This window comes from Macrotis lagotis, chromosome 2 (assembly GCF_037893015.1).
Source record: "Macrotis lagotis isolate mMagLag1 chromosome 2, bilby.v1.9.chrom.fasta, whole genome shotgun sequence".
NCBI classification, from domain to species: domain Eukaryota; kingdom Metazoa; phylum Chordata; class Mammalia; order Peramelemorphia; family Peramelidae; genus Macrotis; species Macrotis lagotis.
This window is the reverse complement of record NC_133659.1, coordinates 219,254,329-219,398,507: the sequence shown is the minus strand read 5'-3', so window position 1 is coordinate 219,398,507 and position 144,179 is coordinate 219,254,329. Positions and strand designations below refer to the sequence as shown.

The 144,179-nt window shown below is 37.5% G+C and overlaps 3 protein-coding genes across 8 annotated transcripts; 1 reads left to right on the top strand and 2 right to left on the bottom strand.

Annotated features, from left to right (window-relative positions):
- Positions 1–11,345: 11,345 nt before the first annotated feature.
- Positions 11,346–64,830, bottom strand: LOC141514204 (uncharacterized). 2 transcript variants are annotated; one of them, XM_074224792.1, is made up of 5 exons: positions 61,065–64,830; positions 20,520–20,686; positions 16,034–16,348; positions 12,682–12,957; positions 11,346–11,476 (listed from the first exon to the last, which is right to left on the bottom strand). In XM_074224792.1, the coding sequence occupies exons 2-5, from the start codon at positions 20,593–20,595 to the stop codon at positions 11,388–11,390; spliced, it is 756 nt and encodes a 251-aa protein (XP_074080893.1). In that variant the 5' UTR covers positions 20,596–20,686; positions 61,065–64,830; the 3' UTR covers positions 11,346–11,387. The 2 variants fall into 2 exon arrangements, with proteins under 2 accessions (XP_074080893.1, XP_074080894.1); XM_074224793.1 differs by lacking the exon at positions 61,065–64,830 and adding an exon at positions 59,957–60,373.
- LOC141512091 (putative protein SPATA31F2P) lies at positions 55,023–55,932 on the top strand. Its single transcript, XM_074220974.1, is given in 2 exon segments — positions 55,023–55,348; positions 55,350–55,932. Coding segments are annotated over 2 exon segments (909 nt in total).
- Positions 64,831–68,371: 3,541 nt separating the features above from the next.
- Positions 68,372–143,374, bottom strand: LOC141514203 (uncharacterized). Of its 5 annotated transcripts, XM_074224790.1 has the most exons (7): positions 143,181–143,374; positions 106,084–106,234; positions 105,617–105,735; positions 105,001–105,087; positions 101,706–102,020; positions 96,891–97,169; positions 84,220–95,293 (listed from the first exon to the last, which is right to left on the bottom strand). In XM_074224790.1, exons 4-7 carry the CDS (start codon positions 105,026–105,028, stop codon positions 95,151–95,153), a joined length of 765 nt encoding a protein of 254 aa, XP_074080891.1. In that variant the 5' UTR covers positions 105,029–105,087; positions 105,617–105,735; positions 106,084–106,234; positions 143,181–143,374; the 3' UTR covers positions 84,220–95,150. The 5 variants fall into 5 exon arrangements, with proteins under 5 accessions (XP_074080890.1, XP_074080891.1, XP_074080892.1 ...); XM_074224789.1 differs by lacking the exons at positions 105,001–105,087; positions 105,617–105,735 and adding an exon at positions 68,372–70,067 and having other exon boundaries at positions 95,197–95,293; positions 143,181–143,372; XM_074224791.1 differs by lacking the exon at positions 105,617–105,735.
- Positions 143,375–144,179: the final 805 nt, after the last annotated feature.

Below are 144,179 nucleotides of genomic sequence, written 5' to 3'. Positions count from 1 at the left end.
TAAATGTTTAGATTGCACCTAAAAACCATATCCCCGAGACTAAGCATATTTAAGAGAGCAGATGGATATAATTCTGTCTCCAAGAAGAGCAGAGTGGTGGGGTCTCAACATCTTTTTTCCTTTCCTTGCAAGAATTGAAATCTCCCTTGCAGAAGGGTGGAAGGAGAACTACCTACAGCACTGGATAGTATGAGATGTACCATATGTTTGTGGTCTCTAAAAAGCCTTCAGGGAATCATAAAACCACTTTAGATTGTTATTGTCAGAATAAAACTGAATTTCATCTGCCTTCTTATTGAGCTCAGCCTTGCATCTCTCTAAGCTTCACTTGTATTTTACTTTGATGGAATAAAATATTGCCTTCAGCAGATGGGTAAACTCTCCCACTGATAAACCCTGAGGAGTTTTAATTTTTCATATATCAGTTTCTTTTTTTTTAGGTTTTTTTTTGCAAGGCAAATGGGGTTAAGTGGCTTGCCCAAGACCACACAACTAGGTAATTATTAAGTGTCTGAGACTGGATTTGAACCTAGGTACTCCTGACTCCAGGGTCAGTGCTTTATCCATTATGCTACCTAGCTGCCCCCATATATCAGTTTCTGAATTTCACCATCGTTTTCATCAAGTCAGTCTGCATGTTTGCAATGTTCTGACCAAGCTGAGTAAATGCAGTGCTGTACCCTGAAGCTTTGAAATCTGCTCACTCTTTTTCTGCTCCTCTGTTGCCAACCATGTTTTAGCTCAACTTTCCCTTCAAGTTAGCAACAAACTGTTAATGCTCAGAAAAATGGTCAAATCTTTTGACATTGTCTTCTTGACATTTTGTCTGGGGTCACCATTTTTGTTGAATGTGAATATTAGCTTGGGGAAGATAAGTGTTTGATCAGTCCAGAACTCTGCACTAAACATTGCCTTTGTCATTCTCACATCCTCAATGTCTCTTTTTCTTACAATCACATAGTCTATTAAATACCAATGTTTGCTGCCATGATGCATTTTATTGAGTTTAGGTAATTGGAAAACGGTGTTGGTGATGAGAAGGTCTTGAAAAGTATGTCTTTTTTCTTTAATTATTTATTTATTTAAGGCAATGGGGTTAAGTGACTTGTCCAAGGTCACCCAGCTAGACAATTATTAAGTGTCTCAAGTTAGATTTGAACTCAAGTCTTCCTGACTCCAGGGTTACTGCTCTATCCACTGTGCACCACCTAGCTTCCCATGAGACTTCAATAAAAAGAGCATTGCTGTTTCCTATTCTATTCCTCCCAAGGACTCCCTGCTATCAATCAGTGTTAGGGAGTGTTATGTGTGGGAGCACTGTAAACTATCATCACCTGGTGTCCTTGAGCACCAGAGCCTTATTTTACTAAGTGCCATGGGAGTGGGAGTGGATTAAGGACTAGGAAAGATATTTAAGTACTGGTATTTGGTTCAATAAATGGAGACCTTAGAGACCTTAGTGTACAAAGGGAGAATTTGTCTTCCTTGTCTCCTGTCCCTTCAACACTCACCTAGGAAAGGATAAGGGAGTCCAGAAAGAGACTCAACATATGATATCCAAACAGGGACTTAACATATGGCACCAGTACAGAGACAGGAAGGCGGAGTTATCTGAGTGATGTCCAAGATAAGGACCAGCAGATACAAGCAAGGAAAAATTCCAGGTGACATCCAAAAGACTTTGGAGAAGGTAGCAAGTTTACCATGGGGCTGATGTTAAAGAAGTTGGTACAAGGAGGTGCGGAGGAAAGTGAAGGTAAAGAGAAAGTGTATTCACATTCATGGCCTAAGGTAAGAGAAAAATAAAGAAATATTATCAAGAAAAGCCTAGGATCAGCCCTACAGAACCTAGGAAAGAGACTTCAGCAGTATAAAAGGTCATCGATAAAGCAAAAGATCAGGAATATAGTTTGATGGATCTGGGAACTGAGTTTCAGTCATCTCCTGTTATTGAGGAGCCAGATCCTTTAAATCTAGGAAACATCAGGCAAAGACATGAGCCAGTAAATATAAAAAAGCAGTCAGAAATTTAAAGAAGGCAGTGGGGGAATACAGGCCAAGATCACCTTTTGTCCAGTTACAATTGGATAATCTTGCATACTCCATATTGACACCTAATGATTGGAAGCAGATAGGGCATGTTTGTCACCCAATCTGTCTTTTGAATGACAGAATTTGCAGAACAGTGTAGACAGATGGCTTTGAGGCATGCACAAGGTCTCAATGTCACCACATATTATGAACAATTAAGTGGTATAGGTCAATTTCATAACAATGCAGACCAAAAAAATTATGGGTTAGAGACATATGAAAGAATTGCTACCTGTGTAAAGAATGCAGCCAAGATGATGGTGTAGGGATCAGCCAAGATGACGGTGTGAAGGGAGCATTTCCTGAGAACTTCTTTCCCTCAAAATTCCAAAAGCCAACGAATTATGACTCTAAGTCAAAATTTAGAGGGGCAGAACCCACAGAAAGATTGAGTGATACATTTTCCCAGTCTAAGATAGCTTAGAAGTTCTGCAGGAAAGGTGTCTTTCACCAAGACCAGGAGTTGGAAAAAGCCCCGGTTGCAGCACAGCCCTGGAACAGCCTGAAGGGGTGGGGAGAGAATTCAGCTAGACCAGAATGAGTGTGGAGTGAGGAACACTGGCTGCAGAACCTGCAGTGAAAATCTGGAGAAAGCAGCCTACACCTCCAGAGCATAGCCCACAGACAGTAAGGGGGTCAGGAAAGACTGCAGAAATTTCTTGCTCTCCCTTGGGGAAGGACTCTGCTGCTTGCCCACACTTAGATCCAGGTTGCAGCTTGGACTTCCATGCTAAGATAGCCAAGCAGGACTCTTCTTACAGCTCCAGGGCAGAGGGAAGTGAGGTGGTCATCTACATATCAAAGCACAGGCAAGAGAGCATAAGACCTTGGATGAATAAAGGTCCCAGTGGGGTGTCCTCCCCCCAAAGATTTGGAAGTGCTGTAAAGTAGTCTTGGGCTAAGGAAATGAGTAAACAATAGAAAAAAGAAGAATCTGACCATAGAGAATTACTTTAGTCCCATGGAAGATCAAAATACATACTCAGATGATGACAAAATCGAAACTTCCATATCCAAAATCTCCAAGAGAAATAGAAAACGGGCTCAGACCATGGATGAGGTCAAAAAAGACTTTGAAAAGCAATTAAGGGAGATGGAAGAAAAATTGGGAGGAAAAATGAGAGCCATGCAGAAAAATCATGAAAATCAAATCAACAGTTTGGTGAAAGAAACACAAAAAAATACTGAAGAAAATATGTTTAAGAACCAGTTTAGGCATAAGGGGAAAAATCAAATCAAAAGCAAATGAGGAGAAGAATGCCTTACAAAGCACAATTGACCAGCTGGAAAAGGAGATAAAAAAACTCTCTGAAGAAAATAACTCCTTCAAATGCAGAATGGAACTAAAGGAATCTGAGGACTTTGCAAGAAATCAGGAAGAAATAAAACTCTTCCCAAAAAGCCAAAAATTAGAAGAAAATGTGAAATATCTCATTGGAAAAACAACCTACCTCAAAAACAGATCCAGAAGAAATAATTTAAAAGTTATTGGGCTATCTGAAAGCCACGATCAGGAAAAGAGCCTAGATTTCATTTTTTCAAGAAATAATACAACAAATTGCCCTGATATCCTAGAAGCAGATGGTAAAATAGAAATTGAGGGAATCCACCAGTCACCTCCTGAAAGAGCTCCCAAAAGAAAAACTTCCAGGAATATTATAGCCAAATTCCCAAACTCCCAAATCAAAGAGAAAATTTTAAAAGCTTCCAGAAACAAACAATTCAACAACTGAGGCTCCATAGTCAGGATTACATAAGGTCTGGCAGCATCTACATTAAGGGCTCATAGGGATTGGGATATGATATTCCGGGAGGCAAAAGATCTTGGTTTACAACCGAGAATCAAGTACCCAGTAAAATGGAACATCCTCTTTCAGAGGAAAAGATGAACTTTCAATGAAACAGGGAACTTTCAAACTTTCCTATTGAAACAAACAGAGTTGAACAGAAAGTTTGATCTCCAAGGACTCTGTAGAGGGGGTGGATAAGAAGGACTAACTATGAAGAACTTAATGATATTGAGCTGTTTCTATTCCTACATGGGAAGAAGATATTGATAACTCATATGAACTTTCTCATTTATAAGAGCTATTAGAAGGAGCATATATAGATAGGACACAGGAAGGAGTGGAACATAATGGTATAAGATAGTAAAAAGATGGAGTCAATGGGTGATAAAGGAAAGTACTGGGAGGAAGGAAAAGAAGATGAGGAAAAAGCTAAGAAATTTCACATAAGAGTCAAGAAAAAGGGGCAGCTAGGTGGTACAGTGGATAAAGCACCGGACCTGGAGTCAGGAGTACCTGGGTTCAAATCTGGTCTCAGACCCTTAATAATTACCTAGCTGTGTGGCCTTGGGCAAGCCACTTAACCCCATTTGCCTTGCAAAAAGAAAAAAAAGGTAAAAAAAAGAGTCAAAAAAAAGCTTTTCCAATGGAGTAGAAAGAGGGAAGATAAGGAGGAATGAGTGAACCTTCATTCTTATCAGAAATGGCTCAGAGAGGAAATAACATGCACACTTAATAGGGTGAGGAAATCTGTCTCACTCCAGAGAAAAATGAGAAGAAAGGGATGGCATAAGGGGGAATGGGGGGAGAGAAGGAAGGAAATAGGTGACAGAAGAGAGGGAAGGTCCAGGGAGAAGGTACTCAGATACAACACACTTTTGGACAGGGCCACCATGAAAGGAGAGAGAGAGAGAGAGAGAGAGAGAGAGAGAGAGAGAGAGAGAGAGAGAGAGAGAGAGAGAGAGAATAGAATAAATGAGAGTGGGGAGAAATAGAGTGGAGGCACTGCTAGTAATAACAACAGTGGGAAAAATAGTGAAGCAACTTCTCTGGTGGATTTATGATAAAGAAAGCAATTCACCCCAGAGCCATTGGAATCTGAACCCAGACTGAAATACATTTGTTTTCATCTCTCTCTCTCTCTCTCTCTCTCTCTCTCTCTCTCTCTCTCTCTCACACACACACACACACACACACACACACACACACACACACACACTATTCTTGAGGTTTCTCATCTTGGAGGGAGAGGGGGGTTATGTTTACTCTTATAACAAAATTATTGTAATAACAGTAATAATAAATTAAAGTTCATTTACACAAAAAAGAAAGAAACCAGGAGGGATGGGAATTCAGAGAAGCCTGGAAAAACTTGCACAAACTGATGCTGAGCAAGATGAGCAGAACCAGAAGAACATTATACACCATAACAGCAACATAGGGTTGATGATCAACCTTAATGGACCTGCTCATTTCATCATTGCAACAATCAGGGACAATTTCAGGGTCTCTGCAATGGAGAATACCTCTGTATCCAAAGAAAGAACTGTGGAGTTTAAACAAAGACTAAGACGATTAGCTTCAATTTTTTTTAAAAAAGTTATCACATATGTATTTTTGCTATATCTTATATTTTATTTTTTCCTTAAGGATATGATTTCTCTCTCAACACATTCAATTTTGGTCAATGTATAACAGAAACAATGTAGAGACTATCAGACTGCTTTCTGGGGGGGGGGAAGGAAGCAAGATTGGGGGGGGATTATAAAATTCAATAAAAAAAAGAATGCTTGGGGACGTATTCCAATACAAAATGAAAAGAAAAATCATTTGCACTGATGAAATGAAATGATGAGACTTTTGTAGATTTTTCTGCCCAATTGCAGGAGGCAGTGGGAAGAACTTTGGGAGATGAAGTAGGAACAGATGTATTAATCAAACAATTAGCATGGGCTAATGCAAATGCTGATTGTCAGAAAGCAATGATTGACTTAAGAAAAGATGCCACCATTGAGGCAATGATTCAAAGATGTGAGAGAGTAGGGTCTCAGGTGTATTGTACAGAATTAATGGCAGAGGTATTTGCCAATATGCACATGGGAAATAAAGAGAAATGGACTTGTTTGTGGAAAGCCTGGACATTTGAAGAAAAATTGTTGGAGTGCTCAAGGAATTAAACCCAGAAAGTTCAAGGTGCATCATCCTAAAACTCCATGCCTAAAGTATAACAAGGTAGGACACTGGGCATCAGAATGTAGACAAGGAAATTTAAACGGGGAAAGGGACCTTCTCCCAGGGGCCCCTCATAAACAATCCTGAAGTATGACAGTTTAGGACCCACAGGGGATGGAATGGAAAAACCAGTATGCAGATTTGGCAGCAAGCTGACCCATACAAAACTATTGACATTTAAAAGTGCTGGGAAATTTAGGATACCTCCACATGCTTCTACTGAACTGCCTGTTCACCCTTTACAATTAACAAATAAGGAGTTTGCAATCATTTTGACTCCACCAAATCCAAAAAATACTCACATTATACCTTTAGTAAGGCACATGAGTGGGGAAATTTTCTCTATTGCAATAGCGAATGCTAATGATGATGATAGTTACATAAATGAGAATCAATGTATAGCTCAGATACATGTTTTCTTAGGATCTTGCATAAATTGGAAGGAAAAAGAGCTCATCAAGGGGTCAAAACTGAGAAACAATAATGAAACTATGTTTACTACTATGATTTCTTCAGAAAAACCTCTTTTGTGTTATCCAAGTAGAAGGAATTGCTTTCCTAGGCTTGATTGACATTGGGGTAGATCATACTGTGTTCCCCATACAGAATTGGCCACAAGCTTGTCCTAAACAAGCTGCCTATACTAACCTAGTAGGCATTGAAGGCCGACAGGAAGCAGAAATTTCTTGTCAACCCTTGAAATGGAGAAAAGAAGATAAAGCGGGGACTATCACTCTTTTCATAGTTGAAGGACTCCCTACAATATTATGGGGAAGAGATATATTGTGTCAATTAGGGGTGAAAATTAGCATGGATTCTTTGATTGGGGCTGGTATTGAGTTGGGAAGGATTAATGTACCAATTGTTCTGCAACCTATATGGATGGAGCAGTGACCCCTTATTGAAGAAAAGATATACCTTTCAAAAACTAATATTGTTATGGACAAATCATCCCCAAAAGATATTCATTCATATGCAACATTGGGAGAAAGAAGGAATTATGATGTTGAGAAACCTTCTAAGGATAATGAATGTAGGGAATCCTTCAAGAGTATGTCGAAGCTTTTTAAAGATCATAAGATATATAATATAAACCATAGGCATGGGTATCATGAGTTTGGAAAACACTTCGTCCAGGGTAAACATCATCCTGATCATCAAAAATCCATCCTATAGAGAAACCTTTTGCATATAAGGAATGTGGTAAAACTTTTGGCTTCAGTTCATCCCTTCAGTACCATTACAAAACTCATACTGGAGAGAAGTCTCATGAATGTAATGAATGTGGAAAAGTTTTCATTCTTTGAAAACAGCTCAACTCCTACCAGAGAATTCATACAGGGGAGAAACCTTATAAATGTAATATTTGTGGAAAAACTTTTAACTGAAACTCATCCTTTACTTACCAGCAGAACTGGTGAGAAACCTTAAAAATGTTATGAATGAGGGATGGTCTTCAGGACAAACACACAGTTGAATTCCCATCAAAGAATTCATACTGGAGAGAAACTTTATGAATGTGGTGAATGTGGGAGCATTCAAATGGAGCACACAGCTTACTTTCCACAAGAGAATTCATATGAGAGAAAACCCTTATCAATGTAATGTATGTGGGAAATCTTTTAGCTACAATTCATCCTTTCTTTACCATCAGAAATTTCATACATTTTGTGAAGTTGTTTAAGAATGCATTCAATTTTTTTGATTGGCTATTTTAAGATTATCATGAATATATATGAGGTTCTACAAGAAATCCTGATTGATTCCAAAAATTATTTTTGATCAGTCTTAATTGGTGCATTTGAAAATATATAATATAAATATATTTGTGTATATATGTATATTTAAACATCAATAGCACATTTTACATCTCTCCACTAGCCCGGAGAGATGGAAAAATGTTTCTATATTTTGTTATTTTGGTGCAGGCCAGGGTGTCCAACAATCTCACTTAGATAAATTTGAAATACAAAAGAATTGTTTCTGTGTTTCTGTTTGTATCTAAAGTCCTGTGTATGTGTTTGAGTGTCTGTGTTGTGTGTGTGTGTGTGTGTGTTTTGAATTTAATTGCTTAAAAAGGTCTAATTTAAGTAATTAATGTAGTTGGGATCTGAACCTCTCCTCTTATACCATTTGACAGTTTGTAAGTTGCGAAGTTTATGGTATGATCTCAGCTTTGAGCTAAGCTTTTGCTAACCTAATATTGATTGACAGCTGTATTCAACTTATGTTAATTGAGACTTTAAGGTTTAGCAAATGTAGACTCCTTGCCCTGGAGGGGTTTTGAAAAGAGGTTGGGAAGGCCCTGAAAGGAAAAGGTCACCATCTTGTGTTTAAGCTAAAAAGAAACAATCTGAGCATAATTTAGTCACTTAAGGTTTGTAAAGTCTTCAGAATTTGTGTGTGTTATAAGAAAACTATAACTGGGATAAATTATATGTCAAGAAATTTGGGAATATTGAATCATATAATTTACTGATTTCATCTGGGTAAGAGAAATATTGTACTAAATTTTGTAATCTGATTCATTTTTTTTTTAGGATTTTTTGCAAGGCAAACAGGGTTAAGTGGCTTGCCCAAGGCCACACACAGCTAGGTAATTATTAAGTGCCTGAGACTGGATTTGAACCCAGGTACTCCTGACTCCAGGGCCAGTGATTTATCCACTATGCCACCTAGTTGCCCCAATCTGATTCATTTTGATGTTAAATCAGTATTGATAATTGTTAACAATCTCAATGTCTTTTGTTGGTAAAGGAAGAAAGTTTGTAATCATTGTCTCATCATTTATCATATGTTTATGGAAGGAAATATATATGTATATGTATTTGTCAGTGATATTCTTTTGTAACTTCAAAGAAATTCTGTTACAATATCTCTGATTTTTGCTTGCTATAAGTATACAAAATAGCTCAGAAAGTTTTACAGATTTATTTCTTGTCTACTAGAAGCCATTGAAAAGTCTATAGGTAATTGAATTTTAAGGAAAGCATAGGAATATTAAAACACCCCTTCTAAAACAAAAAAAGGGGGAATATATGATATGCCTGCCAATAGATTGAACTATGTAATTTCAAGAAAAAGTAATGTGAAAAGATATGGAAGGAAAGTGGATAGGACCCAACTAGGTAATAATCCAAAGGCCAGGATATGTTTATATTTCCACAGGAAATGAAAAATCTGGGTCCCTGAAAGAAATGTCTGCATTATCACTGAAAAAGAGAACCAACATGAGGAGGAAGATGTGCAGGCTATCGAAATGCAAGAGAAGAAGACATAGGAACAGATCCTTGGAAATAATCAAATTGATGCTTTCAGATAAAAAGGCGAACTTTCGCCATGTCAATGTCAGGGATATTGGGGTCTGTATGTAGAGACAATGAGAATTATTCAGAGCAGTATGCAAAAACCTTGTCAATATCCCATTACATGGGATGTTGGAAAAGAGCATGTTTTTCCACCCTTTTTAGATTGTTATCCTAATGTAAGAACCTGTTATAAGATCATTGATGATTTTTTGAATCATTATATGGTGGGATAGAAAGCTATTGCTGCAATGAATAATGTACATAACTTGTTGTGATTGCACAGTGTGGGGGAAATAGCAGATGACATTGTTACTAAGTGTTCCTCCTTTTGGTTTGGGTTTTAAATTTAATTGACTTTCTCTCTACTGTAAATTCTCATTTTTACATATCATTTTTTAGGTAATTTTCTTTTTTCCTCTCCTTTCCTCTTCTCCCAGTGCATCCATCTTTCTCAACCACATTTTTTTTTGAGATTATTCTACTCCAATTGACTCACACTTTTGCTCTCTGTCTGTGTAGACCTTTAACTGCCCTAATAATAATTAGATTTTTAGGATTTACATTTTTCACCTTCACATGTAGGAAAATAAATAGTTTAACCCTATTAAGTCCCTTGTGATATATTTTTCATGTTTTTTAAATAATTTTTCCAATTTATTATTTATTTTAACATTCTTCTTTTTATATTTTGAGTTTCAAATATTCTCCCTTCTACCCCTTCCCCTTACTCACTGAGGAGGCAAACTTTATAATATGAATTATACATGTAAAATCATGCAAAATATGTTTACATATTAGTCATAATTATTAAAGCAAGAAAAATAAAGAAAATGAGAAAATTATACTTCAATTTGCACTCTGAGTTCCTTGGCTCTCTCTCTGGAGATGGATATCTTTTTTTATCATGAGTTCTTTGAAATTGTCTTAGGTCATTATATTGATTAAAGAATAGCCAAGTCTTTCACAATTGATCATCACTAAAATATTGCTGTTCCTATGCACAGTGATCTTCCAGTTCTTCTTACTTCTCTTTACATCAATTCATACAGATTTTGTCATTTTTTTTTCTGAACCTCCCCACTCTCCATCATTCATTAGCTTTTCTTGATAGTATTTAATTTTTTCTAATTACATGTAAAGATACTTTTCAAGATTCATTTATTAAAATTTTGAGTTCCAAATTTTTTTCTTTCTCTCTCCCTTCTCTCCCCCTCCTCAAAGAGAGTAAGCAAAGACAGCTAGATGGCACAGTGGATAGAATACTGGCCCTGGATTCAGGAGTACCTAAGTTTAAATCCAGCCTCAGACACTAGGCAATTGCCTAGCTGTGTGACCTTGGGTAAGTCTCTTAACCCCATGGCCTTAAATAGATTAAAAAAATATTTAAGTAAGCAATTATACTAAATAATTTGCATAATAGTCATACTGTGAAAGAAAAATGAAAACAAAGGAGAAATACCATGAAAAAGAAAAAAACAAATTTTTAAAATGGAAATAGTATGGTTTGGTCTGCATTCATACTCCATAGTTCTTTCTCTGGATGTGGATGGAATTTTCTATTACAAGTTTTTTAGATCACTGCAGTGTTGAAAAGAACTAACTCTATCATAGTTGAGTATCCCACAATGTTACTGTGTACAATGTTCTCCTAGTTCTGCTCACTTCACTCAGCATCAATTCATGTAAAAATACTTCAGGTTTTTATGAAATTTACTTGCTAATCATTGCTTATATTCCATTACATTCATATATCACAGCTATTGTTCAGTCATTCCCCAACTGATGGATTCCTCAGTCAGTCAAAAGACATAAAGTACAGCTTATCAGTTTTCATATAGTTTGGGGATTCAAGATATAAAAGAAGAGGAAGCATAAAACTATGATTGATTACAAAGTCTGAGTATCATAGTTGAAGGAAAACAATATGATTAGGTGAAAATATTAATGTTGAAGCAATTTCTGACTTTATTTAACACTTGATAACTACAAATATAATCAAAACAAAAATTACAATGATTAAAGGAAAATATATTCCATAATGTTTATTCATTGAAGCACCTGCAATGAAAGAAAAGAAAAAATGACAAGTGAGTCCTAAACTGGGGATTCAGAGACCTATATTTACATCCCTGCTGGACCAGCTAGTTGCTATACTACTATGGGTAAATCATTTAATTTTTCTGGTTCTTAGCTTTCTCATTTTAAAAAGAAAGATAATGATAATAAAGTCCTTTTTGAACTTAAATGCCCTATGATTCCATGAGCCAAGAAGGATAAGGACTCGTTGGAAAATTTTGTTCATCTAAAATGTACTCTTCTCTTTCAATTCTTTACTAGTCCATTGACCTGCTATTCACAAAATCATGTATGGTAATTGTAGAACAAGTTTACTTCTTGGTATGGACATCTCCACTAAGCCCCAAAGTAACATTGGGCTGCTTTGATAAGACAGTATATTATATTTTTAAAAATTTGAAGAACAGAATTAGAAATAGTTTAGAGAAGTCATTTTAGATTCCCAAGAACTAACAGATATGAAGAAATCTCAATTTGAGTGCTTATTTTTTAGGCATTTGTACTTTGGCCTTTGGAAAGGGCACATTTAAGTAGAAATAAATGGTACTAGTTGGTGGTAGCTAGGATATTTTAGGATGAGCTCCACTATCCATTCTGTTGGGCACTGGTATGCTTTGTGATACCTGATAGGGGTGAAGGTGGTAACAATCAACATCAATTCCTCTTGAGATGCATCGGAACTTACTAGGGTTCAGCATGGTAGAACCAAATTCTTTAAAGTATCGTAATTGGACTCCATATCTCTGATATCACTGCCTTAGATTGATATTCCTAGATTAAGAATTGACTGGCCAAGCAAGGAAAACCTGAGAGTGTTCTCAAATTCTGACCCTTCAACTAATGAGCTGTATTCCCTTTCATAGTCTCAGTTTTGTTATACGTCAAATGACAGTGTGGATAATAATATTAAGACTGACTGAGGAAGTTGATATGAGAAAAGCAAATTATGAACCTTAAAGTACTTTTAAAAATGAAATATCTCAAAGAGCAGGTTCTTGAACCACATTTCTGAGTTCCTAACTCTAGGACCACTGCTGTATTCATTGTGCCAGCCGGCTGTCTCTATGTGTGCCTGATACATAATAAGCCACTGGGATTGAAATTGTTACCATAAACAGCAAGAAAACTTCAAAAAGTTGCCAGCTCCCTCTTACACATTCTACCCTGAGTAAAGACCCAGAATTCACCTGAAAATTTTCTCATGATAGAATTGGTATAGCAAATTTCACAAGATACTTGAGAGCCCTTCTCATCCACGACTTTACAGCAAGGTCCATTACTATCAAAACTATCATTCCAAGGTTGAGAGCTGCTGAGTTTGAATAAGCCTTTGGCATCCAGATGGGATGTGAACTCTGATTGCCCTGGGAGCAAGTCGTTGGACCAGGTGATTCTTCTCCCTGGCTTTACCACTGTTGCTTGACATATCAGGCTGCCATTTTCCTTGGAGATCATAGGTGGCTCTAGAAGAAGCAAAATCATATCAGGACAAATAAATGCCAGGAGGAAGAGTAACCCTCAGAGGAAACAGGAAGCATTGAATAAAGGATTGCCTCCCTAAATTCCACCAGAAACAAAAACTCTTTCAACCTCAAAGTCTTCATCAGTCACCTCTGAAGACTCTATGCCCAAAAGTATGCTGATGGACTTTTTAAACAATACTACTCCCCTCTAAAGAATCAATTAGATAGCATAAAAAATAGAGAGCTGGACTTGATGTCTGGAAATGCTGAATTCAAAATTTAGCTGCACTGAAGAATTCAATTCCCACTTTAGACCATGATAGCATTACTATCACCACTCATAATGATGATAGATAGTATTTATATAGGGTTTTAAGGTTTGCAAAATGCTTTAGATATATATTATGTTGTTTGATTCTCACAACAATCTGCCAATAAAGTGAATGTCATTGTTATTCCCATTTTATGGATGCAAAAACTAAGGCTTAGAGGTTAAAATGACTTGGTCAGGTCTGATGCTCTATCTAGTGGCTAGAGCTAGCTACCACCTAGCTACCTTCAAGAAATACTCAAAGTTGGGTCAGCTAAGTTGTACAGTGAATAGACACCAGCCCTTGAGTAAGATGGACCCAAGTTCAAATCCAGCCTCAGATACTTGATTCTTTCTAGCTGTGTGAGCCTGGGTGAGTCACTTAATCCCACTGCCTATCTAAAAGAAAAAAAAAAGAAGTATACCAAGTCCTGTACTAGGTCATGCTTATGAAAAAGAAACTTGGTCTAGTGGGAAAGATAATACTTGGGTCCCATTATAATCTGGAATACATTGAATGACTTTTGCATTCACTAACGTCTTTTTCCCTCACTGACATTTACAGAATGCTTATCATGTGCCAGGAATACCTTGGTGTCATAATGGGTAGAGCACAGCACTGGAGTAAGGAGAACCTGAGCTCAAATATTGCCTCAGATACTGACTAGCTATGTGATGCTGGACAAGTCACCTTTAGCCGCTGAGATAGGAAATGGCTAAGTACTCCAGTATCTTTGCTAAGCAAACTCAAGGACTGTTTTGGCATGATACATATAGTACTTGGAGTCATGCAGAGTCAGAAACAGTTGAACAATAGTAATACACTGTGTGAAGCTCTTGACAATGATTATTTCATTTGGTTACATAATAATTTATAATTAACTCATTGTGCAACTTTGGACAAGTGGCTGTCTCCCTGAGTCTCAGTTTCTTCATCTGGAAATTGAGAAGGTTGGATTAAATGACCTCCAACATTCTTTCCAGCTTTGAAGTTCTATGAATCTGTGAATGAGAAGATGTGATCATTACTTTTGGGGGAGCTTGAAATTTCATTGTGAAGACTAAAACACCTCCATAAAATATCATGGAAACATTTATAAAATACTTTACCCATGGAATGACCCTTCAAGGAGGAATGGCAATTAGTCAAGGAAGGTTTCCAGATTAACATGGCAGAGGGAAAAGAGTATTTGATTTGGAGTCAAAAGACCTGACCTTGCCACTTACTACCTATATGACTAGGCAGAAGTCACCTTGACCTTCTGGTAGCTCCAATCTGATGGGTTTCTGTAACTGAGATTGTTCCCAAGAGATTTTGTTTGATTAGTTTTCTTGAGAGGTTAGAGATTCCTGACTTTGGGGGGGGGGAAGGACCTGATGTAGGGGAAGCTATGTGGTACAGTGGGTAGAGTACTGGCCCTGGGGTCAGGAGGACCTGCATTCAAATCCAGTCTCAAACACTTGATACTTATGAGCTGTGTAATCATGGACAAGTTACTTAACCCTATTGCCTCCCTAAATTCCACCAGAAACAAAAACTCTTTCAACCTCAAAGTCTTCATCAGTCACCTCTGAAGACTCTATGCCCAAAAGTATGCTGATGGACTTTTTAAACAATACTACTCCCCTCTAAAGAATCAATTAGATAGCATAAAAAATAGAGAGCTGGACTTGATGTCTGGAAATGCTGAATTCAAAATTTAGCTTCAGTCATTTACAAGAAACACAATCCTGGGCAAGTCTGTCTCTGTCTCTGTCTCCCTCTCTCTCTTGCTCTATCATTTCAGGTTTCTCATCTATAAAATAGAGATTAATAATAGCACCTCTTTTCCAGAATTGTGAAGAAAAAATGAAATATTTATGAAGTCCTTTTACAGAGGATTAAATTATAAAAGGCTAACTTTTATAATAGGAAACCTAGTCATCAGGGAAAAGTGGGGGGACTGTCATAGCTAAATTACAAGGTGTACTTCATTGTTACATGAAGGGGCAAGGCTTGTGGGACACAAGGTGAACAGTGATATCAAAATAAAGGGGGGGGGTCAGATGAATGGCTATATTGTTACTTAAGGCACTCATGCCCAGGATTTATAGGAATATCAGTCTGTGCTAGAATGTAGCTATGCAATTAACTCATGTTCTAGGTCTGAATTATCTGATGTTTTCTAATTGATCCTACTCAGCAAGGTAAGGAGGGAGTTTTTCCCCTTGTAGTAAATTATCTGTCTGTTATTTTTAAACAGTTAGATATCTGATAAGAAACTCCCCCAATCAAGATAAACAGTTACATTTGTTCTATTTTTGAGAGGTGAAGTATTGTAGAAGATAGAAACCTGGCCTTGGAATCAAGAAGATTTGGATTCAAATCCTATGACAAAAACTAGTTGTGAGACCATTGGGCAAGTTATTTAATCTGTTGATATCCCCAGGCAACTTTAAGATCACAAGTTGCAGATGAGTTAGTTGCCCATCAGAGGAGGGAGCTTCCATACCAAAATAATCACAGGTCCAGATCCCTCAAAGGTATTGGTATTATAGTCCTCTGTATTGTGGTAAACCCTAGATATGGGGTCAGGTATCTGTCACTTCTAAACTTTGCTTTCCTACATGTTGTGTAGCTGCTTAATAAATGCTTGTTAAACAGTTGATATTCCAATGTAACAGAAGATTTTATAATGTTTCCTAACTTTACAAGTGTGTGTCTGTATGTGTGTGTGTGTGTGTGTGTGTGTGTATGTAAACTTCCCATTCCTGACTTTTCCTCACCTGAAACATTTAGTCTAGTGTATTTAATTGAGGATCCTTTGCTTAAAAGACGCCAACGGTAGAGTCCACGATGAGAAAATTGGGTGTTCTGAATCACCAACGTGACTTCTTGGTTCTTAAATTTGAGCTGTTTCCCTTCCTGAAAGTCAGACTCTCCTATTGTTGTCATGTTGAAGAGGAGTTGTCCCACGTCTGTCATGTTATTACAGAGATACAATTCTATTTGATGGAAGTCCAGGGTACTGTTGCAGATTATCTCAACCTTCTGATTTTTGCAAACAGATGCTTTTTCCTGGCATTTGAACTCTGCAAACTCTGCAATATATAAACAAATTCCAGAATCATGTTATCACTACCATCATCATCATCAACAACAATTATGAAAACTCTGCAATAAATAAATTCCAGAATTATGCTTTCATCACTACCACCATCATCGACATCATCATCGACACAGTGAGATACATCAAGAGTCAGGAGGCACTCACTGCTTTTGACCTTGAAGACTTATTGTCCAATAAGAACACATAAGCTCGGGATCAAATGAATGATTGACACAGATACTATGTACTCAAATTCAAAGGGCACAGAGATCACTGAAGTATGGGATTGGGACAGCTAGAAAGGCTTCATGTTGAAAGCTGACCTTGAATTAGTCTTGAAAGATTCTCAGTTACTGAAAAACAGGAATATCTTAGAGCTTTCTGAATGAAAATTTTTGTCAAATGATTCTGGTTCTATGCTTAAGGCTGTCCTTTTTCCTCCTAATTCCCCAAACACTTGTAGCATCTTTCCTATTTTTTCTTTTCTAATTCCTATATACTTCCCCTCATCATCAAAAAAAAAAAGAAAGGAAAGAAGGAAGGAGAGAAAAAGAAGGTAAGAAAGAAAGGAAGGAAGGAAGTAAAGAAGGAACAAAAGAAATAGGTTAAAGAAAAGCAGATCAAAAGCTAGTTTTAAGTAAAACAATAAACAATAAAAAATAGATTTTTATCATTTTCACAGAAAGCATATCGGAAACAATGAAAAGTTTATCTCTGTATTTCTTAGAAAATGCAAAGTTCTTGTGTCTATGAAGAATTATTTATCCATAAAAGTTATATCACACTAAGAAAAAAAGATGAGTGAAAGTAGGAAACAGGAGAGTTAGAGAAGAAAAGAATGAAGGGTCCTTCATTTCCTGGACTAAGAGTTCCAGTTTCCACTCAATCTCCTGCTACTATGACCCAACTGCTTTTCCTTCTCTGCTTCTGCCCTAAAGCAGCTACTTATTTTCAGAGTTCTCAATTATATTTTTGTCTTTGCCTAGATTCGTTCACAAAGACATATGTAAGATGCTTACTATGCTCTCTGCCATGTAATAAGTACTTAAAAATGATTATTCTTTCTCCTTCACCTCCTCCCTAAAAAAGGGATCTGAATAATGAAAAAAATATGGTGTCTAAATGATAAAAGAAATTTATCAGCTAACTTGAAGTTCATAAACATCCTTCTCTGTGTTCTGTTCTATCTTGGAGCACAATAGAACTCACAAACCCAAAGAGGAAACCCTCAACAATGGCAGCCTATATGGGGAGCAGGGAAAATGGGGAGCCCTTTGTTGGACTAATGAGATTATATTTGAAGAAGGCTTGCTATATACCATAGGATCATAGACCTAGAGTTACAAGGAAACTTAGAGATCACCAAATCCAAAGTCTTCTTTTTACAGAGGAGAACAATTAAGGTCAGATAGGTTACAGTTTTCTGTGACCCTGGGGGTCCCATAAAGACTTGACTTTCAAGTAGGATTTGAACTCAGGCCCTAAATTTCAATTTTAGCAACCTACTGCATCATGTTCAAGTTATAAGTAAATCAATGGGAAATTCCTAAGGATAGTGTATTATTGTCTCTCTTAAGCCATTCACCTTTTGCTGTTTCTCATAGCCATATAAAAGGCAGTGCTGTCTAGGGGAAAGTTTACTGGATTTGGAGTCAGGAAACTTGGGGACAAAGCTTGACTTCAACATGTACTTGCCATTTAATTCTTTTTTTTAGGTTTTTTGCAAGGCAAACAGGGTTAAGTGGCTTGCTCAAGGCCACACAGCTAGGTAATCTTTAAGTGTCTGAGACCGGATTTGAACCCAGGTACTCCTGACTCCAGGTCCGGTGCTTTATCCACTACACCACCTAGCTGCCCCTTGCCATTTAATTCTAATCAAGAGCTAGCATGATATAGTAAGCCAAGGAGCTCCCTTGAAATGGGGAAAAGCCTGGTTTCAAATTTTGTCTCTGAAAATATATGTATGGGGGTAGCTGGGTGGCTCAGTGAATAGAGCACCACCCTGTAGTCAGGAGGACCTGAGTTCAAATGTGACCCTAGGCACAATAATTACCTACTTGTGTAACTTTGGGCAAGTCACTTAACCCCATAACCTTGGGGGGTAAAAAAAAGAAAATATATGTGTGACCATGGCCAATTTTCTTACTCTTTCTAAGCCTCAGTTTTCTCATCTGTTAAATAGGGAACTTGAATTAGATGACTTCTTCAGTTCCTTCCTTTCAGTTGTCAATCTGATTCCCCCAAACAAACAAACAAACAAAAAGTCTCTATAAAGTTCAGATTCTTTGTCTGCAAAAAAAGAATGATAATACTTGCATTGCCTATCTCTCAAACTAGTTATGGAGAAAGAACTCTGTATACATAAAAAGCCTATCTAAATATGAACTAATATTTGATATGCATTTTCAAAATTACTTCCATAAAATAATTTAAACAATTTTACACAAAATTTGTATTATAATTGGATAAGATCTAATGATTATAAGCAATATGAGTTGAATTATAAACAACAAAAAAAATCACTTGAGATACAGAAACAAATAAGGAGGAAGGGAGGAAAAGGTTGTGTCATCAGCCTCATTCCCTATTCACCATGGAGTAGCAGTATATAGTATTCAGGGACACAGTGAATATAGTGATGAATTTGAAGTCAGGAAAACCTTAGTTCAAAATCAATCTTAGACATTTACTGGGCAAATCACTTAATCTGCTTGCCTCCATTTTCTCATGTATTAAATAATAACATTTGCCTCTCAGTCCTTCTGAGGATCAAATGAGATAATATTTGTAAAGTACTTTGGAAACTTTTACTCTTGGCTAAGTGTCAAGAAAAACTTCCTATCAATTAGAATTGTACAAAAATACAATAAACTTGTTTTGGCATTGGAACTGTTTGTGAAGGGATTGCATAATCTCTAGTCAAGTTCATCATGGTAGGACTATATTAGGTTAGACTAAGATGATTGTTGAGGTCTCTTCCAAATACAAAATTATGTTACTCAATTCAATTTAACAAATTTCACTCAGTACCTAATATGTGCTAGGGACAGTAGAAAAAAAAGGAAATATTATCTGCGCTCAGATAGCTTACATTCTACTGTTCAAAAGCTAATTTACCCATGGGTAGGTGAAGGAGATGGTTCAGGAATGTGATTTAATTCACTGACCTGTTTTAGCTCCATTAACCATGGACACTTAATTACCTAGCCAAAACTTTATCAGCAGACTTGCAAAGAACTTTGTCACTACAAACTCTTTGTGTGAGTCTTGGACTCCAGACCCCGCAAGCCATTGTGAAGACTGGAGAACATATTTCTGACCTACAAAAACCTATTGCATTTTCTCCTGACTCCCTCACATACTACTTGTTTTTTCATAATTAAGTGTATCCTTGGTTTCCATTTGTTCTGCCCAAGGTCCTAAGCTCTTTAGGCTGTCTTTATATGACAGAGCACTACCAAAGAAAGTAAGACCTAGTCTTGAAACTAGTTCATGAAAGAATATGTGTCACAGAGAGAGATGAATTCACAGAGAGAGAGATGAATAGAGAATAGCATAGGAGAGATGGGAACAAGAGAGAAAAAACTCATAGAATCAGACAACTATAGAATACCAAAACTGGAAAGTAATCTTAATAAATTATCTTCCTTTTACAGGTGGAGAAAATGAGGCCCAGAGAGTGGGGTAACTTATCCAAGGTCACACATTGACAGAAACAAATTCAATTTAATCTATTTCAACATACATTCAAATACAAGGGCTCAGAACCCAGGTCTTCTAACTAGCATTCTAGGAAGTTTTCAACACAGTATTTTCTCCTAGAAGAATAGCAACAAAGACTCCATCCAAAATTGATTAGGTTTTATCCCTATCTCTATATATTTTAGGTATAATGAAGAAGGCCTCATTCACATGATATAATAGAGCACTGAGCATAGAGTAGAAAGACCCCCAGCTTGAATCTTATTTCTTCTCCTTAAAACCTGTATGACCTTGGACAAAATTACTTTATCTTTCTAGTTCTTAGTTTCCTTAACTATAAAATGAAGGGGATGAGTTCCAAAATTCTTTAGGTCTTTTATTCTCATAGTAAATTCAGGTGAGTATCTTTGTTCTTTTTCATCTTTCCCTCAGAGAAGATGAAAAAGAACAAAGATACTCACCTGAATTTACTATGACCCTTAAAACAATAAAGAGCAAGAGGAACAGAATTGTTCTTGGTAAGAAATTAGAAGCCATCAGGTCACATTGGTTGCATCAGCAGGTGGAAATGTTGAGGAATCAGGCTTCAGGAGTCAGTCTTCTTTGTCATCTGTTCTCCAGACACCTCCTGAAGAACAAAAACGTCAATTAGACAAAAATTTTTACAAAGGACCTTTGCTTGTTCCCATTATTTCCTGTGAGAAGTGACCATTCCTGTCTTAGGAGGTAAACTACCCTTTCACCTTCCTATGATCATACAGAATCATAGGATTCAGAGTTGGAAAGAACCTTTGAGATTGTATAGTCAACATTTTTTTTTTAGATTTTTCAAGGCAATGGGGACTTGCCCAAGGCCACACAGCTAGGTAATTATTAAGTGTCTGAGGTTGAATTTGAACCCAGGTACTCCTGACTCCAAGGCCGGTGCTCTATTCACTGCGCCACCTAGCCACCCCCATAGTCAACATTTTTAGATGAGGAAAGTGAGATACACAATTAGGAATTGACCTCTGCCTCCTTCCCACTATTCATTGCCTTTGATTACCATACCTTTTTACAGATGGAGAAAATAATTCCTAGAATTTTAACTTGTCTTTTATCTCCTTCCTACTAATCATGTATGCACACTCTCTTCCCACATTCCAATAGTATTACTCTTTTTGCTATAGGATGTTAGAACTTTTTTTATTTGAAGCTAAGATCAAGACAGAGAAACATAGACAGAGATACAGAGAAAAACAGATAGAGAGGGCTGCAGAGAGACAGAGATATAGAGTGAGACAGAGACTTGGAGGCAAAGAGAAAGAAGCAGAGAGAGAAAACAAAGACCTTCAAGATTATTCATTCTAGCTTCCTCATTTCACAGAGCAAATTGAGACCCAGAGACTATGGGTTCACCTACTTTTCAAAGTCACATAGGGCTGTGATTTGGACCCAGGTTTTCTATCTCTGAGCCCACTGCTCTTTCCAAAGAGCCTTTGTTATTGTTGAGTCATTTCCAGTTCTCCATGATCCCATTCAGGGTTTTCTTGACAAAGATACTATTGCCTTCTCCAGCTCATTTTACAAATGAAGAAACTGAGGTAGACAGGGTTAAGTGACTTGCCTAGGATCACACAGCTAGTAAGTGTCTGAGGCCAGTTTTGAATTCAGGAAGATGGGTCTCCTACTACTAAGTCCAGTGTTCTAATCACTATGCCACCTAACTGCCCCTAAATAAAACAATTTTCCTGACAGATTAGCTCCTTTCTAACACCAGGACTGGCATTCTTTTGACAACAGCTTGGCAACTCAAATCTTGTGACAGATAAATTGATTTTTTTTTTATTATGACATTGAATTGCTTAAGGGAAGTGTTGCATACATTGTTGGCCCTTGAGTTAAAGTGAAATGCTGCTCTAGAAGAAGCCTGGAAAGAAAAAAACCTATCTCAACTAATTATCAGTGAAGAAACTCATGTTGCCACCCTAAAACCTGGGAAGGCCCTTAAACATTGCTTAAATACCCAAACTCCCTATAATGCTCTATCTATGGTTTGAGATTCAGTTCTCAAAGACCCACCAGAGGACTAAGGTGAGAACATTAGAACAAGAACTTTTGGTTCTTAAGAACCCTTGATGGCTCTAGTTAAAGTAGCTAATTTAATTCTGTGCCTAAGAAAATCAAACTGGGTTGGGGGAATAAGTGAAAAAGGAAAAAAAATCACCACTTTTTTTTAAGGTACATTAAGAAGGTGCAAGTGGAGGCAGCTAGAGGGTTGGGTCAGGAATCAGGAGGACTCATCTCCTTAAGTTCAAATCTGGCTTCAAATACTTCCCATCTGTGTGACCTTGAGCAAATCACTTAACCCTGTTTGCCTCAGTTTCCTCATCTGAGGAAATGAACTGGAGAAGATAAAGGGAAGAGGTTGGGTAAACATGAATAGTAGGAAGCAGCTACAAGACAAGTTAAAACTCTGGGAGTCAGCTCCTCACCTGTAAGATAAAGATATATTCCAGTATCTTTCTTAATAAAATGAATGCAAAAAAAAACCTAAACAACAAGAAAAATCAAAAGGAAAGGATTCACTTTCCTATGGTGCTCTGTGTCTGAGGTACAGGAGCTGATAGTAAAAGAATTTACAAATAAATGTATGGACCTGAAACTCAGATGCTCTTTGGAGAGGAGCAGAGTGTACTGAAAGGAACAAGGCAAGCCCCTGAACAGAGAAAAGCAACAAATGAGTTAAATTCCTGTGTTTCTGGAAAGGGGGAGAAGCTTTTTGAGTAGTGGCAACACATATACTATAAAGATGCATCATTTTTGAATTTCCAAGATTAAGCCTCTTCTATCTGTTTAGGACTTTAATCCTGAGAATTAATGTTACAAAAGTGAAACTCATTTTCTGGTTAAAAGACCAAGAAGGCTATGAACTCTTTTTTTCTTGTCTTTCTTTTCTTTTCTTGGTGAACACTTTTTTCTTTTTAAAAAAAAATTGGGAGCCAAGATAGCGACAAGAAGGGATCGAGTCTTAGGAGCTCTCTGATAAAATTCATCAGCTAAGGACTCTAACTAAACTTTCAAGAGACAGAACCCACAAAGGGTCCCAGTGATGCAGTTCTCCTTCCTACTCAAGGTAACCTGGAAAAGAGCAGAAAGGCTCTGCTCCCCGGGATCGGAGGGGCGGCCTGCCAGAGGGGTGGCCCGCCAGAGCTAAAGAACTTTAGCCTCCCAGAGGCAGCCCCAGGGTGCTGGGAGTCTCAGCTCACAGCAGTGGGGGAGTCTCCTGAGCTGCACACTGAGGAGCACCGGGCACAAAGTGAAGGAACAGTGGGGAAACCTCTGCCAGAGCCAGCACGTGGAGCCCAGCCCTCAGGGCACATAGCCAGCAGGATGGTCTTTCCCCAGCCCAGATCCAGGAAACAGAAGCAGGTGGAGCCAGTAAGCAGGAGCCCCCAGGGCATGAGCCCATTGAGCTCAGGGAGGGGAGTGAAGAGAGACTGCAGAGCTCTGTCCTCTGCCCCTGGAACAGGACTCTGGGGCTCTGACCACATTCAGATCCCGATCGCAGTCTAGGTCCCACATAGAACAGCAGCCCCCCCCCACCTCAGCCCCTTGGCAGAGGGGGGCGCTTATGGTCATTCACAGACCAGGAGGGAGGACAGAACCTCACACACTGAGACCCTTGTGGGAGTGTCCCAAAAGCTCAAGGAACAACCCAAACCAGGCCCAGGCTGGGAAAATGAGCAAGCAGAGAAACAAAAAGAAGACTATTGAGAAATATTTTGCAAATGAGCCCAAGAAGGACCAAAATACTCAGTCTGAAGATGAGGAAGCACAAACTCCTGCATCTAAAGACTCCAAGAAGAAAAACAGAAATTGGGCTCAGGCTATGACAGAGCTCAAAAAAGACTTTGAAAATCAAATGAGGGAGTTGGAAGAAAAACTGGGAAAAGAAAGGAGAGAGATACAGGAAAAAACATGAAAATGAAGTCAGCAGCTTAGTCAAAGAAATCCAAAAAAATGCTGAAGAAAATAGCATGCTAAAAACCAGCTTAGGTCAAATGGATAAAACAGTTCAAAAAGTTATTGAGGAGAAGAATGCTTTAAAAAGTAAAATTGGCCAGATGGAAAAAGAGATAAGAAAACTCTCTGAGGAGAACAAATCCTTCAGACAAAGAATAGAATTCAGGGAGATTGATGAATTTAACAGAAATCAGGAATCAATACTTCAAAACAAAAAAAAATGGAAAATTAGAAGAAAATGTGAAATATCTCATTGAAAAAACAACTGATATGGAAAACAGACTTAGGAATGATAATTTAAAAATTATTGGAATACCTGAAAGTCATGATCAGGAAAAGAGCCTTGACATCATTTTTCAAAGAATTACTACAGGAAAATTGCCCTGATATTCTAGAAGCAGAGGGCAAAATAGAAATGGAGAGAATCCACCGATCCCCCCGAGAAAGAGATCCCAAAAAACCAACCCCTAGGAATATTATAGCCAAGTTCCAGAACTCCCAAGTCAAAGAGAAAATATTACAAGCAGCCAGAAGGACACAGTTCAAATATCGTGGAGCTACAGTCAGGATCACACAGGACTTAGCAGCAGCTACATTGGAAGCTCATAGGGCTTGGAATACAATATACCGGAAGGCAAGAGAGCTTAGAATGCAGCCAAGAATGAACTACCCAGCAAGGCTGAATGTCCTCTTCCAGGGATAAAGATGGACTTTCAATGAACCAGGGGAATTTCAAATGTTCCTTTTGGAATGGCCAGAGCTGAACAGAAGGTTTGATCTTCAGATACAGGACTCAGGTGAAGCATGGAGATGGGAGGAAAGGGGGAAATATGAGGGACTTAATGAGGATGAACTGCATGTATTCCTGCATAGAAAAATGACACTGATAATACTCATATGAACTTTCACAGTTAATAGAACAGGTAGAGAGAGCTTTTATAGTTGAAGCACAGGAGAAAGCTGAATTCGAAGATAAAATATGGTGTAAAAATGGAGTCAATAGAAAAAAGGGGAAATGGAATGGGAGAAAGAAAAAGGAGAGGGGGAATAGTCCAAGATATTTCACATAATAAGATTTTTTTTTATTACAATGAGCTATTGCAATGATATGGAAGGAGGGAAGGCAAGGGGGAATGAGGGAAACTTTGCTCTCATCAGAGATGGCTAGGAGAGGAAACAGCAAATATACTCAATGGGGTATAGACATCTGGAGTAAGAAGGAGGGGGGAGCAGTGGGAAGGGGTGGGGGATGTGAATAAAGGAGGAGAGGATGGATTATGGGGGGAGAGTGGGCAGATACAACACATTTTCTTTTTTACTTCTTGTAAGGGGCTGGGAGTGGAAGGCCTGCCCAGGACCACAGGGCCAGGTGGATTCTGGGCCTAAGGGATGGTATGGGGACTCAGGGCTTCTTGGCCCCAGGACCAGGGATCTGTCTACTGCGCCACTCAGTGACCCTACAGCAGAATCATAGTGAAAGGAGAGAGAAAATAGAGTACATGGTAGTGGAGGAATAAGAAAGGAGGGAGTTGCAATCAGCAATGGCAACGGTGGAAAAATATGGAAATAACTTTTGTGATGGACTTATCATAAAGAATGAGATCCACCCATGACAAAGATGTTGGTGTTGGAACAAAGACTCAAGCACATTTTTTGTTATTATTATTTAGGGGAGGGTGCAGGGCAAGTGGGGCTGGATGGCCTGCCTGGGGCCACATAGCAGGGTGATCTTTGGGTGTCTGGGCCAGATTTGGACCCAGGTGCTCCTGGCTCAAGGGCCAATGCTCTGTCTGCCACCCAGCCACCCCTACTATTTTTACTATTTTATTTTATTTTGGGTCTTTTTTTCTTTTTTTTTTTTTTGGTTTTTGCAGGGCAGTGGGGATCGGGTGGCTTGCATGTCACATGGCTGGGTGATTATTGGGTTCACGAGGCTGGATGTGGACTCGGGTGCTCGTGGCTCCAGGGCTGGTGCTTCGTCCATTGTGCCACCTGGCCATACCTACAATTATTACTATTATTATTTTTTTATTTTAATTTTTTTTATCTCCCCTTTACTTTTTTCGCCCAAACAAGTCTATCTATATTCATGGGGGAGGAGGAGTATTTTGTTTACTTGTAAACAAGAATATTTTATTAATGTAAAAAAACATTTGTACAAAATGAGGATAAAAAATAAATTTAAAAGAAAAAAATTATTTATTTATTTTCAGTCATAAGCACTTGTATATTTTTAAGTTACAAAATTTCCTCCCACCCTCCCTTCTCACCCCCTCCCCTTAGTGGCAAACAATCAGGTTAGCATTGTACATACAAATTTTTGATAAACATTTACAGATTAGCTATTTTCGGTATGAGGAATTAGGATTAAGAAATAATTTTTATAAAGTGTTCATCAGATTCTGAAGGGTTTTCTTTTCTTGATGCAAGTATTGAAAAATACTTCTTTCAGATTAACTGATTTTAGGAGAACATGTATATACCCTAGGAAAGAAAATATGAGTTGAAGAAAACAAAATATAGAAGAAGAATCTTTATCAATGAGGATATACTAGAATTAGCAAATAATAGAACTGGAAAGTTCAAGAGGGGTCCAATTCCTATATTTTCTAAGAGGAAAAAAAATGAGTTGATGAGGAAGTGACTTGCCCAAGGTCACTCAAGCTTTGTTCTTCTTTGAGGAGAGAGGAGGTCAGTTTTAGAGTCATGATTCCATTGTTGTAGGGAGTTCCCTTTACTTGGGCAGAATGGCAACTTTTCTGAAACTTAAAATTTAGAGAATTCCCTAGGGAACTAAGAGTTTAGTATATGTATCAGCACATATCAGAGCAAAGAATCCTAGTAATTCTTAGTGACTCCAAGACTGGCTTTCTATCATCATGCCATGATAATTCCCTCACCAAGAAGGACTGACAAATCAATTTTATCAAATGTTCAAAAAATAATTTATACAGATTAATAAAACCTATTTTAAATAATTGAGAAGGAAGAAATTCTAAACAAATACATCTTATGAGATACAGTCCTGACAATCAAAACACAATGGAATAAAGCAGAGACTATATATATATATATGTATATATATGTATATATATGTATATATATGTATATTATATGCATCTATAGAAATATATGCATATACTCCACATATATACTGTATACCAATCTTGCTCATGAATATTGATGCAAAAAGTTAAGATAAAATTTTATAATTATTCACTAAAACCATATCTGGGGATAGGATGATAGAAAAATATCAAAGATAATAATATAAACAATAAAGTAGAGATCTCAGTATATCTATAAAAATCTTTCACAAAACAGAATACTTGATTGTGTTAATAATTCTAAAAATCAAACATCTTGAAGAGTCCTTCTTTAATATAATAAAAAGCTTTAATACCAAAAGCTAGTGGCAAAACACTGGAAACATGTCTGGTAAGCACAGGAGTAAAGCAATGACATCCCTTTTCTCAATTATTTGACAAAGTTCTAGAAATGTTAGCTTTAATAATGAATCAAGACAGGAAATTAAAGTATAAACATCTGTAAAAAAGGAAACAGAAAATTTTTCTATTTGCAGATAGTTTAGATATTTTTTAGAAAACAACAACAGTTGAATGAAGAAACTTATTTAGATAATGACATAAATGAAGTTTAATTAATTCACAGAAACTAGAAACATTTTATACAATAACTTAAAAACCCAGAAGAAAGTGATAGAAATAAAAATGCATTAAAAACTGTAAAATGCACAAAATGTACTCTATAGAAATAAAGAAAATTTTAAATAATTGTAGAGAGCAATGATATTTGTAATTAGGCCATAAAAACAATGCAAAAATGACTACATAAACTAATTAATTTACAGACTCAATTCTTTACCAATAAAATTGCCAAGGTATTCTTTTCTAGAACTAGACAAAATAATAATAAAATTCATCTGGAGGAATGAAAGCTCTAGTAAGTCAAAGGAAAAATTTTAAAGGAATGAAGGGAATCATAATAGCAACAGGTCTCAAGCTATTTTATAAAGCAGTAATTCTAAAACTATGTTACTTATTATAAAATAGTAAAATAGACCAGGATAAATGACTAGAAGAGCCAAAGCCAGAAGGAAGAAAGACTAGCAGTCCAATATTCAAGAAGCTGAAGATAATAAAATTCTGAGAAAAAAGAGTCTCCATTTTGCAAGAACTTCTGGGGGCAATGAAGGTAATTTGAGAGTAATTAATTTTAGATTAGCATCTTAAATGATAAATCATAATAATCTCCAGTTGAATATGTGACCTAAATATAATAGATCACCTTTAAAAAAAAAAACAACCTAAAGAATTGGGAGAATCCTTAATCCAAATAAGAGTCAGAGAAAATACTAAATAATAAGCATACAGCTTCAATTTCAAAATATCACAAAGATTTTAAATGAACAAAATCAATATACCTCAGATAAAAAGAAAAACTTTGAGGAAGAAAAGATTATTTGCATTTTTTCTATTTTAAAAGTCTGATATTCAAGATAGAAAAAAAATTGTCATAAACAAAATAAAGAGTGAGTCACTTTTCAAGAAGTAAGTGGCCAAAGGGTATGACCAATTTTCAGTGGAAAAGCAAAAAATTCATTAATCCCATGAAAAGAATTCCAAATCATTTATAGCAAAACAAATTAGATTTAAAAAACTATGAAATGCACAAAATAGAAATATTTATAGAAATACAAGATTTAAATAATGGTAGGGATTAATGATGTCCTGGTTAGGTCACACTAAAACAATAAAATGATCCTACTACCTAAATTTATTTATAAATGTAATTCTATATCAATAATATTTTAACATCACATCAACTAAATTACAAAATGATTAATGAAAAGGAAAGAAATCAATGGGACGTCTAGCTGGCACAATGGAATTTTTTGCTGGTAGTAAGGTGTTGGGAGATAAAAATGAACATAAATGAACATAAATAAAACATAAATATAAGAAAAATTTAATGGAAGAGTGTACTAACAACTGCTGAAATCAGGACTCATTTTTCTGAGGTCAAACATGGCCTTATACACTTACTAGGTGTGTGTAAGTCACTTAATCCAGTTTATCTCAATTTCCTCATTTGCAAAATGAGCTGTAGAAGGAATGGCAAATCACCCCCAAAAGGGATCACAAAGTCAGACACAGCTGAAAACAGCTAAACAACAAGAAGTCATATCAATTTACTGTTGCTGGAGCTATTAATTAACTCAACCAACTTTTAATTAGGCAAGAAAGTCAATAAAATGCTAGTTATACCGATAACTCAGTGATCCTATTAATGGAGCTATAACCCACAGAGAGCAATGACAGAAAGAAAAGTCCTACAAATCATGTCATATTTACAACATTACTTTTCCCAGTAGCAAAAAAAAATCTAGAGAGAAAATGAGTACTTGTCAACTGGAAAATAAATTGTGACTGAAATATGCAGCATTTGACTTAAAATTCCACACAGTCTATATATTAGAACTTCCACCAGGTAGATGACATTAGGGTTCAAAATAAATCTATGGAAGGAACGAGCCTCTCCAGAGGATATAGGGCCTCTCCTAAGGAGATCTTTAGACCTAACTCAACAACCATGAAGGCCTCTATCACCTAGAGCTCTAGGAAGATCAGAGGGAGTCATCCTCATTTTATACTTGTTGGACCCCAGTAAAAGCAGTTACTTAATTTGAATACCATGGTTCTGAATGTTCCATTTACACCACATCTGACATAATTCATCCTAAGACTGTGCAAATGAATATGATAGAATATTACTGAACCACAAGAAATTATAAATATGAGGAATTCAGAAAGACATAGAACAATAAGAGCTAAAGTAATTTATTTCATTTATTATATAAAAATTATACTTTAAAGGTGATTATATATTATCATTTTTATATACCATTTTAAGGTTGTATGAAATTTTATTTATTATGTTTATTTGCTATTAATTTTATTTAATATATTTAATGGTTAGTTTTAATTATTTAATTTAGTTTAATTTAATGATCACTAGATTTAATGAGCAAATATTAATTACTAATGTCAACTTGTTAGTTCATCACAACAACACTGGGAAGTAGGTACTGTTATCACCCCATTCTACAGATGAGGAGACTGAGGCAACTAGGATCACACAACTAGTTTATGTCTGAGGCAGGATTTGTGCTTAAGGTTTTCTGACTGCAAGTCTCATTCTCTATCCACATTATCATCTAGTTGCTCAGATTAAATACTATGTAAAGGGATCAAAGCAGAACTGAGAATAATATATGCCATGGTATGTAGTAATATAAAATATAGCAAAAATAAAAAATGTGAAATATAAAGCATCTCCAAAGTCTTGGTGCAGCTTTAAGTTATTAATGATTTGGGGACACTTGTGATGAATTATAATGAACAATATCAGTCCTGGAACACTAACGAGGAATATATTATCACCTACACAGAAGACAGGTTCTGGCTGAAGGCTCAAGCTGACCAGATGCATTCTGAGGTTAACTTGATCCCAAAGAGAAAAGATCAAGTTTTTTCTCACTTTCTCTTTTTAGGCCCCCACAGGGAAAATTCTTTTAAAAAGCTTATGTATAATTGATGTCTACTGATTTTGCCCTTGAAATCTTTTTGTTACTTCAGTATCTATGATTGAGCCAAGTTGGAAAAGAAGGAATTCTGATCAGTCACTAGCTGCTACTCACAGTCCTTATTGCCATGTCCAGAGAGTGCTATAAGGTCCATTTCCCACTCTCAAGGACTTTGCAAAATGTTGGAAATCATCAACAAATAAGATATAATTACTCTGAATAATGTCTCTGGTTATCAGTAAGCATGGTTTTATATTCATGAAATCCTGTCCCTTGCATGCAAAACTGATTATTATCACTCAAAGGAAGGGAAGCTCTTTAAAATTACTCATTACAAATAAAAATGGAAAAGGACTTTGAAAGAATATGGTTGGATTGTAGCTGTGTTGACATTGTGCTTGCCTGAAAGTGTGGACGTTAGGGCATTTGCAGCTAACCAGGCAGAAAGGAAAGTGAAACTTTGACAATGGGTCTTCCTATTAGGCTTTAAAAAATACTGAGATCTATGATGTCATTCTTCCAAGAGATTTGACTTGGGTTGGGAGTATCAGACAGTATCAGACAAATAAGATATTAATTAGTAGGAGGTGAAGTGGGGGAGGAGGAGGGAGGAAGAAGAGGAGGAGAAGAAAAGAAGAGGCCTTTTTTTCTGAAAGAGATTAATATACTATCCCAAGGTTTATTGACCTTTGCAAATTTGGTCATTCTGTTTAGGAAAAACCAACAAGTCTTGAAATTAGAAAACCTGAGGTTCATACATAGCTCTACCCCAAAGTCCTTGTGGGGCTGTTGACATATTATTTGATTTCTCTGGTCTATATGTTTCCTCCTTTATAAAATGGAGATGAGCATTCTTGTTCTAAAAGCCTCACAGAGTTGATGTAAAGAGAAAATGAAATTTTACCCATGAAAATGTTTCTTAACTGTATAAAACCGTATATGTGGGTTCAGTATAGGAATGAAACTCTAAAGCTACTCTAAGACTACACAGTTTTAGGTTTCTACAATTCAAGATTTTTAGAGCTGAAAGGTCCCTCAGAGATCCTTGAATGTACATAAAAGACAATCTTCTCTACAATTTATCCAATAAATGGTTCCCCAATCTTTGCTTGAAAATTTCCAAAAAGACTTTAAACTCAGCTCTCCTGAGATGACTCAGGTCCTAATCACCTCTTGTCTGAACAATAGTCTGCTAGCTAGAATTTTTTATTTCAGTGACTCCCCACTCTATCCTCTACTCAGTTATCACATTGATCTTCTTAAAGTATAGGGATGACCATGTAGTCAACCATTTCAATAAATTCTAGCAGCTCCCTATTATCTACAGGTTCAAATTCAAAATCCTGTTTGGCATTGAAAGTCTTTCACATGTGGTACCCTATTACCTTTTTATTTTTTGCAAGGCAATGGGGTTAAGTGACTTGCCCAGGGTCACACAGCTAGGCAATTATTAAGTATCTGAGGCCAGATTTTAACTCAAGTACTCCTGACTCCAGGGCTGGTGTTCTATCCACTGCACCACCTAGCTGCCCCAATCCATTCACTTTTAAAGTGAAAAGGAAAATGATAAAAGAGTAGACATGAGAAACTGGAACAACTATGCACTGTTGATAGTCCAAACAGCTAGTAAATATCTGAGGCAGAATTTGAACTCAGGTCTTCTTGACTCTAAGCCTAGAGTTGTCACTGCTAATTTTTCTCACCTGTGTTCTTCATCCCTACCTCCTCCTCACTCTCCTTCTCTGGAACCTGGATCTTCCAGCTATCTCCTCACTACAGCTTTACCATCAACTTCTCTACTGGTTGAACTTTCCCTTTTGCCTACAAGAAAATACAGATATCCCCTTGCTGAAAACTTTTGGTTTCTGTTGTAGTGCCCTTGTGCTACTATGCTTATCACATCTAGAAAGCTACCTTCAGAGAGGGAAGAATTAACAACTTGTCCATTAGCAATCAAGAAGTAGTCATTTGGAACCAAGAGACAACAGATATCAGAGTTAGCTCTAGGTTCCAAAAGAGAATTTGGTAGTGAATGGGATTAAGTCTGAGATTTCTTCAGTTGGATATTATAAATTGGAGAATAGTTAACATGTGTCCTTCCTCCCTTGACAAAGCAATTTCTAGGATATTGGTGAAGAGTCAACTGACCCCACCTTATCTGTTGAAGTGCAGATGACCATTCAGTTCCTGGGGTTGAAGAGATAATCTGGTTTCAGTTTAAATTTAATGCTCTTTTCCTTAGATTAGTCTAGATTGTAAAACCACATTCCTCATTAATGAGGGTAGGTCAGTGGGGGGTGGGGTGGGGATTGAGTTAGGATAAATGTGATTCTTGGACCTTTTGCTTTTGCCTCAATCTCTGTAATTGATTGGGGCAACTTCCTCAAGAAATGAATAAAACTTCTCTTCTTGAGAGATCTCTGAAATTTATTTAAGTGGCAATTGTCCCACAAAGTAGAGTAGAATGTATTATTTGTTGAATTGCACTGAACCCTCTGAACTAGCTGGGGAGTTAGTAAATCTAATGCCTGATTCCCTTATTGACTCTTTTTTTTTAAGGTTTTTGCTAGGCAATGGGGTTAAAGTAGTTTGCCCAAGGCCACACAGCTAGATTATTAAGCATCTGAGACCGGATTTGAACCCAGGTACTCCTGACTCCAGGGCCATGCTTTATCCACAGTGCCACCTAGCTGCCCCCCCCCTTATTGACTCTTTATTTAATATTTTGAATTCAAACCTTCTCTCTGCCCCTTCTGTGTCTCTATTCAAAGAGTTAGTAACCCTTCTGGTCAAGATGGGGCAGGAAACCTCTCCAGCTTGAGAATTTCTAGCTCATCTTTCCAAGGTAGTTTAAATTTCTAGGATAGGAATCATCCCTCTGGGTTTAGGTATTGTCTTCAAAGGGCTAATGTTTTCTTTGGAAACTTTCATTTCCTAGAAAAAAGTTCAAAAGTAAAAAAAGCTAATGCTGACACATTGAATCCATAGGAAATAAGAGCTTAGGTTCCCCCGACCCCTAAAACCTATAATCTTTCACTAGAGATCACTGAAAATAGACATTTCTGCACAAAATTATTTACAAAAAAATTAATGTTGATTACAGGCACTTGTCCTACAATAATAACCAAGGAATAATCATTAAAATGCAGGGGAGGGGAGGGGCAACATCAAACAGGACAAAAGATGGTAAACTCAGAAGAACCTCAAAATAAAACAGGGAAAGCCGTCACTAATCTCCCCTGCAGTTCCATGGTTAAAGTGACCTTCCATAAAGAACATTGGCCTTTGCTTGAGTCCCTGACCCTGTTCTAAGCTTAGAATTCCCTCTCTCTGATGGAAACTCAGGAGCCCACGTTGGTAGAAGGGAAGACTTACTCTAGAGAGAGAAAGGGAATGACCACTATATTATTAATGCCCACAAACTTAACTGCTTTTCCATTTTTTTTCTCTTCCCTCAGCACACATACTTTAACACTTTCCAGAGTAAATTCACAAATACTTTTATAAATATTTTTCTTTTCTTTTTATAGATATAAACATGATCATTAAACTTTTCATTTTTTTCTTCTTTTTCTACTGTGAATAACCACGAACATGGCAATCCATGGTTGCCATAGATTAAGTGAAAATGAAGTAATTAATAAAATCATGAGAACTTAGGAATGGTTGAGAATTGATGATTGCTTTAAGAAGCAGAAGTAGCTGGATAATGAGGAAGACTTTTGTGAGGAAGACTTGGGTTTAGATAAATGCTTTCTCTGGCCCTGGGTGATCTTTTTCTTTTCTTTTCTTTATTTTCTGATCAACAAAGTCTAGAGAAAGCCCTAGGAAATGCAAATCAGTCAAAGTCCTGATTTATATTTGCAGAAAGAAGTTTTTACCCATGACTTTGTTTAATTTGGGGGAGTTCTCTCCATCTATGAAATCATTCCACAAAATTCACAAAATATACTGTTGTCAGCAATCTGACTCAGAAGTGCTTCAGGTGTCATTGGAAGTCACCAGTGTAGAAATGGAGGAAAAGGAATAAAAACAGAAGAAGATAAGAGATGAGATCACAGATTGAAAAGATTAGTCCCAATCTTTCATTTTAAACATGAACAAACTGGGTAACTGATGCATTAAAGTGACTTGTGCAAAGTCACACAGGTGACAGAGCTGAAATTCAACCCCCCTGTCCTGATTATCTATTTTAAGAAAGAACAGAAGGAAAGAGGACGAAAAAGAATGAAAGAGGAAAAGAAGATGGAAAACAGACTGTATGTATGAAAAAGAGAGATTTGAACTCAGGTCTTCCTGACTCCAGGCCCAGTGTTTTATCTACTGAGCTACCTAGTTGTAGGGGGAAGTAGGGGTAGAGATAATGAGTCAGATTTGGACATATTGAGTTTAATGTTTTGGAGACATTCAATTTAAAATGTACAACTAGCAATTAGAAATGCAAAACTGAAGTCATCAGAGAGGCTACATTGTGGTGAAACACAAAAATGTAACTGTTTCCAAAGAATGAAAAAGTATTATCGACAGAAGATAATAGACATGTGCTGATCAGCACTTCACTTTATCTTAATTTCAAATGTAACAATTGGAAGAGAAGATTGGTTGGTCACATAGTTGAAAGGTACATAGACTCATTCTCAATCTTCTTGGTAGGATGGATGGACTCCACTGTGGAGAACTTTTAGGAGAATTTAGACAAGATTCACACAGGAAGAACCAGGCGTGAATAGATCCTGATCACAACCACTAGAAAGAACTCCCAAATCAGCAAGACCACAGATCTGTTTAAGTAATGCTTTCTGCCAGGGGACATGATGTTTGGATTGGCAAGGAAAGAACTAATGACTAATAGAGACTGAAACCCAAGATTGGGGGGTGGGGGTGGGGGGAGGGAATACTAGTCACCAGGCCAAGTTAAATTCGATCCTGGGATGCAGGCAGAATTGACAGCATTAAGTACTGAGCCAATATCATTGAATTGTCTTATATATTCATTTGTTCTAGAGCCTTAAAATATAACCTTTTCTAATTTCTCTACTAACTCTGTCAAGTACCACCATCTCCCCACTTATACAGGCTTGAAAACAAGATGTCATCCTTGACTCTTTACTTTCAGCTCTCACAATCAGTCAGTTGCCAAGGCCTCTCCATTTCTCCTCTGATGCGTGTCACTGCCCTACTGTAGGCCCTTATCACCTGAGACCTGAACTATTGCAATAGCCTGCTGATGGATTTCCCTGTCTCAAAAATCTCTCCCCACTCTAGTCTGCCCTCCACTCAGTTGTCAAATTGATCTTCCTAAGGCACAGGTCAGACCACCATACTCTGGTGGATCCTCATTATCTTCATGAACAAATATAAAAACCTCCATTTGGCATTCAAATCCTGCCCTCTCCTGACCACCTTTATAGTCTTCTTATATCCTTTAGCCCCCCAAGTATTCTGGGATTCAATGACCCTGGTCTTCCTTTTCCCTGAACAGTTCATCTCCTTACTTAAAATTTTACTGGCTATCTCCCATGCTTGAAATTCTGTTATTCATCTCTATCCCAAACTTCCCTGGTTTTCTCAAGTCTAAATATCACTTTCTATAAGAAGCCTTTCCCAATGTCCTTTAAAAAATAATACCTTCCTTTTGTTGATTATCTTCAGTTTATCTCATATGCATATTGTTTGCAGTTTCTTTCTCTCTCATTAGATTAGGAATTCTTTGAGGGGAGGTCTCAAAGTCATTTGCCTTTCTTTGTATCTCTATTACTCAACACATTGTGTGTGTGTGTGTGTGTGTGTGTGTGTGTGTGTGTGTGTGTGTGTGTATGTGTGTGTATTTGCTTGTTAGATGCTTGTTGATGGATTGGCTAATCTGTTGAAGAAGTAAGAAGAACTAAAAATGATAGCCATTCAAAAATGGAACAGATTTATTTTTGATGGAAAGCTCATCTCATTAGATTTGGAAGGGAATTTTTTAGATGTCATCTAGCACATTTTTCTTCTCATTTTTTATGTGAAGAACATGAGATTCAGAGAAACCAAGTATTTTACCCAAGGTCAAACAGGTAGTAGGTGACCAAACCAGGACTCAATCCCCAACTGTCTGACTCCAAGTCTATTTTTTTTTCCCTGCATAAAATGGCACCATGTTCTTCTAGGTAAAATTGAATGACTACTTATTGGGTATGTGGTAGGGGCAGATTCTTGGTGAGTTGGAACTGATGGCCTCTGAGATCCTTTCCAGCTCTGAAATTCTTAAAATTCATGATTCTTAACCCATCATGTCCCTGTACCACTCCTTCCAGTGGCAAATTGACTTTTACTTCAAAACTGATCTATATACCAGAGGTGTCAGCCCCACTGACCTAAATCCAGCCAAAATCAGATTAACGTGGAAGTCGGAAAATTTAATAAAATAAGTAAAAAATACAATAAAACATAGATAATATTGCATTTAAAAACTAAACCAATGTATGACCTTCAGGGATATTTGTATATAGATTATGAACCCCTATGCATTTCTACTTGACTTTGACTCCACAGCTGCCATCAATGTCAGTCAAATTTTTTTTAAATGTCAAAACAATGTTTTAACTTGTAATTGGGGGGAAAAAAGAGAAAGAAAAAGAAAAAAATTTAGTACAGTTCTTTCACCTAAATACCATCCTGCTTTTAACTAAGTGCCACTCACTAAAACAGTTGTCTGTATCTTATCTCTGATTTATTATCCCAACCCCATTCCTCTGTACTTGCATCATTGTTTTGTCCTGACAGATAGGTCAGGATTATACCCTGGCTTCCAAGAAGAATGGGAAGCAAAATGATTGAGGAGGGAATTCTGGGACAAAGATGATCAATGAGGCATGGAATTTAAGTCCTAGAATGAGCTTTTTAGGTTCCCTAGTCTAACTTGTCACAGATGGACATGGAGGACAGATGTTAAAGTCAAAGGGAAATAAATGGAGGGTGATTAGCATTATCTTCTGCTTCTTCTGTTCAACTCTCAGTTAAAATCTCACACCTGTATAAGAAGCTTTCCCCAGCTCCACCTAAAACTAGTTCCTTCTCTCTATGATCATTTCTGATTAATCATATATACACACACACATATATATCATAAATATCCACATTCCAATATATTAATCATATCTATTGATAGCTATATTTAGATTTAGGTCTATCTTGTTTGTACATTTGTACTTTATATGTAAACAGCTGTTTGCACGCTGTCTTCCCATTAAACTACAAGTTCCTTCAGAGCAGGAACTGTTTTTTTTTTTACTTTGCCTGAAATGGTGGGTAATTAAGAAATGTTTATTGACCAAGTGACTAATCACAATCCAAGTCTCGTGAGTAAAGTCATAAAAACCATCATAGTCCCCACCTACACAAGGGAATACTCTTTTTTCCCCCCAGATACTTTCTTTTTTTTAATTTAACATTTACTTATTCTCATTTTGTACAAATAATGTTTTTTATACATTAATAAAATATTCTTGTTTAAGAGTAAACAAAATACCTCCTGCCCCCCCCCCAAAAAAATATAGACTCGCTGGAGTGATAAAGTAAAAGGGAAAGAAAAAAAATTAAAATTAAAATTAAAAAAATAATAGTAATGATTGTAGGTATGGCCGGGTGGTGCAGTGGATGGAGCACCAACCCTGGAACCAGGAGCACCTGAGCCCAAATCTGGCCCCATAACCCAACAATCACCCAGATGTGTGACATGCAAGCCACCCCAACCCCACTGCCCTGCAAAAACCAAAAAAATAAGAAAAAGAAAGACCCAAAATAAAACAAAATAGTACTAATAGTAGGGGTGGCTGGGTGGTGGACAGAGCACTGGCCCTTGAGCCAGGAGCACCCGGGGCCAAATTCGGCCTCAGACACCCAACTATCACCCTGCTACGCAGCCCCAGGCAGGCCACCCAGCCCGATTTGCCCTGCACCCCCCCAAATAATAATAATAATAAAAAATGTGCTTGGGTCTGCATTCCAACACCACCAACTCTGTCACTGGTGGATCACATTCTTTATGACAAGTCCATCACAAAAGTTACTTCCATATTTTTCCACAATTGCCATTGCTGATTGCAACTCCCTCCTTTTGCATTTCTCCACTACCATGTACTATATTTTCTCTGTCTTTTCACTCGGATTCTGCTGTAGGGTAGCTGAGTGGCGCATCAGACAGATCTCCGGCCCTGGGGCCAAAAAGGCCCTGAGCCCCCATACCACCCCTATACCACCCCTTAGGCCCAGCATCCACCTGGCCCTATGGTCCCAGACAGGCCATCCAATCCCAACCCCTTGCAAGAAGCAAAAAAGAAAATGTGTTATATCTGACTACTCTTCCCCCATAGTCCATCCTTTCCTCCATCATTCACATCCCCACCCCTTCCCCCTGTCGCCCCCCTCCTTCTTACTCCAGATGTCTATACCTCATTGAGTATATATGTTGTTTCCTCTCCTAGCCACCTCTGATGAGTGCTAAGATTCCCTCATTCCCCCTTGCCTTCCCCCTTCTATATCATTGCAATAGTTCATTGTAATAAAGAAAAATCTTATTATATGAAATATCTTGGCCTATTCCCCATCTCCTTTTTCTTTCTCCCATTACTTTTCCCTTTTTTCTACTGACTCCATTTTTATAACACATTTTATCTTCAAATTCAGCTTTCTCCTGTGCTTCATCTATAAAAGCTCCTTCTACCTGCTCTGTTAACCGAGAAGGTTCATATGAGTATTATCAGTGTCATTTTTCTATGCAGGAATATATGCAGTTCATCATCATTAAGTCCCTCATATTTTCCCCTTCTCCTCCAATCTCTATGCTTCACCTGAGTCCTGTATTTGAAGATCAAACCTTTTGTTCAGCTCTGGCCACTCCAAAAGGAACATTTGAAATTGCCCTGGTTCATTGAAAGTCCATCTTTTTCCCTGGAAGAGGACATTCAGCTTTTCTGGGTAGTTGATTCTTGGCTGCATTCTAAGCTCTTTTGCCTTCCTGTATATTATATTCCAAGCCCTATGAGCTTCCAATGTAGTTGCTGCTAAGTCCTGTGTGATCCTGACTGCAGCTCCACAATATTTGAGTTGTGTCCTTCTGACTGCTTGTAACATTTTCTCTTTAACTTGAGAGTTCTGGAACTTGGCTTTAATATTCCTGGGGGTTGTTTTTTGGATCTCTTTCTCAGGGAGACCAGTGGATGCTCTCCATTTCTATTTTGCCCTCTGCTACTAGGATATCAGGGCAATTTTTCCTGTAGTAATTCTTTGAAAATGATGTCAAGGCTCTTTTCCTGATCATGACTTTCAGGTATTCCAATAATTTTTAAATTATCTTTCCTCAATCTGTTTTCCATATCAGTTGTTTTTTCAATGAGATGTTTCACATTTTCTTCTAATTTTTTATTCTTTTGGTTTTAAAGTATTGAGTCCTGATTTCTCATAAAATCAGCAATCTCGCTCAGTTCTATTCTTTGTCTGAAGGATTTGTCTTCCTCAGAGAGCTTTTTTATCTCTTTTTCCATCTGGCCAATTCTGCTTTTTAAAGCAGTCTTCTCCTCAATAACTTTTTGAAGTATTTTATCCATTTGACTTAAGCTCGTTTTTAGCATGCTATTTTCTTCAGCATTTTTTTGGATCTCCATGACTAAGATGCTGACTTCATTTTCATGTTTTTCCTGCATCTCTCTCATTTCTTTTCCCAATTTTATTCTATCTCCCTCATTTGATTTTCAAAGTCTTTTTTGAGCTCTGTCATAGCCTGAGCCCAATTTCTGTTTTTTCCGAGTCTTTAGATGCAGGAGCTTAGACTTCCTCATCTTCAGATTGATTGTTTTGATCCTTCTTGGGATCACAGGCAAAGGCAAAGTATTTCTCAATGATGTTCCTCTTTTTTCTCTGCTTACTCATTTTCCCAGCCTGAGCCTGGTTTTGGAATGCTTTCTGAGCTTTTGAGACTCTCCCACAAGGATCTCAATGTGTGAGGCTCTGTCCTCCCTCCTGGTCTGTGAATGACCATAAGCACCCCACTCTGGGGGCTGAGGTGGGGGGGGCCTGCTGTTCTATGGGGAGCCTATCTTATGATCAGGATCTGAATGTGGTCAGAACTCCAGAGTCCTGTTTCAGGGACAGAGGACAGGGCTCAGTATTCTCTCTCCACTCCCCTCCTTAGGCTCAGCACTCATGCCCTGGGGGCTCCTGTTTACTGGCTTCTGCTTCCTGTTCCTGAGTCTGGGCTGCTGTGGTCACACTGCTGGCTGTGTGTCCTGAGGGCTGGGCTTCACATGCTCACTCTGGCAGAGGTCCCCCCGCTGTTCCCTCAAGTTGTGCCTGGTGCTCCCCCAGGTGTAAATCAGGAGACTCCCCCGCTGCTGTGAGCATCTCCCAGAGCCCTGGGGCTGGCTCTGGGGGAGTCCGCTCTGGCGGGCCACCCCTCTGACGGGCCACCCCTCCAACCCTGGAGAGCAGAGCCTTTCTGCTCTTTTCCAGGTTACCTTGAGTTGAAGAACTGCCTCACTGGGTCCCTCTGTGTGTTCTGTCTCTTGAAAGTTTAGTTAGAGTCCTTACTTTATAAGTTTTATGAGAGAGCACTTAAGAGATATCCTCTCTTGTCACCATCTTGCAAGGGAATACTCTCGAATCAAGTTCACTTGGGAAAAGAAATTCAGTGTGGGAAAAAGTTTTGTCTTCCTTAGAGTTCAGTGACTGTTATACAAGTCATCAGAAGGGTGCAGATAAAAAGGGACATAGCCACTGGAATTGATGAAAAAAAAACACAAAGGAAGGTGGTCTAGTTCTACCAGATCTAAAATGATACTGTAAAGTAGCAGTCATCAAAACTGCCTGGTCCTGGTTAAGAAATAATGGAATGGATCAGTGGATTAGAATAGGTATAAGAAAAACAATAGCAAATGACTATAGTAAATCTACAGTTTCACCAACCCAGAGTTTGTTAATTTCTGGGGTAAGGAATTTCTATGCAACAAAAACTGCTGGGAAAACTGAAAAATAGTAAGGTAAAAACTAGGCATAGATCCACATCTCAAACCCAGTACCTAAATAAGGTCAAAGTGGGTACAGGATTTAGATGTAAAGGGCAATACCATATACCAATTAAGAAATCAAAGTACTCTATCTATTGGATCTATGAAAAGGGGAGAAATTTATGAAACAAGAAACAGAGTACATTATAAATTGCAAGATGGGTGATCTTGACTCTACTAAATTAAAAAAGTTTTTCATTATTAAAACCAATACAGGCAAGCTTAGAGGGAAAACAGAAAGCTAGGAAACAATTTTCACAACTATCGTTTCTGATAGACTCATTTTTAAAATATATGGAGAACTGAATCTAATTTATAATATTACAAGTCATTCCTCAATTGATAATTGGTTAGAGGATATGAATAGGCAGTTTTAAAATGTAGAAATTAAAGCTATATGCATATATGTGTGTGTGTAAAAATATACACATATGTGTATTATATATGTGTTCATATGAAAAATTCTCCAAATTATTATTGATTAGAGCAATGCAAATTAAAATAACTATTAAGTACCACCTCACACCTATCAGATTGACTAAGATGACAAAAAAGGAAAATGATTAATGTTGGAGAGGTTGTGGAAAGATTGGAACATTAAAGCACTGTTGGTGGAGTTGTGAACTGATCTAGCCATTCTGGAGAGTAATCTGGAACTGTTTCCAAAGAACAATAAAACTAATCATGCCCTTTGACCTAGCAATACCAATACTGCACCTATTTTCAAAAGAAATCATAAAAAAAAACCAGAAAAAGTCTCACATATTCAAAAATATTTATAACAGCTCTTTTTGTAGTAGTAAAGAATTGGAAATTGAGGGGATGTTCATCAACTGGGGAATGGCTGAGCAAGTTATGGTATATGGAGTACCATATATTATTTCTATAAGAAATAATGAATATTAAAAAAGAAATAATGAATAGTCGGACTTTAGAAAAGAATGGGAAGAATTACATGAACTGATGCTGAGTGAAGGGAGCAGAACAAAGAGATCATTGTTTACATTAACAGCAACATTGTAAGCTGATCAGCTATGATGAATGCAGCTTCCCTCGGCAGTTGCTCGATCAAGGACCACTCTGAGAGAACTGTGATGAACAATGCCATCCACATTAAGAGGAAGAAATGACAGAATTGGAATGCATACTATGTTCACTTTTTAAAAACTTCCTTATGTTTTTCCTTCCTATCTCATAGTTTTCTTTCTTTTCCCTTAGTTCTAATTCCTCATAAAATGACTAATATGTAAATATGTTCAATATAAATGTACATGTACAACTTTTATCAGACTGTTCATTGTTATGGGAAGGGGGAAGGAAGGCAGAGTGGTAGAGAAATGTGTAATTTATAAATTTGCAAATGGATAAATATTGGAAAAATTACCGTAGTATGTAATTGGAAAAATAAAATTCCAATTAAAAAAAAAGAAGTGAATGCCGATTAGGAATCAGCAATATGGAGTAAGATAACCCTACCTTCTCCAGGAACAGGGGTAAGGTTGAAAGCTTCTGTAGACTGTCATTGCCCCATGGTAGAAGCAGCAATGGCAGGAGAAGGAAAGAAACATTTAGATGTTGTCCACTATGTGGCAGATTCTGCTAAGTAATTTACAAGTATGACTATAATTGGAAGACCTGAAGTTAAGGACCAGTTCTGTAATTTAATGGCAAGATGATTTTAGGTCAATCATTAGCATCTCAGAGGTTCAGGCTCCTCTTATGAAAAGAGGGGATAGTAACCTATTTCATAGATTGCTGTGAGAAAAGAACTTTGTAAGCTGAATAACGCTATAGAGATGTGAACTTTCATGTCAAAATATTTTATAAAAAAAGTGAGCAAATGAACAGAAAAATGACTATTTTAAAAAAAAGTTATGTCCAAGGTATAAGATCCCAGTTCAGTCTTTTGTGCTCCACAACTGAATATGGGAAGAGATCATTTCTAGATCCACTAAAGCAGTATAGTAGATATAATTTTGTACTTGGAGCCAGAAAGACCTGAGCTCAAATCCTGTGTCAGACACTTGCTAGCTGTATGACCCTCAACAAGTCACCTAATCTCTTTCAGACTCATTTTCTTCTTCTATAAAACAGAGGAGATAATTTAAAGAGATCAAGGAAAGAGGATATATTTGTTCAAAAATATTTATAGTAGCTCTTTTGGGGTGGCAAATAAATGAAAACTGAGGGAATATCTATCAACTAGGGAATAGTTGAAAAAGTTATGCTACATAAATGTGATGGAACATTGAGTTATAAGAATTGATGAAGGGAATATTTTTAGAGAAATTCGCAAACATGTGTATATAGTGAAACAAAGTGAAGTGAGAAGAATCCAAAGAAAAATTTGCAGTGACAGCAATAGTGTAAAGATCATCAACTTTAAAAGACAGGAGCTCTGATCAACAAAATGATCAAACACAACTCCAAAGAACTCATGATGAAACCTGCTATCTACTTCCAGATAGAGATATGAATAGATTCAGAATATAAATTGAAGCATTTTTTTGGACTTTGTTTTTTACTTGGCTAAGATGGGAACTTTTTTGCATGATATGCATATTTTCTGTGGGTTTTGTTTTTCTTCCTTTCTCAATGAATGGGGGAGGGAGAATGAAAAGGAAGAAAATTTGTAACTGAAACTAAAATAAAATGAAAATTATGAAATGTTCAGAACCAGGAGAATTATTTATACAATAAAAACAATGTTTAGGGACAAACAACTTCCATAGACTCAAGAACTGAAATCTAATGACCAACCATAATTCCAGAAAACTTATGGTGTAGCATGCTACTCAGGTCCAGATAGAGAGGTGATGGACTCAATCATATATACAAATATGTATATATGTATGTATACATATATACATATGTGTTTATGTGTGTTTTGTATATGACCACTGTGGGAATTTGTTTTACTTGATGATATATGCTTATAACATGCATTTTTCTCTTGCTTTCTCAATAGGAAGAAGGGAGAAGAATTGGAGAGAGAAGTTGGAAGGGAGAAAATTCAGACATGGAAAATAAAATCAAATCAGGAAAAAATCGAGTAATAATACTGTCTACCTCACAGTATTGTGAGGAACAAGTGAAAGGTTTGCTTTATAGATCTGAAAACACTAAATGTTAGCTATTATGAAAAAGATTAAAAATAAAATTCTAGTTGTTGCCCTAAACAACATTATAGTACAATGGAGGATTTGATATTTTTTTAAAATAATGTCTGACTCTCAATGACTCCATTTGGGGCTCTTTGGGCAAAGATATAGGAGTGCTTTATTATTTGAAGAAGGAAATGGGGGGGGGCAGAGCCAAGATGGTGACAAGAAAGGATCGAGTCTTAGGCGCTCTCTGATAAAACTTATAAACTAAGGACTCTAACTAAACTTTTGAGAGACAGAACCCACAAAGGGACCCAGAGAGGCAGTTCTACTCAAGGTAACCTGGAAAAGAGCAGAAAGGCTCTGCTCCCCAGTGTCAGAGGGCTGGCCCGCCTGCCGCCAGAGTGAAAGAACTTCAGCCTCCTGGAGGCAGCCCCAGGGATCTGGGAGACGCAGCTCACAGCAGTGGGGAAGTCTCCTGAGCTGTACCCAAGGGAGCACCGGGTACAAAGTGGGGGAACAGCGGGGGACCTCTGCCAGAGCGTGAAGCCCAGCCCTCAGAGCACACAGCTAGAAGCTTGACCAGCACAACCCAGATCCAGGAACAGAAGCAGGCGGAGCCAATAAGCTGCAGCCCCCAGGGCATGAGCCCATTGAGCTGAGGGAAGGGAGTGAAGAGAGAAAGACTGCCAAGCTGTGTCCTCTGCCTCTGGAACAGGACAGTGGGGTTCTGACCACATTCAGATCCTGATCACAGTCTAGGCCCCCCATAGAACATCAGGGCCCCCCCCACCTCAGCCCCATGGCAGAGGGGGGGGCACATATGGTAATTCACAGACCAGGAGGGAGGACAGAGCCTCACACACTGAGATCCTTTTGGGAGTGTCCCAAAAACTCAGGAAGCACCCCCAAAACAGGTCCAGGCTGGGAAAATGAGCAAGCAGAGAAACAAGAGGAAGACCATTGAGAAATATTTTGCAAATGAGCCCAAGAAGGATCAAAATATTCAGTCTGAAGATGAGGAAGCACAAGCTCCTGCATCTAAAGACTCCAAGAAAAACAGAAATTGGGCTCAGGCTATGACAGAGACCAAGAAAGACTTTGAAAATCAAATGAGGGAGTTAGAAGAAAAACTGGGAAAAGAAAGGAGAGAGATACAGGAAAAAACATGAAAATGAAGTCAGCAGCTTACTCAAAGAAATCCAAAAAAATGCTGAAGAAAATAGCATGCTAAAAACCAGCTTAGGTCAAATGGATAAAATACTTCAAAAAGTTATTGAGGAGAAGAATGCTTTAAAAAGCAAAATTGGACAGATGGAAGAAGAGATAAGAAAACTCTCTGAGGAGAACAAATCCTTCAAAGAATAGAACTCAGGGAGATTGATGAATTTGTGAGAAACTAGGACTCAATACTTCAAAACCAAAAAATAAATGAAAAATTAGAAGAAAATGTGAAACATCTCATTGAAAAAAACAACTGATATGGAAAACAGACTTAGGAAAGATAATTTAAAAATTATTGGAATACCTGAAAGTCATGATCAGGAAAAGAGCCTTGACATCATTTTCAAAGAATTACTACAGGAAAAATTGCCCTGATATTCTAGAAGCAGAAGGCAGAATAGAAATGGAGAGAATCCACCAATCCCCCCGAGAAAGAGATCCCAAAAAACCAACCCCTAGGACTATTATAGACAAGTTCCAGAACTCCCAAGTCAAAGAGAAAATCTTACAAGCAGCCAGAACGACACAACTCAAATATTGTGGAGCTGCAGTCAGGATCACACAGGACTTAGCAGCAACTACATTGGAAGCTCATAGGACTTGGAATATAATATACCAGAAGGCAAAAGAGCTTAGAATGCAGCCAAGAATCAACTACCCAGCAAGGCTGAATGTCCTCTTCCAGGGAAAAAGATGGCCTTTCAATGAACCAGGGGAATTTCAAATGTTCCTGTTGGAATGGCCAGAGCTGAACAGAAGGTTTGATCTTCAGATACAGGACTCAGATGAAGCATGGAGATTGGAGGAGAAGGGGAAAATATGAGGGACTTAATGATGATGAACTGCATGTATTCCTGCATAGAAAAATGACACTGATAATACTCATATGAACCTTCTCGGTTAACAGAGCAGGTAGAAGGAGCTTTTATAGATGAAGCACAGGAGAAAGCTGAATTTGAAGATAAAATGTGTTATAAAAATGGAGTCAATAGAAAAAAGGGAAAAGTAATGGGAGAAAGAAAAAGGAGATGGGGAATAGGTCAAGATATTTCATATAATAAGATTTTTCTTTATTACAATGAACTATTGCAATGATATGGAAGGGGGGAAGGCAAGGGGGAATGAGGGAATCTTCTTTCTCATCATAGGTGGCTAGGAGAGGAAACAGCATATATACTCAATGGGGTATAGGCATCTGGAGTAAGAAGGAGGGGGGAGCAGGGGGAAGGGGTGGGGGTGTGAATAAAGGAGGAGAGGATAGACCATGGAGGGAGAGTGGTCAGATATAACACATTGTCTTTTTTACTTCTTGCAAGGGGCTGGGATTGGAAGGACTGTCCAGAACCATAGGGCCAGGTGGATGCTAGGCCTAAGGGGTGGTATGGGGGCTCAGGGCCTCTTGGCCCCAGGACCAGGGATCTGTCTGCTGTGCCACTCAGCTACCCTACAGCAGAGTCAGAGTGAAAGGAGAGAGAAAATATAGTACATGGTAGTGGAGAAATAAGAAAGGAGGGAGTTGTGATCAGCAATGGCAACAGTGGAAAAATATGGAAGTAACTTTTGTGATGGACTTACCATAAATAATGTGATCCACCCATGACAGAGTTGTTGGTGTTGGAACAAAGACTGAAGCACAATTTTTATTATTATTATTTTGGGGGAGGGTGCAGGGCAAATGGGGCTGGGTGGCCTGCCTGGAGACACATAGCAGGGTGATCGTTGGTTGTCTGAGGCCGGATTTGGCCCTGGGTGCTCCTGGCTCAAGGGCCAATGCTCTGTCCACCACCCAGCCACCCCTACTATTAGTACTATTTTGTTTTATTTGGGGTCTTTTTTTTTCTTCTTTTTGGTTTTCGCAGGGCAGTGGGGTCGGGTGGCTTGCATGTCACACAGCTGGGTGATTGTTGGGTGTATGGGGTTGGATGTGGGCTCGGGTGCTTGTGGCTCCAGGGCTGGTGCTTCGTCCATTCCGCCACCTGGCCATACCTACAATTATTACTATTTTTTTATTTTAATTTTTTTCTCTCTCCCCTTTACTTTATCGCTCAAGCTAGTCTATATTTATGTGGGGGAGGGGGTATTTCGTTTACTCTTAAAAAGAATATTTTATTAATGTTAAAAAATTGTACAAAATTAGAATAAAAAAATAAATAAATACAGTTAGAAAAGGAAATGGCAAATAAATAATATAAGGAAGTAATCTGACAATTTGAATAGGGAGAATTAACTTTGAGTCTGGTGGTCATGGTAGAGGGAGTGTATAGTGGAGGTTTGGGGGCTAGTGGACAAGAAAGTTATCAGAAAAGATTTTGTGGAGCATATGACATCTGAGGAGGGTCATGATCATGTGGTTCAGATGGCATCTTTCCATATTAAAGTCCATGAAACAGACTCAAATTATACTCTCCAATATCTCATGGTATCCTAGAACCTTGAAGAATAGAAAGGAGCCAGAATATATATGCTACATATGAGACCTCTTCTTGGTTAAAATTGAGTCCTTTAATTTGCAGAGACCCTGGAGAAATTCTCTATCTGGTTCATTTGTTTTTGAATGCTTCTATTTATGGAATCCTCAGGAAATCACTCCCTTCAAAAAAAACCCTTTAGATTGTAATTATTTAGTTATTTTTCCAGTATATTTTCTCTCATTCATCATTTCCATTTATGCATTTGTGCATTTGTTGAATTATTGACTATTTAAGTATTATAACTTGCTATATGTGTGTGTGTGTGTGTGTATATATATATATATATATATATATATGTTTGTATTTTTCTTTTTTTCATTTAGTAAGAACTAGAATGCATGTTTTTATTATGAGGTCCTTATGCTCTTTAAGCCCATAAGACAAAATAGACACCCTCAGGATTTATTTTTCCTCTTGGAAGCCCCACTTGACTTTGATAAGAGGTATATTGTTAACAAGAGTCTAAATTCAATTTTGGATTGAATTTTGTTTCTGCCTTTACAGGGGCATGAATCCACTGAGAGAACTTTGAGGGGGAAAATTTGGAATAGGGATCTAAACCTGGACCTCTAGGGAAAATTTGGTATGCTCAGTATAGAAACAGAATAACAGAATATTTTGTTTAGATTATAGTTGGATGGCCAATATATCCTAAATCCCCTTGGTTGTTGAAGCTCTCTAAAACTAAGATTCCTTTAAAGATGGGACGCTGATTTTCTTTGCCTTTTTTTTTTCAGTTTTTGTGTTGAGGAAGACTATTCTAATAACAGGACAGGTGTTTGTAGTAATCTTTGGTAAATACTGAAGGATTCCTTGTTTGTTGAATCTGCATAGCTTTGTATTTATAGGCAATTGTGATTTTTTTTGTAAGACTGTATAAGGTTTTGCCACAGTGACTGTTTTAATACTTTTGCCTTATATGACAGTGGGTAAAAAAATGAAAGGACAATATTTATGCCTCCCAGATGATTACGGATTAGGGATATGGACAACATGTTTAAAATATACCCCTATCTTTTTACCATGGAAAGCAAATTTGTCAGATGGGATAGGGAGAGTGTAACATGGACATGGACATGCCTGGATTGCCCTTACTACCATCTATCCAGATGGAAAGACAGAGGATCCTGCTGAGGAGAATCATGATGAAATGGAATGGAAGTGGATTCTGTTACTAGTTCTGGTCTACTAATTATATGATTAAGAATAGCTTTTTTCAATAGACTGTGAGGTCAGAACTGGAGGGATTTTCAAAAGGCTGAGTCATCCTTCATCTAGTTCCTTTTAGCTACCTTCCCTTCAGTTGTTCTCTGATCATTGGATTCCTTGGATTTCAGTGACTGATTAGAAACAATCCTGGAAGGGAGAAGTCTTGAGTTCTCAATGAGACTATGAAGCCTCAAGAAATAGGTCTCAGTCCTTGGTCTTTTCATTTTTTCTTTTTCCATTTTTAGTGAAGGGATTTGAACTTCCACCCCTAATGAATTCTGCAAGGACAGAAGGTCACTCCAGGGACTCAGAATTGGAGAGGCTGCATTTTTAAGCCAATACAATATCAGTGCTCAGAGTTAGTTAGCAAGGAGTGTCCTTCAGGAACAAAGCCAGTGGAAATTGAGATAAGGATTCATTTGTCAAGTAACATCTGGACATGGACTTCTTGACTTTTTGGATCAATATTTTATTGAAAAAGAGCTGGGAGGGGTGGCTAGGTGGTACAGTGGATAGAGCACCGGCCCTGGAGTCAGGAGTACCTGAGTTCAAATCTGGTCTCAGACACTTAATAATTACCTAGCTGTGTGGCCTTGGGCAAGCCACTTAACACTATTGCCTTGCAAAAACCTAAAAGAGAAAAAGAGCAAAGAGTGTGTCCCTGAAGTATTGAGGTGAAATGTTTGTACATTTTTGTTTTTGACAATATCTTTGAAATCAATGTCCTTTGTAAAATCAATTTTATGACAGGTGGATGAATGGAACCCAGGTTGTCACTGGAGTTTGTCCTTGGAAGGAAGCAGAGTAATTAAGAGCTTGAGTCAATGGAAGTAGAGAAGAGAGAGTGCTAGACCCCTCAGGGTAACCTAGAATCTCTCTGAGGGCATATGTAGCATGTTTAATCTAGGAGAGTAATACAGTGTTTCTACCAAAGCATCAATTTATTGGTTGAATCCTTCCCTCTTGCCTACAAACATACCCAGATTTATTTCTAACCTAGTGGAAAAAAAAAGCTTTAACGTAACCCTAACAACCCTACAAGTTATCATCCTATATCTCTTCAACTTTTCACAGCAAAACCCTTAGAAAACTATTTTTAGACATACAATAACAAATACAATAATAGTAACTTAGAAATTTACAAACTTTGGTATATTTTATCTCATTACCCATATTTTATAAATGAAGAAGCTGAAGCTAAGAAAGGTTTTTTTTTAGGTTTCGTTTTGTTTTTTTTTTGCAAGGCAAATGAGGTTAAGTGGCTTGCCCAAGGCCACACAGCTCTGTAATTATTAAGTGTCTGAGGCCAGATTTGAACTCAGGTACTCCTGACTCCAGGGCCAATTCTCTATCCACTGCACCATTTAGCCGCCCTTGAAGCTGAGAAAGTTTACATGACCTACCTAACAATAATATTTTGTCCTTCATTTTCTAAGAAGACCATGAGGTGATACCATGATAAGAACATGAACTGGATTTGAAAGAAGGGGTGCTGTGTTAAGTCACCAGCCTCACTTTCTCCTCCAGAGCCATCTGGATCCAGTGGCCATGAATCAGGATGACTGGAGATGGCCCCAAGGCGATCAGGATTAAGTAACAGCTGGTGAGTGTCAAAAGCTGGATTTGAATTCCCATCCTCCTGATTCCAAGGCCAGTGTCTTAATGACCTGCCTAGGATCACATAGACAGTTAAGTGTCTGTTAAAAGAATTTAAACTCAGGTCTTCTTGACTATAAGAACAATATTTAATCCATTTTCCCCCCTCTTTGCTTGATTTATTGTCTCTTCTTTATTATCTTCAGACTTGCCTCTCAGACTCTTGCAATCTGGTTTCCATCCCCACCAACTGACCAAAACTGCTCTTTAATATCACCACTTATCTCTTTATTGCCATTATTGCCTCAAACATTATTTATTTATTCATTTACTTATTTACTTACTTATTTGTTTATTTATTCATTTGCTTGTTTATTTATTTTATTTGTTCATTTATTTATCTATTTGTTTATTTGTCTATTTATTTGTTTGTTTGTTTGTTTGTTTGATAGGCAATCACAGTTGAGAGACTTGTGAAGGGTCACACAGTCAGTGGCTCAAGTTCTTCTGATTCCAGAGTCAGGTCTCTATCCATTACACTACCTATCTGTCCCTGTTTATTTTATTGCAGTTGATTAGTTATTTTTCTCATGTTCAATCCACTCTTTGTGACCCCTTTTGGGGTTTTCTTGGCAGAGATACTGGAGTAGTTTGACATTTCCTTTTCCAGTTCATTTTATAGATGAGGAAACTGAGGCAAAGAATACCAAGTGACTTATCCAGGATCACACAGCTAGTAAATATCTGAGTCCAGATTTAAACTCAGACCTTCTTGTCCCCAGGCCCAGCATTCTATCCACTGCACCACCTAGTTACCCTTCTTTGTAACTGTGGATTCTTTTGGATCTTTCTTGTGATATTTATCAGTCTCCATCACTGTACCTTTATCATTCCTTTTCATTGTCCTTTCAAAATCTTCTTCTGTGTTCCATCTGCTATATGTGGATATACCCTAGGGTTTGATAATAAGCCCTCTTCTTTTCTGTCTCCATACTCTCCCTTGGTGATATTATTAATGCCCATAAGATTCATTGAGCACCTACATCTATCAGATAATTTCTTTGTCTACATATCCAACCCTCATTTTTTTTCTCTTTGGTTCAAACACTGCATCACCAACTGCTTGTTAAATATTTCTCACTGAATCTTCTATAGTATCTCAAATTCAATATGTCTAAAACAGAGCTCATTATCTTTCCCCATTCCTCATAATTTCTTAATTTTGAGAAGGACATTATCATTCTTCCATTCATTTTCACTTTTTCTTCCTTCTTGATTCTTATTCATGATTATTTAGTCATTTTTCAGTCACGTCCATCTCTTTGAGGTTTTCTTGGCAAGGTCTCTAGAGGAATTTCCCATTTCCTTCTCCATCTCATTTTACAGATGAGAAAATGAGGCCAACATGGTTAAGTGACTTGCCCAGGATCACACATCTTTTAAATGTCTGAGTCACATTTGAACTCAGGAAGATGAGTCTTCCTTACTCCAGACCTGGTAATTTATATATTGTGCCATCTAACTGACCTCTTCCCCCTAAATCTAAGTAAGTCTTGTTTCAATCACCATGTTGTCATTTTTCATTTTTTTTACTTTGTCTCCTTATCACCTAAAATTGTTGAACTGAACTGATATGAAACAGGAAGAAATGCAAAAGAGATTGTGTTCAATGTAACTAAAAGAGTAATATTGATATCCAAGAGGGATCAGAGAAGTTCTTGAAGGATTTTAATATTTATGTTGCAATAATGAACAAAAATTGAGGAGTCATACCTTGAGGAGTCATGGTGTTTGAGGTCAAGAAACTAACAGATTTGCTAGGAAAAAGTCTACAATGGGTTTAATGATATTCAAAAGAATTAATATTTGATAAATAAATGATAGGATTTGAAAATAAATTGATTTGCAAAGTGATACATATAAAACCTATATCAGATTACTCACTGTCAAGGGGAGGGAAAGGAGGGAGAGAGTAACATGAACTCAAAAGTTTAAAAAAAATGAACATTGGACCCCTCTCTCCCACCATGAGAGAGGTGTGCCATTTTGTTAAGATATCTTTAAAAAAAAACCCATTTTAATCACTCTGAACTAAGTATTCTTGAGCCATTTATAACAATTTGGGGGCTCATCTCGAGATATTAATGTAAATCTCTTTTCCTGGTATTTTCCAGGAAGAACACAAGAAAATAATGCATGTAAATGACTTGATTTCAAGCCTACTTTCTTTTTGCTAGGAAAATATCTCAAGAAATTCCTGGGAAGATTCACCCAGGTTTGGAGCCAAGAGCCATTAAAATGGCTGGGGGTAGAATCATGGTAAAGGGGCCATGTCCAGGGTGCCATTGGTGGCCAGAACCACCCAGGACTGACTGAGAAGTCCTCCAGGTGGAAAATCTGTTCTGAAGGAGAGACCAGAGGAAAATAGAGTGCCCCAAGGGAGGGGGATTTGGGTTCCCTCTCCAGGAATTTCCATGTGGCCAGTAGCTGGAAGCCAAGAAGGAAGCCTATTGAATCCAGTGCTGTAATTTGGGATGTGAGTGCTAGATGCTTGCTATGTTTAAGAAGACAAGGTCTCAACAAGTCACCAGAGCTGGAGAAGACTTTTTTGGAACTGATTCAGGATATACAGATGGACATTGGATGTCTCCAGGGGAGAAGAGAAGAGAGAGAGGGTTGGGGGAGACACTAGACCAGTTCATTTCCACCATCTCTTGCCTATGTGTACATTGTTTAGTCAGAGGATCTATATCTGTAACTTCCCCTTGATTCTTCTTGTGGAGGTTCTGCTGCAGGTTTAGGTAAACAACTAATCAGAACTGCTTCAGTCTTCAAAGAAAAGTCAAAAAGCATCTCAAAGATTCAGAACAACAAAGAGTTTGGAGATCTTCCCAGGGAGGAACCCAAGACCCCCTTGGAACTGTTGTCCATCCCGAAAAGGAGCCAAACCCAGGTTCCCAAAGAAAGCAGCATTCAGAAATTTCTGTGTAAGGACCCCACCTGCTCCATCTGTAATTCAGTGGCCTTGGAAACCAAGTGCCTGCTTTCCAGTGAGAAAGACTTACATCCCCCCCCCCCCACTGAACACATCAATTTCTTGCTTAGAGAGGATGACTATATCTACTTTGTCTTTTGATCACAGTTTGGACCGCATCTGGGGCAATCCTTATTGTACCCACTCTCGGTCCAAACTCCTTTAACTGAGATGGGTTCCCCATCTCCCCCTGTGGTCTCTGGACTGAGGAACTACTGGACTGGACTGGTCCAGTGGGAGAAGCAGTACGATATAACCAATTCCTTGATTACCCTCTCCAAGGACTCTACTTCCAGACCAGAGAAACCCAAGACCCCAGCAACAAAGCAGGATGCCATTGATGATGAGGACCTGTCTTTCAAGCTGAGTAACCAGACCAAGGATTTTAAATCAAAAGACATGTTGCTGAATACCGAGTTCCTTCAGTTGACTAAACATGCTTCAACTAGGCAATCCCTCACAGTTTTGCTGAGCACCCTTTTCCTTCTTTAGTACTGAAGTCCAAAAGATTCTAGAGATGTACATTGAAAAGAGAGTGCATTTCCTGCATTCCCCAAGAGAATAGAAGAGTCACTCAAACAACTCAGGGCAGAACCCCTTCTACATTATCACACTGGGAAGCAAACAGGCCTTTTCATCCCAGAGCAGGTCTCCAAGAGATAGACAGCAGAGATGAGGACTGTAGCCCCCCCCCCAATAACTTGGCACCAGGGAAGGCAGACCAGGCTGGGCTGTCTTTCTTGTGCTCTGAGTTGTTCCCTGTTGAACTGGGGAAAAACAGAGTTGAAGAGAACTTCTGAAGAGTCCCTAATACCCATAAACAAGGACCTGCCTTCTTTGATCCCAGTCCTAAACCACTTCTGTCCCCTGAGTGGAGGGACAAGGGGAGTCAAGACTAGATGTCAACAAGAGAAATACAGCCAATTTTGCTGGGATCTTTCCTCTCTGCATAGTGAATCTCTGGTAGCCTCCTTTAAGAGGCATGATTCCATCTCCTCACCCACCACCACCAAAAAGCTCTTCCCTATGGGCAGTATTCTTCAATGAACTATCCTACCTTCCCTGGTTGCCACATTCTACCACACCTTTTTCATCTGCTTCAATCGGGAGCTTCATCAAAGCCCCTAAAGAGACACAAATTAGAGTCCCATTTCTCTCTAAAGATGAATATGAAACCTTAGAGTGGCATCTAATATAAAGACAGTTCCAGATGCTATGGGGTCTGCCCTCCCTAATGCAAATGCCTTCACTGTCCCAGAAACCCCTTGATCATGAACTTGGTGAGGCAGACAAGGTCTTTATTCCTTCTTGGTCTGAAATGAATGCTTCTGTCCTCATGAAGGAGTTTTTGGTCTTCCCAGACCATGCCAGGAAGCTCCTTGAGTTCCATTTTCAGAGATGGCTCCTTCAGCACCATTTGGAGCCACCTCAGTCTATTCAGGAGTCTGTGGCCTTGCTTCAGTCCCAGACTAACCAGCTACAAGTTCCTAAGAGCACCTCAAACAAGGTGCATATGCACAAGAGATTTCCCCAGAATGAGAATCCCCAACTCAAAAGGCTCAAGCACCGACTCCCAAGATGATTTCTGTTTGTGTCATGAAGCTTTAAACCTATGCCAAGGCCAAGGAGATTGCACAAATACACATAGAGGAAAAATGTCTACAGATCAAACAAGGAACCTTTCCCTATATCATATGTGGTTCATGGGACATTAAGAGCCAATTGTCACCTGAAGATCTTCCTTCCCAAAGAACTTTGGAAGCTGCTTATTCCAATATGGAGCCAGAAGGCCTGGCTTTCCAGGTTACTAATGCAACAGTATGGATGGAACTGAGCATGGACCAGCAGACATTAACACCACTGGGTAAAACCATTTGAAAGATCAGATTGTGACTGTCCCATAGAGCGTGACTGAGAAATTGGAAATGATTTTGAGACATAAGTACTTAGCCTTCTTATCAAGATTACCTGCTCTTTATTATGTGGCTTCTCTATAGGGAAATGTCCCCTTTAGCTATTTCCCAAATTGATATGCCTGACAAGGGGAAAGGGGTCATAAAGGAACTAATTGACCCCAAGAGCTACAGGATTTGGGTTGAAGAACAATTAATTATTCCCAAAGCAGAGGCTAATGATTCCACCATGAATCCTAAAAATGAATTATGAGTTTCACAACAGATAAAAGTTTCAAAGGCAGAACCAGAAAGAGGAGGTGATGAGGAAAGTTCAGAGAGAATAAATGAACAAAGAGAGTTTGACTACACACAGTGTCCCTATTTACCAAGCAAATCTGCCATCTTGACCAGGATGGATTCTCACCTAAGAAAGATGTTAGAAGTAAATAACGGGCTTCCCAAGAAGTTTTAGTTTCTAGAGAACTTTCTGAAGCTCTGGAAACTCCTGTACCTGACACACACTTAGGACATGCTCCCAAAGTTGTGAGTCTAGAAAGTCCCAAAGAACTACAAGAAACTCTCAGCAGTCCAGAGAAACAAGAGCTCCCAGAAATCAGCTCACCACCAGGTGCTTTAGATGCTGAGGTTCCAAGTTGGACATGTTTTTTAAGGAATAGCTTTCCAATGAACTGGAACTCAGTTTGGTGAGGATATCAGAAAATCACTTTCAAAGTTGCCCCATAGCCATTCTCCTGACATCCTCCCAGATCCCAGGCCTTCAGGTTTTCAAAGTTAGCCAGCCACACCTGCAAAGAAAGCTCACTGGGAACATGGCTGATGCCCAAGAGCTCTGTGTTCACATGGAGGCAGAACAGAGCATCCCAGGCCAAGGCCAGTACTAGAATATAGAGCCACAGACTCCCTGAGATTGCCAGACCAAGGTCATTGGCTCAATCCCACACAAAGTAGAAGGCTCCAAAGGAGATCAGGGTGGGGAGGATGCAGGGTGGAGGACCCCTTCTCTTAAAAGGAGCCATGCTCTCAAGTCCAGAAAACCCAACAAAGTCTTCTATGAGCAAGACCCACAGAATCCCAAATCCAGGGAACTGGGACCATTTTTAGACTGGTCCCTTCCAGAAATTTTCCCAATCTTTTCCCAAAGGCTGAGGATTCAGGGACAATTTCTGGAGTGCCAGGGAGGGAAAAGACTGAGAGGGATAACTATGAAGGCGGTCAAAGAAAAGTCAAAGGACTCATTTCCTTCAACAAGGGACCCTAAACTCTTTCATTACAGGGGTCTTAAAAATCTCATCACAGTGACCTAAAGAGCAACAACTGTGCAGGTCTCAGACAGAGTAATTCATTCTTCCCAAAGTAAACCCCCTTCAGGAAAACAGCTTTAGAAAAAAAGATAAAACACTTCCTTCACTGGCCCAGCCTCCAGAAAAAAAAAATTAATAGGCAGAACTCATCTCATACATTCCCTTGGTCTGGAGTGACACCAACCATGCTGATCCTGCCCCTCAGATAACACAGACAAGAAACACAGAAAGCCAAGAAAATATGGAATTCAAGGAACACTACTAACCCTTCACAAGAAAGAATCTTGAGGCCAGCACTGAGGGCCCTGCAACATGTTAGGTTCACCATCCTGATTGCCACAAGGACCATCAACACTTCTGAAACTTGAAACTGTGCCAGTGTTCCAATTGCCATTCAGATATGTCCATTCTGCAGGAAAATGACCTTGGTTCCCTCTTGCCTTCTGAGGAAAACATTTGCTTTCTCAGAAAAAAAGTTCAGTTCTAAAAGAGAAAGCAAGTTCATTCTCATAAATGCATAGCCTCTGATAAGGAAAATATTAATTTCCATTAAAGAGGTACCATCTTCCTAAACAAAAAAAAATGAATGTTAAAAAAAGTAAATTGATTTTGAATATCAAGTAGGTGGTGTGGAATAATAGCTGGACAGACATTCAGAGTTGATCTATCTATGCTTTGGTTGCTTTATGCAGTTAATGGCAGGGAAAGTTACTATGGGCCAAGTTAATTGCTACCCCCATGATTTACAATGTAAAGAAAACCTCAGGCCTCTTGAATAAGGGAAGGAATCAAGGCCCTATATAAATGATAAGACCTCAATCACTTCAAAATTTGCCACCTCTGGTTTAGAAGAATCCAAGATTCTATCCTATGTTGAAAGGAACTTCACCCTGAGAAAAAGAAGACAATAGTTCAGTCTTCCCAAGAAATATTTGAAGAAAACATCTAAAATCAACTGATGCTTCCAGCTTCTCAAGCTCTTGGAGGAAAGAAACAAACATTTGTGAAGCAAGTATTTACAAATTATTATCACATTTGGTCCCCACCACAACCTTATGAAACCCTACAGTTTCCTTATCTGTAAAATGAGCTGGAGAAGGAAATAGCAAACCACTCCAGTATCCTTGCCAAGAAAACTGGAAATGGGGTCATGAAGAGTCAAACACAACTGGAAAATGACTGAAGATAACTTACTCTTATCACTGTTTTACAGATGAAGACACTGAGGTACATAGAGCAGTTACAAGACTTACTCAGGATCACACAACTAGAAAGTATCTTAGATGAAATTTTAATTCAGGTCTTCCTGACTCCAGGAATTTTCTCTGCTTCTGCTGCCTATGACCTAGAACAACTTGGAATGTCCTGAATTATCTTTAAACTAGTTCTAATTAAATCCTACATTTCTTCAAATACCAGTCTTAAGTAAATAAGAAACTAATTTCCCCACTTGATTTTATTTTTGGTTTTGGTTTAGAACTTTCTGAGAAATCACTGTGTTTGTTTATAAAATGTGTACAGGGTGATTCAATTTAATTAACAAACATTTATTATAAACACCTTGTGCCAAGGCCTTGAATCCTCAAGAAGTTTTTTGGGAGAGAGGAGTATAAGGAGATACAAGATGTCCACAAATCAATATAAGGAAATTGAATGAGGTGTACTAACAACTGCAGAAATCAGGGAAAGGGACAATTAGGTGGCAGTGGATAAGAGTATTGACCCTGTGGAGTAGGGAGGACCTGAGTTCAAATCTGACATCAGCCATTTAATAATTACCTAGCTGTGTGACTCTGGGCAAGTCACCTAACTCCATTGCCTTGCAAAAAAATAAGGAAATTAGTAAAAGCTTTCATAGAGGAGATAAAAAGGAGACACTCTCAAGGTGATTGCATTCTACCAATGTTATAATAACCGGATCCATTTGTCCAATCAAAAAACACTTCTGAAAACCCTAGTTTCTTGCTAGTTTTTTCCTCTGCATTCATCCTATGTACTTTGTTTTACTGCTAAATGCTTAAAGGCAGTATTTCCTTCCATCCTTCCTTCCATTCTTGCTTTGTTCCTTCCTTTGTTCCTTCCCTCCTTCCTTCCTCAGACACAATGGCTGGCACATAGCAAGCACTTAATAAATTCCTATTGTTTAAATTAACTCATTTTTTTTCTCTAGCTATTTCATGTTTAAAGGAAGGTACTTAAATACCAGTCTTCAGAGCAAATGAAGAACCATTTCCTAATCAGTTTTTCCCTTTTGGTTAATAACAACACAGGAACATTCTAGAAAATTACTCCAATAAGGTGGTTTTGGAATGTTCCGATTCAATTTGTCACCTTTCAGCTACTACACAGGCTGTTGTGAGGAAAATACTTAGGAAAACGTTTTTCTTACCGTCCTTATTTCTCTGTATCCTGTACAGTCCAGGTATAGACGAGAAATGGAAAAAGAAGCTTTGATCGGATAGTAGGAGCTTGCATCTCTCCAAGTGCTAGTTGTGACTGGTTGTCTCCCACCCCGCCAGACTTGCACTCCTGGCTCCAGCAAGCCTTAACACAGAAAAAGATCTGAAGCCAGATTCCTCTCCCATCCTGTGCCCTAAGGTTGGCATTGCCCGAGGCCTTGTTGAGGTTTGGCTTAGGTCTTAGTCAGGGAGATACCATTGCATCACCATTAGCTCCCTCTATGCCCATCCTTATCTTCCTAACCATTAAGAGGAAGAACCGCGAGTTGTCCTCCTTTCCCCTGGCCGGATCAGGAAAGAGGCCCCAAAGAAGTCGCCCCTTCGGGGACTGCTCCACCCCAGCTCTCCTCCTCTGGCCCTCTGGCTTTCCCCCTCCCCTCCCCTCTTCTCCGCTCCTATCCCACCTCGCGCCCCCAAACTCGCGGCATCCCTGACCACCGTTGCTAGGGACCCAAACCTCCTCTACGTGGGGTTCCCCACCTTTTGTCATTTAAATGACAGAGATCAAGTCAGCTCGGACAGCCCGAGATCTAAACTCTCCTCAGGATAACGCGGCCAGTTTCGATCCCGGAGCCCGGCCCGGACCCCGCTCACGCGGACTCCCGGCCCGTGGTCTGTCAGTCAAGCCCCGCTGTCTCTAGCTCGGATGGCCCTTAGTGACTGACCTAATAACGCCCAGGAAAAGAGAGAACGAGTCCTGTGCGAGCTGTGCAAATGCTTTCTCTGAAACCCTTCTAGGAAGCAGCGTCCACACTCTCCCTTAGCATTTCGGGGAGAGTGGGGTGGCAAATCGCTCCGCTGTCACCCACAACAGGTTTTCTATCCTCCAGGAAAACGTTGCAACACATAGACTCCAATGCTATCCCCAGCTTCTGTCCCAGAGAAATCCCCGTCCTAACCAGAGGAGGTGCAGAAAGAGAAGAGTGATCGAGGAGAGGGTGGTATTGGGGGCAGCTGCTGCACCCCTGGGTGCAGACATAAGGGTCCGAGAGACGTCCCTTTGAGGAAAACAAAAATAAAATGCTGTAGTTCGACTACCTTTAGTGGGTGGCTCTCCTAGGCAGTGTTCGCTTTCCTCGGGAAGGTAAGCCTTGTGCAGGTTTTCCAGCAGGAATGGGAAGACGAGACCCACTCACCTCTCTTCCTACAAGTCACTGAAAAGATTTCCTTCCCCAGTCTCAGTGGCCGATCCCCCTTACCCCCACCCCCAGCTCCTTCCTCCCACCAGTCTCCAGTCCCTGAGCTGAGGAGTGGGAAGGGAGGGAGGGAGGAGCTAAGAGCCCAAGTCCAGCTCAGAGGTGAAGTCACTCTCCTTGTGTAGCAAGTGTGCAAAGGCAAAGGTTCTCCAAGTGCCGTGCACAAGAACTTAAAGGAAATGTGGGGAATTCCGGTAAGTGATATAGAGTGATTCTTTACATGACATTTCTTCCCCTGACTTTTAATGATACAGTTTCTCACAACCGTAATCTTTTGGGTCTCTCTCCCCTTACCCAGAGACTACTCCCATGTCACAAAGAAAAAGTTTAGCAAAACTAGCCTATTCATCACTTATGACTGACAGAAACTCTTCTCTACACATGGTGGAGAAGCTTTTATCAACTGTCCTTTGGAACCAAGATTTAGTAAGCCGAGTTCAATGACTTTCTACTGTTGTTTTCATTTGCAGTCTGGTAATTATTGTATATCTCTTTCCTCTGGTGGTTTCAGTCTGGAATAATGATGTAGGTTCTTAAGAAAGATCTGAAGAAAGAAAGATCTTATGATCAAGAATGGGTTGATGATGTTGGACAGCTTGTGGTTTGATTAGATAAATGGGGACCCAGAACAGATAGAATTGAGAGGGGACACTTTGGAGTTTTCCCTTTTTTAAACAAGTATATCAGAGTCATAGCACACTGAAATTTGTGTCAGGTCTTGACCAAACAAGTACCAGTCAATTTAACAGATGTTAGATCCTCAGTAGAAAACTATGTTTATCCAGATGATGAAATATTGAAAGGCAGGGAGGTGTAGAAATTTAGGTGGGAAAGGGAAAAAAAATGAAGAAACAAAGTTGTCCTTCATTCTCAAAAAGGATCAAAATGACACCACTATGTGGGAGTCAAGGTAAAGTAGGTCTGTCTATGACTGATCAGACAATACAAACTTGACAGACTACCACAGATCCAGCACAAATAATCCACATGAACATGTGGAGTGAAGATGTCTCTAAATTTCTTCATCTCACATTTCTTTTGAGTTACTATAATTCTGCTTCACTACTAAAGCACAGTGAGTGCCTTTTTTGAAGTAGCATGTCATACTGGACAATCCTTTACCATATCTCCCATAGATTTCAAAGATTTTCAGTTCTTTGTTTTTGTTTCTTATTCTGATCTCTGTGTGAGTACTTGCCTTGTATGAGCTCTCTGTAAATAGTCTTTGAGACAAACGTACATTTGGTATTTGAACAACATGGTCAGTCTATCAGAGTTGTATTCTTTGATGTGGAGTTGAATGCTTGGCAGTGTAGCTCAAGGAAGGATCTCAGTGTCTGGTATCTTATTTTTGCCAGGTGATCTTCAGAATCTTCCTAAGACATGAAAGTGATTGAGTTTGCTAACATGGTGCTGGTAAACAATCTGGGTTTCACAGGTATACAATAATGAGGTCAGCACAAATTCTGTACACCTTCAATTTGGTATTCCAATACCTCTTCTATATTACACTTTCCTTTGGAACCTCTGAAATAGTGAGTTAGCTCTGGCATTGCTAAGAAAAGTGAGTTGCTAAGCTGTTGTCAGTTGAGGGGGTCTGTTCATGAATTTCCTAAACTAATTCCAATGAAACCACAACTATGAATCCTCTCTTAAATAAAAACTATTATCAAAGGGACACTCTCACCCTGTCATTCTCCCTCCTTTGCTTTCTTAAGATTATTAGTGACTTTCATTTATATATTATCTAAATGGTACTCTTCCCCTAGAGTATTCATTTTTAAAATGTGCATGGTTTACTTGTATGTTATGTTATCTCTCCACCATCCCCTGCCTCATTGAATGTTTTTTTTAAAAAAGATAAATAAAACTCATAAAAATATGCATTAAATAGCAAAACAATTTCACAATTTGTTCATATCCAAAAATTATGTCTCATTCTTTCTTTCAAGTCTATCATCTCTATGGCAGGAGATGAATAATATATTTCATCTTTAATCCTCTGAACTGGTGGTTTACCACTGCAGTGATCAGGATTCTAAAGACTTTTAAAGCTATTTTTTCTTTAGGAATATTATTAACAGAGTGCCTGGCACCTACTGCTTAATTAATTCTACATTATTGGTTGAGTGTATAATTTATTTTCCTAGTTCTGATGACTTTGCAACAGTCATGGTACTCTACCCAGTTTTTTTCTGAAACTGTTCATCATTTCTATGGCACAATAATAGCCCGCCATAATCTTACATCATAATATGTTTGGCCACTCCTCAATAGTGAGAATTTTTTTTAGTTTCTGGAGTTACTCTGAAAAGACCTGCTATAAATATTTTTTGTACTCATGATACTTTTTTTTTATCTCTTTGGGAAATAAGTTTAGGAGTGGTATCACTGTGTCAAAGAGTATGCACATACTTTTTTTTTTTACCATAATTTAAGTTGCTTTCCAGAATAGATGGACCAATCCACAGTTCCTCCAACCTTTGCATTTTTCTTTTAATCATCTTTGTCAATATAATAAGCATCAGAACTACTTTATTTTGCTTAGCATAGTTATTGTTTTTAATGATTCTTTTCTTTGACCCACTCATCATTTTATAATCCATTGTTAAGTCTCCAGTTGAGTCTGTATCTTTTGTTTGTCATCTCTAAATCAATTTTTAGTTTTATTATGCTATGTCTTTAAAGTATATTTTAATTATTTCTACATTTTTACATTTGTTTGTAATGTTTTGGTATCCTAGTATGTGGCAAATTTTTGTAAAAGTTCCATATAGTACTCAGAAACTAGGTATACTTTTTTATGTCTCATTTAGTGTTTAACTCAAGTTTTCCCAGAAATTTGATCAGTTCCACATTTTTCTATTTTATTAATCTTTTTTGTTAGACATATCCAAAACTCTGAGAGGGACAGTGAAGTCTCCTATCACTACTATGTTTCTATGTCTCTTGAAAGTTCAATAGTATTCCCTTTATGAATTTTGATTCTGAGACACTTAGATCATATAACTTTATTGTTTATGTTCCTTTCAGCAAAATTTAGTTTTCATATTTATCCATTTTTATTTTTTAAATGATTTTGCTTTGTTATCCAGCATGATTTCAATTCCTGCTTTTTTTTTATTTTTCCTATCACTTGAGTTCTGTTTTCTATTGAGTTGTTTAAATGTAGTTCTTATTAAGTAACAGATTGGGGGGGTTGTTTTCTTTCAAGCTGTCCCTTTTTTATTTTATTGAATTATTTAATACATTAACTTTTTTTTTAGTTTTTGCAAGGCAAATGGGGTTAAGTGGCTTGCCCAAGGCCACACAGCTAGGTAACTATTAAGTGTCTGAGGCCGGATTTGAACTCAGCTACTCCTGACTCTGGTGTTCTATCCATTGTGCCACCTCACTGCCCCTAATGCATTCACTTTTTTTAATTTTTAATTTAATATTCATTTTCATTTTGTACAAACAATTTTTTATACATTAATAAAATATTCTTGTTTAAGAGTAAACAAAATATGCCCTCCGCCCACAAATGTAGACTCACTTGAGGGATAAAGTAAAGGGGAGAGAAAAAAATTAAAATAAAAAAATAATAGTAATAATTGTAGGTATGGCCAGGTGGCGCAATGGATGGAGCACCAGGCCTGGAGCCATGAGCACCCAAGCCCACATCTGGCCCTGTACACCCAACAATCACCCAGCCATGTGACATGCAAGCCACCCCAACCCCACTGCCCTGCAAAAACCAAAAAAAAAAAGGGGAAAAAAGACCCAAAATAAAATAAAATAGTAATAATAGTAGACGTGGCTGGGTGGCAGACAGAGCACTGGCCCTTGAGCCAGGAGCACCTGGGGCCAAATTCGGCCTCAGACACCCAACTATCACCCTGCTACGCAGCCCCAGGCAGGCCACCCAGCCCCATTTGCCCTGCAGCCCCCCCCAAAATAATAATAATAAAAAATGTGCTTGGGTCTTTGTTCCAACACCAACAACTCTGTCGCAGGTAGATCACATTCTTTATGATAAGTCCATCACAAAAGTTACTTCCATATTTTTCCACTGTTGCCATTGCTGATCACAACTCCCTCCTTTCATATTTCTCCACTACCATGTACTATATTTTCTCCCTCCTCTCACTCTGATTCTGCTGTAGGGTAGCTGAGTGGCACAGCAGACAGATCCCTGGCTCTGTGGCCAAGAGGCCCCAAGCCCCCCTACCACCCCTTAGGCCCAGCATCCACCTGACCCTATGGTCCTGGACAGGCTTTCCAATCCCAGCCCCTTGCAAGAAGCAAAAAAGAAAATGTGTTATATCTGACCACTCTCCCCCCCCCATGGTCCATCCTCTCCTCCATCACTCACATCACCCCCTTCCCCCTGTCCCCCCCTTCTTACTCCAGATGCCTATACCCCATTGAGTATATATGCTGTTTCCTCTCCTAGCCACCTCTGATAAAGGCAAACATTCCCTCATTCTCCCTTGCCTTCCCCCCTTCCATATCATTGCAATAGATCATTGTAATAAAGAAAAATCTTATTATATGAAATACCTTGGCCTATTCCCCCTCTCCGTTTTCTTTCTCCCATTCCATTTCCCTTTTTTCTATTGACTCCATTTTTACACCATATTTTATCTTCAAATTTAGCTTTCTCCTGTGCTTCAACTATAAAAGCTCCCTCTACCTGCTCTATTAACTGAGAAGGTTCATATGAGTATTATCAGTGTCAGTTTTCTATGCAGGAATACATGCATTTCATCCTCATTAAGTCCCTCATATTTCCCCCCTCTCCTCCAATCTCCATGCTTCACCTGAGTCCTGTATCTGAAGATCAAACCTTCTGTTCAGCTCTGGCCATTCCAACAGGAACATTTGAAATTCCCCTGGTTCATTGAAAGTCCATCTTTTTCCCTGGAAGTGGACATTCAGCTTTGCTGGGTAGTTGATTCTTGGCTGCATTCTAAGCTCTTTTGCCTTCTGGTATATTATATTCCAAGCCCGATGAGCTTCCAATGTAGTTGCTGCTAAGTCCTGTGTGATCCTGACTGCAGCTCCACAATATTTGAGTTGTGTCCTTCTGGCTCCTTGTAATATTTTCTCTTTGACTTGGGAGTTCTGGAATTTGGCTATAATATTCCTGGGGGTTGGTTTTTTGGGTTCTCTTTCTTGGGGGGATTGGTGGATTCTCTCCATTTCTATTTTGCCCTCTGCTTCTAGGATATCAGGGCAATTTTCCTGTAGTAATTCTTTGAAAATGATGTCAAGGCTCTTTTCCTGATCATGACTTTCAGGTATTCCAATAATTTTCAAATTATCTTTCCTAAGTCTGTTTTCCATATCGCTTGTTTTTTCAATGAGATGTTTCACATTTTCTTCTAATTTTTCATTTTTGAGGTTTTGAAGTATTGAGTCCTGGTTTCTCATAAATTCATCAATCTCCCTGAATTCTATTCTTTGTCTGAAGGATTTGTTCTCCACAGAGAGCTTTCTTATCTCTTTTTCCATCTGGCCAATTTTGCTTTTTAAAGCATTCTTCTCCTCAATAACTTTTTGAACTGTTTTATCCATTTGACCTAAGCTGATTTTTAGCATGCTATTTTCTTCAGCATTTTTTTTTTGGATTTCCTTGACTAGGCTGCTGACTTCATTTTCATATTTTTCCTACATCTCTCTCATTTCTTTTCCCAGTTTTTCTTCTAACTCCCTCATTTGATTTTCAAAGTCTTTTTTGGTCTCTGTCATAGCCTGAGCCCAATTTCTGTTTTTCTTGGAGTCTTTAGATGCAGGAGCTTGTGATTTCTCATCTTCAGACTGAATATTTTGATCCTTCTTGGGGTCATATGCAAAATATTTCTCAATGCTGTTCCTCTTTTTTCTCTGCTTGCTCATTTTCCCAGCCTAAGACTGTTTTTGTGATGCTTCCTGAGCTTTTGGGACACTCCCACAAGGGTCTCAGTGTGTGAGACTCTGTCCTCCCTCCTGGTCTGTGAATGACCATAAGTGCTCCCTCTGCCACGGGGCTGAGGTGGGGGGCCCTGCTGTTCTATGGGGAGGCCTAGACTGCGATCAGGATCTGAGTGTGGTCAGAGCCCCAGAATCCTATTCCAGGGGCAGAGGACCGAGCTGGACAGTGTCTCTCTTCACTCCCCTCCCTAGGTTCAATGGGCTCATGTCCTGGGGGCTCCTGCTTACTGGCTCCACCTGCTTCTGTTTCCTGGAACTCTGCTCTCTGTGTGCCTTGAGGGCTGGGCTTCATGTGCTCGCTCTGGCAGAGGTCCCCCCCTTCCCCCAATTTGTGCCCGGTTCCCCCCCCCCCCGGGGCGTAGCCTAATACACCCACTTTTAAAGTGAAAAGGAAAATGATAAATGTTAGAGAGAATGTGGGAAAACTGGGACAACAATGCATTGCTGATAGTCCAACCCATTCTGGAGAGAAATTTGGAATGATCTTTTGGGCAAACAAAGTGTGCATATCCTTTGGTCCAGCAATATCTCTATTAAATCTAGATCCAAAGAGATCATTAACTAGGGGAAAGGATCTATGTGCACAAAAATATTTATGGCAACTCTTTTTGTAGTAGCAAAAAAAATGGAAATTGAGTGGATGCCCATCAATTGCTAGAATGGTTGGATAAGCTGTGCTATAAGAATGTAATAGAATACTATTTTGAAATAAAGGATGAGCAGGATGGTTTCAGAGAAAAAAACCTAGAAAGAATAAAATGAACTGATGCAAAGTGAAATGAGTAGAACCAGGAGAATATTATACACAATAAGAACAACATTGTATAATGATCAACTATGAATGACCTAGTTCTTCTTGGCAATATAATGATTTAAGACAATTCCAAAAGATTCATGATGGAAAATGTTATATCCATCCAGAGAAAGAATTGATGGGCTCTGGATGCAGATCAAAAAATATGATTTTTCATCTTCTTCATTTTTTCATGGTTTTTTTTTCTTTTGGTCTGTTTCTTCTTTCACATCATGACTAATAATGGAAATATTAAACATGATTGCATGTATATATAACCTATACCAAATTGTTTTTTGTTTTAGCGAGAGAGGAAGGAAATCAGGAAGGGGAAAATTTGGAAATCAAAACTATGTGAAAATGAATGTTTAATATTATGTTTGCATATAATTGGAAAAATAAAATACTATAAAAATAGTTTTAAAAGTTAGATTTATCTTTCCTCCACTTCTCTGTAATATTAATTTTTAAAATTCAAGTTATATTTTTTCTTTTATTATAAACAATACTTTTAAAGTATTTTACTTTTTTAAAGTTAGTTGTATTGTCAACTCTAATGCCCTCTTCTTGTTATCCCTTTCCTTTGGGGGTTTCATTGGTTCATTTTTCTCTCCTGTTTTTAATCTGGTAAAATAATTTTTTTCTTTCCAGTTATTTAAGTAGATTCCTCCTTTGTCTTCTCCCATTCAATTAGTCCTATTTATTATTTTTTTAAGTTTCATTTCTGCACTCCTTTCAAAAGGAGTTCTCTCCTCTTTATCATGCATCCTCTTTTTCATTCTCCTGATTCAAGATTCTTATAATTATCTGGTCTCTTGTTTCTCTGTATTCTTCATGTAATCAAAGTTTCCCAAGAATCCACAGATTCTCCCCTCTAGGTGGTTACTGATACTGCCTTGTAAAGCTTGTTGCATGGATTTTGCTTTTCTATTGTGCTTCATTCACAGAACATTGACAATTATTCAAGACATTGCCTCATGATAGTGAACCTCAGCCACCTTGACTCTGATTATGCAGTTCACCACTGATCTATCACCTCCCCCAACATTTTCTTCCAAATCTCCTTTATTGGATCAATATTGTTCCACTCCCCTAGGTGTTAATTGCCCCAGAAGTTTGAGATCCCCCTTTCAATACAAGAAGATTTTTCATGCACCAAATGACTCAGTGTAATATTTCCATTTCCCCTCTACTAACCGTGTCTCTTCATCTATAGGAACATTCATCAATAGAATGCTCTCCCATCACCAAAGTAAAACCTCCTTCCAAACCTTTTCAATCTCCCTCCTCATCCACTCCCCTGTAGATTTCTCTTTCTTAGACCAGAGGCCACCTTCTCCTCAGGCTTGCTGCCAATAACCTGGGAGGCAAGGGAAAGGGTGCTGAGTGGGCTCAAATTCAGCAAGTGTCAGTAACTAGACTATAGATTTTTCTTAATCTTATTTTGAGTCTTGGTGTCCTAGAACATGAAGAAAAATTTGCTTTATCTTTGGCACATAATGTCTGTTTTGGAGAAATTTAAAAGGTTGTGGGGAATCTAGTCATGTTAGGATTCTCATGACCCAGAAGCCTTTATTGATCATGAATTTTTCTATTTGTAGAGCTAAAATCATTTTGCTTTATTCCTTTAATTACTTTTTGATATAACCCTTTATGTCTAAATCATACATTCAGCAATATGACATAAGATTTTGATTTATAACTAGTTTTTGCCACAGGATTTTTCAGTTCTCTCAGCAGTTTTTGCCAAATAATATATATATCTAATATAATTATTATTATTATCTATAACAAATATATATTATTTGCTTCTTTTTCCAATAACATGAAAAGATAATTTTTAAACTTCTTTTGGTAAGATTTTGAGTTCTACCTTTTTGTCTCTCCTTCACTTACTTCCCCCTCCCCTTGAAGCAAATAATTTCATATAGGTTATACATATATAATTATGTTAAACATGTTTCCATAAAATTGTGAGTTCTTCATTTTATACACTAACAGCAATATGATGGTGATGATCATCCTTAAGGGACTTGCTCATTCCATCAGTGCATCAATCAGGGACAATTCCGAGCTGTCTGCAATGGAGAATACCATCTGTAACCAAAGAAAGAATTGTGGAGTTTAAACAAAGACCAAAGACTATTACCTTTAATTTTTTTTAAAAAAAAAGCTATCTTATTATGTAATTTTTCTATCTCTTATACTTTATTTTTTTTCTTAAGGATATGATTTCTCTCTCATTACATTCAACTTAGAGCAATGTATACCATAGAAACAAAGTAAAAACTAACAGACTGCCTTCTGTGGGGGTAGGGGAAGGGAAGCAAAATTAGGGGGGACAATTGTAAAATTCAAAATTAATAATTTTTTAAAAGAAAATACATAAAAAAGAACCTCTGTGACATCTTACCTAGAAACTAACATCTATGGGTTTATTAAACACTAGATTACTATGCTCTTTTGTGTCTATATCCTCTGCATCTAATTTGTTCCACTTCTTGATCTCTCTGTTTCTTAACCAGAGTCAATTCATTTTCATGATTATTGCTTTGTAGTATCTCAACTTGGACAACAACTTTTGAGCCGCACTGACCTTAGAGTCAGGAGGATGGGAGTTCAAATCCAGCCTCAGACACTTAACCCTTACTAGTTGTATGACCTTGGGCGAGTTACCTAACCCTGATTGCCTCACATTCAGGGTCTTCTCCTGATTCATATCTGGCCGCTGGTTCTAGAGGAAAAAGTGAGGCTGGTGACTTAGCACAGTACCTCCTCACTCAAATCCAATTCATGTACTTGTCATGACATTACCTCCCTGATGTCATTATCTTCTTCAACAATGAAGGCATCATCACTTTGAAGTGAACCCTCATTAAGAAATTAAAAGTTTGTATATGGAACTCAATTTAAAGTATGGACAAACAAAAACTAACAGACCCTTCTTTTGACCAGTGCCAAATTAGATGCTACCTTTTAACTGCTCAGCTTCCATTTCTCTATACTAATTTTCCTCTTACATGCCAGTGGACTTCTCATTCTAGCAGTGCCTCCACTCCTGCTGTCTCTTCCTCTAATTGTTGAGTTCTCCCCAAGAACCTCAAGTTTTATAAGAACAGACTGAGAAAGGAATTTAGTCAGTTGGTACAATGGAAAAAGGACTGTATCCAGAATCAAAGGACTTAAATTTGAAATTTGATTTTATCACTTGTATGTTAGTATGACCTTGGAGAAGTCACTTTACCTTTCTGGACCTCAGTTTCCTCATCTGTAAAATGAAGGGGTTGGACTAGATGAGGTCCCTTATAGTCTACACTTTTGAGTCTGTGAACTTTAGAGCAGATAGGCGTGTCTCTAGTTATCTAGTCCATGCTCAATTTTCCAGGTATAAAGAAATATAAAGAATGAGGGAATAGATGAAGTTAAGATAGGATAAATGAACAATCCATAATACCACTTGTAAAATAGGTGAGAGTAAGGAAATTCCTTATTCAGAAACTATTTGATTAAAAAAATGGTACAGAGTAGGTACTTCCTTACCCTTTCTTTACCAGTGAATTTCTGGAAGGGGGAATTAGATTTATAAGAAAAAACATATAATCACTGTAACCCAAGTCTCAAAGACAATTGGCATGGGATTCTTTTCTCATTGCTCTGATTGAGAGATGTGGTAGAGTTAGTGAGAACAGGAATGAGAAGAGTTCTGTGCTCCTCCAGTTTTTGGACCTGCTTTCAACTCTGAGAGGAAACATGGAAGATGGCAATGCCACTTCAAGTTGCTGACAGAAAAAACTCTAGGAAGATGCCATTATGAAAGGATCTGGCAATGTCTATCATGTCCTTGCCCTCAGCTAGAGATCTCAAGGAACTTCCTATTGTTTATGTTGAATTACCTCAATACAAATGGTAGAGTTGTAAAATGATGCCAATAATATGCTGAGATGTATTTTTGTATCTTGTCCCCTATTTTCCCCTCTACTTTACTTTGGGACAGGAAAGACCAGAATAACACTGGTGTGACCAAAAATGACATATTGAACTTGGAAATCACACACCTTGCAACAGAAAAGGCCCTGTACATAGTCTGTCATTGGAGGATACCTGCCCCAAGGTGCAAGACCACTCCCCAAGGACCACCCCTTGCCCAACCTACTATAGAAGAGTATTGAACAGGAAGTGCCACTGCTTCTTCCTTCCTTCTTCTCCTTCTTCTTTGACTCTAACTTCAATCCAGCAGGATGGGTTTTTCTCACTCTCTTTCTTAGGCCACATGGAGCACCATGGGCCTCTCCCATGGCATGTAGCCAGACTAAGCCAAGCCTCATGACTGACTGTCCTTCTCTCTCTCTCTCTCTCTCTCTTTCTCTCTCTCTTGCTCTTGCTCTCACTCTCTCTCGCTCTCTCTGATAGCCTTTATCCTGCCTGTCTTTATCTCCTTCTCTCTATCTCTGTCTCTGTCTACCAAGCAACCTCACCTAGTCTTTTGTTATTTACCCCTGTCTTAAAGTCCTTGTTGACCATTCAGGAGGAAAAGTTTTCTAACCTGTTTACTTTGCTATATTTGTAATAAAATCCTGAGCAGTTTTAAAATCTGAAAAGGAGGACTTCCAGGTCAGAGCCAAGATGGCAGCGTAAAATTAACATGCTTTTGAGCTTTTCCCTACCAAAGATAAATGAAGATTCTGTTCTGACATTCAGTCTACAGATCCCACCATGAAAAAGTTTTCAGTAGTAGACATCATGGAGGATCTTCAGTGAAGATCTGTTTCTTAATGGGGTAAAGGGAAATAAAGCTCAGGAACTAAAAGAGCAGGAAAGGCAATGGGAGGCTTTAAGCCACAGTGCAATCCAGGTCCCAACAGCCTGACAACAGCCAAGTTCCCAGCAGCTAGATAGTAGGCTAACAGAGAGGATCCTAACCTCAAACAAAATCTGGGAACACTGGGGCAAAAGACAGGACTGGGTCAGGATATATAGGAGCAGAGCTAAAACAACAATGATGAGCAAAAAAGCTAAAAGAGTGCTCATTATAGAAAACTACAGACAAAGATGATAACAATGCCATGTCTGAAGAAGAATTCAGTGAAAATTTATTCACAGGGGAAGTTTCAAAACAGTCTATGAATTGGACTCAAATACAAAAGCTCTTTGAAGAACTTAAAAAATAATTTAAAAATAAATAAGAGAAGAAGGAGAAAATGGAAAAAAGAAATGAGAGTCATGCAGGAAAATTATGAAAAAATGATCAGAGAATTCAATACCTTTAAAAAAGAAAACACAAAAAGTAATTTAAGAAAATAAAACCTCAAAAATAGAATTGAACAAATAGAAACCAATGAATCTATGAGACTACAAGATTCCATCAAACAAAATAAAAAGGCTGAAAAGCTGGAGAAAATGTAAAGTACCTTTTAGGGTACTTAACTGTAAATGTGAATGAGATGAACTGTCCCATAAAAATGGAAGCAAAAATGACTTGGAAAATAGATCCAGTAGAGACAATCTATAAATCATCAGAATAAGCCTAGATCAAAAAAAAAGAACCTGGAAAACATCATGCAGTAAACCTAGATAAAAAAAAAAAAGAACCTGGAAAACATCATCAGGAAATTATGAGGGAAAACTGTACAAATCTGCCAGAATAAGAAAACAATATAACTATTGAAAGAATATACAGAACCCCTCCAGAAAGAGGCCCCAGGATAAAAATTCCAAGGGCTGTTATAACCAAATTCCAGAACTCTCAAATAAAAGAGAAAATATTGCAAACAGCAAATAGAAAACAATTCAAATACAAAGGAAATACAATCAGACTCACATAGGACCTATCAGCCTCAATATTGAAGGATTGGAAGACCTAGAATGCCATATATTGGAGAGCAAAGAACCTGGGTTTATAACCCACAATATACTACCCTGCAAAATTCAGCATATAATGTCAGGGGGAAAGATTGATGTTCAGCAAGATAGAGGACTTCCAGAATTTCCTGACACAAAGACCAGAACTGAATAGAGAATTCAAAAGTACAAGACTCAAGAGTTGCATAAACAGGTAAATGAAAAGAAGAAGGAAAAAACAAAGCAAAATAAATGTTGGTCAAGAACATCAAATTGTATATAATCCTAAAAGGGAAAATCTAACACTTCTAATTCTTTAGAACTTTACTTCTCTTAGGATAATTAAAGGGTCAAATATAATTGAAGATATCTAAATTGGGTCTTGTCTCTTCATTCAAGAGGTCCAACATGACATCACTATGTTTGACACATCAAGCCCTGATGAAAAGCAGGGGGTGTTAACTTTAATTTTAATTGTCTCATCCTTTGATCCTTTAATTCTGCTATGCTGACAAAAGCTTAGCACTTTGTCTAATGAGGGCATCATAAGTCAGTGTCTCCTGTAACTTACAATCATTTGTAAAGTTCTCAGGTGAGACCTCCAGAGCTTCCCAGGACTTAGAGCCTTTTAAGATTCTTGTAGTTAATTGAATCAGAGTTTGATTTAATCCCTGCTTCACTTAACAAGGAGTTAAATAGCCGGGGTTAGAGAAGTAAAATGTGAGAGAAAATAAGCAGTGCTTCATTTAACAAGGGGTTAATTACCCTGGGTGGGGAGGGGTGGTAAAACATGAGGAAAAATAGGCTTGGGGGAGAGGCACAAATAGTTCAAGAATGATTTGACTTTGGTCAGGAAGATGATTGTGTGTCCTTGGAGGGTACTTGAAAAATTGGTAAGGTAAAAAATGATTATAATTATAATTTCATGTAATTTCAGACAATTATGCTTATCAAGCAAGCAATCTGATAACATTATGAACTTATCAAGAAATCAAATAATCAAACTGTGATTGATGATACCTGATTAATCATACTAGAGCAATAAATAATACCAGGTGAAGAGGCACAAAGATTTATAATTTTAGAGGGCAAAAAGGGAGACTGAATCTCTGAGACAATTCTATTCAATAGATTTGGCTGAGAGAGGGAATAAGATTCATTCCCACTTGGATTTGAAAATTTATCCTAATATACAGGGAAGTGGGGTATGGAGAAAGGGAAAGATAAGAGAAGAAGAGATTGATAAAAGGGAAGGTGAAGGTATAAGTGAAAATAAACTGAAAGTTTTATTTTAAAAGTCAAAAGAGAAAGGGAATAAAATTTTGTTGAGGAAGAATATGAGGAAAGGAAAGAGAAAAATATAAATATAGAAAGATAGCATGGAGGGAAATGCAGAATTAGTAATCTTAACTGTAAATGTGAATGGGATGAACTGTCCCATAAAATGGAAGCAGATAGCAGAATGGATTAAAAACCAGAATCCTACAATATGTTGTTTACAAGAAACACATTTGAAGCAGAGAGATACACACAGGGTAAATGTAAAAGGATGGAGCAAAATATATTATGCCTCAGCTAAAGTAAAAAATTCAGGGATACTGATCCTGATCTCAGATGAAGTAAAAGCAAAAATTGATCTAATTAAAAGTGATAAGGAAGGAAACTACATCTTCTTAAAAGGCACCATTGGTAATGAAGCTATATCATTACTAAACATGTATGCACCTAATGGTATAGCATCCAAATTCCTAGAGGAAAAGCTGAATGAATTACAAGGAGGCATAAACAGCAAAATTTTAATAATAGGGAACCCCAATATCCCTCTCTCAGAACTAGATAAGTCTAAACCAAAATAAACAAAAAGGAAGTTAAGAAGGTGAATGAAATCTTAGAAAACATAGATATGATGGACCCCAAGAGAAAACTTAATGGGAATAGAAAAGAATGTACCTTTTTCTTGGCAGTACAAGGCACCTATACTAAACTTAACCATGTACTAGGGCACAAAAACCTTATAATCAAATGCAGAAAGGCAGACATAATAAATACACACTTCTCAGACCATGATGCAGTAAAAATTACATGTAATAAAGGGTCATGAAAAAATACACCAAAAACTAATTGGAAAATAAATAACTTAATTTTAAATAATGGCAGATCAATCAGCAAATAATAGAAATAATCGATAATTATATCCAAGAAAATGATACTAATGGGACATCATATCAAAATTTATGGGATGCAACCAAGGCAGTTTTGGGGGGGCACTTTATATCTCTAAATGCCTATATGAATAAAATAGAGAAAAAGGAGATCAATGAATTGAATATGCAACTAAAAAAGGTAGGAAAAAGAACAAATTAAAGGTCCCCAATTAAATACCAAATTAGAAATTCTGAAAATCAAAAGAGAGATTAAGAAAACTGAAAACAAGAAAACCATTGATTTCATAAATAAAACTAAGAGTTGATTTTATGAAAAAGCCAATGAAATAAATAAACCTTTGGTTAATCTGATTAAAAAAAAAGAAAAATGATAACAAAATTACCAGTATCAGTGAAAAGGGTGAACTAACCACCAATGAGGAGGAAATTAAAGAGATAATTTGGAGCTACTTTGCAGAAGGGTATGCCAATAAATTGGATAACTTGAGTGAAATGGATGAATATTTACAAAAATACAAACTGCCCAGATTAACAGAAGAGGACATAAATTATTTAAATAACCCCATTTCAGAAAAAGAAATTGAAGAAACCATCACTAAACTCCCTAAAAGTCTCCAGGTCCAGTTAGATTTATAAGTGATTTCTACCAAAAATTTAAGGAACAATCAATTCCTATTCTACATAAACTATTTTTAAAATTAGGAGTAGGACGAGTTCTGCCAAATTCCTTTTATGACACCAACATGGTGCTGATACCTAAACCAGGAAGAACCAAAACAGATAAAGAAAATTATAGACCAAGCTCTCTAAAGAATATTGATGCAGGGGCGACTAGATGGCACACTGGATAGAGCACCGGCCCTGGAGTCAGGAGTACCTGAATTCAAATCCAACCTCAGACACTTAATAATTACCTAGCTGTGTGGCCTTGGTTAAGCCACTTTTTTGCCTTGCAAAAGCCTAAAAAAAAAAAGAATATTGATGCACACATTCAACTGAGATCAATGTATAACATGGAACCAATGTAAACACTAACAGAATGCTTTCTGTGGGGGGGGGGAAGCAACAATGGGGGAAAATTATAAAACTCAAAATAAATAAAATCTTTCTTTAAAAAATATTGATGCAAAAATCAAATAAAATCTAAGCAAGGAGGCTACAAGTTATTACTAGGATAATACAACATGATCAGGTAGGATTTATATCAGCTAGACAGAGATGATTCAATATTAGGAAAACACAACATAATTGAACATATCAATTGAAAAAGCAACAGAAATCATATGATTATCTCAATAAATACTGAAAAAGCCTTTGATAAAATACATCATTCCTATTAAAAACACTAGAAAGTTTAATACTACATGAAATTTTCCTTAATAAATAACATCTATCTAAAACCATAAACAAATATTATGTAATAGGAATAAACTTGGAGCATTTCCAATACAATCAGGAATGAAACAAGGATGCCCATTATCACTATTACTTTCTTTTTTAAATTTTTATTTAAGGCAGGGGCAGCTAGGTGGCATAGTGGATAAAGCACCAGCCCTGGAGTCAGGAGGACCTGGGTTCAAATCCGGTCTCAGACACTTAATAATTACCTAGCTGTGTGGCCTTGGGCAAGCCACTTAACCCCGTTTGCCTTGCAAAAACCTAAAAAAAAAATTTATTTAAGGCAATGGAGTTAAGTGACTTGCCAAATGTCACATAACTAGGTAATTATTAAGTGTCTGAGACCGGATTTGAATTCAGGTCCTCCTGACTCCAGGGCCAGTCCTTTATTCACTGCATCATCTAGCTGCCCCCTACATTACTTTCAGATTGTCCAAGATGAGAGAAAGAGAAAATGATCAATGTTAGAGATGTTGTGGGAGGATTGGGACAATGAAACATTGCTGGTGGAGTTGAGAATGGATTCAACCATTCTGGAGAGCAATATGGAAATATGCCAAAGCAATTCCAATTCTAGGCCTATATTCAGAAGAAATCATAAAAAATGGGAAAAGTCCTACATGTTCCGAAATATTCATAGCAGCTCTTTTTGTAGTGGCAAAGAATTGGAAATTGAGGGAATGCCCATCAATTGGGCAATGGTTAAACAAGTACATGAATACTATGGAATATTATTATTTTATAAGAAACCATAATTGGTTGGACTCTAGAGAAGCATGGAATGATCTGATACTGAGCAAAGGGAGCAGAACCAAGAGAACAGTGTACACATCAACAACAACACTGTGAGATGATCAACCTTGATGGAAGCAATCTCTCTCAGCAGTTCAGAGAGCTAGGACAATAATATTAGACTGGCTATAGTCAATGTTATCCCCTTCTAGAAGAAGGAAAACAAAACAAAATGAAACACACAAGAAAAAAATAACCCTTCTGAATCTGATGAACATGTTATAAAAATTATCTCTTATGTATCTCTTTCCCTTAATCCTAATTCTTCATGACAAAATTACTAATTTGTAAACCTGTTTATCAAAAATATTTATGTACAATGCTAGACAGTGAACTCAGTTCACTGCTGAGGAGAGGGAGGTGGGCAGGTTGGAAAGAAATTTTGTAACTTAAAAATATACATGTGCATATGGATGAAAAAAAAATTTTAAGTAATAAAAATAAAATAAAATCCCAAAGGAAGCACATAAATTCCTTCATTTTTCATTGGCCTCAGATCTTTTATCAGTGGCAACATTTATGGTAAGCCAGCCAGGATCACACTGAATCTCTCTGGATCTGCTTGGAGTTTATGAGGTGAGAAAAACTCTGAACTAAGCTCTCATTTCCAGATCTGGCTAAATTGAACTCTCAGGAAAACTCTCCTCATTTTAGGCCTCTCCTTTGCTCCTGGGAATTTGCAGGAGAGAATGGCTATGAGGTCCATAAGTGAGATCAGCAAAGATTGTGTTTTGTGGTGTGTGTTTGGCTTGGCCAGCTGATTTGCAGGGGATGCCTGGGTCGGGATTATTTGTCTTGGCCCCACCTGTGGGGAGGGTTCTGCTTTAGTTGAGGCCCCCATAGGGTGGCCTGCTGTGTGTTAGGCATTGACCATGGAAGGCAATGCTCTGAGGTTTTGAAGATGACTTGTGAGCATTTAATGAAAATTGTCCTTGGGGTAATCCAGGAGTACACTAGGAGAATTTTTTTCACTGAAAAGTTTGTTTAGCGCTCCCCCGCACCCTATTGGGATGACTGCAGGGAGGGGGGAAGAAGGAAAAAGTTTTTACTTTTTAGGATCTAGAATCTCAATCCTATGCCACAACTGGATTGCAACTCTACACTCCAGATGGGTAAAGATCCCCAAACTTGGTTTAGCCCCATAACTTCCTTAGACTTAGACATATGGTTACTAGATTCCAACCCCCCATTCCCTAAAGGTGTTATTAGTTCAGGTGGAGGAGGCCCACCCTTGGGTGGAGGGGGGAGGGGAACTGATAGATTGACATGCCTAATGGTCAATTGACTAAAAGAAGGAAAAGGAAAGAATGAATTTGTGCTGTGAGATTTAGATTTCATTCTTAATTAAACCTGTGCTAATAACTAAGGTCTCTGTAACAGAGTAACTGAATTTGAACTTTATAAAGTAACTAAGAATGCATTCAAATATATTAAGGAATTTTAATTATTGATTGACTATTTTAAAATCTTAATGTACATATGAGGTTCCTCAAGAAATTCTAATTGATTTTAAAAATAATTTTTGTACTGGTTTTAATTGGTACAATTGAAATATGATAATATAAATATGTGTATTTAAAAATCAATAGGATGTTTTCACACCTCTCCGTTGACTTAGAGAGATGGAAACTGTTTCTATAGTTGAGATTTGGTAAGACTGGCCAGAGCTTTCAGAGAAATCTCACTTTGATAAATGTGTAGCCTTTGTTCAAAAAGAATTATACCTTGTGTCTATGTCTGGTCAGAGTCTAAAACTCCTCTGTGTGTATGTAATTCAGATCTGAAATAGTTCCTGATTGTTACCTGAGTTAAATGTTACTCCTTTTATTAAGTAATCAATAAGATTTGAACCAATCTTCTTACCAGAAAATTTTAATATCATTTGACCTCAATTAGGGATTGCAAGGATTAGCTAGATATCCTCTGAATCAAGTTAATAAATCAAGCTAAATAAGAAAATAGATAAATTTAGTACAATCTGCAGATCAGCTGCACCTGGCTTTTTAGTCACTCGACTTAGAGAAAAAAAAGAGTATGAACCCATCTATTGTTTACATTTGAAAGTGTTTAAGTTACAAGTTTGTGAGGAATGCTTTTGTGAAACTCATCTGTGAACTAATTTTTTTTTGTTAAACTAATATTGATTGACAACTAAATTCAACCTATGTTAATTAATTGAGATTTTAAATATTCTTTTGGGTTTGATTGTAAAGTGCCTGACATGTCAGTTAGTTACTACTTCAAGTCCTGGAAATAAGTGTTAATTTCTTGTAGTCTAAGACTCATTCTGCCCTCAAGAGGCTTTGAAAAGAGGGCTGGAAGGATCAATAGGAAAGATCCCCCCTTGTGGTTAGAAAAGAAAAGTGCTAAATTGAAGAATAATTTAAACTCCTCTTAATTTCAAGTTATTTAGAAGTTCTGTAACAAATTTGGGAATTTTTATGTTACTAAGAAGAAAAATATACAATTGCATCTGAAAAAAACTTGGGAATCTATGATATTGAATAATATATAATTATGTTATCAGGGATATTTACTGATAATCTATAATATTATTTGTTTTGATGTTAAATTAATATTGATAATCATTTCATGACAAAGTAAAATTTATTTAACATCTATTAGTTGAAAATAAGAAAATGTATCTATTTAAATTTTGTTTGATGTAAGAGTCACATTGCCCTAGCATCCATGGCATAAAAAAGAGTCAATTGTTTTTTTTTTAATTACCATATGTATAAGATTGAACCCTTGGGAATTTTCATTTTCTTTTAAAAATAAAAGCATAATTGGGATAGAGGTAAATAAGTAAGATATTGAATAATAAAATCTGCCTTAAGTTAAGAAAAATCTTTTTGTTGTTTGATTTTGTTCTAAGAAAATGAGATGTTAGCCTGAGTATCTTATATTTAATGTAAGTTAGTAATTATTTGTTTAATTTTAAAGAAGTCAAAACTGTAGATTTCTTCCCTCACATAAATTGTGAGGGAAACAGGAAACTGGAAAGTATGTCCTGATTGTGGTATGTTTTCTGTTGATGTAGGGGGAGGGGGGTCTGTAAGTAAGATGTAGAAAAATATTTATCAGTTATGTGATATGCTTTAGTAAGCTTATAATTATTTAATTATCTTTTAAGAACACATAAGCTATTTGAATGCTGTAAGAGTAATGAAGCCTGGAATTAATACCTGATTATTTTATAAGGATAATGGATGGGAAATATCAAAACCAAGGCCACTACTATGATTCCAAATATTACTAAATAATGTATAATATAATAAAATAATGTAAATATTACTCTGTAAAATTTAATAATCCATGTGTAAATTGATTTGAATATCTGGTTGTTCTTACTATTGCTTTATAACATTGGAATTTATAACACATGTAAATTTTAAAGTCATCTAAGATTAACAGTTTATTTTTTGAATATGGCTAATAGTTAAATAGGAGTAATGTAAAGTTGTCTTTATAGAAGTTTCTAGCTATATAAAGGTAAATTGAGACTATTTTGGATATATATATATATAAAGTTTTGTTGCTTGCTTTGAGGTAAAAGCACCTATGTAACATGAGGAAGATAAAATAATAGTGATTATTTGAGATTTCTCCATGACTCTCTAGCTAATTGTTATGTGAGAAGTCTGGAGACGATGGGCAATCTCCTAGCCAAAGGATATGTTCAGTTATTCTAAACAGTTAATAACTAAATGAATTCATTGCAAAAAGTTACTTGTATAAAAAAAATTCAGTTCTAAATGTCAATCAGGATTATTGTAGTTTTACATCTCAAATTCTGCTTATTGTATTTAATTTACAGCAGTCTTTAGCTGTATGGCACTGACTACTTTGAGTTCTCTGACCAGCAGAGAATGGCTCTCAGCTTGCAATGAATGAGACGGGAGGCAGAGATGGTAAAGCACTCCAAATTTTATTAGGGTCACACAGCAGCTTTTATCCTAGTCTACTTCTGTACTCATGGACAACTCATGCTACCAGCTTAAGCATCTATCATATTAAAGATTACACATTGGTTAGATCATTACATATTGGTTAAACAATATGCATACTTATGCCTACTTCATTGCTCTTGCTATAATGATTCTTGATCAATATCAGGAGATACAAAGGAGCTGGGTCATGCTGATCTTATGGAAAAGCAAAGGGATTTGGGTCATGCTGGTCTCCTGAGAAACCGAACCTGTATATTTGCAAAACAACAAGAGGCCAAGAGTGTCTTTAAACCATTACCGTTGTCATTTCACAACTGTGATCCTCAAGGATCCCTAACACTTAGCTACAAGAGCAACAATTAAATTATAATTTTGTCCCTGAATCTCTTCTACCAAATTATAGCCTGGCACACTTTTGATTTCCTTAGTGCTCAAGTCATCTGAAGCTCTGGTTAAAGGTAATTGTCATATTACAATATGTTGATAATTGATCTGTCTGACATCAGGTATGTTAAAATAGAAAGACAATAACATGACAGTGAAGCCATTAACCTATGAGGTTTGACTTTAATACTACAGATGGAATGAGTGGCCTTTGAGAAAATGATGTCAACCTCAAATGAGATAGGATTTTTTTTAAAGGAAGCACTAAACTGGCAGACCTGGAACCTGGCTTATTGGAAAGGATTGTCTGGAAACTCTACCTGTAAAGAACATCTAATACATAAGGGAACATGTCTTCATGTCCCTCTCTGCTCCTTAATAGCAAATTGCCATAATAATGCCAGGTGTACCATAATCAAGTATAAAAGTGAACCACTGGAACTCTTACCTTCTAAATCTTAAATAATGGGCAATCATTTAGTCTTTTTTTAATCATGAGATGTAATTCTTTATCACAATAAATTCCCTTAGGGAAAAGAGCTATCAATATGGCTGCCTTATCAGGATAATGCCTGTTGGTCAATTTTTTTTAAACTCCTTTAAAGAGAGATCCATTCCTCAATTAGAATTTTTGTTCTTTCTAAACATGATTAAGTCAAGATAGAAAATTTTGTTGCAAATTACTTATTGGACACATGCAGTTCAAAATGTTTATTCAATACATTTGTTTATACTATTCTTGAGCTTTTGGTTACAACTCAATGTGACATCCATTAATGAATGTGTATTTAATTAGAACCCATGTTCTTTTATTTATGTATTTATTTTATTTTTTTTTGCAAGGCAATGGGGTTAAGTGACTTGCCCAAAGCCACACAACTAGGTAATTATTAAGTGTCTGAGGCTGGATTTGAACTCAGGCACTCCTGACTCCAGGGCCAGTACTCTATCCACTGTGCCACCTAGCTGCCCCAGAACCTGTGTTCTTATGAAAAGTATTCTGATATTGACAGGATCATAAGGTATAATACTTGTTCTTTATAGTCTTTCTAGTTTTTTTTCTGATTATTGGACCTCTGTTAAATAGCTTTCTCTGTTAAATATCTCTCTCTGGTTTTTTGCTTGTTCAAATTTTTTCCCTTGAGTTTCATTTCTCTAGGTTACCAGCTGTACATCTCCAATACAAGCCTCTTCAGGATGCTAGTCAGCTGTGCCAGTCCTGATAGCCAATACCCTCTGGATCCTGCCTCAATGGAGTTCTCAGCTGCAATGCATCATCTCCAAATGGACCATGAAAGGCCCAAAAGAATCTGGGTCCCAAATAATTTTGAGGGGGGGAAATGATGCCAAGTATATGCTGAGATGTAATCTGACTCCTATTGTTTATATCTTGCCCCTATTTTCCCCTTCACTCATACTTGGGACAGGAAAGAACCTTTACATAGTCTGGCATTGGAGTATACCTGCCCCAAGGTGCATGATCCCTCTCCAAGTGCCTCCCCTTGCCCAAGCTACTACAGAAGATTATTTAACAGGAAATGCTACTGCTTCTTCCTTCTTCTCCTTGTCCTTTGATTCTCACTTCCATCTAGCAGAATGGGTTTTTCTCACTCTCCTTCTTGGGCCTTTTGGAATACCCCCATGCCATGTTGCCAGACTAAGCCAAGTCTCATGGCTCCTCTCCCTTCCCCTCCCCTCCCCTCCCCTCCTCTCCCCTCCTCTCCTTAAATATTTTCATCCTTTATTGTTATTCAGAGTCTATCACTTTTACCTATGTCAGTCCCATTGTTTTCTAGATGTAAGTTTCATTAGATCATTTTTTCTCTTCTTTCCTATAGTCTCTAACATTTTGTTTACTGAAATAATTTTTTTGGTTGAGCCTATTGCTTTGCTTAGAATTGTTAAAAATGGTTCTATACTACTGGCTTTCATCTTCTGACTTGAAAGTCTTAGTGTTAGGGAGCTATTGTAAGTCTTAGAGTTGGTATGGTGGCATATTCAGACATTGATAATGGCAGGAAAATGGAATGGAGAAGATATTGGGGGGGGCAAGGAGATCCACTAAAAAATCAAAGAAAAAGAAGAGGTTATAAAGACTTGAACTAACCTGGGAGCTACACAAACAAACACACACACACACACACACACACACACACACACACACACACAAACAAACAAACAAACTGGACAGAATCTGAACTTTTTACTGGCTTTCTCTGGTTTCAAATGTCTGCTGTCTGATTTTTTGCTGGAGAAAAAGAGCTATTTGTTAAAAGATTTCTGATCATAGCCTGGTATGGTTTTTTATAATTATTGATTTTTATGCTTACAAAGAATTTTACAAACTAATTTAGTCATTCCAGAATCAATTCTCCATCCATTGTAATATACTCTCATTAACTGTTACAAATAGAAACTTCAGAAGAAAAACTATCAATTTTAGGGATAAGTTTCAAATAAACCCAACCAGTCCACACTTTCTCTAAATCAAGTTGGTAGATCTGCTCATTTCATTCTTTATCAGATTAGAAAAGTTCTTAAAAGTCTTCATTTTTATAATATTGATAGTGTAAATGTTCTGGTTCTGCCCATTTTGTTTTGCATTGGCTCATACAGTTTTACTATGTTTTTTCTGATTCCTTATTTTTTACAATACAATAGTGCTCCATCCCATTTATTATATTACAATTTATTCAGTCCAGGAGAATAATTTATATAATAATAACACTGTAAAAACAAATAAATTTGAAAATTGCAAGAGCTATGATCCATATGATGACCATTTATAATTCCCAATAACTGATGATGAAACTTGCTCACCATTACAGAGAACTGATGTATTTAGAATACAAAATTAAATAGATATTTTTGTATATGACCACTGGGGGAATTTGTTTTGCATAAAGCAGAATTTTTTCTTTTGTTACAACTGCATACTTGTTACAATACATTTATTTAGTTTTTTTTTTTTAGATTTTTTCAAGGCAATGGCGTTAAGTGGCTTGCCCAAGGCCACACAGCTAGGGTAATTATTAAGTGTCTGAGGCTGGATTTGAACTCAGGTACTCCTGACTCCAGGGCTGGAGCTCTATCCACTGTATCACCTAGCCACCCCATATATATTTTTCTTTTCTGTTTTGTAGTTGTATAGGGAATGAAAAGGAAAGAAAAGTTTTTTTAATATTAATTTTTTAAAAAAGAGAGGTAAAGAGAACTATAGATGTAGAATGTTGCAAGTACTTTCTTCTGAATTCACTATAATGTGTTTTACTTAACTGTTTAGCTTTTTTAAATAAGAAACATGAAATAGAGATAATATATAAGTGTACATAACAGAAAAGTTATACTTTACATATATAATATATTACCATTAATAAAACTTTAAAAATTAAAGACATCAATAAACATTATTCATTGTTACTGATTTCTCAAAAATATTTATATATATAAGGAAATTGGGCTATTTAAAATTGAGAATAATCTCTAAGTTTTTTATTATTGCCAGTTCATATTCTATTAATTGCTGACTATAGTCTTCTCCCTCTCCCCTACTTAATGAGGCATCTCTTATTTTTCTTATTTTATTTTTTTTAGGTTTTTGCAAGGCAAATGGGGTTAAGTGGCTTGCCCAAAGCCACACAGCTAGGTATTTATTAAATGTCTGAGGCCAAATTTGTACTCAGGGCCGGTGCTCTATCCACTACACCACCTAGCCACCCTGAGGCATCTCTTATTGAAACCAAAAAGAAAATAGAGAAAATAATCAGTTCAGAAAAATCAACTAGTAATTTGATCACATAAAATAGCAAATGCAACATTTCACAAATGTAGTTCTTTATGTCTGCATCACTTTGAAGTGTATTTTGAACATTAAAAAAATAAGATCTTCCCACCCCCACCTTCCTTCCCATAACTGATCTTTTTTGTAATTAGATTCTCCCATCTTGGTTCTGGGTACATCTGGAGTGGCAATAGTCTAGAAATGAATGGGTATAGGCCTGAAAGGCCCCTACCACCCTATTCTAATACATCTCTTGTAGGGTGCTCAAGTACCATTGTGACTGCAGAAATCAAACAATAATTACTTACTAAGGTTCTACTATTTAAGAGAGGAAACACAGTACAGTGGAAAGTTTACCTGTCAGGTCTATGGAAAAGGAATCAGTTTATGACTAAGGAAAAGATGGAGAAGATCACTAAAAACTAGTCCTTGATCTTCTAATTTGCTTATAGTGTTTTTTATGTCTAAATCCTGTATCCATTTGGATTTTATCTTGGAATAGGGTTTGAGGTGTTAGCTAATCTAAGTTTCTTCCATACTAACTTCCAATTTTCCCAACAGTTTTTTATCAAAGAGAGAGTTTTTATCCCAATAGCTTGACTCTTTGGGTTTATCAAACAGCAGATTACTATATTCATTTCTTGCCATTGCACCTAGTCTATTCCACTGATCTACCACTCTATTTCTTAGACAATACCAGACAGTTTTGATGATTGATGATTTATAATATAATTTTAGCTCTGGTAGAACTAAGCCACCTTCTTTTGTACTTTTTTTCATTAAATCCCTGGAAATTCTTGACTTTTTATTGCTCCATACCAATTTACTTACAATTTTTTCTAAGTTATTAAAGTAATTTTTTAGAATTTTGATTGGTAGGGCACTAAATAAGTAGTTTAATTTTGGTATTATGCTCAAAGGGCAACAAAAATGTGCATAACCTTTGATCCAGCAATACCATTACTGGGTCTATACCCTGAAGAGATGATGAAAAAGGGTTAAAATATCACTTGTACAAAATTATTCATGGAAGCCTTGTTTGTTGTGGTAAAGAATTGGAAATCAAATAAATGTCCTCCAATTGGAACACTATTGTTCTATTAGAAACTATTCTCCTATTAGGAGGGATGGGAATTCAGGGAAGCCTGGAAGGATTTGCATGAATGGATGCTGAGCAAGATAAGCAGAACTAGAAGAACATTGTACATCCTAACAGCAACATGGGGGTGATGATCAACCTTAATGGACTTGCTCATTCCATCAGTGCAACAATCAGGAACAATTTGGGGAAATCTGCAATGGGGAATATCATCTGTATCCAGAGAAAGAATTGTGCAATTTGAACAAAGACTAAAGACTGTTACCTTTAATTTTTTTTAAAAAAACTATCTTATTATGTAATTTTGCTATCTCTTATACTTTATTTTTTCCTTAAGGGTATAATTTCTCTCTCATCACATTCAACTTAGATCAATGTATACCATGGAAACATGTAAAGCCTAATAGACTGCCTTCTGTGAGGGAAGTGAGGTCAGGGGGAAAAAATGTAAAATTCAAAATAAATTAATTAAATTAAAAAATATGGGTGCCACAAAAAAATAATTTTAAATAGCTCAGTTAAAATTTTGTCACTCGGGGCAGCTAGGTGGCATAGTGGATACAGTACTGGCCTTGGAGTCAGGAGTACCTGGGTTCAAATCCGACCTCAGACATTTAATAATTACCTAGCTGTGTGGCCTTGGGCAAGCCACTTAACCCCATTGCCTTGAAAAAAGCTAAAAAATAAAATAAGATAAAATTTTGTCACTCCCACTAATTTTATTGATAGCAATGAACTTGACTCCATTCTCCAGGATGTCTGGCTCAATAGCCACTGGAAAGTAGTTATAGGTGATGTTTTTCTTTTATAATTCTTTTGTATATTCTTTTTTTTAGGGTATAGGTATAAGTAAATATATGAAAGAAGAATTTAAGTCTGACAGGTAGATTTTTCCACACTCTCCTAATTTGCTAATGATATTACCTTTATGGATAAATCATGTACCCAATTTGACCTTATTTTGGTATATGGTGTAACATGTTTGTCTATGCCTAGTAGTTTTCCCAGAAATTTTCATCAGATAGAGTGCTTGTCCCTAAAACTTGGATCTCTGAGTTTATCAAACATTATATTAGTGTGGTCTTTTACTACCATGTAAAGGATTTCTAATCTATCCCACTGGTTTACTAATAGGTTGTTTGGTGATGATTGCTTTGTAATTTTTTTTAATGTGGCACTTCTATGTCATCTTTCTTCATATATTTTTCATTAATTCCTTTGATATTCTTGATCCTTTGTTCTTCTAGATGAATTTTGTTATTTTTTCTAACTCTATAAAATAATTCTTTGGTAGTTTTGTTGGTATGGCCCTGAATAAGAAAGTTAATTCAGTTTAAAAAAAAACTACATTTCATTCTGCACTCAGAATTTATCAGTTCTCTCTTTGGAGGCGGACAGCTTTTTTCATCATTCATCTGGAATTGTCTTGAATCATTGTATTGATTAGAGGAGCTAAGATATTCCTGGTTGACAATCATTATAATATTGCTGCTATTGTGTATAATATTCCCCTGCTTCTGCTGACTTAATTTTGCATCAGTTCATATAAGACTTCAAAGGTCTTAATGAAATAATTCTTTTCATCATTTCTTATAGCACAGTAGTATTCCATGACAGTGATATACTAGAATTTCTTCAGTCATTCTTCAATTGATATAATTATCACAATTTCCAATCTAAACCACAATTATTTAAGTTATTCACCCTTTTCATTTTTGATACTAATTTTGTTTTCTTCTTTTTTAAAAAAAATCAAATTAACCAATGGTGTATCTATTTTATTGGTTTCTCTGACTTTTAGCCTGTTTTTAGTTTTATTTATTTTTTCTGTATTTAGTTTTAGTTTTTACTTTCAATTTAACAATTTCTTCTTTGATTTTTAGGATTTATATTTTGATGGTTAATTAGAGATTTTTCATTTGCTCTTTTTCAAAAAAATTATAGTTGCATGATCAGTTCATTACCTTTTTTTTAAATTAAGGTAAGCAGGGGCAGCTAGGTGGTGTAGTGGATAAAGCACTGGCCCTGGAGTCAGGAGTACCTGGGTTCAAATTCAATTACTTAACTGTTTAGCTTTTTTAAATAAGAAACATGAAATAGAGATAATATATAAGTGTACATAACAGAAAAATTATACTTTACATATATAATATATTACCATTAATAAAACTTTAAAAATTAAAGACATCAATAAACATTATTCATTGTTACTGATTTCTCAAAAATATTTTTATATATATAAGGAAATTGGGCTATTTAAAATTGAGAATAATCTCTAAGTTTTTTATTATTGCCAGTTCATATTCTATTAATTGCTGACTATAGTCTTCTCCCTCTCCCCTGTTATCCTTTGTGCTCCAAAAGGACCAAAATGAAATCAATTCTCATCTCCTCCCTTCTTCCCTTTTATTGCAATAGGTCCTTTGTACCTCTTTATGTAATATGATTTACCCCATTCAATCTCCTCCATTCTCCCATCTCTTTATCATCCCCCCTTTTTAAAGAGATATTGCTTTTAAATCATTATATCAGAGTCACAGGTAAGTCATGAGTGTCCATTACTTCTGGCTAAGTATAATCTCTCTAATAGAGTTACAGTTCTCAAGAGTCATGAAAATCTTGCTCCCAGGTGGGGATATAGCCAGTTTCATCTTATTGGATAGAAATTTTCTTTCTTTATTCCTTTTTTGCCTTTTCATGTGTCTCTTGAGTCTCCAAATTTTCTATTTATCTCAGGTTTTTTCATCAGGAAAAGTTGGAAGTCTCCTATTTCATTAAATGCCCATCTTTTCCCCCTGGAAGAGAAGGCTCAGTTTTGCCAAATGGTAGATTCTTGACTGCATTCCAAACTCACTTGCTCTTTGGAACATCACAATCCCAGCTCCTTCAATCCCTTAATGTTGATGCACTCAGGTCCTGTGTAAACCTTACTGTGGCTCTTTGGTATCTAAATTGTTTCTTTCTGGCTGCTTGAAGGATTTTCTCTTTTGTCCAATAGTTCTGGAATTTGACCATACTATTCCTTGGTGTTTTCATTTTAGAATCCCTTTCCAGAGGAAATTGATGCATTCTTTCAGTAATTATTTTGCCCTCTGGTTCCATGATATCAGGACAGTTTTCCATCACTAAATCCTGTAATATTGAGTCCAAACTTTTTTTTATTCTTCAATGTTTTCAAGAAGCCTAAGGATTCTTAAGTTGCCTGTCCTCATTCTATCCTCAAGATCAGTGGTTTTGTTGATGAGGTATTTACATTTTCTTCTATTTTTTCAATTTTTTGGTTTTGTTTAACAGATTCTTGTTGTCTCCTGAAGTCATTAGTTTCCACAGACTCCATTCTTTTTTTTAGAGAAGAATTTTCTTCATTTACCTTTTTCAACTACTTTTCCAATTGGTCATTTCTATTTTTGAAGGAGTTTTCCATTTGCCCAATTGTAGCTTTGAGAGAATTATTTTCTTTTTGCATTAGTCCAATTGTATTTTCCAAGAATTTGTTTTCATGTGTGAGATGTTAATTTTCTCTTACTAGGTGGTAATTTTCTCTTGAGTTTCTTTTCCCAATTTTTTCACTTGATTTTTAAACTCCTTTCTGATCTCTTCTAGGAAGTCTTTCTGGACTAGAGTCCAATTCATATTCTCCTTAGAAGTTCTAGCTCTTGCATTTGGAACTACGCCCAAAGGGCAACAAAAATGTGTATACCCTTTGACCCAGCAATACCACTACTGGGTCTATACCCTGAAGAGATAATGGAAAAGGGTAAAAACATCACTTGTACAAAAATAAGTATAGCAGCCCTGTTTGTGGTGGCAAAGAATTGGAAATCAAGTAAATGTCCTTCAATTAGGGAATGGCTTAGCAAACTGTGGTATATGTATGTCATGGAACACTATTGTTCTATTAGACCAGGAGGGATGGGATTTCAGGGAAGCCTGGAGGGATTTGCATGAACTGATGCTGAGTGAGATGAGCAGAACCAGAAAAACACTGTACACCCTAACAGCAACATGGGGGTGATGTTCAGCCCTGAAGGACTCGCTCATTCCATCAGTGCAACAATCAGGAACAATTTGGGGCTGTCTGCAAAGGAGAGTGCCATCTGTATCCAGATAAAGAGCCATGGAGTTTGAACAAAGTCCAAGGACTATTCCCTTTAATTTAGGGAAAAACAGATATCTTATTGTCTGTTCTTGTTACTTCCTAGACTTCTTGTCTCTTCCTTAAGGATATGATTTCTCTCTCATCACATTCACTTTGGATCAATGTATAGCATGGAAAAAAAGTAAAAGACTGACAAATTACTTTCCATGGTGGGGGGGAGAATAAGATTGGGAGGAAAATTGTAAAACTCAAATAATATCTTTAATAAAAAAAATTTTTAAAAAGTTCTAGCTCCCTCTGGGTTAGGATTTCAATGGGCCCCCTTCTCTGACTTTTCTTCATTTTTCTAGGATCTTGTGTTGGCGGAGGAGCTGGTTCATAGACCTTTGGTGTTGAATATCCTAGGGGCTTTGCTTACTCCAAGTGGGATGGCCACTAGGGGATGCTAGAGGCTTTCTCTGGCATGTCTGTGATCTTGATTTGAGGCCCTCTCCCTAGGCCTGGAGGGAGTGGGGGCTGCAGCTTCATACTGTTATTCTTGAACATTGTGGGCTAGGCTCTGGAGTGAGGTAGTTAATCTCCCTATTCAGCTGAGGGAGCTCTACTGCCCACACCAGAGGGGGGGCTGTTACTGTGTTTGTTCTGGGAAAAGGGCTCTGCTAAAAGTATGGAGCTCAGGGCCCCAGTCAAGTGGGTCGATGTTCAGCCATACCCTGCAGCTCTCTGTGCTGAACTCACCCTCCAGTCCCGCTAGGACTCTCCAGACCACTGATCTCAAACTCAAAGCCTCTGTGGCTTAGGTTGGCCCTCTGACTTCACCCTGCTGCTGCCCCTGGGCTGTCTCTATGCTCTCCGCTCCCAGTTACCAGAGACAGTCCCTGAGACAGACCTTCTTCTGTCTTCTTCTCCTAGGTGTTCTTCTCCTAGCTTCTATTTCTGCATTTTGTGAATCGAATTTCTGTTAAGAGGTTTCTTTCATGTTATTTCTGATGGAAAACCAGGAGATCTTAGCACAGTGTCTGGCTTCTCTCCACCATCTTGGCCAGAAATCTACTCCTGCCTTTTTTAACTTCAACTGAAGCACAGATTCAGTTCTAGCCCATTTAACTGGGTGTTTCCTTTTGTTTCAAGTGTGTTTCTTATAAACAATATATTGTTTGCATTTCATATAAACAACATATTCTGGCTTCTAATGCATTCTGCTCTCCACTTCTGTTTTATGTGAGTTCACATTCCCAGTCATGATTATTCTGTTTATCCCTACATCCTATTTTGTTCTTTGTATCTTCCTCCTTCCCTCCCCCTTCTCCTCCTCCTCCTTCTGTTCCTCCTTCTCCTTCTCCTTCTCCTTCTCCTTCTCCTTCTCCTTCTCCTTCTCCTTCTCCTTCTCCTTCTCCTTCTCCTTCTCCTCCTTCTCCTTCTCCTTCTCCTTCTCCTTCTCCTTCTCCTTCTCCTTCTCCTTCTCCTTCTCCTTCTCCTTCTCCTTCTCCTTCTCCTTCTCCTTCTCCTTCTCCTCCTTCTCCTTCTCCTTCTCCTTCTCCTTCTCCTTCTCCTTCTCCTTCTCCTTCTCCTTCTCCTTCTCCTTCTCCTTCTCCTTCTCCTTCTCATTCTCCTTCTCCTTCTCCTTCTCCTTCTCCTTCCCCTTCTCCTTCCCCTGCTTCTGCTTCTCTGTCTCTTGGTCTCTGTCTTGCTCTCTCTCTCTCTCTCTCTCTCTCTCTCTCTCTCTCTCTCTCTCTCGCTGTGCCCCCCCTCAAAAGTCTGTTTTGTTTCTGACCACTGCCTCCCTTAATCCACCCTTCCTATTCCCACCACCCTCTCTTTATTTTATCCCCTTCTCCTCTTACATCCCCCTTCTACTGGTTGTTATCCTTTGTGCTCCAAAAGGACCAAAATGAAATCACTGTGTCCAGACCAAGTATATTATGACCAACTGTGGCTGATTAGACCAATACAAACTCAGAAGGCTCTACCACAGGTCAAGAATGAGATAAATTTCTATACCCAATTGAAATTATATGTAAACTAGTTTTGATGAGAGTGGGGCTCAAGCATTTCCCACTTCCCCCCATTTTCCCCTACTATAAATGCTCATTTCACATAACACTATTGTGAGATAATTTTCCTCCTTTTTCCTCTCCCTTCTCTCTTTTCCTAGTGCATTCCTTCTCAACCCTACTATTTTTTTGAGATTATCACAATACACTTGACCTTGATCTTTGACTTGATTTTTGTCTTTCATCTATGTAGACTTTTAGTTGTCCTAATAATGATAAAGTTTTTAGGATTATATTTGTCACCTTCTCATTTAGTAATGCAAAAAGTTTGACCTTAATAAGTCCTTCATGATATCTCTTTGTTATTTCAATTCATTATTTATTTTTAACATTCTTTTCTTTTTCAATTTTTGAGTTTCAAATTCTCTCCCTCCCTCCTACTCCTTCCCCTCGCCCACTGAGAAGGTAAGGAATATAATAACAATTATACATGTGAAATCAAGAAAAATGTTTCCATGTTAACCATATTTTTTTAAAGCAAAAACAATAATAAAGTGAGAAAATCATACTTCAATTTGTATTGTGAACTTATCAATTCTCTCTCTAGAGGTTGATAATTTTTTTTCTCTTGAGTTCTTTGGAATTGTCTTGGATCAAAGAGTAGCTAAGTTTCACAGTTAATCATCAATCAATATTGTTGTTATTGTGTACAATGATCTTCCAGTACTACTTACTTCACTGTACATCAGTTTATATAGATCTTGTCATGTTTTTTCTGAAACTACCCCTCTATCATCTTTTTATTTCTTAATAGTATTTTGTTTTTCCAATCACTATAAAGAGAATTTTCAACATTTTTTTTGCAAGGCATTGGGATTAAGTGGCTTGCCCAAGGCCACACAGCTAGGTAATTATTAAGTGTCTGAGGCCAGATTTGAACTCAGATACTCCTGACTTCAGGGCCAGTGCTCTATCCACTGTGCCATCTAGCTGCTCCTCAACATTTGTTTTTGTAAAATTTTGAATTCCAAATTTTTCTCCCTCTCTTTTTCCCCCTCCCTCTTCACCAAGGCAGAAAGCAATCTGGAATAGGTTATAAATATACAATCATTTTAATCATATTTCTACAGTACTCATATTGCAAAAGAAAAACCAGAACTAAAGAAAAAACCATGAGAAAGAAAAAAAAAGAAACAAATTTTGAAAAGTGAAAATAGAATGTTTTGATCTGCATTCAGACTCCATAATTCTTTCTCTAGATGTGGATGGCATTTTCCATCACAAGTCATTTAGATTTATCTTTGATCACTATATTGATGAGGAGAATTAAGTCTGTCATAGTTGTTCACCACACAATACTGCTATTACTGTGTACGATGTTCTCCTAGTTCTGCTCACTTCACTCATCATCAATTCATGTAAATCATTTTGGGTTTTTATGAAATCTGCCTGCTAATCATTTCTTCTAGAATGTATTTCATTGCATTCATATCTCAAAAATTCCTTTCAGAAGCATATTGCACAACATAGTTGAGCATTTCTCAATTGAATAATTTCTCAGTCAGCCAAAAGGCCACAGCTTTACTAGCTTTCATATAATTTTGGGAAGTACAAGAGAACAAACAGTATGATTTGTTACAAAGTCCTATTTATCATAAATGACAGAAAATAATATGATTAGATTAAATGTCTTAATGGAAAATATACATTTATTTGTCTATACCTTCTCATATAAATTACCCCAATCAGAGCCAAAATCACAGCAGCAAATATGATAATAATAATCCACTGTAAATTGTTTTCTTTTCCCATTGAAGCCCCTGCAATAAAAGAAAAAGAAAAATGACAAGTGAGTCTTGAACTGGAAATCCAGAGACATATAATTGCATCCCTGCGGGGTCAACAAGTTGCTATATTACTTTGGGAATGTCATTTAATTTTCTGGGACTTCACTTCTTCATTTGTAAAATAAGGGGGATGATAACAGGGTCCTTTTCTAGCTCAAATGCCCTATGGTTCCAAGAGCCAGGAAGGTTAAGAGCTTGGTGGTGAAATCTGTCCAGTCAAAATGTACTCTTCTCTAATTCTTTACCAACCCCTTGATTTGCTCACAAAATAATATATAATCATTTTAAAACAAGTTCACTTCTTGGCATGGAGATCTCCATTGTGCCCTAAAATATTATTGGTCTGCATTGATAAAAAAGTTAACTGTATGCAATGATCAGGGCCAATTTTAGGGGTCTGTGATAGAGAATACCATCTGTATCCAGAGAAGGAACTGTGGAATTTAAACAAAGACCAAAGACTATTATCTTCAGTTCTTAAAAAGTTGTCTTATGCATTACATAATTTTGCTATCTTTGATATTTTCTTTCTTCCTTATGGATATATTTTTCTCTCAACACATTCAATATTGATATATGCATAACAGAAACAAATGTAAAAGGCTATATCAGATTGCTAATGTTGGAGGGAGGGAGGGGGAGGGAAAGAAGGGGGAAAATTGTAAAATTCAAAATCTTGCAAAAATGATTGTATATAATTGGAAAACAAATAGAATATTAATATAATGTAAAAAGAGAGTTAAGTGTATTTTTAAAAATTCAAAGATTAGAGTTAGAAATAGTTTAGAGAAGCTACTTGGGAGGACAAAGAACTAGCAGAAATAGATATGAAGAAATTTCAATGTGAATGCTTATTATTTTAGGCCTTTTTTGGAAAGGGTATACTAGGATAAGCCCCAGGATTATCCATTCTGTTGGGCAGTAGTATGCTTTGTATGTGTCTATAGCAACTCAGCTCACTATATCTCACTTGTGTCTAGGAGGGAAGAAAAATTCTTTACAGAATCATAGTTGAACTCCATATCTCAGATATCATTGCCTTATAATGATATTCCTAGACTTAAATTTTATTGACTGGCCAAGCATGGAGGACCTGAAGGAGATCTGAGTTTGGACAAAGATTGGTATGGCAAGAATACTACATTTAGAATAAGATGACCTTACTGGTTCAAATTTCAGCCCTCACACTAATGAGCTATATTTCCTTTCTCAGGATCAATTTCATTATCTGTCAAATGGTAGTATATATATATATATATATATATATATATATATATATAATATATATATATATATATATATAATACTTAGTCTACTTAGGAGATAACTAATTATAAGCTTTAAAGTTATGCTTTAAAAAAATAAATTATTATCTCAAAGTTTAGGATCTTGCACCACATTTCTGAACTCCAGGGACAGTGCTCTACCCATTGCCTCTAAATATATCTGGCACATAATAAGCATAATAAGCCACTGTGTTTGCAATTCTTACCCTAGACAACAAGAAAACCTCAAAAAGTTGCCAGCTCCCTCTAACCTATTCTTCCCTAAATGAAGACCCAGACTTTACCTGAAACCTTATGAAGGAAGTGACTGGTATAGCAAGTTTCTTCACAAAGTTCTTGGGAGCCCTTCTCATTCACAACTTTACAGCAGGGTGGATTACTGTCAAAACTATCATTCCATGGTTGAGAACTGTAGAGTTCGAATAAGCCACTGGCATCCAGAGGGATTATGAACTCTGACTGGCCTGTGGGCAGGTCATTGGACCAGGTGATTCTTCTATCTTGCTCTATCACTGTTGCTCGGCAGATCAGGCTGCCATTTTCCTTGGAGATTGTAGGGGGTTCTAGAAGAAACAGAATTATATGAGGTCAAATAAATGCCAGAAGAACCAGAAGTGTTGGACAAAGTATTTGGACAGCAATGTGTTGAGAACTCCATTCCCACTTTAGACCATGATTTCAACAATATCACCAACAATAATGTGATGATGATGATAGTATTTATAAAGTGCTTTAAGGTTTGCAAAATGTTTTGCAAAGATTATTTCATCTGATTCTCACAACAATCCTACCTATAAAGTGGATATTATTGTTATCCCCTTTTACAGATGAGAAAACTAAGACTTAGCAGTTAAAATATCTTGGCCAGGTTCAATGCTCTATCTACTGTGTCACCTAACTACTTTCAATAAGTACAAAAAGTCCTGTATTGGGTTCTACTATATAATAACAGCTTGGTCTACAAGGAAAGGCAATGCTTGGGTTCTATACTAAATTGGAACTCATTGTATGACTTTTGGATTTACTAACTTCTTCCCCCCCAATGACATTGACAAAATGCTTACTATGTGGCAGGTACACATAGAGACAATTAGGTAGCTCAGTGGGTGGAGCAGCAGTCCTGGAGTTGAAAACCTGAGTTAAAATCTGGCCTCAGATACTTACTAGCTATGTGACCCTGATCAGGTCATTTAACTTCTGTTTGTCAAGGAAACCCTACTACAGGGACATAAAAAGTAAACACAACTGAACAACAATAATGTGCCATTCTCTGCATTAAGCTCTTTACAATTATTATTTCACTTGGTTCAATAATAATTTATAATTTATAATTAATTCCTTGTGTGACTTCGGACAATTGATTATGACCCTGAACCTCAGTTTCTTCTTCTGTAAAAGGAGGAGGTTGGATTAGATGATCTCCAAGGTTCCTTTGGCTTTGAAATTCTGAGAACCTCTGAATGATAAGATTCCAATTTCATTTTGGAGACTGAAACACCACCACAAAATGGCATGGAAACATTTACAAAATACTATCCCTATGGAATGACCCCTAAGGAGGAATGGAAGTTAGTCAATGAAGAATTCCAGATTAGTATGGCAGAGGAGAAAAAGCCCTTGATTTGGAGTCAAATAACCTGTCCTTGACACTTACTACCTATGTGACTATGGAGTAAGTCTCCTTGATCCTCTGATATCTCCTATCTGATGGGTTTCTGTAACTGAGGCTGTTCCCAAGTCTTTTTAAGAGGATGGAGATATCTGTGGAAATGACCTCTGACTTAGAAAAAAATGAGTTTATATAGGAGCAGTTAGTTGGTACAAAGGAGAGAGCACCACCACTTGTGTCAAGAATACTTGAGTTCAAATCCAGCTTGACTAGCTGTGTGATACTGGGAAAGTTACTTAATCCTGATTGCTTCAATCCATTTTCTTGTCCCACCCATTTTCTTCCTCCCACTTTCTCCTTTGTTTATAATTTTCTGTAGTCAAAAGTAAATTGCCTTTTTTTCTTGCAAGGCAATGGGGTTAAGTGGCTTGCCCAAGGCCACACAGCTAGGTAATTATTAAGTGTCTGAGGTCGGATTTGAACTCAGGTACTCCTGACTCCAGGGCCAGTGCCTATCCACTGTGCCACCTAGCTGCCCCCATAAATTGTCTTTTGACAGAACTACCCAGCAAGTACATCCTTGCCCAGGTAGACAGATGGGGGAAAATTACTAGGACTTGAAATTCCTTATCCAACTTCTGCTTTTCCATTTCCCTTCCTGAACACAGAAATCAGAGACTGGCAAATCAAGAACAGAATCTCCTAGTTCCAGAGATCATAGGATCAAAGACTGCAAATGGAATTTTAGAAATCATCCAGCCTAACCCTTTCATTCTATAGATAAGAAACTGACCTATAGATAAGGTTAGATGACTTGTCCATGATAAGTAGAACAGACAGATTTGCATCCTAACTTCAAATCCATATTTCTTCCTATGGTACTAATTCTCTTCTTAAGGCAGCAACAACTGGGCAGAATATCAAGATTTCCTGCAGAAATACATGGCAGAAGGAAACATGTGCTTTTCCATATGATGATCTGAAATGGAAATTACATCTGTGGACCCCAAGATTCTGTGCAGAAGATGAGCTGGCTTTATTACCTAGATAGTAAGTTCACAGAAACAAGTTTTCTTGCAGAAAAGGGAGATTTCTTGCAAAATGCCAACTGTGGGTGTGGTCTTGAGTAACCAAATTTCAACCCAAATGGATTGAATTTTCTAGAGGGGAAAAGAGGTGTTCTTTTGTACCATGCCTCTTTGATAAAGAAAAGGATCACCTACATAGCCCTCCACAGTTGGAGAAGTAGCAACAAAGAGATTTAAGTCATACATGGAAGAGCAAGCAGTCAGGACCTTCCTTCCTTCATGCTAGTTTCCCACTCTTGACTTTACAATGAATTATTTTTACACTTTGTGTTCAAACTATGTTTGTTGTCAATGGAGCTCAAATAGTAAGGGGTGCTAAGAGGAGGAATTGTGTGGAACCCTGTGGGCAGCTGGTGCATGGCCTTCATGGTAAAGCTAAGTCCACTTCCCTTCTAATACTTTAAATGTTTTCCCTATTTGTTTATAGGTTTTTGTGAATCTTTTAGGTCTTTGATGTTTTCTCTGAAGTAAAAGAAAGCCTATATCCATTATCTTGAGTACATATATGGATGTTAGAGACCTAGTATTTGTGCAAGCTTAAACATGAATATATTTAAACTCTGCACAAGTCAAAGAAAAAAATGGCCATTTGTGGAGGTTCAATTATTTTTTCAGTCATCTCTGATACTTTGTGACTCCATTTTGGGGTTTTCCTAGCAAAACTTTCTCCAGATCATTTTACAGATGAGAAAGGAAACTGCAGCAAACAGGGATACGTGACTTATTCAGGAACACAATGGGCCAGATTTGAATTCATAAAGTTAAAGAAAGTCTTCCTGATTCCAAGCTCAGTGCTCTATCCAGTGCACCATCACGATAGATAAAATAGTTCCAGAATCACAGACCACCGTCCTGAACCATCTAACTAAAGCTACCCAGCTTTAGGAACACCAGTGTCAAAATCCCCTCTGAATAAATCCCATTACTGTCAAAACTCTTTCATTCTCAAAGGCTTCACCAGAGAGTCTGAAGACCCTCTGACCACAAGAATCCTGATAATACTACTCCCCCTCTAAGGAAGTAGTCAGGTAGCAAAATAAATAGAGAGCTGGACCAGGTATCTGAAAATCCTGAGTTCAAATCCAGCTTCAGACACTTTACAAGATATACAATCCTGGACATGTCACTCAACCATCACCCCCCCTCAGGTTTTTCATATATAAAATGGGAATAATAACAGCACCTTTCTCCCAAGTTGTGAGAATAAAATGAGATGTTTATAAAGTACTTTTGCAAACCTTAAAGTACAATGTAAATTGCTAGTTAGTTTTTCTTTTTTTAATAGAAAACCTAGTCATCAGGGAAAGGGGGAGGAAGGGCTGTCACAGTTAAACTGCAAGGTCTGACTTATTGCTCTATGAAGGGGCTAGGCTTATGACACACCAAGGGAACAATGATATCAAAATAAGGAGGTATCAGATAGATGACTATATAGTCAATTATAACACTCATTCCCAGAACTTATATGTAGCTAGGTAAATTATGCATGTTGGAGGTCTGAATTATCTGAGGTTTTCTGAATAATCTGACTAGCAAGCTAAGGAGAGAATTTTTCCTCTTGCAGCAAATTATCTGTCTATTGTTTTAAATAGTTAGATGTATGAGAAGAAACTTCCCCAATCAGGATAACTAGCTATATCTGTTCATTCTTTGAAAGGTGAAGAGCTATAGAGGATAAAGACTTAGCCTTGGAATCAAGAAGATCTGGTTTCAGATCCTACCTATGACACAAACTAGTGTAACCATGGGTACCTGATCAATCTAACTTGTCAATGTCCCCAGGTAACTTGAAGACCCCAAATTACAAATGAGTTTCCCATCAGAGGAGAAAATTTCCACCAAAGAAATTATAGATCCATATCCTGCAAAAACGTTACCAGTATTATAGTTGATGTCGTTTGTCCCCAATTCTTGAAGAAGACCATGACATCACGGAGGTGATGCCATGACAAACATATGAGTTGGATTTGAGGGAGGGGAGGCTGTGCTAAGTCCTCAGAGTCATCTGGATCCAGTGGCCAGACATGGATCAGGATGACTGGAGTTAACCCTGGATACAAGACAATCTGAGTTAAGTGAATTGTCCAGCTAGTATGCAGCAAGTGTCTGAGACTGGATTCAAACTCCTGTCCTCCTGACTCCAGGGTCAGTGCTCTATCCACTGTACCACCTAGCTGCCCCTATATTATAGTTATCTGTAATGAATGTATAATAAAGTCCTAGGAGGTCAGAGAGCTGTTACATCTAAATTTTGTATCACCTCCATATTGTGCCTACTGTATTAATACAGTAGGTGCTTAAAAATGCTTATTAAATTGAACTTCCATTGTTAACAGATAAAGATTTTATAATGTTCCCTAACTTTACACATATAAAACTTCCCATTCCTGACTTTTCCTCACCTGAAACATATAGTTTAGTGTATATGTTTGAGGACCCTTTGCCTAAAAGACGCCACCGGTAAAATCCAGCATCGGATAATTGGGTGTTCTCAATCACCAACGTGGTTTCTTGGCTCTCCAGCTTGAGATGCTTCCCTTTCTGAAAGGCAGTCTCTCCTACTGTAGTCATATTGAAGAGAAGTTGTCCTTTGCTTTTCTGGCTTTTGCAGAAATATAATTCTATAAGATGGAAGCCCTGGGTACTGTTGCAGATTATCTCAACTTGTTTATTTTTGCATACAGAGACTTCTTTCTGGCATGTGAACACAGCAAATTCTGCAATAAATTCCAGAATCATGTTATTATCATTACCATTACCATCATCAACAACACTTAGTGAGATGCATAAAGAGGCATAAGGTACTCACTGCCTTTGACACTGAAAACTTACTGCCCAATAAGAACAAAGTTCAGAATCAAATGGATGATTGACACAGATATGTACTCAAAGTTCAAAAAGCAGAGAGATCATTGAAGTCTGGGGTTGGGACAGCTGGGAAAGGCTTCATGAAGAAGGCTGACCTTGACTTAGCCTTGAACAATTCTCAGTTACTGACAAATAGGAACATCTTAGAAGCTTTGGAATGAAAATATCTATGCTTAAGGCTAGCCTCTTTCCTACTGACTCCCAAAACACTTGCAGATTCTTTCCCATTTTTTTCTTTTCTAATTCCTGTCCATTTAGAAGGGAAGAAAGGGGGGCAGCTAGGTGGTGCAGTGGATGGGGCACTGGCCCTGGAGTCGGGAGTGTCTGGGTTCAAGTCTGGTCTCAGACACTTGGTGATTGCCTAGCTGTGTGGCCTTGGGCAGGCCACTTGGCTCCATTTGCCTTGCAAAAAAAAATCTTTAAAAAAATATAAAATAAAAGAAGGGAAGGAAGGAAGGGAGGGAGGGAGGGAGGAACAAACAAAAGAATTAGGTTAAAGGAAAACAGATCAAAAGCTAGCTTTAAACACTCTAAATCCTTAATTGGAGTGCAAGAAATAAAAACAATAAAAGAATTAGAATTTATCATTTTCACAGAAAGCATATTGAAAACATGAAATGTTTATGTGTACATATTTCTTAGAAAATGCAGATCTATCCATGAAAAATTATTTAAAGATGAGGGAAAAAGGAAAATGAGAGAAATAAGAAGAAAAGGAATGAAGCCCCAAGTACTTTTCACACTCAGCAGTTATTTGTTATCAGAGTTCTCAACTGTATTCTTGCCTTTGCCTAGATTCCTTCGCAAAGGCATGTGTAAGATGTTCAATACAGTCCCTTACACTTAATAAACACTTTAAAAATGATTATTCTTTCTCCTTCTCTTCCTCCCTAAAAAGTGACTCTGAATAATGAAAAAAATAGATGAATAGAAAGGAATTTATCAGCTAATTTTAAGATCACTAATGTCCTCTAGATTCTAGTCTATCTTTGAGCACAAGAGAACCAAAAGCCAAAGAGGAAACCTTCAACAATAGCAGCCAATATGGGGAACATGGAAAACAGGGAGCCTTTTGTTGGACTAATGAGACTATGTTTGAAGGAGACTCACCAGGGGATCATAAAGTTAGAGTTAAAAGAGACCTCAGAGATCACCAAATCCAAAATCTTTTTTTTACAGAAGAGGAGACTGAGACTCAGAGAGGTTAAAATATTTTCTGACCCTGGGGTCACATAAAGACCTGATTTTCAAATGGGATTTGAACTCAGGCCCTACATTTCAACTTCAGCATCCTACTGCATCATGATAAAGTTATAAGTAAATAAATGGAAATTCGTAAGTATAATTTACTATTGTCTTTCTTGGACCACTCACTTTTTACTGTATCTCATAGTCATAGAAAAGGTAGTGCTGGGGCGGCTAGGTAGCATAATAGATAAAGCACCAGCCCTGGAGTCAGGAGTACCTGGGTTCAAATCTGGTCTCAGACATTCAATAATTACCTAGCTGTGTGGCCTTGGGCAAGTCACTTAACCCTGTTTGCCTTGCAAAAACCTTAAAAAACAAAAAGGTAGTGCTCTATAGGGGAAAGTTTACTGGATTTGGAGTCAGGAAATTTGGGCACAGATCTTACCCTCAACACTCACTTGCAATTTAATTCTAAACAAGAGCTAGAATGACATAGTAAACCAAGGGGTGCCCTGGAAATGAGGAAAACCTGGTTTCAAATTTTGTCTCTGAAAATATATGTGTGGCCATGATCAAGTTACTTAATCTTTCTAAGTCTCAGTTTCCTCGTGTGTAAAATGGAGAGGTTGAATTAGATGACTTCTTCAGTTCCTTCTTTTCAGCTATCAGTCTGATTCCCCAAAATGCACAAAGCTTATATAAACCCCAACTTCTATGTCTGTAAAATGGGAATGATGATAACTTGCATTACTTATCTCTGAAAGTTGTTATGGGGAAAGCACATCAGATACATAAAAGAACTATTTAAATATGTACTAAGTTACATTTATGATTTAATGTGCAATTTAAATTCATGCTATTTAAATATGAACCAATATTTAATATGCATTTTCAAAATTACTTCCATAAAATCATTTAAACAATTTTACACACAAATTTATATAATAAAGGGATAAGATTCAATGATTATAAGCAATATGAACTGAATAATAAACACATTGTATCACATTAGATACAGAAGCAAATAGGGAGAAAGGGAGGGAGGGGTTGTGTTGTAAACCTCATTCCCTCTTCACCATGGAGTAACAGTATATAGTATTCAGGGACTGAAAAGACTGATGGACCTGAAGTTAGGAAAACCTGAGGTCCAAACTAGCCTTAGACATTTATTAGCTATGTGAGCTTGGACTGTCATTTAATCTGCTTACCTCAGTTCCCTTATATATCAAATCATTACTTCTCAGACCTTCTAAGGATCAAATGAGCATTTGGAAACCTTAACTCAGGTTTAGAGTCAGGAAGAACTTCCTATCAATTAGAATTGTACAAAAAATATAATAAGTTTGTTTTGGCAGGGGTCAGATTTCATCTCTTTGGAGCTGTTTGTGGAGAAGTTGCATAATCTTTAGTCAAATTCATCATAGTAGGACTACATAGGTTAGACTGAGATGGTTGTTGAGGTCCCTACCAAATACAGAATTATGTGATTCAATTCAATTTAACAAATTTCACTCAGTGCCTAATATGTATGGGGACATCAGAAAAAAGAAAACATTATCTGCCCTCAAAAAGCTTTCATTCTACTGTTCACAAGTTAGTTGGTGATGGAGGTGGTCCAAGATTGTGATTTCATCCACTGACCTGTTTTAGCTCCATTAACCATGGACATCTGAACACCTGTGTCACTACAAACTCATTGTGTGAGTCTTGGACTCCAGACTCCCAACCCTATGTGAAGAACAAAGAACATATTTTTGTCCTACAAAAACCTATTGTTTTTTCTCCTTGGACCCTGACTCCCTCACATACTTGCTTGTTTTTCCATATTTAAGTGTTTCCTTGGTTTCTATTTGCTTTTACCTTGAGTTGGCTATCCCATTAACTTAAGCTCCTAGAGAGGAAACTATATCTATCTATCTATGTTTATATATAGATATAGATATAGATATAGATATAGATATCAGAAAGGAGGCTATGCCTGTGATCCTAAGCTCTTTAGGCTATCTTAATAAGGCAGAACACTAGCAAAGAAAGTAAGACCTAGTCATGAGACTAATCATGGGAGTGATATGGTGGATAGAAAACTGGCCCTGTAGTTAGGACTAGAGGAGAATAGCAAAGGAAGATAGAAACAGGAAAGAAAAATCTCATTATAGAATCAGAGAACTATAGAATGCCAAAGCTAGAAGGTAATCTTAATGAATTATCTTCCTTTTACAGGTAGAGAAAATGAGGCACAGAGAGTGAGGTGACTTACCCAAGGTCACAGTGACAGAAACAAATTCAATCTAATCCATTTCAACAAGCATTCAAATGCAAAGGCTCAGAACCCAGGTCTTCTAACAGTTTAGGAAGTTTCCAACCCAGTATATTCTCCTAGAATAAATAGCAACAAGGACTCTGTCCAAAATTGAATGGTTTTTTAACCCTTATTTCTATATTTTTCAGTTATAATGAAGAAGGCCTCCTTCACCTGGTATAATGGACAGAGCATTGAACTGAGAGTAGTAAGATGCCCAGGTTGAATCTTATTTCTTCTCCTTGGGACATGTATGACCTTGGACAAAATCACTTTAGGAACAAAAGCATCCTTAACTATAAAATGAAAGGGATGAGTTCTAAGTATTCTTCTAGGTCTGAATCATACTCTTTTTATTCTCTTCCATTATTCTTTCCCTCAGATATTATTGTGCAGAGAAGATGGAAGAGAGCAAAGATACTCACCTGAATTTGCCATGATCATAAAGAGAATGAAGATCAGAATTGTTCTACATAAGAAATCAAAAGCCATCGGGTCAGGTTGATCACACCAGCAAGTGGAGATGTTGGGGAATCAGGAGTCAGTCTTCTTTATCATCTGTTCTCTGGACACCCCCTGGAGAAAGAAAAAGTCAATTAGACAAAAGTTTTTACAAAGGACCTTTGCTTGTTCCCATTATTTCCTGTGAGAAGTGACCATTCCTGTCTTAGGAGGTAAACTACCCTTTCACCTTCCAATGGTCATAGACTCATAGAAAAGAGATTGTCTAATAAACATTTTTAGATGAGGAAAGTGAGATTCAGAATTAGGACTTGTCCTCTGCCTACTTCCCACTATCTATTGTCATTGATTACCCACACTATTTTATAGGAGGGAGAAAAGATTCTTAGAATTTTAATTTGTCTTGTATCTCCTTCCTACTAATCATGTTTACCCACTCTCTTTCCAGATTCCAATAGAATTGTTCATTTAACAATTGGATGTTAGAGCTTTTTTAATTTGCAGATGAGAAATAACAAAGCTAAGACAGACAGAATCAGAGGAACAGAGAAACAGACAGAGATACAGAGAAAGAGAGGGCTGCAGTGAGACAGAGACTCAGAGACAAAGATACAGAGAGAGGCAGAGAGAAGCAAAGACAGAAAGAAGCAGAGAGAGAGAAAACAAAGGCCTTCAAGATCATTCATTCTAGCTTCCTCTTTCCACAGAGCAAATTGAGGCCCAGAGACTGACAGTTCACATACTTTCCAAAGTCGCACGGTGCTGTGATTTGGACCCAGGTTTTCTATCTCTGAGCCCACTGGTCTTTCCAAAGGGCTTTGTTATTGTTGAGTCATTTCCAGCTCTTTCTGACTCCGTTTGGGTTTTTCTTGACAAAAATACTGGAGTGGTTTGCCATTTCCTTCTCCAACTCAATTAACAAATGAGGAAACTGAGGTAAACAAGGTTTAATGACTTGCCCAGGGTCACACAGCTAGTAAGTGTCTGGGGCCAGATTTGAATTCAGGAAGATGAGTCTCCTACTTCTAAGCCCAGTGTTCTTATCACTATGCCACCTAACTGCCCCTAAACACAACAATTCTCCTGATACTATCATTCAAGGGAAATTAAATCCAAACAACAAACACATCAGCTCCTTTCAATACCAGATCAACTTGAGGATAGGAATTCTTCTGACAATAGTTTGTCAACTCAGATCTTGTGAAAGATAAATTAACTTTTTTTTATTATGACATGAAATTGCTTGAGAAAGACTTGCATACATTTTGGCTCTTGGGTTAGAGTGAAATGCTGTTCTAGAAGAAGCCTGGAAAAAAAATTGTCTCAACTAATTATCAGTGAGGCAACTCATGCTACCACCCTAAAACCTGGGAAAGGCCTTAAATATTACTTATTAATTTCAAGGAAAACCCCAGAAACACCCAAATCCTCAATAATGCTCTTCCCATGGTCTGAGATTCAATTCTCAAAGACCCACCAGAGAACCAAGGTGGGAACATATAGGACAAGAACCTTTGGTTCTTGAGAACCCTTGATGGCTCAGGGTAAAGTAGCCTAATTTTTCTTTACTCTTAAGAAAATTAAACCTAAGAGGAGACAGCAAAAAAAGGTAAAAAAAAAAGCCAACAAAAAAACAACAATTTTTTTTTAAGGTACATTATTAGGAAGATGCAAGGGGGGTGCAACTAGAGTGTTGGGTCAGAAATCAGGAAGACTCATCTCCTTGAGTTCAAATCCACCTTCAAATGCTTCTTCTGTGTGACCTTGAGCAGGTCACTTATCCCTGTTTGCCTCAATGACCTCATGGGAGGAAATGAACTGGAGAAGGTAAAAGGAAGAAGGTGGGTAAACATGAACAGTAGAAAGAAGATATAAGACAAGTTAAAGCTCTAAGAGTCACTTTCTCCTCCTATAAGGAGAAAGTAAAGATATATTCCAGTGCCTTTGCTAAGAAAACAACTGGGAGGGCAGAAAAAATAGATCCTGTCTTAGGCGCTCTCTCATAAAACTTATAAGCTAAGGCTCTAACTAAATTTTCAAAAGACAGAACCCACAGAGGGACCCAATGAGGCAGTTCTCCTACTCAACGTAACCTGGAAAAGAGCAGAAAGGCTCTGCTCCCCAGGGTTGGAGGGGTGGCCCACCAGAGGGGTGGCCCAAGGGGTGGCCCACCAGAGCGAAGACCTTCAGCCTCCTGGAGGGAGCCCCAGGGCACTGGGAGCCTCGGCTCACAGCAGCAGGGGAGTTTCCTGAGCTACACCCAAGGGAGCATTGGGCACAAATTGGGGGAACAGCGGGGAACCTCTGTCAGAGCGAGCACGTGAAGCTCAGCCCTCAGGGCACACAGAGAGCAGCTTGGCCACCACAGTGGAGTTACAGGAAACAGAAGCAGGCAGGAGCCCCCAGGGCATGAGGCCATTGAACCTAGGGAGGGGAGTGAAGAGAGAGACACTGCAGAGCTCTGTCCTCTGCCCCTGGAACAGGATTCTGGGGCTCTGACGACATTCAGATCCTGATCACAGTCTAGGCCCCCCCCCATAGAACAGCAGGGGCCCCCTCCACCTCAGCCCCATGGCAGAGGGGGGGGGGTGCACATGGTCATTCACAGATCAGGAGAGAGGACAGAGCCTCACACACTGAGACCCTTGTGGGAGTGTCCCAAAGGCTCAGGAAGCACCACAAAAAACAGGCTTAGTCTGGGAAAATGAGCAAGCAGAGAAAGAAGAGGAACAGCATTGAGAAATATTTTGCATATGAGCCCAAGAAGGATCAAAACACTCAGTCTAAAGGAGGAAGCACAAGCTCCTGCATCTAAAGACTCCAAGAAAAACAGAAATTGGGCTCAGGCTATGACAGAGACCAAAAAAGACTTTGAAAATCAAATGAGGGAGTTAGAAGAAAAACTGGGAAAAGAAATGAGAGAGATGCAGGAAAAACATGAAAATGAAGTCAGCAGCTTAGTCAAGGAAATCCAAAAAAATGCTGAAGAAAATAGCATGCTAAAAACCAGCTTAGGTCAAATGGATAAAACAGTTCAAAAAGTTATTGAGGAGAAGAATGCTTTAAAAAGCAAATTTGGCCATATGGAAAAAGAGATAACAAAACTCTCTGAGGAGAACAAATCCTTCAGACAAAGAATAGAACTCAAGGGAGATGGATGAATTTAACAGAAATCAGGAATCAATACTTCAAAACCAAAAAAATGAAAAATTAGAAGAAAATGTGAAACATCTCATTGAAAAAAACAAGTGATATGGAAAACAGACTTAGGAAAGATCATTTAAAAATTATTGGAATACCTGAAAGTCATGATCAGGAAAAGAGCCTTAATATCATTTTCAAAGAATTACTACAGGAAAATTGCCCTGATATCCTAGAAGCAGAGGGCAAAATAGAAATGGAGAGAATCCACCGATCCCCCCCAAGAAAGAGATCCCAAAAAACCAACCCCTAGGAATATTATAGCCAAGTTCCAGAACTCCCAAGTCAAAGAGAAAATATTACAAGCAGCCAGAAGGACACAGTTCAAATATTGTGGAGCTGCAGTCAGGATCACACAGGACTTAGCAGCAACTACATTGGAAGCTCGTAGGGCTTGGAATATAATATACTGGAAGGCATAAGAGCTTAGAATGCAGCCAAGAATGAACTACCCAGCAAAATTGAATGTCCTCTTCCAGGGAAAAAGATGAACTTTCAATGAACCAGGGCAATTTCAAATGTGCCTTTTGGAATGGCCAGAGCTGAACAGAAGGTTTGATCTTCAGATACAGGACTTAGGTGAAGCATAGAGAGTGGAGGAGAAGGGGAAAATATGAGGGACTTAATGATGATGAACTGCATGTACTCCTGCATAGAAAAATGACACTGATAATACTCATATGAACCTTCTCAGTTAATAGAGCAGGTAGAGGGAGCTTTTATAGTTGAAGCACAGGAGAAAGCTGAATTTGAAGATAAAATGTGGTGTAAAAATGGAGTCAATAGAAAAAAGGGAAATGTAATGGGAGAAAGAAAAAGGAGAGGGGGAATAGGCCACGATATTTCATATATTAAGATTTTTCTTTGTTACAATGAGCTATTGCAATGATATGCAAGGGGGAATGAGGGAATCTTTGCTCTCATTAGAGGTGGCTAGGAGAGGAAACAGCATATATACTCAATGGGGTATAGGCATCTGGAGTAAGAAGGAGAAGGGGGGACAGGGGGAAGGGGGGTGATGTGAGTGATGGAAGAGAGGATGGACCATGGGGGGGAGAGTGGTCAGATATAACACATTTTCTTTTTTACTTCTTGCAAGGGGCTGGGATTGGAAGGCCTGTCCGGGACTATAGGGCCAGGTGGATGCTGGGCCTAAGGGGTGGTATGTGGGCTTGGGGCCTCTTGGCCCCAGGACCAGAGATCTGTCTGCTGCACCACTTGGCTACAGTACAGCAGAGTCAGAGTGAAAAGAGAGAGAAAATATAATACATGGTAGTAGAGAAATACGAAAGGAGGGAGTTGCAATCAGCAATTGCAACAGTGGAAAAATATGGAAGTAACTTTTGTGATGGACTTATCATAAAGAATGTGATCCACCCACGACAGAGTTGTTGGTGTTGGAACAAAGACTCAAGCACATTTTTATTATTGTTATTATTATTTTGGGGGGGGGGTGCAGGGCAAATGGGGCTGGGTGGCCTGCCTGGGGCCGCATAGCAGGGTGATCGTTGGGTGTCTGAGGCCAGATTGGGACCCGGGTGCTCCTGGCTCAAGGGCCAGTGATCTGTCTGCCACCCAGCCACCCCTACTATTATTACTATTTTATTTTATTTGGGGTCTTTTTTTCTTTTTTTTTTTTGTTTTTTTGCAGGGCAGTGGGGTTCAGGTGGTTTGCATGTCACACAGCTGGGTGATTGTTGGGTGTACAGGGCGGGATGTGGGCTTGGGTGCTCATGGCTCCAGGACTAGAGCTCCTTCCATTGCGCCACCTGACCATAGCTACAATTACTATTTTTTTTTAATTTTAATTTTTTTCTCTCCCCTTTACTTTATTGCTCAAGCAAGTCTATATTTAGGGGGGGGTATTTCATTTACTCTTTAAAAAGAATATTTCATTAATGTATGAAAAAACATTTCTACAAAATGAGAATAAATATTAAATAAAAAAAATAAGAAAACACCTGAAACATGACTGAACAACAAGAAAAATCAATAGAAAAGGATTCACTTTCCCACAGTGCTCCAGGTCTGAGGCACAGGAGCTAACACATACATTATAAAGATGCATCATTTTTGAGAGTTTCCAAGATTAAGCCTGTTCTATGTACTTAGGACTTTAATTCTGACAATTAATGTTACAAAAGTGAAACTCATTTTCAGTTAAAATACCAAAAAGGCTATGAACTCCTTTCTTTTCTTGATGAAATTAATGTACAATACTTCTTTCATAATAACTGATTTTATGAAAGTATGTCTACACCCTAGTAAAGAAAAATAAAAGTTGAGAAAAACAAAATACAGAAGAAGAATGTTTATCAACAATAATATGTTAGAGTTAGCAAATAATAGACCTGGAGGGTTCAACAGAGGTCTAATTCCTTTATTTTCTAAAAGCGGGAAAAAAAAAATGAGCTGATGAGGAAATGACTTGCCCAAGTCTGGTTCTTATTTGAGGACAAAGAAAGCAAGTTTTAGAGTCATGGATTCCATTATTGAAAGGAACTCCCTCTACCTGGGCAGACAAAAAAATTTCTGAAACTTAAAATTTAGAGAATTTCCTAGGGAACTGAGAGTTTAGTATATGTATCAGCATTTATCAGAGAGAAAACTTCTACTAACTCTTAGTGACTCCAGGGCTGATTCTCTATCATCATGCCATGATAATCAATTTTATCAAATGTTTAAAAAACAATTTATACCAGATTAATAAAATGTTTTAAATAATGAAGAAGGAAGAGTTTCTAAATACATCTTATGAGATAAATATAGTCCTAATGATCAAAACAAAGGAATAAAGCAGAGACTATATATGTATATGTATATTTATATATTATACACATCTATAGAAATATATGTGTGCATATATTCCACATATATACTGGAGACCAACCTTGCTCATGAATATTGATGCAAAAATTTAATATAAAATTTTAGCAAAGAGACAACAACAAGATATATATAAAATTATTCACTAAAACCACATCTGGGCATAGAAGGGTGATGGAAAAATATCAAAGATAGTTAATAATATAAACAATAAAGCAGAACTGTCGGTGCATCTAGAAAAATCTTTGTCAATTAGTAATTCTAAATTAATAATTTTAAAAAATCAAACACCTTGAAGAATCCTTCTTTAATATAATAAAAAGTTCTAATACCAAAAGCTAGTAGCAAACACTGGAAACATGTCTGGAAGACACAGGAGTGAAGCAATGACATCTATTTTCTCAATTATTTGACAAAGTTCTAGAAATGATAGCTTTAATAATAAATCAAGACATGAAACTAAAGTATAAATATCTATAAAAAAGAAACAAAAATTTCTCTATTTGCAGATGAGTTACTGTTTAGATTTGTTTAGAAAACAACAGTTCAACAAAGAAACTGGTTTAGATAATAATGACATTAATGAAGTTTAATTCACAGAAAATAACAGCATTTTATACAATACCTTAAAAACCAGAAGGAAATGATAGAAATAAAAATGCAACAAAAACTTGTAAAATGTACAAAATATACTCTATATAAATAAAGAAAATTTTAAATAATTGTAGAGAGCAATAATATTTGTGGTTAGACTATAAAAGCAAAACAAAAATGACTACACTACCCAAATTGATTTACATACTCAATTCTTTACCAATATATTTACCAAGGCATTCTTTTCTAGAACTAGTCAAAATAAAATTCATCTGAAGGAATGAAAGCACTAGTATGTCAAAAGAAATTTTTTAAAAGGAATGAAGAGATCATAACATTAACTGATTTCAAACTATTTTATAAAGCAGTTATACTAAAACTATGTTACCTATTATAAAATAGTAAAACAGACCAGGATAAATGACTAGAACGGCCAGAGCCAGAAGGAAAAAAGTATAGCAGTCCAATATTCAAGAAACTGAAGATAATAAATTTCTCAGAGAAAAGAGTCTCCATTTGGCAAGAACTTCTGGGGACAATGAAGGTAATTTTAGAGTAATTAATTTTAGATTAGCATCTTAAATGATAAACCATAACCATCTCCAATTAGCTGTGTGATATAAATATAATAGGTCACCCTTAAAAAAAAATCTAAAGACTTTGAAGAATCCTTAATCCAAATAAGAGACAGAGAAAATCCTTAATAATAATAAAAATAGGGCAAGCCACTTAAGCCCATTGCCTTGAAAAATCTAAAATAATAATAATAATAATAATAATATAGCTTCAATTTCAAAATATCACAAAGATTTTATATGAACAAATCAATACACCTCAAATAATAAGAAAAACTTGCAAGTAGAAAAAAATTATTTGCATTGTTTCTGTGATAAAAGTCTGATATTCAAGACAGAAAAATAATCATTATAAATGCATAAAGAATGAGTCATTTCCAAAGAGATAAAAGGCCAAAGGTTTTGACCAGTTTTCAGAAGAAAAGCAAAAATACATTAATCCCATGAAAAGAATTCCAAATCACTAATAACAAAAGAAATTAAAATCTAAAAACTATGAAATGCACAAGATAGAAATATTTACAGAAATAAAAAATTTAGAGGGGGGTAGAGCCAAAATGGCAACAAGAGAGGAAAGTCTCATAGGCGCTCTCTCATAAAACTTAGAAACTAAGTACTCTAACTAAATTTTCAAAAGACAGAACCCACAGAGGGTCCCAGAGAGGCAGTTCTCCCACTCAAGGTAACCTGGAAAAGAGCAGAAAGGCTCTGCTCCCCAGGGTTGGAGGGGCGGCCCACCAGAGCAAAAGAACTTCAGCCTCCTGAAGGCAGCCTTGCACAGCAGTGGGGGAGTTTCCTGAGCTACACCCCAGGGAGCATCAGGAACAGATTGGTGGAAGGCGGGGAGGAGGGGGGGACCTCTGCCAGAGCGAGCAGGCCCAGCCCTCGGGGCACACAGAGAGTAGCAGCATGGCCAAGGCAGACCAGGAAACAGGAGCAGGCAGAGCCTGTAAGCAGGAGCCCCCAGGGCATGAGCCCATTGAGCTGAGGGAGGGGAGTGAAGAGAGACTGCAGAGCGCTGTCCTCTGCCCCTGGAACAAGAATCTGGGGCTCTGACCACATTCAGATCCTGATCCCAGTCTAGGCCCCCACCATAGAACAGCAAGGCTCCCCCCACCTCAGCCCCATGGCAGAGGGGGGCACATAAGGTCATTCACAGACCAGGAAGGAGGACAGAGCGTCACACACTGAGACCCTTGTGGGAGTGTCCCAAAAGCTCAGGAAGCACCACAAAAACAGGCTTAGGCTGGGAAAATGAGCAAGCAGAGAAAAAAGAGGAACAGCATTGAGAAATATTGCGCATATGACCCCAAGAAGGATCAAAACACTCAGTCTGAAGATAAGGAAGCACAAGCTCCTGCATCAAAAGACTCCAAGAAAAACAGAAATTGGGCTCAGGCTATGACAGAGACCAAAAAAGACTTTGAAAATCAAGAGAGACTTAGAAGAAAAACTGGGAAAAGAAATGAGAGAGATGCAGGAAAAACATGAAAATGAAGTCAGCAGCCTAGTCAAGGAAATCCAAAAAAATGCTGAAGAAAATAGCATGCTAAAAACCAGCTTAGGTCAAATGGATAAAACAATTCAAAAAGTTATTGAGGAAAAGAATGCTTTAAAAAGTAAAACTGGCGAGATGGAAAAAGAGATAAGAAAGCTCTCTGAGGAGAACAAATCCTTCAGACAAAGAATAAAACTCAGGGAGACTGATGAATTTATGAGAAATCAGGAATCAGTACTTCAAAACCAAAAAAATGAAAAATTAGAAAAAAATGTGAAACATCTCATTGAAAAAACAACTGATATGGAAATCAGATTTAGGAAAGATAATTTAAAAATTGTTGGAATACCTGAAAGTCATGATCAGGAAAAGAGCCTTGACATCATTTTCAAAGAATTACTTCAGGAAAATTGCCCTGATATTCTAGAAGCAGAGGGCAAAATAGAAATGGAGAGAATCCACCAATCCCCCCAAGAAAGAGAACCCAAAAAACCAACCCCTAGGAATAGTATAGCCAAGTTCCAGAACTCCCAAGTCAAAGAGAAAATATTACAAGCAGCCAGAAGGACACAATTCAAATATCATGGAGCTGCAGTCAGGATCACACAGGATTTAGCAGCAACTACATTAAAATCTCATAGGGCTTGGAATATAATATACCAGAAGGCAAAAGAGCTTGGGATGCAACCGAGAATCAACTACCCAGCAAAAATGAATGTCCTCTTCCAGGGAAAAAGATGGATGTAAGGGGTTAATAGAGTACGTGGCCATAAGGAGTTCATCCTGAAAGTCATTGAGACCTGGGACAACAGGAATGTCCATACCAGAGTGCTCTGAACTCAGGAAGGAGCTCTGGGGCTTCTCTCTCTTTGTTCTCCTGCCTTTCATCCTTATCTTGTTGAATATTCTCAGGAAGGACCTTTTGTCCTTATCCCTCTGCCTTTCATCCTTATCTTGTTGAAGATTCCACATATTCCAGGATATACACCTTTTGTGGCATGCCCCTTACACTTTCACAGTGCCTGGAGATGAGGAATGCTGATATAGGGGGACTAGGCTTATATATACCCTTACTCAAATATGTGAGTCAGAGATGTAGCATATAACTGCAATAAACTCCTTGCTTATCTCTCACTGGCTGACTTTCATTATTGAACATGTGGGACATGTCCAGCGGCGTGCCCCGAAGAGCTGTGTAAATTAGGCTGATGCCCGGCTGCCCAGAGTGGACCGCAATAGATAGATTTTCAATGAACCAGGGGAATTTCAAATATTCCTGTTGGAATGGCCAGAGCTGAACAGAAGGTTTGATCTTCAAATACAGGACTTAGGTGAAGCATAGAGATTGGAGGAGAAGGGGAAAATATGAAGGACTTGATGATGAACTGCATGTATTCCTGTATAGAAAAATGATACTGATAATACTCATATGAACCTTCTCAGTTAATAGAGCAGGTAGAAGGAGCTTTTATAGTTGAAGCACAGGAGAAAGCTAAATTTTAAGATAAAATATGGTGTAAAAATGGAGTCAATAGAAAAAAGGGAAATGTAATGGGAGAAAGAAATAGGAGAGGGGGAATAGGCCAAGATATTTCATATAATAAGATTTTTCTTTATTACAATGAGCTATTGCAATGATATGGAAGGGGGGAAGGCAAGGGGGAATGAGGGAATGTTTGCCTTCATCAGAGGTGGCTAGGAGAGGAAACAGCATATATACTCAATGGGGTATAGGCATCTGGAGTAAGAAGGAGAGGGGGGGAACAGGGGGAAGGGGGTGATGTGAGTGATGGAGGACAGGATGGACCATGGGGAGAGAGTGGTCAGATATAACACAATTTCTTTTTTACTTCTTGCAGGGGGCTGGGATTGGAATGCCTGTCCAGGACCATAGGGCCAAGTGGATGCTGGGCCTAAGGGGTGGTATGGGGGCTCGGGGCCTCTTGGCCCCAGAGCCGGGGATCTGTCTGCTGCGCCACTCAGCTACCCTACAACAGAGTCAGAGTGAGAGGAGAGAGAAAAATATAGTACATGGTAGTGGAAATATACGTAGGAGGGAGTTACGATCAGCAATGGCAACAGTGGAAAAATATGGAAGTAACTTTTGTGATGGACTTATCATAAAGAATGTGATCCACCCGTGACAGAGTTGGTGGTGTTGGAACACAGACTGAAGCACATTTTTTATTATTATTATTTTGGGGGGGTGAAGGGCAAATGGGGCTGGGTGGCCTGTCTAGGGCTGCATAGCAGGGTGATAGGTGGGTGTCTGAGGCCAGATTGGGACCCAGGTGCTCCTGGCTCCAGGGCCAATGCTCTGTCCACCACCCAGCCACCCCTACTATTATTACTATTTTATTTTGTTTTGGCTTTTTTTTCCTTTTTTTTTTTTTTTGGTTTTTTGCAGGGCAGTGGGGTTTGGGTGGCTTGCATGTCACACAGCTGAGTGATTGTTGGGTATACGGGGCCGGATATGGGCTCAGGTGCTCCTGGCTCCAGGGCTGGTGCTCCGTCCATTGCACCACCTGGCCATACCTACAATTATTACTATTTTTTTAATTTAAAATTTTTTTCTCTCCCCTTTACTTTATCACTCAAGCGAGTCTATATTTTTTGGGGGGAGGAGGTATTCTGTTTACTCCTAAACAAGAATATTTTATTAATGCATAAAAAATTATTTGTACAAAATGAGAATAAACATTAAATTAAAAAAAAGAAATAAAAAATTTAAATAATAGTAGGGATTTATGATGTTCAAGTTAGATCAAACCAAAACAATAAAATGATCATACTACCTAAATTTATCTATAGATTTAATATTATACTGATAATATTTTTACATCAACCAAATTACAAAATGATTTTTTTTTAAAAGAAAGAAACCAATAGGACATCTAGGTGGCACAATGGAAATTTTTTGTGGTTAAAAGGTGTTGGAAGATACAAATGTACAAAATCAATATAAGAAAAATTTAATGGGAGGGTGTGCTAACAATTGCAGAAATCAGGATTCATAGGGGGCAGCTAGGTGGTGCAGTGGATAGAGCACCGTCTCTGGAGTCAGGAGTACCTGAGTTCAAATCCAGCCTCAGACATTTAATAATACCTAGCTGTGTGGCCTTGGGCAAGCCACTTAACCCTATTGCCTTGCAAAAACCTAAAAAAAAAAAAAAAAAATCAGGACTCATTTTTGTTTAAACATGACCTCAGACATTTACTAAGTGGGTGACCCTGGGAAGTCACTTAACACAGTTTGCCTCAGTTTCCTCATTTGCAAAGTGAACTAGAGAAGGAAATGCCAAATCATCCCAAAAGAGATCACAAAGAGTCAGACACAACTGAAAACAGCTGAACAACAAGAAGTCACATAGATATACTGTTGCTGGAGATATTAATTGACCTGACTAACTTGCAATTAGGCAAGAAAGTCATTAAAATGTAAATTATACTGTTAACTCAGTGATCCTTTTAGTGGAGACATAGCCCAAAGAGAGCAAAGACAGAAAGAAAAGTCCTACAAATCATGTCATATTTTTGCATTACTTTTCCTAGTAGCAAAAATAATCTGGGGAGAAAATGAGTGCCTATCATGGGAAATAAATTGTGACTGAAATATGTAGCATTTGATTTAAAATTCAGACAACTTAAATTAGAACTTCCACCAGGTAGATGACCTTGGGGTTCAAGATAAACCTATGGAAGGAAGAGGCCTCTCTAGAGGATATAGGGACCCCTAAGGAGATCTTTAGATCTAACTGAACAATCATGAAGGCCTTTATTATCCAGAGCTCTAGGAAGACCAGAGGGAGCCAGGCTCATTGTATACTTGTTGGACCCGCTAAAGCAATTACTTGATTTGAAATACCATAGTTCTGAGTGTTCCATTTGCACCAGATCTGAAACAATTCTTTTCTAAGACTGTGCAAATGAGTATGACAGAATATTTTTGAACCACAAGAAATTATAAATACGAGGAATTCAGAAAGACCTAGAAAAACAATAATAGCTAAGATATTTTATTTCATTTATTATGTATAAAGTTATATACTACTTTAAAGGTTATTGTATATTATAATTTTATATACTATTTTGAGATTATTATGTTATATATTTATTTATTATATTTATATACCTCTTTAAGGTTATTATATATTATATTTATTTATCATATTTGTATATCACTTTGAGGTTATATAAAATTTTATTTATTATGTTTATTTGCTATTAACTTTATATAAAATATTTAATGACTAATTTTAATTATTTAAATTGGATTAATTTAATGAGTAAATATTAATTATTAATATTTACATTATAACATGTTAACTCATTGGATCATCACAATAACACTGGGAAGGAGGTGCTGTTATCACTCCCATTCTACAGATGAGGAGACTGAGGTAGCCAGGATCACACAGCTAGTTAATGTCTGAGGCAAGATTTGATCTCAAGTTTTTCTAACTGCAAGTCTTACTCTCTATCCACTGTACCACCTAAGTGCTCATATGAAGTAATATGTAAAAGGATCAAAGCAGATCTGAGAAAAATATATGACATGATATATAATATTATAAATTATAGCAACAATTAAAAAATGTGAAATATAAGGCATCTCCAAAGTCTTGGTGCAGCTTTAAGTTATTGATTTGGGGACCCTTGTGATGATGTGTAATGAAGAACATCGGTCTCGAAAAGCTAATAAAGAATATATTATCACTTGCACAGAAGACAGGTTCTGGCTGAGGGCTTAAGCTGACCAGATTCATTCTGAGGTTAACTTGATCCCAAAGAGAAAGGATCAAATTTTTTCTCACCTTCTCTTGGTAGGCCCTTTAGGGAAAATTCTTTAAAAGAGCTTATGTATAATTCATGTCTACTGATTTTCCCCTTGAAACCCTTTTGTTACTTCAGTATTTATGATTGAGGCAATTTGGACAAAAAAGGAATTCTGAGGTCTAGAGAGTGCTATAAGGTTCATTTCCCCACCATCAAGGGCTTTGCAAAATGTTGGAAATCATCAACAAATAAGATATAATTACTCTGAATAATGTCTCTGGAATCCTGTCCTTTCAAACAAAACTGATTATTATCATTCAAGGGAAAGTAAGCTCTTTAAAATTACTCATTGAAAATAAAAATGGAAAAGGACTTTGAAAAAAGTGAGTTGGATTGTAGCTGTGTTGATATGGGTGCCTGTGTGAAAGTGTAGGAAAGTGTTAGGAAAGTGTATGAAGGTGTGAAAGTGTAGAGCATTTGCAGCTATCTAGGCAGAAAGGAAAGTGAGACATTGACAATGGGTCTTTCTATTAAGATTTAAAAGATACTGAGATTTATGGTGTCATTCTTCCAAGAGATTTGGTTTGGGGTGGGGAATATCAGATATAGATAAGATATTAATTAGGAGTAGAAGTAGGTCAAGGAGAAGGGGGAGGGGAAGAAGAAGGGAGGAGGAAGAGGAGAAAAAAAAGAAAAGGACTTTTTCTGAAAGATTAATATGCTATCCCAAGGCTCTTGATTGATGTCTCCGCCCCAAACTCCCTGTGTGACAGTTAACATATTACTTGATTTCTCCATTCTGTAGATTTCTCCTTTATAAAATGGTGATATCCTAAAAACATAGAAATGGAAATGTTCTAAAAGTCTCACAGGGTTAATGTGAAGAACAAATGAAATTTTATCCATGAAAATTCTTCTTAACTGTATAAAACTATGTATATGTGGGCTCAGTATACTCTTAGGCTTCTCTAAAACTGTACAATCCTAGGATTCTATGATTCAATATTTTTAATGCTGAAAGGTTCCTTAGAGATCCTTGAATGTTAGTCTAGCTGAGGCATGAAAGACAATCTTCTCTTCAATATATCCAATAAATGGTTCTCTAGTTGTTGCTTGAAAATTTCCCAGGTCCTCATCACCTCTTGTCTGGACAATAGCCTGCTGGTTGGAATTTTTGCTTCCAGTGTCTCCCCTCTCTATCCTCTCTCTACTCAGTTTTCACAATGATCTTCTTAAAGCATAGATTTGATAATGCTGTCACCCATTTCAATAAATTCTAGCAACTTCCTATTATCCAGCTTCAAATTCAAAATCCTGTTTGGCATTCAAAGCCTTTCACATGTGGTACCCTATTACCTTTTTTTATTTTTAGGTTTTTGCAAGGCAAATGGGGTTAAGTGGCTTGCCCAAGACCACAGAACTAGGTAATTATTAAGTGTCAGAGGCCAGATTTGAACTCAGGTACTCCTGACTCCTGGGTGGGTGCTCTATCCACTGTGCCACCTAGCCACCCCCTTATTACCTTTTTAAACTACTTACTCCTCTACTCTATGAACAAGTGTTCAGCCATTCCCCAAATGATGTGTACCCCCCGCAGTTTCCAATTATTTGCTACCACCCACAAGAGGTACTATAAATATTTTTTAAGATATAGATTCTTTCTTTTATAACTTTGGGTTATTAGCCAGTTTACAGATGAAGAAAATGTAGCAGACAAAGGTAAATGTCTTGACCAGGATTGTGGAGTGGTGGTGTTCAGTTGTGTCTGACTCTTCATGACCCAATTGGGGTTTTTTTTGGCAAAGATTTTGACAAGTTTTTTGCCATATCCTTCTCTAGCTCATTTTAAATAAGAGGAAACTGAGCAAAGGGGATTAAGTGAGTTGCCCAGGGTCACATGGTTTGAGATAGCTTTGAACCCAGGAAGATGAGTATTCCTGACTCAAGGCCTGGCATTCTATTCACCTGTCCAGGGTTAAACAGCTAGTAAATATCTTAGGCAGAATTTGAACTCAGGTTTTCTTGACTCTAAGCCTAGAGTTGTCACTGCTAATTTTTTCTCACCTGTGCTCTTCATCCCTACCTCCTCCTCCTCACTCCCCTTCTTTGGAACCTGGATCTTTCAGCTATCTCCTCCTTACAGCTTTACCTTCATCTTCTCTAACTGTTTGAACTTTGCCTTTTGCCTACATGAATATGCAGCTATCCCCAAACATGAAAAATTTTGGTTTCTGTTGTAGTGCTCTCATGCTACTATCTTTATCACATCCAGAAAGCTACCTTCAGAAAGGAAAGAAATAACAACTGCCTAATAGCAATCAAGAACAGTTAGCTGCTGCATGAGTAGTCATTTGGAACCAGGAGACAACAGATAACAGTTATCCTTAGATTCCAAAAGAGAGCTTGGTAGAATGTATTGTTTATGGAATTGTACTGAACCCTCTGAACTAGCTGGGGAGTTATTAAATTTAATTACCGATTTCCTTATTGACGCTTTACTTAATAATTTGAATTCTAACCTCTCCATCCCATCTGGGTCTCTATTCAAAGAGTTGGCCATCCTTCTAGACAAGATGGGGATTTCTCATCCTTAAGAGTTTCTAGCTCATCTTTCCAGAGGTGTTTGAAATTTCTAGGATAGGAATCATCCCTCTGGATTTTGGTATTGTCTTCAAAAGGTTCATGTTTTCTTTGAAAACTTTTATGGGGATAACTTTCCTAGAAAACAGTACAAAAGTAAAAAATGCTAGTGCTGATACATTGGACCCATAGGAAATAGGACATTAGGTTCCCCTGACCACTAAAACCTGTAATCTTTCATTAGAGATAGCTGAAAATACACATTTCTATAAAATTCTTTACAACAAAACATTAATTTTGATAATGGTCATTTTTCCTACAACAGTAACCAAGGAATAATCCATAAAATGAAGGGGAAGGGAGAGGCAACATCAAATAGGACAAAAGATGGTGACCTCAGAAGAACCTCAAGATAAAAAGAGGAAAGTCATCTCCAATCTCCCCTGCTGTTCCATGGTTAAAGTAACCCTCATGAAAAGCATGGACCTTTAGGTAAGTCCCTGACAGTGGTCCAAGCTTAGAACTCCCTCTCTAGGAAAGAAGCTCAGGAGCCCATAATGGTTCAAGGGAAGACTTACTTTAGAGAAAGAAAGGTAATGACCACTATCTCATTTGCCCACAAATGTAGCTGCTTTTTCATTTTTTTCCTCTTCCTTCAGCACACTCACTTTAGCACTTTCTAGAGTAGATTCACAGGTGCTTTTATGAATATTTTTCTTTTCTTTTTGTAGATATAAATGTGGCTCATTAAACCTTTTGTCTTTTTTCTTTTTTCTACTACAAATAACCATGAATATGGCAATCCATGGTTGCCATCAGGAAAGTGAAAATGAGGGTATTAATAAATTCATGAGGATTTAGGGAATGTTGAGGATTGATGGTTGCATTAGGAAGCAGTTTGGGGTAACTGGATAATGAACTAGATCTTTTGTGAGGGAGACTTGGGTTTAGATCTTCCTCAGACATATCATGAGGTAATCTCTTCATTTTTCTGAAGAAAGTCTTGGGAAAGCCCTAGGAAATGCAAATCAGTCAAAGTCCTGATTTGTTTTTGTAGAAAGGAGTTTACCCATAACTTTGTTTAATTATTGGGAGTTCCCTCCACCTATTCCACAAAAAGACAATATCTACTCTATTGTCATCAATCTGACTCAGAAGTGCTTCAGGTGTCATTGGAAGGCACCAGTGTAGGAAGGAAGGAACAAGAATAAAAAAAAATGGAAGAAGATAAGAGGTGAGATCACAGATTAAAAAGATTAGTCCCAATCTTTCATTTTAAACATAAACAAATTGGGTAGCTGATGCATTTAAAATGATTTTTTCAAAGTCACACAGGCAACAGAGCTGAAATTCAAAGCCCTGACCCTGATTCTCTGTTTTGAGAAAGAACAGAAGGAAAGAAGATGAAAAGAAATGAAAGCAGAAGAGGGAAGACAGAGTCTATGCATGAAACAGGGAGAAAGAGAGATTTGAACTCAGATCTTCCTGACTCCAGATCTAGTGTTTTATCTACTGAGCTACCTAGTTGTAGGGGGGAGTAGGGATAGAGATAATGAGTCAGATTTGGACATATTAAGTTAATGTTTTGGAGAAATTCAATTTAAAATGTACAACTGGCAATTGGAGATGCAAAACTGAAGTCATCAGAGAGGCTACACTGTGGTGAAACACAAAAATATAATTTTTCCAAAGAATTAAAAAGTAATATCAACGAAAGGTAATAGACTGTGGTGATCATGACCAATTTAAATAATGAAAAACTCCAAAGAAGAGGAGAAGTAAAAGAAGTCATCATGATATTCACTTTCTATTTTATGTTTGATTCTATATTGTAATTCATTCTATTCCATAACTTTCTAAGCAATGTTTCCTGAGTTAGGTCCAGAAGTTCATGAGTCCAGAGGTTCTGTTTTATTCTCGAAATTAAGTCTAAAAGTTGTTTCCCTAAAAATCACTTTAATAGAAAGAAAATGGCTATCCCTATAAAACCCATGTACAATCAAGGAAGCTCTATTATATTACTAACAAACCTTATAGAATGCAGGTAAACACCAAGAAATCTCTTCTCTCTGTTCAACTAATGAGCAGATTCTCACATCTAGTCAGTCATATAATTTTTGATGCCTCTATAGTCCAAACTTTGTTCTAATCATACTATTTTCCATTTGTGATGCTTCCTTTGAGCTTTGTACTTAGATGTTCTTTGATCTTTTGTACCTAATAAAACTATATGATGGCTAATAAGCCCTACATTGTGGTCTTGGCTTGCTGATGGATCCAAGACCTGTTTTTGTTGTTGATTTAGAAGAGCAACTGCTCTCACCAATAAAATGAACATGCTCAAAATTTTATTGCCTCACTTTGCCCTAATTTTCAAATGTAACAATAGGAAGAGATGATTGGTTGGTCTCATAATTGGAAGCTCCATTTACTCATTCTCAGTTTTCTTGGTATGATTTATGGACTCTATTGTCGAAAACTTTTAGGAGAGTATAGACAAGACTCACATAGGAAGAACAGACATGAATGGGTATTGTTCACAACCACTAGAAAGAACTCCCAAATCAACAAGACCACAGATCTATTTAAGTAATTCTTTCTGCCAGGAAACATGATGTTTGGATTGGCAAGGGAAGAGCTAATGACTAATAGAGACTGAAACCCAATATTAGTGGAGTAATAAGATTAAAGCACAAGTCACCAGACCAAGTTAAACATTATATACATATATACTTTTGTTTTAGGTCTTTAAAAGATAACCTTTTCTAACTTCTCTTCTAACTCTGTTGAGTACCACCATCCTCCCAGTTATCCAGGCTTGAAATCAAGGTGTCATACTTTGACTCTTCACTTTCAGGCCTCACAATCAGTGTTGCCAAGTCTTCCAATACATCCTCTTTTCTCTTCTGATGCTTGCCACTGCCCTATTGTAGACCCTTATCACTTGAAACCTGAACTATATAGCAATAGCCTGCTGATGGATTTCCCTGTCTCAAAAATCTCTCCCCACTCTAGTCTGCCCTCCACTCAGTTGTCAAATTGATCTTCCTAAGGCACAGGTCAGACCACCTCACTCTGGTGGATCCTATTATCTTCATGAACAAATATAAAACCCTCCATTAGGCAATCAAACCCTGCCCTCTCCTGACCACCTTTCTAGTCTTCTTATATCCTATAGTCCCCCAAGTACTCTGGGAGTCAATGACCCTGGCCTTGCTTTTCCCTGAAAAATCCATCTTCTCCTTACTTGATTTTTTTTAGGTTTTTGCAAGGCAATGGGGTTAAGTGACTTGCCCAGGGCCACACAGCTAGGTAATTATTAAATGTCTGAGGTCATTTGAACTCAGGTACTCCTGATTCCAGGACCAGTGTTCTATCCACTGTGCCACCTAGCCTCCCCCTTACTTGATATTTTTACTGGCTGTCTCCCATTCCTGAAATTCTGTTATTCATCTCTATCCCAAATCTCCTCAGCTTTTTTTAAAGTCTAAATTAAAATATCTCTTTCTACAAGAAACCTTTCCCAATGTCCTTTAAAAATAATACCTTTCTTCTGATGATTATCTTCAATTTGTCTCATTTGCATCTTGTTTGCAGTTTCTTTCTCTATTAGACTAGGAACTCTGAGGGGAGAGACTGTGGTTTGCCTTCCTTTGAATTTCTATTGCTCAACACAGTGTCAAGCATATATAAAAATGCTTGTTTAATGTTTGCTGATGGATTGATTAATCAGTTGAAGAAGTAGAACAATGGTAGCCATTCAAAAATGGAACAGATTTATATCTGATGGAAAAATGATCTACTTAGATTTGGAAGGGAATTTTTTAGAGGTCATCTAGTGCATTTTTCTTCTCATTTCTCAGATGAAGAAACTGAGATTCAGAGAAACCAATTATTTTGCCCAAAGTCAAACAGGTAGCAAGTGACCAAACTAGGATTGGCTCAATACTTAATGCTGTCAATGGACTTCAAGTCCATTGTTCTTTCCCTGCATAAAATGACACCATGTTCTTCAAGGTAAAACTGAATGACTACTAGGTGGGTATGTTGTAGGGGAGGGTTCTTGGTGAGTTGGAACAGATGGCCTTTGAGAGCCTTTCCAGCTCTGAAATTCTGAAAAATTCAGGATTTGTAACCCATCATGTCCCTATAATACTTCCTCCAGTGCTAAATTGACCTATACTTCAAAACTGACCTATATACGAGAGGTGTCAACCCTATTGACCTGAATCCAGCCAGAATCAGATTAACATGTAATTTGGAAAGTTTAATGAGTTAAAAATACAATAAAACACAGATAATATTGCATTTTAAAAACTAAGCCAATATATGGCCTGCAGGGAATTGCATATATAGATTATGAAGCCCTATTCATTTCTATTTGAGTTTGAATTGACTACGTATGCTATTTTCTGACTGCCATCAATGTCAGTCAGTTTTTTTTATTGCCAAGAAAACTGTTTTAACTTGTAATTGGGGGAAAAAAAAACAAAAGAGAAAAAAGGAAAGAAAAAGGAAAAAATCCAATGGATTTTTTAATGATTTGGGTGTGTCAAACTGTAGATTACTAAAGTTATTTGCTACTGTTTCTCTTAGATCTTTCCTAACCCATTGATCCATTCCACTATTTCTTAACCAATAGATTGGGGATTAATCAATCCAATTCTGGCATCTAAATACCATCCTATTTATAACTAAGTGCCACTCACCAATACAACTGTATTCCTTTGTACTTGCATCTTTACTTTGAGCTGACATAGATGGGTCAGGATTATACCCTGGCTGCCAAGAAGAATGAGAAACAAACTGATTAAGGAGGGGAGAACAGGATAATGATGATCAATGAGGCATGAAATTTCAATCCTGGAATTAATCTTTTAGGTTCCCTAGTCTAACTTGTTACAGATGGACATGGAGGACAGATGTAAAAGTCATAGGGAAATAAATGGAGGGTGATTAGCATTGTCTTTTGCCTCCTCTGTTCAATTCTCAACTAAAATCTCACCTTCTAGAGAAGCTTTCCCCAGTCCCCCCCTAAAACTAGTTCCTTCTCTCTGTTGATCATTTCTGATTCATTATATACATATACATGCATCATATACATATCCACATCCAAATGTTTTATCATATCTGTTGTTAGCATGTTTATATACATCTAGATTTAAAAGATCTATCTTGAGTGTACATTTGTACTTTATATGTAAACAGCTGTTTGCACACTGTCTCCCCATTAAACTATGAGTTCCTTCAGGGAAGAACTGTTTTATTTTACCTGAAATGGTGGGTAATTAACAAATGTTTATAGACAGAGTGACCAGTCACAGTCCAAGTCTCCTGAGTAAAGTCATAAGAACCACCACAGCCCCCACCTACACAAGGAAATATTCATGAATCAAGTCACTTGGGAAAAGAAATCCAATGGGGGACAAAGTCCTGTATTCCTCTGTAACTGTTACACAAGTCATCAGAAGGATATAGGTAAAAAGGAACATAGCTACTGGAATTGATGAAAAGAAATACATTTTTTTTTTAGGTAGATAACATTTTCTTAGGAAAAGTTGTCTTTGGGATAGGACACAATGTACTTTTTTTTTTTTTTTGGCAAGGCAATGGGGTTAAGTGGCTTGCCCAAGGCCACACAGCTAGGTAATTATTAAGTGTCTGAGACTGGATTTGAACCCAGGTACTCCTGACTCCAGGGCCAGTGCCTATCCACTGTACCACCTAGCCGCCCCCTAAGATCAAATTTGACCTCAGATGCTTGCTGTTTACTAGCTGTGTGATCTTTGGCAAATTACTTAACCCCTGCCCTACAAAATCAAAAGTAGGTTACCATCAGAGTTCTTAATCCAGGCTCCGATTAATTTTAAAATTTTTTTGATATAATTGTTTTCCTTTGAAATATACATTATGTATTTTATTTTATGCATTTAAAAGCATATTTTGAGAAGCATAATCTTCAAGATATTCATGAGAAAAGGTCCAGAACTCAAAAAAAGGTTAAAAATAACTCATTTAAAAGCTTGTTTGGTTCCCTGTGCTAAGCTTGATCAATACTATTCTGTATGGCTATGAGATTTGGAGGATAGGGATGGGGTTCAGGGCTGAACTTTCTCACCTCTCTGGAAAGGCTAACCAGATCCTCTTTAGTCCTGCTCACAGCCACCACCTTGGCCCCAGAATCAAGCAGGGCCTTCACAGTATCTCTTCCAATTCCTGTAGGGGCAAAGGAATCTTCAGCATCCCAAGACCACTGCCCCTACTAGTCCAATGAAGACACAGTATTCCTCAATATTTCCTTTGGTCCCTACTTCTTCACCAAACCACCATAGCTGGAGTACTGAACAAGAATAACTCGAACACTTAATTATATAAATTTCTGATAACAGGTTCTTCTCTACTCTGATGTCCCTCACAGCCAGAATACAGTTCAGCTTTGTTCATTTAAAAAAAATAGTTTAAGGGGGCAGCTAGGTGGTACAATGAATAGAGCACTGGCCCTGGAGTCAAGAGGACCTGAGTTCAAAATAGGCCTCAGACACTTAATTGCCTAGCTGTGTGACCTTGGGCAAGTCATTTAACCCCATTGCCTTAAATAAAATAAAAAATATATATAGTTAAAAAGCTATTTTTAAAATAATTTACCTTAAAATTTAAATAAGCTTTAAACTGCCCAAAGACTTTTGGAACACATGCTGGATAAAATTAAACACTTCTTGGTGCAAGCATTCTTCTCTTCCCTGACCCAGGTTTGAATGAAATAAGGATCAGATTACTTTGCATAGATGTGGGCTCTCAGGAAACAGTATCCATGTGGTTTCCCTTAGGATATTCTGAAGTTAAACATACATTCCTGTTCAATTAACATATACCAGCTTTGTTTAACAAACTTTTTAGAGACTCCCCATCCTTCTGAATCTCCCTGGACTTTTTTTTTCCTTTCCATTTTGAAGGGGGTTAAAAACCCCTTTATATCTCAGAAGCCCTGCCCTCTTGACCTCCTCCCCTTCTCCTGACCCCTCCAGCAGCCCTGAGGGGTCAGCTTGCAAGATTTCCCTTCTGCTTTCTTTCTTCCCTAATATCCTAGGCTGGCCCTTGCAACAAATTCTTCAAGTAGGGCTGTGTGTAGGGTGCAGCTAGGTGGCACAGTGGATAGAGCACCGGCCCTGGAGTCAGGAGTACCTGAGTTCAAATTCTGTCTCAGACACTTAATAATTACCTAGCTGTGTGGCCTTGGGCAAGCCACTTAACCCCATTTGCCTTGGAAAGACCTAAAAAAAAAAGATTCCAGGAAGAGCAATTATCTCCTGAGCAGATGAAGACCCAAGGTCCAAATAGTTGAATAGTTGAAGCCTCTTTTGGAGGGAGGGGGTTTGCAAGGCAGAGGGACTTGCCCAAGGTCACACAGCTAGGTAATTATTAAGTATCTGAGACCGGATTTGAACTCAGGTACTCCTGACTCCAGGGCCGGTGCTCTATCCACTGCGCCACCTAGCCACCCCTGAAAAGAAATACAAAGGAAGATGGCATAGTTCTACCAGATTTAAAATGATACGTAAAGTAGCAGTCATCAAAACTACCTGGTCCTGGTTAAGAAATAGTGGAATGGATCAATGAGTTAGGTTAGATATAAGAGAAACAGTAGCAAATAACTTTAGTAATCTATAGTTTGACAAACCCAAATCATTATGTGACAAAAACTTCTGGGAAAACTGGAAAATAGTTAAGGCAAAAACTAAGCATAGACCCACATCTCAAACTCCATAACTAAATAAGGTCAAAATGTGTACAGGACTGGGGCAGCTAGGTAATGTAGTGGACAGAGCCCTGGCCTTGAAGTCAGAAGGACCTGAGTTGAAATCTGGCCTCAGGTGCTTAACAGTTACCTAGTTTTGTGAGCCTGGGCTAGTCACTTAACCCCATTGCCTTAAATAAATAAATTTTTTTAAAAAATGGGTACAGGATTTTGACTTAAAGAGCCATGCCATAGACCAATTAAAAAATCAAGAGATACTCTATGGGATCTATGGAAAAGGGAGAAATTTATGAAAAGGAATAGAGTACAATATAAATTGCAAAATGGATGATTTTAACTCTATTAAATTGAAAAGATTTTGCACTAATAAAACCAATGCAAGTGGCGGCTAGGTGGCGCAGTGGATAGAGCACCGGCCCTGGAGTCAGGAGTACCTGGGTTCAAATCCGGTCTCAGACACTTAATAATTGCCTAGCTGTGTGGCCTTGGGCAAGCCACTTAACCCCGTTTGCCTTGCAAAAAACTAAAAAAAAAAAAAACCCAATGCAGCCAAGATTAGAAGAGAAAGCTGGGAAACAATTTTCACATCTGGTGCTTCTGATAAAGACTCATTTCTAAAATATATAGAGAACTGAATCAAATTTATAAGATTACAAGTCATTCTTCAATTGATAAATGGTCAAAGGATATGAACAGACAGTTTTCAAATGAAGAAATTAAATCAATATTATATATTATATATATAAATATTCATATGAAAAAATTCTCCAAATCATTATTGATTAGAGCAATATCAATTAAAGCAACCAGTGAGGTACTACCTCACATCTATCAGATTGACTAAGATGACAAAAATGAAAAGTGATTAATGTTAGAGAGATTGTGGGAAAATTGGGACATTAAAGCACTATTGGTGGCGTAGTGAACTGATCAACCATTCTGGAGAGCAATCTAAAACTGTTCCCAAAGAAAAATAAAACTGATCATTCCCTTTGACCCAGCAATACCAATACTAGGCCTATTTCCAAAAGAAAATATTTTTTAAAAAACAGAAAATGTTTCATATATTCAAAAATATTTATGGCAGCTCTTTTTGCATTGGTAAAGAATTGGAAATTGAGGGGATGCCCATCATTTGAGGAATGGTTGAACAAGTTCTGGTATATAGAATACTATTATTCTATCTGAAATAATGAGTGATCAGACTTTAGAAAAGCATGGAAAGAATTACATGAACTGATGCTGAGTGAAGGGAGCAGAACCAAGAGAACATTGTATACATTTACCACAACATTGTGAGATGATCAACTATGATGGATACAGCTCCTCTCAGCAGCTCAGAGATCAAGGACCACACTGAGAGAACAATGGACAATGGACAATGGACATCCACATCCAAAGAAAAGAAAACACGGAATCTGAATGCATACTATGTTCACTTTTTTAAAACTTCTCTTGAGTTTTTCCTTCCTATCTCTTAGTTTTCTTTCATTTCCCTTAGTTCTATTTCCTCATAAAATGACTAATATGTAAATATGTTCAACACAATTGTACATGTACAACTTTTACCAGACTATTCATCACTATGGGGTGAGGGAAGGGAAGGCAAGATGGTAGAAAATGTGTGACTCATAAATTTACAAATGAATTAATATTGAAAAATTACCATAGCATATAATTGGGAAAATAAAACAAAATTTCAGTTAAAAAAAAGAAGTGAATGCCAATTAAGAATCAGTAATATGGAATAGGATAATCCTATCTTCTTCTGGAACAAGGGTAAGACTGTTTCTGTGGACTGTCATTGAAGCATAGTGGAAACAGAAATGACAGGGGGAGGAAAGAAACATTTAGATGTTGCCTACTATGTGGCAGATTCTGCTAAGTGATTCACAAGTATGACTATAATCCAATTCTAAATTTAAGGACCAGTTCTGTAATTTACTGGCCAGATGATTTTGAGTCAATCCTTAGCATCTCTGTGATTCAGGTTTCTCTTAGGAAAAGTGGGGATAGTAACCTGTTTCACAGATTAATATGAGAAAAGAGCTTTGTAAGCTGAATAATGCTATAGAGACATGAACTTTCGTGTCAAGATATTTATAAAAAAGTGAGCAAATTGACTCATAGGTATAATGTCCATTTACAAAAATAATATCCAAGGTAGAAGATTCCAGTTCAGTCTTTTGTCCTCCACAACGAAATATGGAAAGAGATCATTTCTAGATCCACTAAAGCAGTAAAGTAGATAAAATTCTGTACTTGGAGTCAGAAAGACCTAAACTCAAATCTTGTTTCAGACACTTGCCAGTTGTGTGACTTCAGCAAATCACCTAATCTCCTTAAGACTCATGTTCTTCTTCTATAAAACAGGGGAGATAATTTACAGAGATCAAAGAAAGAGGATACATTTGTACAAAAATATTTATAGTAGTTCTTTTAGGGCAGCAAAGAAATGAAAATTGAGGGAATATCTATCAACTAGGGAATAGTTGAAGAAGTTATGCTATATGACTGTGATAGAACATTATTTGTTATAAGAATTGATGAAGGGAATAGTTCTATTCTACTTTGTATCATTATATACAAATGTTCCCAAAGTAGAATAGAACCAGAAGAAACATTTGCACAGTAATAGCAATAGTATAAAGATCACCAACTTTAAAAGACAGGAGCTCTGATCCACAAAATGATCAATCACAACTCCAAGGAACTCATGATGAAACCTGCTATCTACTTACAGATAGAGATATGAATAGATTCAGAATGTAAATCGAAGCATATTTGTTGGGCTTTTTTTTTACTTGGCCAAGATGGGAACTTTTTTTGCATGATATACATATTTTCTGTGGGTTTTGTTTTTCTTCCTTTCTCAGCGAGTGGGGAAGGAAAAATGAAGAGGAAGAAAATTTGTAACTGAAACTAAAAAAATTTTAAATACGAAATATGCAGAACCAGGAGAATTATTTATTCAATATCAACAATGTTTAGGGACAAACAACTTCAATAGACTTAAAAACTCTTAACCTAATGACAAACCACAGTTCCAAAAAACTTATGGAGAAGCATGCTACTGAGGTCCAGCTAGAGAGGTGATAGACTCATACGTGTATGTATGAGTCTATCACCTCTCTATATACATATATATATATATACACACACATATGAATATATGTGTGTGTTTTAGTGCATGACTACTGTGGGAATTTGTTTTGCTTGACTATATATGCTTATAACAGGCATTTTTCTCTTGTTTTCTCAATGGGAGGCAAAGAAAAGAACAGGAAAGGGAAAATTGGAAAGTGATAGAATTCAGACATGGAAAATAAAATTGAATCAGAAAAAAATGGAATAATAATACTATCAACTTCATGGTGTTATTGTGAGGAACAAATGAGATCATATATGTGAAGAGTTTGCTTTATAGATTTGAAAATACTATGTAAATGTTAGCTGTTAAGACAAAGTTGAAAAATAAAATTCTAAGGTGAGAACCACCTGAACCTTTCTTTCATCAGACTTGGCTTTAAGTTAACTTACACACACACACACACACACATGTATTAAAAGGGAGGAAGGTGAGGGGGAGACAGGGATGGAGAGAAAAAGGGGAACTAACAGAAGGAAGGGAAGGAAGAAGGGGAAAGAAAGGGGAGGGGAGTTGATATAGAAGGGCAAACACACGGAAGGTGGTGGTACTCAGAAACAAAATACTGGGGAATATGAATAAAGTGAAAAAAGGGGAAAAATACAAGCAGAGGAAGATAGCATGGGGGCAATAAAGAGTTAATAATTATAACTTTGAATGCAAATGGGATGAACTCTCCCTTATATTGTAAGTGAATAGCAGAGTGGATTAAAAACCAGGATCCTACAATATGCTGCTTACAAGAAACTCATTTGAAGCAGAGAGATACATATAGAGTAAAGGTAAAAGGTTGGAGTAAAATATATTTTGCTTCAGCTGAAGTGAAAAAAAGCAGGGGTAGCAATCCTTACCTCAGACAAAGCAGTGAAAAAATAGCATTAAAAGAGATAATGAAGGAAACTATATCCTCCTAAAAGGTATCATAGACAACAAAGTAATTTCAATACTAAATATGTACACACCCAATGGTATAGCATTCAAATTCTTAGAGAAGAAGTTGAAAGAGCTTCAGAAAGACATAGACAGCAAAACTCTACTAGTGGGAGATCTCAACCTCCTGCATTCAGATTTAGATAAATTGAATCATAAAATAAACAAGAAAGAAGTTAAGAAGGTAAATAGATCATTAGAAAACCTAGATATGACATACTTATAGAGGAAATTGAATGAGGATAGAAAGGAATATACTTTTTTTCTGTAGTACATGGATGGCACTTACACAAAAATTGACCATATACTAGGGCATAAAAACCTAATGATCAATTGAAGAAAGGCAGAAATAGTGAATACATCTTTCTCAGATCATAATGCAATAAAAATCATATGCAATATTGGGCCAAGAAGATACAGACCCAAAACTAATTGGAAACACTTCTCACACAAATAAAATCAGACTTAAATAACCGGGCAAATATCAGCTGCTTATGGATAGGTCAAGCAAATAAAATCAAAATGACAATTCTACCAAAAGTAAACTACTTGTTTAGTGCCCTATCAATCAAAATTACAAAAAAAAATACTTTTTTTTTTTTTAGTTTTTTGTAAGGCAAATGGGGTTAAGTGGCTTGCCCAAGGCCACACAGCTAGGTAATTATTAAGTGTCTGAGACCAGATTTGAACCCAGGAGGGCCGGTGCTTTATCTACTATGCCACCTAGCCGCCCCTTAAAAAAATACTTTAATGAGTTAGAAAAAGTTATAAGTAAATTCATATGGAGAAATAAAAAGTCAAGAATTTCCAGGGATTTAATGAAAAAAAAAGTGCAAAAGAAGGTGGTTTAGCCTTACCAGATCTAAAATTATATTATAAAGCATCAGTTATCAAAACTGTCTGGTATTGGCTAAGAAATAGAGTGGTAGATCAGTGGAATAGAGTAGGTCCAAAAGAGACAGCAGGAAATGATTATAGTAATCTGCTGTTTGATAAACCCAAAGAGTCCAGCTATTGGGATAAAAAAACTCTCTCTTCAATAAAAACTGTTGGGAAAATTGGAAGTTAGTATGGAAGAAGCTCGGATTAAACCAACACCTCACACCTTATACCAAGTTAAGATCAAAATGGATACAGAATTTAGACAGAAAAGACAATATTATAAGCAAACTAGAAGATCAAGGAGTAGTTTACCTGTCAGATCTATGGGAAGGGAAGCAGTTTATGACCAAGGAAGAAATGGAGAACATCATTAAAAACAAACTAGATGATTTTGATTACATTAAATCAAAAACCTTTTGCACAGACAAAACCACTGTAACCAAGATCAAAAGAAATGATGGAATGAGCAAGTCCATCAAGGTTGATCATCACCCCTATGTTACTGTTAGGGAGTACAATGTTTTTCTGGTTCTGTTTATCTCACTCAGCATCAGTTCATGCAAATCCTTCCAGGCTTCCCTGTAGTAAATTGAGAAACAATCTTTACAACTAGTATTTGACAAAGGACTCATTTCTAAAATATACAGAGAACTGAGTCAAATTTTCAAAAAATAATGAACCATTCCCCAATTGACAAAAGGTCAAAGGATACACAAAGGCAATTTACAGATGAAATCAAAGTGATCCATAGTCATAAGAAAAATTGCTCTAAATCATTACTTATTAGAGAAATGCAAATTAAAACATCTCTGAGGTATCACCTCACACCTCTCAGAAAGGCCAATATGACCAGAAAGGGCAATGATCAATGTTGGAAAGGATGTGGGAAATCTGGGACACTAATACATTGTTGGTGGAGCTGTGAACTCATCCAACCTTTCTGGAGAGCAGTCTGGAACTATGCCCAAAGGGCAACAAAAATGTGCATACCCTTTGGATCTAGCAATATCACTACTGGGTCTATATCCTGAAGATATTATGAAAAAGGGTAAAAACATTGCTTGTACAAAAATATTCATAGCAGCCCTGTTTGTGGTGGCAAAGAACTGGAAATTAAGTAAATGTCCTTCAATTGGGCAATGGCTTAACAAATAGTGACCTATGTATGTGATGGAACACTATTGTTCTCTTAGAAACAAGGAGGGCTGGGAATTCAGGGAAGCCTGGAAGGATTTGCATGAACTGATGCTGAGTGAGATGAGCAGAACCAGAAAAAACACTGTACACCCTAACAGCAACATGGGGGTGATGATCAACCTTGATGGACTCGCTCATTCCATCAGTGCAACAGTCAGGGACAATTTTGGGCTATCTGCAATGGAGAATACCATCTGTATCCAGAGAAAGAATTGTGGACTTTGAACAAAGACCAAAGACTATTACCTTCAAATTAGGAAAAAACCCCATTATCTTATTATGTAATTTTGCTATCTTATACTCTATTTTTCCTCCTTAAGGATATGATTTCTCTTTCATCACATTCAACTGAGATCAATGTATAGCATGGAAACAATGTAAAGACTAACAGAATACCTTCTGTGGGGAGTGGGGGGAGGGAAGCAAGAATGGGGGAAATTTGTAAAACTCAAAATAAATAAAATCTTTTTTAAAAAATAAAATAAGAATAAAATTCTAGTTCCTGCCCTCAAAAGCTTTACAATATAATGAGGGATATGATATACACAAATAAGTATAGTTGGTTTTTTTTAATCATGTCTGACTCTCTATGATTCTATTTGGAGTTTTTTGGGCAAAGATATAGGAGTGCTTTGCTATTTGAAGAAGGAAATGGAAAATGAATAATTTTAGGAAAGAACCTGAATCTGAGGAGGGTCATGATCGAGTGGTCAGATGACATCTTTCCATATGGAAGTCTATGAAACAGTCACCAATTATACTCTCCAATATCTCATAGAAGCTTAGAACCTTGAAGAACATATGGGAGCCAGAATATATGTATATATATAGATAGATAGATAGATAGATAGATAGATAGATAGATAGATTGATAGATACATATACATATATGCATATAGATAGATATAGATATTGATATAAATTAGATAGAGATGATAGAGAGAGATAGAGATGATAGAAATAGAGAGATAGATATACTACATATGAGACCCCTTCTTGGTTAAAATTGAGTTCTTTAATTTACAGAGACCCTGGAAAGATTCTCTACCTGGTTCATTTGTTTTTGAATATTTCAATTTATGGAATCATAGGGAAATCACTCCCCTCAAAAAAAATCAACAAAAAAAAAATTTAGCTTTTAATTATTTATTTTTCTAGAATGTTTTCTCTCATTTATTATTTCCATTTGAAATATTTCAAATTGTGCATTTCTTGAATTATTGACTAAGTATTATAACTTACTATATTCTTGAATCTTAGGGTATTGATAGTGAAACTAATATGGGAAGTATGAAATTTGCCTCCCTAATTTGCCTCACTTGTACCTGATTTAGAAATGCTTGTTTTATCATGAGATCCTTATGTTCTCTAAACCCATAAGATAAAATTTGTTTGTCTACCTGGATACCCTCAGGATTTATTTTTTCTTTTGGAATTCTCACCTGTCTTTGATAAGAGGTATACTGTCACCACAAGTATAGAATTCCATTTTGGATTGCCTTCACAGTAGCAGGGATCCACTGAGGGAAATTTGAGGGAGAGAGGCCTTTGGATGAGGATCTGGAACTGGACCTCTAGGGACAATTTGGTGTGCTCAATGTAAAGACAGAAAATTTTGTGTAGACTCTGGTTGGATGGCCAGCATATCCTCAATCCACATGATCTCTAAAACTAAATTTCCTTCAGAGATGGGAAGCTGGTTTTCTTTGTCTTTTCTTTTCTTCTGTTTTTGTGGTGAGAAAGACTGTTCTAACACCAAACTAGATATTTGTAGCAATTTTTGATAAATTCTGAAGGATCCTTGTTTACTGAATCTGCATAATTTTGGATTTATAATTAAAGGGATTTGAATCTCCACCCTAATGAATTTTGAAAGACAGAGATAGGCTAAACCCCTCAGGGTAACCCAGAATCTCTGTGAGGGCATATGTAGCATGTTGCATCTAGAAGAATAATACAGGGTTTCTACCCAAGCATCAACTTATTGGTTGAATCCGTCCCTCTTGCCTACAAATATACCCAGATTCATTTCCATCCTAGAAAAAAAAGTTTTAATTTAACCCTAACATCCCTACAAGTTATCATCCTATACATCTTCAACCTTTCACAGCAAAACCCTTAGAAAACTGTTTACACACATACAATAACAAAAATAATAATAGTAACTTAGAAGTTTACAGACTTCCACATATTTTATCTCATTATCCATATTTTATAAATGAGGAAGCTGAAGCTGAGAAAGTTTGCATGACCTGCCTAACAATAATATTCTGTCCTTCATTTTCTAAGAAGATCATGACATCAGGGAGGTGATGCCATGACAAGAACATAAATTGGATTTGGGTGAAGGGGTGTTGTGCTAAGTCACCAGCCTCACTTTCTCCTCAAGCCATCTGAGTCCAGTGGCCATGAATCAGGATGGTTGGAAATGGCCCTGGATGCAAGGCTATCAGGATTAAGTAAAGTCATACAGCTGGTGAGTGTCAGAAGCTGGATTTGAACTCCCATCCTCCTGATTCCAAGCCAGTGTCTTAATGACCTGCCTAGGTTCACAAAGACAGTTAAGTGTCTGATATAAGACTTTAAGTTTAGATTTTCTTGACTATAAGATCAATGTTTTATCCATTTGACCCCCCCTCTTTGCCTGATTTATTGTCTCTGCTTTATTATCTTCAGACTTACCTCTCAGACCCTTGAAATCTGGTTTCCATCCCCACCACCTGACCAAAACTGTCTTTGATATCGCCACTTATCTCTTTATTGCCATTATTGACTCAAACATCTTTTATTTGTTTATTTTTTTTGGTTGGCAATTAGAGTTAAGAGACTTGTAAAGGGTCACACAGCTAGTGACTCAAGTTCTCCTGACTCCAGGGTCAGTTCTCTATCCATTGCACCACCTATTTGCCCCTGTTTATTTTATTGCAGTTTGATTAGTCATTTTTCAATCATGTTCAATCCACTCTCTGTGACCCCTTTTGGGGTTTTCTTGGCAAAGATACTGGAAATGGCAGAGATACTGCCATTTCCTTTTCCAGCTCATTTTATAGATAAGGAAACTGAGGCAAATATTAAGCACTAAGTGACTTGTCCAGGATCACACAGCTAGTGAATATCTGAGTTCAGATTTGAACTCAGACCTTCTTGTCCCTAGGCCCAGCATTCTATCCACTGCACCACCTAGTTACCCTTCTTTGAAACTGTTGATCTTTTGGAATCTTTCTGCTCCCCAAACATTGTGAGATTGTGATATTGATTAGTCTTCATTCCCCTACCTGCATCATTCCTTTTCATTGTATTTTCAAAATCATTATCTATATTCCTTCTGCCATATGTGGATATAAACCAGGGCTTGGTCATGAGCATTCTTCATTTGCCTCCATTCTTTCCCTTGATGATATTATTAACTCCCATAAGATTCAATGAGCACCTACCTCTATCAGATGATTTCTTTGCCTACATATCTAGACTCTTTGGTTCAAACCCTGCATCACCAACTGTTTGTTAAATATTTCTCACTGAATCTTCCATAGCATCTCAAAATCAACATGTCCAAAACAGAACTCATTATCTTTTCCCATTCCTCATAACTTCCCCATTCTGAGAAGGGCATTGTCATTCTTCCAATCATTCTTGCTTTCCTTCCTTCCTACTTCTTCCTCATGATTATTTAATCATTTTTCAGTCATGTCCAACTCTTTGGGGTTTTTTGGCCAAGGTCTCTAGAAGGATTTGCCATTTCCTTCTCCATTTCATTTTACAGATGAGAAAACTGAGGCCAACAAGGTAAGTGACTTGCCCAGGATTACACAGCTAGCAAACATCTGAGTCAGATTTGAACTCAGGAAGATAAGTCTTCCTTATTCCAGATCTGGTGCTTTATATACTGTGCCATCTAGTTGCCCTTTTCCCCCTAACTCTTAAGTAAGTTTTATCAATTCTATCACCAGGTTGTCATCTTTCTTTTTAAAACTTTATATCCTTATCACCGAACACTGCTGAATTGAACTACAATGAAACAGAAAAAATGCAAAATGGAACTAGGAGAAAGAAATATTGCTATCTAAGAGTGATTAGAGAAGTTCTTGAAAGATTATAATATTTATATTGCAATAAGGAACAAAAATTGAGTAGTCATGACTTGAGTTAGTCATGGCTTGAAGGCAGGTAAAGCAACAGACTTGCTAAAAAAAAGTTTATAATGCATTTAATGATACTCTAAAGGATTGGTATTTGATAAATAACTGACAGGGTTTGAAAGTAAATTGATTTTCATAGAAAAATCAGATCACTCACTGTCAAGGGGAGAGGGGAAGGAAAGGAGGGAGAGAGAAAAATATTGAATTCAAAATCTCACTACAAAAAAATGAATGTTGAAATCTATCTTTGCATGTAACTTAAATAATAAATAAATAAATTTAAATAAAAAAGAAGGTAAATTGATTTTGAATGGCAGATAGGTGATGTGAAATAGTAGCTGGACTCCCATTTAGAACTGATCTATGCATTGGTTACTTTATGCAGTTAGAGGCAGGGAAAGTTACTATGGGCCAAGTTAACTGCTACACCCAAAATTCACAACTTATAGAAAACCTCAGGCCTCTTGAATAAGGGAAGGAATCAAGACCATATATAAACGATAAGACCTCAGTTGCTTCAAGATTTGCCACCTCTGGTTTAGAATAGTCAAAGTTTCCATCCCAAATTGAAGAGAAACTCACCCTGAGAAAAAGAAGACAATAGTTCAGACTTCCAAAAAGTTTTTGAGGGAAATATCTAAAAGCAAGTGATACTTCCAGCTTCTCAAGCTCTTGGAGGAAAGAAACAAACATTTGTGAAGCAAATATTTACATATACATTTACGTATACATTTAGTCTTCACAGCAACCTTAGAAAATGAAGTGGAGAAGAAATGACAAATCTCTCCAGTATCTTTGCCAAGAAAACTTGAAATGGGGTCATGAAGAGTCAAACATAATTGGAAAATGACTGAAGATAACTTACTCATATCTATTTTACAGATGAAGAAACTGAGGCACAGAGTAGTTACATGACTTGCACAGGATCACACAGAGAGAAAGTATCATAGGTCAAGTTTTAATTCAGATCTTACTGACTCCAGAATTCTCTCTGCTGCTGCTGCCTCTGACCTAGAACAACTTGGAATATCCTGAAATACTTTAAAACCAGTTCTAATTAAATCCTCATTTCCTCAAATACCAGTCTCTGATTAAATAAGAAACTATTTCCCAATTTGATTTATTTTCGGTTTTGGTTTAGAACTTTCTGGGAAATCAGTTTGTTTTTAAAATGTGTTCAGTGTGCTTCAGTTTAATTAACAAGCACTTATTAAGAACACATTGTGCCAAAGACCTGGGATCCTCAAGAAGTTTTTTGAGAGAGGGGGTTGTAGGGAGATATAACATGGCCACAAATTAATATAAGGAAATTGAATGAGGTGTACTAACAACTGCAGGAATCAGGAAAGATTTCATAGAGGAGATAAAAATGAGACACTCTTAAAGCATTTGCATTCTACCAGTATGGTAATAACTTAATCCATCTGTCCAGTCAGGAAAACACTTCTGGGAAAACCCTAGTTTCTTGCTAGTTTTTTGCTCTGCACTTACCCTACATACTTCACTGTCAATAAATGCTTGAAGGCAGGATCTCCTTCCATCCTTCCTTCCTACTTCCTTCTTATCTTCCTTCCATCCCTCCTTCTTTCCTTCCTTTTTTTCCTTCCCTCCTTCTGGAAACAATTGCTGGCATATAGCAATGCTTATTGTTTAAATGATCTCATGTATTGTTCTCTAGCTATTTCGTGTTTAAAGCAAGATATTTAAATACCAGCCTTCAAAGCAAATAAAAAAATAATTTCCTAATCAGTTTTCCCCTTTCGGTTAATAAGTAACACAAGAACATTCTAGAAAATTACTCCAAAAAGGTGGTTTGGGAATGTTTCAATTCATTTGCCATCATTCAGCTACTACACAAGCTGTTGTGAGGAAAATACTTAGAAAAACTTTAAATCCCTGTTTTTCTTATCATTCTCATTCTTCTTTATCCTGGTATAGGTCCAGGTGTTTTCATCGGATTGTTGGAATTTGGATTTCTCCAAATACTAGTTGTGACTAGCTGTTCCTCCCCCTCCCCACCCCCATCCCCTAGACTCCGAGCTCCAGCAAGCTCAGACAAGGAAAAAGAGCTGGAAGCCAGATTCCTCTCCCATTCTGCGCTCTAGGAATGACAATCCCCCGGGTCGTGTTGATGTTTGTCTCAGGTCTTCTATAAGGGAGATATCAGCACCCAAACAGAAGTCTTCATTGCATCACCAAGAACCGCCGGATTAGGAAAGAGGCCCCAAAGAAGTCGCCCCTTCGGGGACTGCTCCACCCCAGCTCTCCTCCTCTGGACCTCTGGCTTTCCCCCTCCCCTCCCCTCTTCTCCGCTCCTATCCCACCTCGCGCCCCCAAACTCGCGGCATCCCTGACCACCGTTGCTAGGGACCCAAACCTCCTCTACGTGGGGTTCCCCACCTTTTGTCATTTAAATGACAGAGATCAAGTCAGCTCGGACAGCCCGAGATCTAAACTCTCCTCAGGGTAACGCGGCCAGTTTCGATCCCGGAGCCCGGCCCGGACCCCGCTCACGCGGACTCCCGGCCCGTGGTCTGTCAGTCAAGCCCCGCTGTCTCTAGCTCGGATGGCCCTTAGTGACTGACCTAATAACGCCCAGGAAAAGAGAGAACGAGTCCTGTGCGAGCTGTGCAAATGCTTTCTCTGAAACCCTTCTAGGAAGCAGCGTCCACACTCTCCCTTAGCATTTCGGGGAGAGTGGGGTGGCAAATCGCTCCGCTGTCACCCACAACAGGTTTTCTGTCCTCCAGGAAAACGTTGCAACACATAGACTCCAATGCTATCCCCAGCTTCTGTCCCAGAGAAATCCCCGTCCTAACCAGAGGAGGTGCAGAAAGAGAAGAGTGATCGAGGAGAGGGTGGTATTGGGGGCAGCTGCTGCACCCCTGGGTGCAGACCTAAGGGTCCGAGAGACGTCCCTTTGAGGAAAACAAAAATAAAATGCTGTAGTTCGACTACCTTTAGTGGGTGGCTCTCCTAGGCAGTGTTCGCTTTCCTCGGGAAGGTAAGCCTTGTGCAGGTTTTCCAGCAGGAATGGGAAGACGAGACCCACTCACCTCTCTTCCTACAAGTCACTGAAAAGATTTCCTTCCCCAGTCTCAGTGGCCGATCCCCCTTACCCCCACCCCCAGCTCCTTCCTCCCTCCAGTCTCCAGTCCCTGAGCTGAGGAGTGGGGAGGGAGGGAGGGAGGAGCTAAGAGCCCAAGTCCAGCTCAGAGGTGAAGTCACTCTCCTTGTGTAGCAAGTGTGCAAAGGCAAAGGTTCTCCAAGTGCCGTGCACAAGAACTTAAAGGAAATGTGGGGAATTCCGGTAAGTGATATAGAGTGATTCTTTACATGACATTTCTTCCCCTGACTTTTAATGATACAGTTTCTCACAACCGTAATCTTTTGGGTCTCTCTCCCCTTACCCAGAGACTACTCCCATGTCACAAAGAAAAAGTTTAGCAAAACTAGCCTATTCATCACTTATGACTGACAGAAACTCTTCTCTACACATGGTGGAGAAGCTTTTATCAACTGTCCTTTGGAACCAAGATTTAGTAAGCCGAGTTCAATGACTTTCTACTGTTGTTTTCATTTGCAGTCTGGTAATTATTGTATATCTCTTTCCCCTGGTGGTTTCAGTCTGGAATAATGATGTAGGTTCTTAAGAAAGGTCTGAAGAAAGAAAGATTTTTATGGCCAAGAATGGATTGATGATGTTGAACAGCTTGTGGCTTGATTAGACAAATGGGATCCAAGAACAGATACAACTGAGAGAGGACACTTTGGAGTTTTCCCTTTTTTAAACAAGTATACTCTGATATAGTACCTTGAGATTTGTGTCAGGTCTCGACAAAACAAGTACCAGTCAATTTAACAGATGTTAGATCCTCAGTAGAAAACTATGTTTATCCAGATGATGAAATATTGAAAGGCAGGGAGGTGTAGAAATTTAGGTGGGAAAGGGAAAAA

Bases quoted from the DNA above. Each gene is read 5' to 3' on its own strand.
- LOC141514204 (XM_074224792.1), bottom strand. From the start codon at position 20,595: ATGGCTTCTAATTTCTTACCAAGAACAATTCTGTTCCTCTTGCTCTTT. The intron at 16,349-20,519 runs GTGAGTATCTTT...TATATATTGCAG, and splicing joins AAGGGTCATAGTAAATTCAG to AGTTTGCAGAGTTCAAATGC. The intron at 12,958-16,033 runs GTGAGGAAAAGT...TGCTTCTTCTAG, and splicing joins CACTAGACTAAATGTTTCAG to AGCCACCTATGATCTCCAAG.
- LOC141514203 (XM_074224788.1), bottom strand. From the start codon at position 106,150: ATGGCTTTTGATTTCTTATGTAGAACAATTCTGATCTTCATTCTCTTT. The intron at 102,021-106,083 runs GTGAGTATCTTT...AATTTATTGCAG, and splicing joins TATGATCATGGCAAATTCAG to AATTTGCTGTGTTCACATGC. The intron at 97,170-101,705 runs GTGAGGAAAAGT...TGTTTCTTCTAG, and splicing joins CACTAAACTATATGTTTCAG to AACCCCCTACAATCTCCAAG.